General features: G+C 44.8%; 2 protein-coding genes and 1 pseudogene across 3 annotated transcripts; all 3 read right to left on the bottom strand.

Annotated features, from left to right (window-relative positions):
• Positions 1 to 57,294: 57,294 nt before the first annotated feature.
• On the bottom strand, positions 57,295 to 122,542 carry LOC103640081 (uncharacterized; annotated as a pseudogene).
• Positions 122,543 to 136,529: 13,987 nt separating this feature from the next.
• Positions 136,530 to 141,177, bottom strand: LOC100191515 (uncharacterized). Its single transcript, NM_001136947.1, has 8 exons — positions 141,016 to 141,177; positions 140,863 to 140,890; positions 140,663 to 140,777; positions 138,061 to 138,373; positions 137,897 to 137,957; positions 137,207 to 137,747; positions 137,079 to 137,130; positions 136,530 to 136,897 (listed from the first exon to the last, which is right to left on the bottom strand). The coding sequence occupies exons 4-7, from the start codon at positions 138,358 to 138,360 to the stop codon at positions 137,088 to 137,090; spliced, it is 945 nt and encodes a 314-aa protein (NP_001130419.1). The 5' UTR covers positions 138,361 to 138,373; positions 140,663 to 140,777; positions 140,863 to 140,890; positions 141,016 to 141,177; the 3' UTR covers positions 136,530 to 136,897; positions 137,079 to 137,087.
• Positions 138,350 to 141,185, bottom strand: LOC114574129 (uncharacterized). 2 transcript variants are annotated; one of them, NM_001369616.1, is made up of 6 exons: positions 141,016 to 141,185; positions 140,863 to 140,890; positions 140,663 to 140,777; positions 139,608 to 139,762; positions 139,274 to 139,339; positions 138,350 to 139,172 (listed from the first exon to the last, which is right to left on the bottom strand). In NM_001369616.1, exons 4-6 carry the CDS (start codon positions 139,758 to 139,760, stop codon positions 138,486 to 138,488), a joined length of 906 nt encoding a protein of 301 aa, NP_001356545.1. In that variant the 5' UTR covers positions 139,761 to 139,762; positions 140,663 to 140,777; positions 140,863 to 140,890; positions 141,016 to 141,185; the 3' UTR covers positions 138,350 to 138,485. The 2 variants fall into 2 exon arrangements, with proteins under 2 accessions (NP_001356545.1, NP_001356546.1); NM_001369617.1 differs by having other exon boundaries at positions 138,397 to 139,172; positions 139,274 to 139,762.
• Between the last annotated feature and the right edge of the window lie 2,994 nt (positions 141,186 to 144,179).

Below are 144,179 nucleotides of genomic sequence, written 5' to 3'. Positions count from 1 at the left end.
CCTGGGTGAAAAACCGTCGAACTTAATGTAATAGGCCGTCGAACTTAACATAAGAACGTGGGTTTACCCACGAACATAGCCGACGGCGATTTTTGGACGAACTTAAAGAAGTAAGTTCGACGGCCCCCACGTTCTTAAGGTTAAGAACGTGGGTACCGTCGAACTTAAGGTTAAGAACGTGGGTACCGTCGAACTTAAGGTTAAGAACGTGGGTTTTTAAGTTCGACGGTGGCCGTCGAATTTTTCCCCATAAGTTCGACGGCATCCACGTTCTTAACCTTAAGTTCGACGGGGCCACGTGGCCGTCGAACTTATGGGTCGTGCGTGGGTCGGCGAGGGCTGCCCATTAAGTTCGACGGTACCCACGTTCTTAACCTTAAGAACGTGGGTACCCACGTTTAACCCTTTTCCAGAAAAAAATAAAAAATACAGAAATGTAAAATTAGACACACATAATATCACATGCAACACAATATATCACATACAATACAGATTTTAAACACATTGATATATGTTCATATCACAAATTCACATAAGTCCAAATATATAAGTTCGCAAATTCACATAAGTCCAAATACATAAGTTCACAAATTCACACAGGTTCACATCCATAGTTCACAAGTTCAAACACACAAGTTCAAACATTAGCTCCATCGCTCTCGATCAGGACATCGGATTGTTGTTCGTAGCTCCACCACTAGAATTGAGACATCTGTCCGCAAAGTCAACGTGAGGGGGAGGAGTCACTTGATGAGAGCCGGAATCCTACAAAATAAATCAAAATTCTCATAAATACACAACTGGCATTAAATCACATGTACACAAAGATATAGGAAAGCATGATAAACACAAAATGTGGCTTCCATATTTGTGCATGAACATGAACATGAGAGTGAAAACAAACTTCATTTCAAGACGCAGCACCCAATCAACCACGTGGTAAATTATGCTTATATGCCAGACAATAGACAGCTATGCTACCTACAAAATATGAATATATATGCTGTGCTTTGAGAATACTTCAAGCATCAATCACGCTTTGGCAATACACTGCATAGTATGTACTTATGACAAAACAGTACTGTTCCAACACCCACCACCCACCTGAACGAATATAATCCAATCAGCTTCAGTAGCCCAAAACAAAAGGCTAACTAAAATAAATGCCAACTAAAACTAGATATCAGCACCCTACCTACCAACTGCACTAATTAATAAGGTCCCAAAAAAACAACACACACCCATAAGAGAGAATCTGGCACATGTATCAACTTCAGAGTGTTTGTTTAGCAACCACAAGCTGATTGAGCAGCTACCCACATCAGCACGGTTGGTTCTCATATATATGTAAAATGCAAGTCACTTTGGACATAGACACGTTTACAAAGTGGAACTTTTTGACAATAATATTCGTAGAAAGAGTAAATTTGAACTATCATGATGTGAAAGAGTAGAAAAAGTGAGCATTCTGAATATAACTGACATATATATGCACCAGCCTGAAAATATCTAATGATTTGAAGTACAGCATTAATCCCACAATAGCAGAAATACAAAACATATATGTGACGAATTGGTTTCGGAAAAGTTAGGGATGGGTATGAATTATTGAAATTTCAAGCAGCTAGTTGTTTTTTACATGTTTGTCAAAATCATAGGAGAATAAAAGGTCTGTGCTGATGACAGGAAGTGTTCTTAGGATAACCATGCTTAAAATTAATCTACAAGACATTGTAAAAAAATAACATATCAAATTCCAGGTACTCTGGACAAAAAACAGAACAAGCTGTGGTTTCGAGAACATAAACCATTTCACTGCTCTGCAGAAAGAATATGAGAATTAACAAAGGATCAAGTCTCCATGGTATAGATAACGATGCAAGAAAGAATTCTTTCTACAAGAATTAACATAGTTTCCAATTAAAATGTCAGCAATTAAAATAGTTTCCAATTAAAAATGTAAAAAACAGCTAGCTGCTTGAAATTTCAATAATTCATACCCATCCTTAACTTTTCCGAAACCAATTCGTCACATATATGTTTTGTACAGGGGCTAATAATTCACACTACTGTAGTGGGCTCAGCAGCTCAGGACAAGCAGGCTGTGAAGCGTGAGCGGGACAAGCCGGGGCGCTACACGCCACCGCAATCACTAGGCAACTAGTCAACAGATTGAAAGCACAACGACACAGAAATCACTAGGAACTGACTGATTATGGTAGCAGATGTGTTGTGTTATTAGTAAAAACTGTTGAGGAACTGACTGATTACCAACAGTAATCACTAGGAAAATGGTGCACTGTGGCCCCCCTCTGAAAGTGACTAAAGCTAGTCGATAAAACCAATCTAGACTTAGTTTATTTAGGAGGAAATCAACTAGCATTGAAATCAACTAGCATTAAATTCAGGAACGTACCGCTGGTGACGGAAGTGGTTGTGTTGGCCATGGGGGGCGTCCCCAAGGCCCCATTGGATGTGTAGGATATCCCCATGATGGTGGCGGCTAATATCCCATACCTGGTTGTGGAGGAGGAAGAATATGTCCTCTAGGAGGCATCGACCACTGAATGTCCATCTGTGGGTTTCCTTGTCCGGTCTCAGAACCCTATAACCAAATAAAACAATGCATGATTATAATTGTAAATTAAAGTAAATATACTACAAAACTATACCTGTGTTTCGTTGGTGTTTGGGGTCTGTCCAAATTGTGATGGACAGGTGAACTGGGGTCCCATTGGAGATCCCATCTGAGCACTATACATCTGCAAATAAAATAAGCTTATATTATTGTACTGTGTTACTATGTGCTAATCTTGATTCCATGAATCTGGTAGAATAAATGCATTCTCATTTTATTACTAATTATTGGTCTATGAGAAATGTGATGGTAATAGATCAACTTATTCTATTTCACAAACCAAATAAAAAGTGAGGAATTAAAAGATGATGATCTATCTTATTCCTCAAACAAAACACAAAACACGGAGCAAACACGCTATTAAAGAGCAGCCGCGCTTCAAGGAATTAAAACATGACGAACTACGACTGGAGGTTCTGACAGTAAACACGAGGAGCTCACAGTTAACATATCAGATAGAGGTAATGAAAAATGCAAAGGAACAGTGGGCATTGCAGAGCCATTGAATGACATTACTGAAATACCAGAACCACAGAAACACAACGGCTAAGCTATTGCCATATAGCAAGCCAACAAAGATGAAACCGTGTTTGAATGACCTTGACAGAAGAAGCCATTCCTTTGTTGATCAACCTAACTCCTGCACGATTGAATGGCTCGTATTTCTTAGTTTCCATTCAATGCGGCAACTCCCTTACTACTATATTGCCCCCCTATTCAGAAATGGTGATCCTGACTGCAACCTCTCCTTTTCATTATAAAAAAAATCAAAGATAAACCCTGGATCTGATCCTCCATCAAATCAGATCATACTATACAGGAGCATAATACTGACGCACTTCCCCTACCCAAAAATATGTAGCTGCTGCACTTGGAACCTGTCAGGGAGTTTGGTTGAGCAGATTGCTTGCAGATATTACAGGGGAGTAAAGCAGCAGCAGGAGCAGGAACTTGTGCAGCAGCAGTAAAGCAGCAGCAGGAGCAGGAGCATAATACAGGAGCAGGAGCAGTTGCACACACACACACACACACACAGAAAGTTAGGCCACGAGCAGGAGCATAATACAGGAGCAGGAGCAACTACTTGTTTTGCTGCATCTGCAAAAGCATAGCTGAGGGAGCAAGCTGACCAGATTTGCTGCATTAGAATTTTTCCGGTTACTACCCAGACCAGAGCTGAGCAGAGCTGAGGGAGCAAGCCCCTACTCTCAGCTGACTGCCCAGCAGGCTGCTGTGCACTGCAGTGGACTTCACCCCCTCTACTACAATTCCTAGCTCCTACTCTCGGCTGACTGCCCAGCAGGTTGCTGTGCACTGCAGGCCACTGTGGTGGTTCCCTGGAAGGAGGTCGCCATGGCCCTCTTCTTCTAGTCTTCTTCTTCACCCCCTCTACTACAATTCCTAGCTACAGAGGCGAGGCTGCTAGAGGTCTGCTCCAAACTCCCCAGCGGCCGGCCTTGAGTTGCTGCTGCTGATCGATGGATGGTTATATGGGAAGAAGGTGTGGTTGGTTGGTGATGGTGAATTTGTTGAGAATTTGTTGAGAGCAAGTTAGATAAAAAAATATGGGCAGATTCTGAGATTGGGCAGTTTCTGAGCGGATTACTAAAATTATTACCTGCATCAGCATTCCCTGCATCATCTGAACTTGTTGAGATAGTTGTTGAACTTGTTGTTGTTGCTGTCTTAGTTGCTCATCAAGCTCTGATTCCCTCGAAGTTGAAGTTCGAGATCTACTCCCCACCGAGGAAACAGACCGACGACCAAAGCTATCGCGACTCACAACCCCATCACCGATCCCCAACCTAGAAACATCACAAGTTATGAACCAATAGTTTTTATATATCACAACTTTGATCTTATCATACCTCCCATGTGGTAGCCCACCACCAGCAACATATGCTGCATTCAGATCGAAAGGTGCCTCCCTCCAATCTAGATCATCGTCTCCTGCTTTCCTCCTAACCTCCTCGGCATAACGAGTCTACAAAACAATTTATGTTAATTATAAATGAGTCACAAGTTAATTAAGAATAGATAGTTATTATTTACACCTACCAGCTTTTCTGTCGCGCTGTCATCACGTAAAACTTCAGGATGATCTGGATCTGGACCTCGGTGTCCCTCCATGTAAACGTCAATGAATCGGGGTTCAACACCATCACGAGCCTCCTGCAGTAAGAGACATAATAAAATATACATATTTGTCTGAGGGAAAAAGAATAAATGTTACTTAGCTCGTCATACCATTCGTTGTGATTTCCCAATAAATCCATCTGCTCCAAATCGATGGAGGCCCGGTTTGCTCTTCCGGTTCAAATGATTTCTATCTGAAATCACTTTGTACTCATCTGAGGCCCAGTACTCGCAGAGCTTGACCCAAGCTTCAGGATGAGCAGTGAGCCAGTCCACTTCACTTTGTTTGTACTCCTCAGCTGTCAAGTGGATTTCACATGCCTGCTTGTTGGTCATTCTTTGACCCTTCACTTTCTTCAAGTACACAGTAACAACTTTGACCCGTGCATCTGACATTGAACCATTTATAACTTTTCTAGCAGCATTGTGGAATACACGTTTTGCATGTTCTTCGTTCGCTGTTTCGTCCAATCTAAATTGTTCCTGCAAAATGAAGAAGCAATTAAATTCATTTATAGACGCCCACGGTAAGTAAATTTAAAATACATAATAAACTCACCCAAAATGATGACCACACTGCGTCTTGGTGAGTATGGTCGGGTCCATATGGTTTGAGTCCCCAGTGAGCCCAGTGATATGCCCCTGTCTCTACCCCGTTGAATTGTACCACCCCTGGATAGTGAAAACGAGCTATAGATCCCAGCACTGTGTTAACTGGTGTCCGGTGACCTTTGTCACTCCATGCCACCTCCACCCAGCTCCTCTCTCCTGCAGGGTTTATGACCCTACGTTGGTCCAAGGGTTGTGTCGGTGGAACTCTAAGGGACCGACGAAACCTAAAAAATTGTAAATTGTGCACTGGTAATAATATCAATCCAACAAAAAATAGAACTCATCGTCAAAATAAAATTACCTGAAGTTCGTTGCCTGTGTCATTGTAACAACCTCGTCATCGGCCTCTCCATCGGCCTCTCCATCGTAGTCCTCCCCATAGTCATCATCATCACGCATTGGTGAACCTTGGCGTGCCAGCTCGTCCTCCTGACTAGGTGCATTGTGGTCTGCCGCCTCGCGCGCTTGCTCAAATGCATTGTGGTCCTGCTCTAGCATAGGTCCACTTGAGCCTATCGCCTCACGCTCCGGCTCAAGTGCATTGTGGCATGCCACCTCGCGCTCTTGCCCAGGTGCACTATGGCCTGCCACCTCGCGCTCTTGCCCAGGTGCACTATGGCTTGCCACTTCGTGCCCCTGCTCCTCCATGCAACCAAGGAGCTGCTCTAGCCGTTGCCTTGACGTTGTAGAGCCCTACAAACATAATCAACAATGAGATATATCAAGTACTCAAAATTAAGGTGATAATACTATTACATACATAGAAGAAAAGAAAATAAAACAAATTAAATACCTGGAACAACATAGAGGATGTATCCCCACCACCTGAACCCCTAGTCGACCGTGACCTCGAGGAGTCACCACGATCTCCGCGCTTCTTCCCTTTGAGCTTGTCCATGACCGTGACCTCGAGGATGTATCCCTTTGAGTCACCAAGAATTTAATTATATATACTTTTAGTATTGAAATAGGAATGCATATACAAGAATTTAAATATATATGCTTTTCAAAAATCATCGGCATCAGAATCTGCTTCAGCAACGCGCTGCTCAATTATTTCAAGCCTTTGTTGTTTTTCAAGAATTCTCTGTGACCTACGAGTCCTTGCCCTAGAAGGACCTGGTTCTTCTGCCATCAAATCTATGGCGAGACTAGCTACTTCATTGAGCCCTAAATCCTCAGATATAGTAAATTCTCTATTTTCTGACTGATCGCCTTCTTCTTGATAAATATTAATAGAATCATCATCTTCGTTATTTGTGTTGTAATAATCATATCGTAACGGATGGACTTCAGGATTAATTTTGTATACAACCCAACAAGACTTCAAGTTTTCATGAGGATATGTTAGATAGTACACCTGTTGCGCTTGATGTGCAAGCACAACATTGCTATAATCGCTGCCTTTAAACCGTGATTCATGCTTTACCTCCACAATTCCAAATTCATCCTCTCGCGTTTGTTGAGGATCAAACCATTCACAATCAAATAACACAAACATGAACTCTTTGGTCCCACCAAGAGTGTACTCCGTTATGTCTTGAAGAACACCATAATAGTCATGAGTGCCTCCGTCTGCATTTGTGGCAGTTGCTACTACTCCACTGTTTGTCGTGGCTGCCTGCGGGCGGATTTTTTCTAATTTTGATGTTCGAAAACGGTATCCATTAATATCATAGCGGCTATATTTTCTTGCTTTCAACTGATCATGTGATATCTGTCGCAAATCATCCGAGACTAGAGAGTCCAGTTTCTTACACTACATAGAGCAGAAAAAAAGATATAGGTAAATAGCAAGTCATATGTGCAAACTAAGTACACAAAGGAAAATTATAAAGAGATAATTACATGCTCGTGGAACCATTCAACGAAACATGGACCTACATTCATCCCTTTCATACGTAGATTATCCAGTTCCTTTGGTGTAGGTTTGTGGCCAGCTAAATATATGGAATCAAACATTTCAAAGTATGGATCAAGTTCCTCCATGTTGGTGTACAAGTAGAGCATGGTGAAATTACGCTCTCTTATGTCAACATAATGTGCAGTAGAAGCCCCGACCCCTTTCCCCTTCCATAGAAAAACACTAAGGTCGGTCGAAGGACCTTCTTCTTCAGTATGATACCGTGTTGACTGAGCATTCACGTTGTTAGTGTGTGATAAATACTGACTTGAGAAGATTGTGATCTCTTTAGCTGCAAAGGCCTCTGCGATACACCCCTCAACCCTTGCTTTGTTCCGCACAGTAGCTCTAAGTTTTTTCAATTCTCTTTCTTGACTATACATCCATCGGAACTGCACTGGTCCTCCTACCAATGCTTCATAAGGTAAGTGCACTAGCAAATGTTGCATCACATTCATAAATCCAGGCGGAAATACTTTTTCCATCTTGCATACAAGCACCGCGATTTGTTTCTCAAATTGAATCATCAATTTCTTTGAGATATGCTTAGCACATATATGTCTATATATGTAACTAAGTTCATCAATCATCTTCCACAGAGGAGGCTTCAAATAGCCACGAAACATTACCGGCATAAGTCTTTCCATCAAAATATGGTAATCGTGAGCCTTCAAACCATTTAATTTATTAGTGTCGAGGTTAACAGTACGTTTTATGTTAGCTGCATAGCGGTCTGGAAACTTCAACATTTTCAACCATTGAAATACTTCTTTTCGCTCTTCCGGCTTTAGACAATATGGAGCTCGTGGTGTTCTCTCCTTTCCATTAGGATTTAATTTGACCTCAAGGCTAGGGCGATCGCAAAGATTAGCTAAATCTTTCCTGGCATTGATGTTGTCTTTTGTTTTACCCTTAATGTTTAGACACATGCTTATGATGCTTTCAGCAACATTGCGCTCTTGGTGCATCAAATCTATGTTGTGCGGTAAAATCAATACCTTCGCATACGGAAGTTCCCAGAGAAAAGAAATATGAGTCCAGTTGTGATCTTGACCATAGCCTTCAAACTCATGACCTTCTGTAGCCCTTTGAAGGGCACGATGTTGTATCAGGATATCTTCACCCATTAAACGTTTTGGTGGACCATCTTTAACTTTTATGCCTCTTCTAAATGACTTTGTATCATTTCGAAACGGGTGATTGGATGGAAGAAACCGTCGATGACAATCAAAGAATGAGACCTTTTTACCATGCTCCAATCGATATGCTTGTGTGTCCCCCATGCATATGGGACAACACAGTCGACCGTGGACACACCAGCCAGACCAAATACCATAAGCAGGCAAATCATGAATTGACCACAAATATACAACATGTAAGGTAAATTCACGTTTTAGATGACCATCATAAGCCTTTACAGGTGTTGCCCCTTTCAGGAATTGTAATTGTGCTAAGTGATATATGAATAAATTTGGAGAATCTCTCGCACATATTGTGTTTTGCCTCTTTATAAAGAGAATAAAGTGTGGTGTCATCTGCTATATGCAAACAATGTGATGCTCTATTCTAGTTGCCCTAAAGTCCCGCTCAAGTCTTTCTCTCAATTTGTGCTTCAAAGAAATACTGTTGGATCAGAAAGATGATTTGGATATCATGCTCCGAAATCTATAAAGTTCAAAAGATCTTTGCTAAGGATTATAACACTTGTACACTCTTGTAGTATGATGAAGCTAGGCGGAATCAGAAATCATCCTTAACTAATCTTATTTTGGAAATCAAAATGTTGTGTTAGCTCTTTATCTTAATGTCATGCAAGTCTCTTATGCAGCCTGCCTCACTAACTCTTTTACCCTCTGACTAGATGATGAACCCCAATGGAAATGAAGTAATGATGTCAACGACAATATTCCTACCTTAATAACTATGAACGAGAAAAATGACTCACAGACATATTTGATGAATGGAATGAAGAACAACAAAAGGAATATAAAAATGTTTGGATACATGATTAGTCCACCTCAACCACAAGCAAAAGCCACGAAACACATGGATACCCAAACAGAAGAATCAAGTCAGGCTCAGCTATATGAGATACAGACACCCAGCCAACCCTCACCCCCTGTTGGTCAAGCAAAGTTGACTCGCAAAGAACTCAAAGCAAGAGGTGCTTGCTACTACTACAAAAATGAAGGACACATTATTCGCGAATGCCCCAAGAAGCGTCTAGACCGACTAAAGAAGAAAGCTGTCAAGCATGACCTAAGCAATAATTCAGAAGACCAACCATTTTATAAGTACGATGATGAAGGTCGCTTGATTAATATACATTGCGGAGCAAAGAAGAAAGGAAGTTCCTTAATATTAGAAGAGTTCAATGTGAACTAAGAACCTACAAATAAGAAATAACCATGTATCTCCTTTGCTTTCGTGCTAGCCTTCCTTAATCTCGAGGACAAGATTCTTTTAAGGGGTAGGTTTGTAACACTATAAAAACCATGAAATAAAAATAATGCAGTTAGTTTATTAATGGTAATTATGGTAATGAATTTTCTTTTAAGTGTTTGATTTTTATTTGCATTTAGAATAATTTTTGTTTGCTCATATTTGATTTTTGGATGTTTACTAAAATTTCTTCCATATTGAAAATCCAATTAATTAATATAGAAATATTGGTCCAAAAATAAATATATTTAGGAAACCATGTATTTTGATATGGTTAATCATTTTGTATATAATTATTTGCAAAAATCTCACTTTTATTGTTTTATTGTGACACACGTTTTATTTAAACAGAATCTATTCTAAAATTATGTATTTTATTTATAAAATATTATTTTTGGATTTATTATAATTTTTAGAGTATATATATTGTTACCATAAAAAGAAATTCGAAAATTAAAAGAAAAAACCCTATAAACCATAGCGGCCGTTTTGGCCCATTAGGGCCCAACTAGGCAACCGGCCGCACGCCCCCTCCCCTCCTCTCACTGACAGTCGGGCCCCACCCATGGCTCCCTCCCTCCTCATCTTCTAGCCACCGCGGCTTAGTCGCTCCCGCACTGCGCGCCCCGGGCGCCGCGCCTGTGCACCGCCCGTGCCCGCGCTGACCCCGAGCCGTCCGTGCCCCCTGCCGTGTCCGTCCGACCGCGCCACACCGAAAACCGCTGCCCATTCTCCTCCCTCTGTTTCCCCTTCTTCCTCCCCATTATGAATCTCCATTGATGGCCATCAATGGCGTTTTGATGGCCGGCCGCCATTTCTCTCACCGACTCGCCCTCTCCTCTCCCCTCTCGCTCTATAAAAGCGCTGGGACTCCCTTCCTCTCTCCCTCCCCGAGCTTCCTCTCTCTCTCACGCGCTCCTCACTCCCTTGCCTGCCGCCGATCGCGTCGCCAGAGCTCCATCCGCGCTCACCGACGACCGCGACCGCGCAGCACCTCGGTCGCGCCCGTTCCCTGCCCGCCGAGACCGCCGTGCCCTCCACTGCTCGTCGACCTCCATTCCCGCGCATGAACAAAAGCTCCAAGGTAGAAGAAAGCGATTTTGCAGTTAGGTCCCTGTGTGTAAATAAACTTAATTTCGAGATTTTCAGTTTAGAGATTGTCGAAAAGAGATTTCGATGTATACGTGTAGCCAAAATCGAACCCCGCAACAATATTTCGATATGTGTATGATTTTATAATTTTAAAAATGAATATTGTCACTATTCACGACCTTGATGATTTTCATACTAGAATACGTTTACAAATTTATCTTCGCCTTAGTGTATGGAACGATAATTGTTAGTAGTATTTTAAGTGTAGACTTATTGACATGAAGAAATAGAAGAAATACTGGGCCACATATTCCCGGTCAGATGAAGATATTGATTTTACTATTCATGATAAATGTATTCATACGTATAGCACTTAATTACTTAGAATTAGTAAAATAATTATTTATGTCATAATAACCATGATCATGTTACTAAAGTCCAATTAGTAATTTACATTAATTCTTAAAATATTAATGTTAGGAGATTTATAAATAAACCATTTTTTACTATACATATAATTTCTATTTAGTAAAGAAAGGAGAAATCCGAAAGGATAGAATTTTACAATAATGTTAAAATAACTTAATTAGGCGCTCATACTTTCCTAATAAAGAAAATGATAGTTATGTTGATAAACATAGGTTTCTTACTAATGAATTAGATAATTTGTTTCTAGTTTAAAATGACCTTTTTAATAGTTATCATGTTTTTAATTTGACAATGTTCTTTATAGATGTTTAGGTATAGCTTTCTTAAATAAAAATTTAAAAGAAACTGTAGACCATATGTTTCCTAATAAAAATAAAAGATAAATATATGTCCAATTACATTTCCCATAAAATTTAACTTAACCTTATATTCAAGTTCTTATAAATGATGATATATTATGTCTCACAATGTTCAAAAGTAATATAGGCCTTTTTCTAATATGAACATTAAAATGGATTAATTAGTGTCATTGCTTTTATAAACTAAAATGATAGTTTATACATTTTTCCTTTCAAATGATTTAGGTCATATGTTCCTAAATTGAAACTAAATATAATCAATAGATTATTTATATTTTCTCATAATTTATTTATTAGACTTACATTTCAATTTGTCCATAACTAGTAATATAAGCGGGGTTAATCCGTTCATCACATTGAATCCATATTATTTATTATATCATTTAGTTGTTCCTAAAGGATAAAATAAAGAAATTAGTGTTCATGTTCTTTTTATAATTAAAATGTTAGTTTACATATTGTTTTGTATATAGCTTTCTTAATAAAGAATATAGACCATGTACCTTCTGATAAAAATAAAAGATAGTTATTTGTTCATTATCTTTTGCATGAAAATCCACTTAAGGGCCTATAACCTAGCTTTTCATAAAATAGGTGTTTAATAATGTCGGGGACCATAATTAGGGGTACCCTCAAGACTCCTAAATCTCAGCTGGTAACTGTTAGAAATATGCCCTAGAGATAATCATAGAGATGAGCATATTTCTTTGTATCCATGATATATATATTGCTTAATTGAATATCCATGGAAGGCACCTTGTATTGATTAGCAATTATGTGAATTGTTTGTGAGATTCTTTACTTATATGGTTATTCTAAATGATGTCCCTAGTCAGAGTCGATGACTAGCACATGTATTAGTTGATGACTACATTTCACAAGTCATGAACATGGAGATGTTAAATTAATAATGTGGGCGCATGTATGACATGAGGCTGGACCGACCCAACGTGAGATATTGTAATATAGTTCTCTTCTTGCAACATGAATACTGTATCCTTAGACCTGAGATTGTCACATGTTCTCAAGATGTGAATTGACTTACTTAGGGACTATCAAACGCTATCCCGTAACTGGGTAGTTATAAAGGTAGTTTTGGGTTTGTCAGGAAGCATGCTATGAGGCATGGTCAGTCAAGATGGAATTTGTCCCTCTTTTTGTGAGAGAGATATCTCTGGGCCCCTCGAGTGATTGGATCAAGAAATGCATGGCCGTGCTAGGGTTAAGAGTTAACCATTGAAAGGATTCCAATTCACAGTATCGAGAAAGAGAGGTCAGCTTAGAGCCAGACCAAATATCGTGAGACAAAGGGAACAACATGTACTTAATGTCGCAATGGTTCGTCTGATATGATCTTTACGTACACATAGGAGTTGACATGTCTTGCTAGAGGCCGCTGTCAATTATTGGGCCAAGTAAGAGTACTCGGGCTATGTCTATTTGTACGTGAACCTATAGGGTCACACACTTAAGGGGAAGGAAGCCTAATTCGGATTAGATCCGAAATTAGACTGGGCTTTAGGGTTAATGATGGGCCTCGGCGTCAGAAGCCCACCATAACGCCTATATAATGAGGGGCGGGGGCGCGGTTAAATGATAACCTAATTCGCCACCTGCGAACTAACAGCCGCCGCCCACCTCTCGCCCTCGCCAAGCCGCCGTCGCGAACCTAGCAGTTCGGTACGCGGCGCTTCCTCCCTGTACGTGTGGATACCTCGGAGGTGCTGCATCTGGAGCACTTGGACGAACCGTGCGAGGACGTGAAGGACGCCGGCGACTGCACGGCACTGCTCGATGCGTTCGTCTACATCGAGACGTCTTCCGCTGCTCTACGCGTCTAGTGGTAATTCCATGACCTATAACCGCAGTAGTTCTTGGTATTATGGGGATGAAAATTTTGTTTTGCGCTAGCGTAGCCTCCCCGTAATCCTACAGTGGTATCGGAGCCAGGTTCTGCGTAGTTTTAGGTCTGGATCTAGGTTCATGAGATGGATCTACTTGATGCACGTTTTGATTAGATCAATTGGTTATAAAGGGTTGAAGTCGATTACATCGGATATGACTGGAGAGATCAGTTCGTCCTTCTCTGTTATGTGCGCGACTTGCCCCTACCGGCTGGAATCACCATCGGGGCTAACTGCGTACACAACTAGCAGATTGATGTAACAGATCAACGTCATGAGTGTAATCTTCTTCGGGTCGAAAGTCTCGGATTTGGGTTGATTTGATCAACCGCATGAGATTTCCAGTGGAATTTCCATACATACGATGCATGGAATCCTGTTTTTGCCGTGGCTATCTGCTGTAGTGGCGAACGTATAGAAACGTGTTTGTCTAACCTGTTTTTGCAGGACATGTGATCGGTATGGCTATTATGTGTATGTGATGCATGTTAATAAATTATTCATGACCTGCGTGTCGTGACCAGGGCAATACGGCTGGAGCCACATGTATTGTCCAAATTTAATGTAATGACCTGCATGTCAACATGTGATGATCCAAAGCGTATATGTAATTTGTTTACCAGCATACGTTAGATAGGTCTTGAAGGACTCATCACCTGGAGGATGGCATACCTATATCATGGAGATGGAGATCATCGTGATGGACAGATTATTGGAGATGGGGATCACCATGTGACAGCAAGCCATACCGAATCACAACTGTTGTGTGAATGCCATTCTTATTGTTCTACTTGTTTATATTGCATATATGTCCTTGCGTGCGATGTTATAAGTAGGACGATCCCTCATAAATGTTTAAGCTTTAATGCCTCTCCAAACCTTGCACTATCATAAGTCTTGTACAATTGGTGGTGGGTCTATGAAATTAGGGTGCCACCAGTTTTCCTTGACTAGATAGGTTTGTATCGGATACGAACTGCAGAAAGGGTTGGTTAACTTAAACAAAGTCAGCTTAATGGTTAAGGACTTTGAGGCATAAGGTTGGGAGCCGAGACATAGAGATGTCACCCAACAACAGGAGTCATATATATGATATGATTAGCAAGGAGTTGCTTACCGATCTACCTTGTCTTCTAGCGGTGATGCTAAAGCTCACTAGTAGACTTGTTAGTTGTGGGTTCTGAATCACTAAGTATCAATCGAGGGATATTGATTTTAGTGGGAGTAGACTATTAAATGTTTAATATGATTTACTCTGTCATGGATATTTTTGTCTTAGTATTTTGCATTATTTTGTTGTAGATAAATGGCACCTAGCACACCAACATTTACTTTGCGATCAATTCTTGAAAAGGATAAGTTAAATGGAACAAACTATACGGATTGGATCCGTAACCTGAGAATTGTTCTCAGGGCTGAAAAAAAGGAAGACGTTCTAGACACCCCACTACCAGAGGATCCTGGTGAAAATGCAACTACTGCAGCTAAAACCGCTTACAAGAAAGCAATGGATGCTAATCTTGAAGTGAGTTGCCTAATGCTTGCTTGCATGGAGCCTGAGCTCCAGATGCAGTTTGAGACAAACCATGAGGTGTACGATATGATCGTGGCGCTCAAGGATATGTTCCAGACTCAGGCTAGGACTGAAAGGTTCAATGTGTCCAAAGCCTTTCTGGAATGCAAGCTAGCAGAAGGCGCAGCAGTTGGGCCACGCGTAATCAAAATGGTTGGTTACAGTCAGAGGTTGGAGAAGCTAGGCTTCCCAATAAGCCAAGAGTTGGCCACTGACTTCATTTTGGCATCTCTTCCGCCCAGCTATGGAAACTTCATCACGAACTACCATATGCATGGGGCGGAGAGGGGCCTCAATGAACTATGTGGCATGCTGAAAACAGCAGAGGGGGACATAAAGAAAAGCGCTGGCAGCAGCGGCCATGTGATGGCGGTCCAAAACAAACCCAACTTTAAGAAGAAGGGTAAATCTCAAAAGAAGAAGGGCAAGGCAAAGGATACAGTATCCAAGCCAAATCAAAAGCCCAAGGCTGGACCAGCTGCAGATGCAGAGTGCTTTTATTGCAAAGAACTTGGTCACTGGAAAAGGAATTGCAAGCAGTACTTGGCCTCTATTAAGGATCGCGGCGGTAAGGGTACAGCCGCAGCAGGTACACTTGCTATTCTCATTACAGAAATTTTTCTTGCTGATTCTTATATTAATTCTTGGGTATTTGATACCGGATCGGTTGCCCATATTTGCAATTCGATGCAGGGAATGATAAGAAGTAGAAGCGTGAAAAGAGGAGAAGTTGATTTCCGGGTAGGCAATAATGCAAGAGTTGCTGCGTTGACCGTCGGGACGATGCAACTCCACCTCCCATCAGGATTTATTTTGGAGTTAAATAATTGTTATCTAGTTCCTAGTATGAGTCGAAACATTATGTCTCCTTCATGTTTGATGAAGGATGGTTATTCATTTGCGAGTGAAAACAATGGTTGTGTGATCTCCAAGAATGGCATGTTTGTGGCTTTTGCATCCATTATGAATGGGTTATTCATTTTAAATCTTGATGATGCACCTATCTGTAATATTAGTGCTAAAAGGCCTCGGCCTAATGATTTAAGTCCTACCTACATGTGGCACTGTCGTTTGGGTCATATAAGTGAGAATCGCATGAAGAAGCTTCATTCTGATGGGCTTTTAACTTCGTTTGATTTTGAATCATACGAGACATGTGAAGCTTGCTTACTTGGTAAGATGACCAAGGCGCCCTTCACGGGTTTACCGGAGAGGACGTTAGATTTATTGGAACTCATACATACTGATGTGTGCGGACCAATGAGTACGACAGCTAGGGGAGGATTCCAATACTTCATAACCTTCACTGATGATTTTAGTAGATATGGGTATGTCTACTTAATGAAACACAAGTCTGAATCCTTAGAAAAGTTCAAAGAGTTTCAGAATGAAGTAGAAAATCAGCGTGGCAAGAAAATTAAAGCACTGCGATCAGATCGTGGTGGTGAATATTTGAGTCATGAGTTTAGCAATCATCTAAAGAGTTGTGGAATTGTTCCACAGCTTACGCCACCTGGAACGCCTCAGAGGAATGGCGTGTCTGAGCGACGTAATCGGACTTTATTGGATATGGTTCGATCAATGATGAGCCAGTCGGACCTACCTTTGTCGTTTTGGGGATACGCTCTAGAAACAGCAGCTTTCACACTAAATAGGGTACCGTCTAAGTCCGTAGTTAAGACACCATATGAGATGTGGACTGGGAAGACTCCCAGTTTGTCTTTTCTGAAGATTTGGGGTTGTGAGGTTTACGTCAAGCGACTACAGTCGGATAAACTCACTCCAAAATCGGACAAGTGCATGTTCGTGGGATATCCAAAGGAAACCTTGGGATATTACTTTTACCACCGGTCAGAGGGCAAAGTGTTTGTCGCCCGGAACGGTGTGTTCTTAGAGAAAGAGTTTCTCAAAAGAGAGAAAAGTAAACAAAAGGTGTATCTTGAAGAAGTTCAGGATGAGCCAGTGGGACAAGATTCAACAAGTGATGCTAATGTAGCAGAACAAGTTGAGACATCTATGGCAAGAGAAACACCACCACAACCACGAAGGTCAGCAAGGCTTCGCGAGGCACGAGGAGAAGTGCTATTGTTGGGCAATGGGGAAGTGTTGTTGTTAGACAACGACGAACCTGCAACATATTCAGAAGCGATGATGGACCCAGATTCCGAGAAATGGCATGTCGCCATGAGATCCGAGATAGATTCCATGGGAGAAAATCAAGTTTGGAACTTGGTTGACCCGCCTGATGGTGTTAGACCTATAGAATGCAAATGGATCTATAAGAAGAAGAAAGACATGGATGGAAATGTTCACATCTATAAGGCTCGACTTGTTGCAAAGGGTTTTCGACAAGTTCAAGGAGTTGACTATGACGAGACATTCTCGCCAGTAGCGATGCTTAAATCTATTCGGATCATTCTAGCTATTGCCGCATATTTCGATTATGAGATTTGGCAGATGGATGTCAAAATAGCTTTCCTTAATGGAAACCTAGATGAGGACGTGTATATGATACAGCCCGAGGGTTTTGTCGATCCGATCAATGCTGGAAAGATATGCAAACTTCAGAAATCCATTTATGGGTTGAAGCAAGCATCTCGGAGTTGGAACATTCGTTTTGATGAAGTGATCAAAGGGCTTGGTTTTCATCAGAATGAAGAAGAAGCTTGTGTTTACAAGAAGGAAAGTGGGAGCGCTGTTGTATTTCTGATCTTGTATGTGGATGACATATTATTGATTGGGAATGACATTCCTATGCTGGAGTCCGTCAAGGCTTCACTGAAAAAGAGTTTTTCTATGGACTTAGGGGAAGCAGCATATATTTTGGGCATAAGGATCTATAGAGATAGGTCGAAGAGGCTTATAGGATTAAGTCAAGATACGTACATTGACAAGGTTTTGAAACGGTTCAACATGGAACAGTCCAAGAAAGGTTTCATACCTATGTCACATGGTAAACACCTTAGCCAGATGCAATGTCCTACGACGGCTAATGAGCGAGAGCGCATGAGTAAGGTACCATACGCCTCAGCGATTGGATCAATCATGTATGCCATGATAAGTACACGCCCAGATGTTTCATACGCTATAAGTGCTACGAGTAGATACCAGGCTGATCCAGGTGAGGATCACTGGACAGCGGTAAAAGGCATTCTTAAGTACTTAAGAAGGACTAAAGATATGTTCCTGGTATATGGGGGTAAGGAGGAGCTCGTTGTAACTGGTTACACCGATGCTAGCTTCCAAACTGACCCAGACGAGTTAAAATCGCAATCAGGTTTTGTGTTCACAATAAATGGTGGTGCTGTTAGTTGGAAGAGTTCCAAACAGGAGACTGTGACTGATTCTACAACAGAAGCCGAGTACATTGCAGCTTCTGAATCTGCGAAGGAAGGTGTTTGGATAAGAAAGTTCCTTATCGAGCTTGGTGTGTTTCCTAATGCATCTAGCCCATTGAACCTCTACTGTGACAACAATGGGGCTATTGCGCAAGCTAAGGAGCCAAGGAACCACCAGAAAAACAAACACGTACTGCGGAAGTTTCACCTCATACGGGAATTCATTAGGCGGGGTGAGATAAAGATATGCAAAATACATACGGATTTGAATGTTGCTGATCCTTTGACAAAACCTCTTCCACAACCTAAGCATGAGGCACACGTGAGATCTATGGGTATTAGATATCTTCTAGATTAACTCTAGTGCAAGTGGGAGACTGTTAGAAATATGCCCTAGAGATAATCATAGAGATGAGCATATTTCTTTGTATCCATGATATATATATTGCTTAATTGAATATCCATGGAAGGCACCTTGTATTGATTAGCAATTATGTGAATTGTTTGTGAGATTCTTTACTTATATGGTTATTCTAAATGATGTCCCTAGTCAGAGTTGATGACTAGCACATGTATTAGTTGATGACTACATTTCACAAGTCATGAACATGGAGATGTTAAATTAATAATGTGGGCGCATGTATGACATGAGGCTGGACCGACCCAACGTGAGATATTGTAATATAGTTCTCTTCTTGCAACATGAATACTGTATCCTTAGACCTGAGATTGTCGCATGTTCTCAAGATGTGAATTGACTTACTTAGGGACTATCAAACGCTATCCCGTAACTGGGTAGTTATAAAGGTAGTTTTGGGTTTGTCAGGAAGCATGCTATGAGGCATGGTCAGTCAAGATGGAATTTGTCCCTCTCTTTGTGAGAGAGATATCTCTGGGCCCCTCGAGTGATTGGATCAAGAAATGCATGGCCGTGCTAGGGTTAAGAGTTAACCATTGAAAGGATTCCAATTCACAGTATCGAGAAAGAGAGGTCAGCTTAGAGCCAGACCAAATATCGTGAGACAAAGGGAACAGCATGTACTTAATGTCGCAATGGTTCGTCTGATATGATCTTTACGTACACATAGGAGTTGACATGTCTTGCTAGAGGCCGCTGTCAATTATTGGGCCAAGTAAGAGTACTCGGGCTATGTCTATTTGTACGTGAACCTATAGGGTCACACACTTAAGGGGAAGGAAGCCTAATTCGGATTAGATCCGAAATTAGACTGGGCTTTAGGGTTAATGATGGGCCTCGGCGTCAGAAGCCCACCATAACGCCTATATAATGAGGGGCGGGGGCGCGGTTAAATGATAACCTAATTCGCCACCTGCGAACTAACAGCCTCCGCCCACCTCTCGCCCTCGCCAAGCCGCCGTCGCGAACCTAGCAGTTCGGTACGCGGCGCTTCCTCCCTGTACGTGTGGATACCTCGGAGGTGCTGCATCTGGAGCACTTGGACGAACCGTGCGAGGACGTGAAGGACGCCTGCGACTGCACGGCACTGCTCGACGCGTTCGTCTACATCGAGACGTCTTCCGCTGCTCTGCGCGTCTAGTGGTAATTCCATGACCTATAACCGTAGTAGTTCTTGGTATTATGGGGATGAAAATTTTGTTTTGCGCTAGCGTAGCCTCCCCGTAATCCTACAGTAACCCCCATCAGCACAAAGCTGCAAAGGCCTGATGGGTGCGATTAAGTCAAGGATTGGTCCATTCGAGGGACGCGATCACGCCTCGCCCGAGCCCAGCCTCGGGCAAGGGCAGCCGACCCTGGAGGATTTACGTCTCGCCCGAGGACCCCCTCCAGCAACGGACACACCTTTGGCTCACCCGAGGCCCAGTCTTCACCAAGAAGCAACCTTGGCCAAGTCGCCACGCCAACCGACCAAATCGTAGGGGCATTTAATGCAAAGGTAGCCTGACACCTTTATCCTGACGCGCGCCCTCCAGTCGACAGAGCCGAAGTGACCGTAGTCACTTCGCCGCTCCACTGACCGGCCTGACAAGAGGACAGCGTCGCCTGCGCCGCTCTGACTGATGTGCCACTCGACTGAGTGAGGCTGACAGCAGCCAAGTCCGGCCTCAGGCGCCATAGGAAACTCCGCTCCGCCCGACCCCAGGGCTCGGACTCGGGCTCAGCCCCGGAAGACGACGAACTCCGCTCCGCCCGACCCCAGGGCTCGGACTCGGGCTCAGCCCCGGAAGACGACGAACTCCGCTCCGCCCGACCCCAGGGCTCGGACTTGGGCTAAGCCCCGGAAGACGACGAACTCTGCTCCGCCCGACCCAGGGCTCGGACTCGGGCTCAGCCCCGGAAGACGACGAACTCTGCATCGCCCGACCCCAAGGCTCGGACTCGAGCTCAGCCCCGGAAGACGACGAACTCCGCTTCGCCCGACCCTAGGGCTCGGACTCGGGCTCAGCCCCGGAAGACGACGAACTCCGCTTCGCCCGACCCCAGGGCTCGGACTCAGCCCTGGCCTCAGCCGACGGTCTCCGCCTCGCCCGACCCAGGGGCTCGGACTCGACCTCGGCCTTGGAAGACAGACTCGACCTCGACCTCGGAGGAGCCTCCACCTCGCCCAACCCAGGGCTCGGACCGACCACGTCACAGGAGGCGCCATCATTACCCTACCCCAAGCTGACTCAGGCTACGGGGAACAAGACCGGCGTCCCATCTGGCTCGCTCCGCTAAACAAGTAATGATGGCGCCCCGCACGCTCTATGACGACGGCGGCTCTCAGCCCCCTTACGGAAGCAAGAGGACGTCAGCAAGGACTCGACAGCCCCGACAGCTGTCCTTCCGCCAGGCTCCAGCGCTCCTCCGACGACCACGACACCACATGAACCGGGTGCCAAAACCTCTCCGGCTGCCACGATGGCATGTACTTAGGGCACTAGCTCTCCTCCGCTAGACACGTTAGCACACTGCTACACCCCCCATTGTACACCTGGATCCTTTCCTTACGCCTATAAAAGGAAGGTCCAGGGCCCTCTTACAGAGGGTTGGCCGCGCGGGGAAGGACGGGACAGGCGCTCGCGTGAGGCCGCTCGCTCCCTCCCGCGTGGACGCTTGTAACCCCCTACGGCAAGCGCACCCGACCTGGGCGCGGGACAAACACGAAGGCCACGGGTTTCACCTCTCACGCCTGTCTCCCTCAGGCGTCTTCCCCCCTTCGCGCTCCGTCTCGCGCCGACCCATCTGGGCTGGGGCACGCGGCGACAATTTACTCGTCGGTCCAGGGACCCCCCGGGTTCGAAACGCCGACAGTTGGCGCGCCAGGTAGGGGCCTGCTGCGTGTTGACGAACAGCTTCCCGTCAAGCTCCAGATGGGCAGTCTCCAGCAACCTTTCCAGCCCGGGACGGTGCTCCGTTTCGAGAGTCTTGAGTTCATGTCCCTCGACGGCAGCTACGACATGATACTCCTTCCCCCGCCGCGCGACAGCAACAATGGCGGCCGACAACCCGCCCGCCGGCGGCGGAATCGACGACATCTTCCCCACATGGTGGAAGAACAACATTCGAGCTCGCCCCGTCCCCTCCCCCGCCGATGGAGGAGGAGGCGGGGCAACCAAGGCCAAGCAGGAGGCGGCACCTCGTCGGCTGTCGAGCGAGTCGACGACACCGACGCCCCAACGGGGGGCACGTCGGGCATCGACCTCGCGTTTGAGACGAAGACGAGCGCCGTCTCCCCGCAACACGCCAACCCCAAGCAAACGGACGACGCCAGCATGCTCGCAAAGGACTTGCTGGGCGTCACCCTCGTACCTGAGACGACAGTGCAGTCTGCTCCAGATGTGACTTTGTCACCGCCCGTCGACCAAGAGGTACTGACCGATTCCCATCTCGTGCCTTTTGGATTCGGCCTCGACCCACCAAGCGACTTCGCATTGGTGGACGCTCTCATAGAGGCGGGTCCAAACCCTCTGGGGTATCGTATGCGGTCACCCTGGGACCGGCTGATGGCCGTCTCGACCTACGGGCCCTCAGGGTCCGAGGAAGATGACGAGCCTGACTTCTGTTGGGATTTCTCCGGACTTGGTAACCCAAGTGCCATGCCGGACTTTATGACCGCGTGCGACTACTGCCTTTCCGACTGTTCCGACGGTAGCCGCAGCCTCGGCGACGAGGACTGCGGCCCAAGTCGTGAATGTTTCCACGTCGATCTAGGGGGTCCCGACGAAGGCAACCATCTTGGTATGCTGGAGAACGGTGATCTCCCTAGGCCTGTGCCTCGCGTTGACATCCTTCGGGAGCTAACTGTGGTCCCCGTCCCGACAGGGGGTCATGACCCACAGCTCGAGCAAATCCGCGAGGTGCAGGCCAGGCTCGACGAGGGAGCAGGAACACTTGAGCCGTTCCGCCGGGACAATGGGCAGGAATGGGCGGGCCAACCTTTGGCCGGAGAAGTGCGTCATCTACCCCAGGGCTTCCAGCACCGCGTCGCCGACGATGTCAGGGTAAGGCCGCCACCGACTTCTAGTGGGGTCGGCCAGAACCTGGCTGCAGCGGCAATACTTCTCCGTGTGATGCCGGAGCCATCTACCACCGAGGGGCGGCGTATCCAGGGAGAGCTCAAGAATCTCCTGGAGGATGCCGCGGTCCGACGGGCCGAAAGCTCTGCCTCCCGAAGGCAGGGGTACCCCTCGGAACATCGCGCCGCGACTTCCCGATTCATGCGGGAAGCCTCGGTCCACACCGGGCGCACGCGCAACACAGCGCCTGCGGCCCCGGGTCGCCTCGGCAACGAACACCCTCACCGCAACCGTCGAACCCACCTCGACGAGAGGGTGCGCCAAGGCTACCACCCCAGACGTGGGGGACGCTATGACAGCGGGGAGGATCGGAGTCCCTCGCCCGAACCACCCGGTCCGCAGGCTTTCAGCCGCGCCATACGACGGGCACCGTTCCCGACCCGGTTCCGAACCCCGACTACTATCACAAAGTACTCGGGGGAGACGAGACCGGAACTGTGGCTCGCGGACTATCGGTTGGCCTGCCACCTGGGTGGAACGGACGATGACAACCTCATCATCCGCAACCTCCCCCTGTTCCTTTCTGATACCGCTCGGCCTGGCTGGAGCACCTGCCTCCGGGGCAGATCTCCAACTGGGACGACCTGGTCCAAGCCTTCGCCGGCAATTTCCAGGGCACATACGTGCGCCCTGGGAACTCCTAGGATCTCCGAAGCTGCCGCCAGCAGCCGGGAGAGTCTCTCCGAGACTACATCCGGCGATTCTCGAAGCAGCGCACCGAGCTGCCCAACATCACTGATTCGGATGTCATCGGCGCGTTCCTCGCCGGCACCACCTGCCGTGACCTGGTGAGCAAGCTGGGTCGTAAGACCCCCACCAGGGCGAGCGAGCTGATAGACATCGCCACCAAGTTCGCCTCTGGCTAGGAGGCGGTTGAGGCCATCTTCCGGAAGGATAAGCAGCCCCAGGGCCGCCCACCGGAAGATGTCCCCGAGGCGTCAACTCAGCGCTGTGCCAAGAAGAAAGGCAAGAAGAAGTCACAAGCGAAACACAACGCCTCCGACGCGGACCTTGTCGCTGCCGCCGAGTACAAGAACCCTCGGAAACCTTCCGGAGGTGCCAATCTCTTCGACAAGATGCTCAAGGAGCCGTGCCCCTATCATCAAGGGCCCGTCAAGCACACCCTTGAGGAGTGCGCCATGCTTTGGCGCCACTTTCACAGGGCCGGGCCACCCGCGGAGGGTGGCAGGGCTCGCGACGACGATAAGAAGGAGGATCGCAAGGCAGGAGAGTTCCCCAAGGTCCGCGACTGCTTCATGATCTACGTTGGGCAAGTGGTGAACGCCTCGGCTCGGCACCGCAAGCAAGAGCGTCGGGAGGTCTGCTCGGTAAAGGTGGCGGCGCCAGTCTACCTAGACTGGTCCGACAAGCCCATCACCTTCGACCGAGACGACCACCCCGACCGCGTGCCGAGCCCGGGAAAATACCCGCTCGTTGTCGACCCCGTCATCAGCGACGTCAGGCTCACCAAGGTCCTCATGGACGGAGGCAGCAGCCTCAACATCATCTACGCCGAGACCCTCAGGCTCCTGCGGATCGATCTGTCCTCGGTCCGGGCAGGCACTGCGCCTTTCCACGGGATCATCCCCGGGAAGCGCGTCCAGCTCCTCGGACGACTCGATCTACCCGTCTGCTTTGGGACACCCTCCAACTTCCGAAGGGAGGCCCTCACGTTCGAGGTGGTTGGGTTTCGAGGAACCTACCACGCAGTGCTGGGGAGGCCATGCTACGCCAAGTTCATGGCCGTCCCCAACTACACCTACCTCAAGCTCAAGATGCCGGGCCCCAACGGGGTCATCACCGTCGGCCCCACGTACCGACACGCATACGAATGCGACGTGGAGTGCGTGGAGTACGCTGAGGCCCTCGCCGAATCCGAGGCCCTCATCGCCGACCTGGAGAGCCTCTCTAAGGAGGCGCCAGACGTGAAGCGCCACGCCGGCAACTTCGAGCCAGCGGTGACGGTTAAATCCGTCTCTCTCGACCCCAGCAACGACGCCTCCAAGCAGATCCGGATCGGCTCTGAGCTCGACCCCAAATAGGAAGCAGTGCTCGTCGACTTCCTCCGCGCAAACGCCGACGTCTTCGCGTGGAGTCCCTCGGACATGCCCGGCATACCGAGGGATGTCGCAGAGCACTCGCTGGATATCCGAGCTGGAGCCCGACCCGTGAAGCAGCCTCTGCGCCGATTCGACGAAGAAAAGCGCAGAGCCATAGGCGAGGAGATCCACAAGCTAATGGCGGCAGGGTTCATCAAAGAGGTATTCCATCCCGAATGGCTTGCCAACCCTGTGCTTGTGAGAAAGAAAGGAGGGAAATGGCGGATGTGTAGAGACTACACTGGTCTAAACAAAGCATGTCCGAAGGTTCCCTACCCTCTGCCTCGCATCGATCAAATCGTGGATTCCACTGCTGGGTATGAAACCCTGTCTTTCCTCGATGCCTACTCAGGGTATCACCAAATCAGGATGAAAGAGTCCGACCAGCTCGCGACTTCTTTCATCACACCTTTCGGCATGTACTGCTATGTCACCATGTCGTTTGGTTTGAGGAATGCGGGTGCAACGTACCAATGGTGCATGAACCACGTGTTCAGCGAACACATTGGCCGAACGGTCGAGGCCTACGTCGATGACATCGTAGTCAAGACGAGGAAAGCCTCCGACCTCCTTTCCGACCATGGAGCGACATTCCGATGTCTCAAGGCGAAAGGCGTGAACCTCAATCCCGAGAAGTGTGTCTTCGGGGTCCCCCGAGGCATGCTCTTGGGGTTCATCGTCTCCGAGCGGGGCATCGAGGCCAACCCGGAGAAGATCGCGGCCATCACCAGCATGGGGCCCATCAAGGACTTGAAAGACGTACAGAGGGTCACGGGATGCCTTGCGGCTCTGAGCCATTTCATCTCGCGCCTCGGCGAAAGAGGCCTGCCTCTGTACCGCCTCTTAAGGAAGGCCGAGTGCTTCACTTGGACCCCTGAGGCCGAGGAAGCCCTCGGGAACCTGAAGGCGCTCCTCACGAACGCGCCCATCTTGGTGCCCCCCGCTGCCGGAGAAGCCCTCTTGATCTACATCGCCGTGACCACTCAGGTGGTTAGCGCCGCGATTGTGGTTGAGAGACGAGAAGAGGGGCATGCATTGCCCGTCCAGAGGCCAGTCTACTTCATCAGTGAGGTACTGTCCGAGACCAAGACCCGCTACCCACAAATTTAGAAGCTGTTGTACGCGGTGATCCTGACACGGCGGAAGTTGCGACACTACTTCGAATCTCATCCGGTAACTGTGGTGTCATCCTTCCCCCTAGGGGAGATCATCCAGTGTCGAGAGGCCTCGGGTAGAATTGCAAAGTGGGCGGTGGAAATAATGGGCGAGACGATCTCGTTCGCCCCTTGGAAGGCCATCAAGTCCCAGGTCTTGGCGGACTTTGTGGCTGAATGGGTCGACACCCAACTCCCAACAGCTCCGATCCAACCGGAACTCTGGACCATGTTTTTCGACGGGTCGCTGATGAAGACAGGAGCAGGCGCAGGCCTGCTCTTCATCTCGCCCCTCGGGAAGCACCTACGCTACATGCTACGCCTCCACTTCCCGGCGTCCAACAATGTGGCTGAGTACGAGGCTCTGGTCAACGGGTTGCGCATCACCATCGAGCTAGGGTCCGACGCCTCAACGCTCGCGGTGACTCGCAGCTCGTCATCGACCAAGTCATGAAGAACTCCCACTGCCGCGACCCGAAGGTGGAAGCCTACTGCGATGAGGTTCAGCGCCTGGAAGACAAGTTCTACGGGCTCGAGCTCAACCACATCGCCCAACGCTACAACGAGACTGCGAACGAGCTGGCTAAAATAGCCTCGGGGCGAACAACGGTTCCCCCGGACGTCTTCTCCCGAGAGCTGCATCAACCCTCCGTCAAGACCGACGACACGTCCGAGCCCGAGAAGGCCTCGACCCAGCCCGAGGCACCCTCGGCTCGGCCCGAGGCACCCTCGGCTCGGACCGAGATACCCTCGGCCCCCGAGGGTGAGGCACTGCGCATCGAGGAGGAGCGGAGCGGGGCCACGCCTAATCGAAACTAGCAGACCCCGTACCTGCAATATCTCCACCGAGAAGAGCTACCCCTCTACCGGGCCGAAGCTCGGCGGTTGGCGCGGCGCGCCAAGTCGTTCGTCTTGCTGGGAGACGGGAAGGAGCTCTACCACCGCAGCCCCTCAGGCATCCTCCAGCGATGCATTTCCATCGCCGAAGGCCAGGAGCTCTTACAAGAGATACACTCGGGGGCTTGCGGCCATCACGCAGCACCTCGAGCCATTGTTGGAATCGCCTTCCGACAAGGTTTCTACTGGCCGACGGCGGTGGCCGACGCCACAAGAGTTGTCCGCACCTGCGAAGGGTGTCAGTTCTATGCAAGGCAGACCCACCTGCCCGCTCAGGCTCTGCAGACCATACCCATCACCTGGCCGTTTGCTGTGTGGGGTCTGGACCTCGTCGGCCCCTTGCAGAAGGCACCCGGGGGCTACACGCACCTGCTGGTCGCCATCGACAAATTCTCCAAGTGGATCGAGGTCCGACCCCTAAACAGCATCAGGTCCGAACAGGCGGTGGCGTTCTTCACCAACATCATCCATCGCTTTGGGGTCCCAAACTCCATCATCACCGACAACGGCACCCAGTTCACCGGCAGAAAGTTCCTAGACTTCTGCGAGGATCACCATATCCGGGTGGACTGGGTCGCTGTGGCTCACGCCATGACAAATAGGCAAGTAGAGCGTGCCAACGACATGATTCTACAAGGACTCAAGCCTCGGATCTACAACGACCTCAACAAGTTCGGCAAGCGATGGATGAAGGAACTCCCCTCGGTGGTCTGGAGTCTGAGGACGACGTCGAGCCGAGCCACGGGCTTCACATCGTTCTTTCTAGTCTATGGGGCCGAGGCCATCTTGCCCACAGACTTAGAGTACGGTTCCCCGAGGACGAGGGCCTATGCCAACCAAAGCAATCGAGCTAATCGAGAAGACTCACTGGACCAGCTGGAAGAGGCTCGGGACATGGCCTTACTACACTCGGCGCGGTACCAGCAGTCCCTGCGACGCTACCACGCCCGAGGGGTTCGGTCCCGAGACCTCCAGGTGGGCGACCTGGTGCTTCGGCTGCGACAAGACGCCCGAGGGCGGCACAAGCTCACGCCTCCCTGGGAAGGACCGTTCGTCATCGCCAAAGTTCTGAAGCCCGGGACGTACAAGCTGGCCAACAGTCAAGGCGAGGTCTACAGCAATGCTTGGAACATCCGACAGGTACGTCGCTTCTACCCTTAAGATGCTTTCAAGTTGTTCATATACCTTGTTCACACGCAAAGTTTAGTCATCAAGAAAGGGTCAGCCTTGCCTCGGCAAAGCCCGACCCTCCCTCGGGGGCTAAAAGGGGGAACCCCCTCTGCGTCAAAATTTTCCTCGGAAAAAGATCTTTTCTGCCATAGTGTCTTTCGTGCTTTTCGACTACTTTGAAAGTGGATCCTGAAAACGACGGAGTACACGTAAGCAGCCAAGGCTGACCGAGTCGAGGGACTCCTACGCCACCGGGATACGGATACCTCACTCATCACCTTCTGCGATAAGTAACTCACCCTCAGATAAGTGATTCCGCGGACCGAACAAGTCTTCACGCTTGAAAACTCCTCTGCCGAAACGATTTTTCGGGCCTTCTCGACTACGTCGGTGACAGAACCCTATGGACGAGTAAGAGTGCACGTAAGCGGCAAGGCCGACCGAGCCGAGGGATTCCTATGCCTCCTGGATACGGATACCTCACTCATCACCTTCCGTGAAAAGTAACTCTCGCTCGAACAAACAATTCTGTTACCGACAAATAAGTCCAGATACTCGAAACAAGAGGAAAGGAAGCGCAGCTTTACAACACGACGACAGTATGTTTGGGCCTTGGCGGCCGCAGAAAACATACACACACTACAAGATAACCCGACCTGCAGGCTCGGACCTTGACAGTTGAAGGGAGCAGCAGCACCCTCGGCGTCAACCACACCTTCGGCGGGGTCTGACCTAGCCTCGGACGGCGACGCGGTCGGAGGATCTCCACTCCAAAGGACGACATCAGCACCACGCCCGGGCCATCGCTGCCAGGGTCTTCTCCAGGAATCCGGCTCGAGCAGACGGCTCGGGCCGGCCACCCCGAAGCCTCAGCCAGCTGTCCCCCGAGGGCATCAGCCCGGCCCGTGGCCTCAGCAACTCAACTCCGGCGTCGGTCCCGCCAGTGGACGACCCGGCCAGGCTCCGGCCGACCAAGTCTTCCTTTCGAGCCAACTCTGCCTCTGTTTGTTCTGACACCGCTACCTCCGGCTTCGGCTCATCGAAGAGCGGCCGAGGGTTCACTTAACTAAGCAAGAGAAGCCTCGGACAGCAAGGCCGACCGAGCCGAGGGACTCCTACGCCTCCAAGATACGGATACCTCACTCGTCAACTTTGCACGAGGCGACTCACGCTTAGTGAAGCGGTTCAGATAGCCGACAGGCGAGTCTTAGTGCTCGAAATGAGGAAAAAACACGGCTCCGTGCCGAAAATACATACATGTTCAGGCCCCGATAGCCACAATGAACAAGACACCGGCATTCAAGGTGCCATCACAAACGGAACTCTGGTTCTGTCCCCGCGGGTATGAACAACCTCCACACCAGGGAGCCTGCGGGGCGACAAGCTTCGGGCGACTCGCCAGCGACCTCTGCAGCAGCAGCTATGGTCCTAGGACGGACGTGGCCACCGGAAGGCTCTCGTTCGCGTCCCCGCTCAAGGGACGCGAACCAGACATCAAAGCCAAAGAGCCGGAGGCCGGTCCGTAGGCGGCGCTGACGGCCTCGACGGTGGGGAAGCTTCCCCCGGCTGCCACCACGTCAGCACCGACGGCGGCGTCTGCCTCTCCACCGACGCCGCACCAGCGAACGCGGGCCGCTCCAAAGCGCATCGGCAGGTCCTCGCTCCCGTCCTCGCCACGAAAGCGAGGAAGAGGACGGAATGTTGCATCCTAGCTGGGCAGCAACAGTTCGCCTTCCCCGGCATGGCTGGAGGACGCCTCCTCCGCAGAGCTGGAGGATGGTTCCCACCACAAGAAGCTGGAAGAGGAGGTGGCCAGCCGACCCGTGCGGGAGGTAGAGCCTCGGCTCGCCTCGCTCTCCGCCGCAGCAAGGATGATGAACTTCCTTGAAGCTGAGGGAGGGGCGGAGGCTGCAGCCCGGCTTGCTTCTCCCCATCCAGGGGCTGGTGGTCACCGTCTTGGGTGACCACCGGCGAGGGGATGCGGCCGAGCCGCGTGATGAAAATCCTTGAAGCCGAACGATGGCTGAAAGGTGCCAACTTCCGCGAAGTTGCGTTCCTCCAACGACAAGGCGGAAGGACTGCGGATGCTCCCCATCTGGGGGCTCGGAAGGTGGAAAGACACGATGCATAAGGGAGCGCGAAGACATGGTCACCTTTCAAGGGAGTCACCCTCCTTTTAAAGGCAACTCTCCCTACTTGCGTCCCCAGCCATCGCGGGCTGAGTCTTCTCCAACACGCTCCAAGGTCCTCCCCCTACGGCACGGGGGCTGGGTCCCACGCGTCATGCAAGCTGGCCCAGGGCAGAAGAAGCCAAACCGCCGCGCGCGGTGCATGCAACTGCCCAGCGGTTACAAGCATTCCTCCACTTTCGCCCAGACCAGCGAGTGAAAGGGCGGACAGCCATGCAGGCGGCATGCAACCGCGCTAAGTGGACGCGCCCCTCCGACTCCAACGCACCCCGCATGGAGGCCCAGGCCCACACGTCATGCAACCGGTGCGCCGGTTGCTACGTGCGAGCGACTGCACCGCCACTCGCGCCACTACCGCGCCTCCTCGACTGTGGAACCAGTACCGCGACTCGAGGCAACCCTGCGTATGACCCAACAGTGCCAGCCAGGCGCGATGGTCAATACGGCCAAAAATGGGCCGGCAGTAATGGCGGTGGCAGGCGGGCGGAAGCAGCGGTCTCGTCGTCAGCCAAGCTTACGTCCCATCCAGGGACAGCAAGGGAGCCCTCTCCCACGGCGTGAAGACGGCGCGCCCGTGTTCCGTTCCTCGAACGGCTCGCGCACGCGCAACGACGCCCCGTGAACCACTCGTCCCATCGCATTAACTCTACGGCCGGACAGGCGGCACCTTTGGAAGCAGAAGCGGGCGACGCTTCGCCTTCGCCATAAGGACCGCGTCAAAAAGGTGCACCACGTCATTCGATTTCGTATCCTTTTCCTCTTCCTCTTTCTCTCTCTTACAACAGGGACCGGGAAAGGGGATACCTCGAAAGGGATCCTTCTCCGCGAAGGAAACGGGCCCCGAGCCCCCCTACTGATCAGAGGTTCAAAGGCTGGCCCCTCGGAGGGGTTCAACAGCCGCCTCAGAGCGCTCGGGCTCCGCGCCCACTACTGGTCAGAGGTTCGAAGGCCGGCCCCTCGGAAGGGTTCACCGGCCGCCTCAGGCCACTCGGGCTCCGCGCCCACTACTGATCAGGGGTTCGTAGGCTGGCCCTCGAAGGGTTCACAGCCGCCTCAGACACAGAGCGAGGGATGACCCTGGGTACGTTCGATACTTAACCAAGGCTCGGGCTACGCTCCCGAGGTACCCTAGGACATTTCCGAGACCAGCGGGAACGATCTTGTAACGGAATCCCATCAGAGGGAGGCATCGAGCCCTCGGACCCCGTCAAAAGGGGACTGGGTCCGGCAGATCACCCGCAGGTACTTTTGGAGCGCGCCTTCGGGCCTCTAGCCGACCCCTGACAAATGGGGCACGGGCGTCCACTCGGATTACCCGTCAGCAGCTCACTAGAGACACCATGTTCGACGCCCTCCAAGGGCAACATGGCTCTTTTCCCCCCCTCCTCCTTGCGGAAAGGCGACGCAGGGGCGTATGTAAAAAAGTCGAGTCTGTCCTTGACCGTCCTCTCGCCCTGTGCGGAGGCTCGGGGGCGTATGTAAACAAGGAATTTCAATAAACACTTCATATGCAACAAGTTGTCATCAATCAAAGATCAAGAATTGACTAATCCAACCTAGCCAAACAAGAGTAACTTCAATAAATCAACTTAACGCTTGCTGATTTTGGACAGCAGTACAACAGTCAGTTGTTTTATTCATAACTCACACGATATTCATCTAAAAATAGTAAACTAAGACGTTTTAGAAAGCTTATGAATTTATCTATAACTTTTGTATTACCATCACAACAAGATTCGACATTTAGAAAGGTCAAACCGAACTAAACATAAATTTTGTCCAGATTTGGACAGAATTCGACTACTCACTTCAAAAATCCAGAACTGGGGTCTCAAACATTCAATTCAGGTGATCCTAGACTTTTCGAAAGCTAGTAGAATTTTCTACAATTAATTTATAAACATCTCAGGTTAATTCAATGAATATCAAAGTCAGTTAATACAAACAGACTTCTCTATCTAGATTTGGACAGATTCAGACTCTATAGTTCAAACAGCTGTAACTTGGTCTCTAGACCACCAAAAAGGGTGATCCAAAATTTGTTGGAAAACTTAAAAAAAGTACTACAACTATTCTATAATTACTAAAGGCTGATTCTCAGTTTAGCTTAGCCGAACAATCCAATTTTCGAAACCTGTACAGAATTTGAACAGATTCAGAAACTGGACTTGAAAAAATCATAACTCCTAAACTACTAGACCTATGATCATGAAATTTTAGCACAAGCAAGATAAAGAAGTTATCCACAACTTTTATATATAACACTTTCACAGAAAACATGGTTTACTTCACTAAACTATTTACATAACTACCAATAGATAGGCAGTCCCAATAGCAAGCACTAAATATGCTATGGGAAGGACAACAGAAAGGAATTTTAGAAAGAACAAGTTATCAAACAGCTAACGTATAATCTGTGTAGATAATGCAATATGAACGTAATATATTAGATGTTAAGATACTATTGTCACTCCCAATGCCTAGACCGCTATGTAAGGCGGACATCATCTATCATATCCACTAATAACTCGATGAGTAGTAGTAACAAATCATAGTACAATTACTAATCCGCCATAAATTCCACAAAAACAACGATGACTTAGGCTCCCGCTTTCTACCGAACATATTATTAAATTGATTAGAACCATAATACGTATGCTACAAACAAGCTGATGATTGTGACCAATGCATCCATACAAATAAACTATTTATCCGACTAACAAAAACAACGGATCGACTTACCATGACTAAACTCAAAGCGACGTCCACAACCACGGCGATGGTTTTAGGTTCGGTCCTTCTACCGAACACTTAATAATGTTCACATGGGTTTCGGTTCTTCACCATCAGAGCCCAGGGGTTTCTCTCCTCATATCTCGCACATAACCACATACATATACACACAATTCACATGTTTAGTCATTTTATCAAACACATGTAGCTGAAGCGTCCCGATCCTTTGGGACTCAAATGTGATACAATTACTAGTCCCAGGAGGCTAGTAACAACATTCCTTACTTCAAATAGTACAGAGTTCGAATCAAGGTTATTACAATACCGGGGTACAAGCTCGAGAGAGAGCCAGAATACAAAGCGCAGTAGAAGATACACTAGCCCAAGCCACAGGCAGAACTGGGTGCAGACACAACCCTCTCAATCAAGCATAGCAGAAAAGAAGTCTTCGGCTGCTGAAAAAAAACATAAATAAATCTGGGTGAATACACTAGGTATTCCGCAAGCCCATCCCGCTCCCGTAAAGAGAAAGGGACCTATATCATACATGCTTTATATGGTGGAGTTGAAGTCACTCTTCTTTTTCTCAGAGAAAGGCAGTACTTTTAGGGGTTTTCCCAAGGAAATAGAAACAACACAATACTCAACCACCACTGAGCTTCCCGTTCCCGTGGCATCGTTTTCTTTTCCAAGAACGCATTCACACACACACATTCCCTTCTTCCCGGAGGTTGTAAAACACACTAATTGTCATACCCTACCAGACTCGTCCATTCCAGTGGACACGGACTATTCAAATAGGTTTGAAATCTGCGCAGAGGGGTACACTTTACCCACTAGTTCGGTTTCTGCGATCTCACCGTCGTGAGACCCGAATGCCGGATCTCTTTCTTTCCTCGCACGTCCTAACCTTAACGGTTATACCGGAAGGAGTCAGGCCACCGCCATGTCCAAACCGGACAAAACATTCCCCCTCCTTATCCTCACGGTGCTCCCCAGCCTTCATAACCCTGGGGTTGGACCGTACGAGTTCAGATTGAGTGACTGCCCACACAGTCTCGAGTGGTTGTACTTATCATGAGTACAGGTAGTGAAGGATGACAAACCAGTCCTTATGTGAGGGGACAATCCTTCTGCTCACACCTAAACCAGCTGAGCCTTCACCTTAGGCCCTCCCCTAAACCAAGGAGTCCCTGATCATCCCACTCACAAGGTGATGAGGGTGAATACCCTTCATCGCACACTTTTTGAAAACCTTACTTAGTGAAACACACTGCCCTTTTTCCCATCCCACATTTTGTATCCAAAAGATGTTTGTAAGTGCAGGCTATCTCTCTGCTCACAATGCAAATATTCCATCTCGTAATCCCGACTTAGGTAGTGGTAGAAAGAATAGGTAAATTATGCATCAAGGGAAGGATGGACATGCCTTCGTCGAAGCTTTCCTGGCACAAAAGATTTATCTCTGGGAGGTCAGGCTCCTGCCCTTCTTCCGGGGCTACGGGTTCCGGATCGACGATCCCCGCTTCTTCTAGTAAAACACGCAATAAACAATACATCAAACAGTGGTTTAGTGAGTGGAGTGTGTCAAATTCCTAACATTATCATTTTATGTGACTTAGAAAGTGTTTGGATAATTTTTGGTACATAAAATATCAAGATATAAATAACTAAAGGGGAAAAGATGGAAAAGAAAAAGAAAAAAGATTTTCGGCTCTGGTGGGCCGAGGGGGCGAATTCCGGCCTAGCCGGGTGCAGGGGCGCGCGCGGGCGCGAGCGCGCCGGCCCAGCACGGCCCACGGGCGAGAAACGGCACGGGCGCGCGAGCAAACGGCGCGGGGTCACGGGGCCCACGCGCCAGGGAGAGCCGGAGGGGAGATGGCGTCAGTGGTCGATGGGGCAGGGGCGAACCGGCTGACCCACGGGGGAAAACCCGGCCAACGGCGGGTTCACGGTGATTCGCTACCAATGACCCGGTTCCTGGGCATCGGGCAGGTGCCCTAGCACGAGGAGGGGTTGGCGAGCTTAAGGGTGGGTCCAATTTTGCCAGAGGAGGCTGGGAGGGAGCTGATCATGGTGGGGTGGTAGAGCTCCGTGGCGGGAATCGTCGCCGGTGAGGCTTGGGTGGTGATCGGGGGCAGGGGAGCGGTGTTCCGAGCCTGCGGTGGTGTGGCGAAGCTGTTAAGCCTAGTGAATTTCTCGCTGAACAACCAGAGAGTGGGGAGGGAGGGAAGGAGAAGGGGTTTACCGGAGCGGAGGGAGGGGCGGCGGAGCTGGTGCGGTGGAGCTCGGGGAGGGAGAAGAAGAGTGGCCGAGGCCGGTGCGGGCCATGGAGGAGCTCGGGGCAGCCTTTTTATAGGTGCCCGAGGGGAGGGGAGCAGCGGTGTTAGGTGGACGCCGGTGAGGTGCACAGCGACGGAGTAATGGTGCACAACGGCGGCAACGGGACCTCATGGTGGGGCGGTGCCGTGCGAGGACACGACCACAGCGAGCCAGGACGAAGTGGTGTCAACTTCTCTGTGCAGCGAGTGTAGGTGGGGAGGGGAGAGGATGGTGGCATGCGGCGATTGCGCTGAAGCCGCACGTGGCGAGGACGATAGGGTGGCTGACTGGCGGGGCCGGCTTGTCAGCGATGCGCGGGCACGAGAGAGCGAAGGTGAGTGCGGCTAGTGGGTGGGGTAGGCTTGTCAGCGAGAGTGAGCGCGCACGCGGAGCGGGCTGGCGCGCGCGAGGGAGCAGGCCGGAGGTGGGCCGAGAGGGGGGGAAAGTCGCGAGCGCGGGAAGAGGGAGGTCGCGGGTATGGGCCGGGAATCGACCCAGCCAGGGGGAAGGTTTCTCTTTTTTATTTCTTATTTTCATTTCCTATTTCTATTTATTTTATCTCCTTTCTTCTTTAGCAATTAATTAACTAAATAATCTTAGGTGCTAAAAAAATATAATCTATGTGAGGTGCTTTTAATCAAACAAGGTGTATGCATATGATGAGAAGACCTATGGGGTGGAGTTTAGGGAGAGATAAATATGTGGGAATTAGGGTTCCAAACCTCAGGTTGAATTTTTGGGATGTTACAAACCTACCCCACTTAAAGGAATCTCGCCCTCGAGATTTAGACGGGGTTCGAGAAAAGGTAAGGGTATTCCCTCCTCAAAGAGTCCTTGCTTTCCCAGGTAGCTTCCTCTTCTCCTTCTCTGCTCCACTGAACTTTACAGAGTCTTACTTCTGAGTTGCGGGTCTTTCGGACTGCTGAGTCAAGAATCTTTATTGGCTTTTCCCGGTACTGGAGACCTTTTTGAATTTGGATTGTCTCTGCCTTGATGTGGCTCTCTGGTACTTGCAGGCACTTACAGAGCTGGGACACATGAAACACATTGTGGATATCTGACATGGATTCTGGTAATTCGAGGCGGTATGCTGCGGGTCCCACTCTGCCAATGATGGGATAGGGGCCGATGAATCGCGGTGCTAGCTTTCCTTTCATTTGGAACCTTTTGACACCACGCATCGGGGAGACCTTGAGGTATACGAAGTCTCCTTCCTCAAATCTGAGTTCTCTCCATCTGTTGTCTGCATAACTTTTCTGTCGACTCTGAGCTTCAAGTAATCTTTTGCGGATCAGGGCAACTTTCTCTTCGGCCTCTTTAATGAAGGCAGGTCCTTTCAGTGTCTTTTCCCCTACGTTAGACCACATTAGGGGGGGTCTGGCACTTTCGTCCGTACAACGCTTCGAACGGTGACATCTTGATACTGGCCTAATGGCTGTTGTTATATGAGAATTCGGCATACGGCAAACTGGACTCCCAGTTTCTGTCGAACGTCAACACACAGGCTCTTAATAGATCCTTTAGGACCTTGTTGACCATTTCCGTCTAACCATCTGACTGGGGGTGATAGGCGGTGCTGAAATCTAACTTGGTGCCTATAGCTTGCTGAAGGCTCTCCCAAAATTTTGAAGTAAACTGTGTCCCTCTGTCTGACACTATCTTCCGAGGGATACCATTGAGTCTAACTATTTCTTTAAGATATATCCGGGCAAGGGTGGCTCCTCCAAAGGTGGTTTTCACTGGGATGAAGTGGGCTACCTTGGTAAGACGGTCTATTATTACCCAGATAGAGTCATTCCCTTTTTGCGTCCGGGGTAGTCCGGTTACAAAATCCATGCCTATTTCCTCCCACTTCCATTCGGGCACTGGGAGGGGTTGCAATAGGCCTGCAGGTTTCTGGTGCTCGGCTTTTGTTCGTTGGCAAGTGTCACACCGGGCCACATACTATGCTATTTCTTTCTTCATCCCTCTCCACCAGTATCTGGTTTTGAGGTCTAGGTACATCTTGGTGGTTCCTGGGTGGATGGAGTAGGCTGAGTTGTGAGCTTCATTGAGCAGGACTTCTCGTGCCTCTCCTTTTGGCACACACACACGGTTCTTGAACCAAAGGACTCCTTGTTCATCTGTCCTGAGGTCCGGAAGTTGTTCTTTGCGAGCTTTTGCCATAAGTCTTGCTGTTTCCGTGTCCAGGCGTTGAGCTTTGCATATGAGGTCTTCTAACATTGGCTTGACTTCTAGGCTGCCGTTATTTCCTAGACATGCATTCAGCTGAGCTGATTCCTTCTTCAATATTCTAAAAAGTTGGTTCCCTTTATCCCGAAAGGTTTTCGGCTGAGGGCGTCTGCTACCACGTTGGCCTTTCCGGGGTGGTAATGGATCTCAAGGTCATATTCTTTTATCAGTTCTAGCCATCTTCTCTGATGGAGGTTGAGATCTGGCTGAGTGAAGATATATTTCAGACTCTTGTGATCGGTGAAGATGTGGCATTTGTTCCCAATTAGGTAGTGCCTCCATATTTTCAGGGCATGCACTATGGCTGCCAATTCCAAATCGTGGGTGGGATAATTCTGCTCATGCGGCTTGAGTAAGCGTGATGCATAAGCAATAACTTTCTCATTTAGCATCAGGACACACCCTAAGCCTTGCCTTGAAGCATCACAAAAGATGACAAAATCCTGGTGTATATCCGGTAGTGTTAAAACGGGCGCGGTCGTGAGCTTTTCCTTTATGATCTGGAAACTTTCCTCACACTTCGAGGTCCACACAAACTTATTGTCTTTCTTGAGGAGTTCGGTCATAGGTCTTGCTATGCTGGAGAATCCCTTGATAAAGCAGCGGTAATATCCTTCCATTCCCAGAAAGCTTCGAACTTCACTGACGTTGGATGGCTGCTTCCATTTTGATACTGCTTCTACCTTGGACGGGTCTACCTCTATTCCTTCTGCAGTCAAGATATGCCCAAGGAAGGCTATCTTTTCTAACCAGAATTCACATTTGCTGAGCTTAGCATAGAGTTGATGTGATCTGAGTCTTTCGAGGATGATCCGGAGGTGACACTCATGGTCTTTGCGATTCTTAGAGTAGATAAGGATGTCGTCGATGAAGACTACGACAAACTTATCCAGTTCTTCCATGAATACCTTATTCATGAGGTTCATGAAAAAGGCAGGTGCGTTCGTTAGTCTGAAAGGCATTACTGTGAACTCATATTGTCCATATCGGATGACGAATGCAGTCTTCTAAATATTTGCTTCCTTGATTCTTCGCTGGTGATATCCAGATCTTAGGTCTATCTTGGAGAAATATTTGGCTCCTTGTAGCTGGTCGAAGAGATCGTCGATCCGAGGGAGTGGATACTTGTTTTTGATTGTAACCTCATTCAAGGATCGGTAATCAATACACATCCTCATACTTCCATCCTTTTTGGTGACGAAAAGGATGGGTGCTCCCCAAGGAGATGAGCTGGGACGGATGTACCCTTTTTGTTGCAGCTCTGCAATCTAGAGTTTTAATTCTGCTAACTCTGTGGGAGCCATGCGGTATGGTCTCTTTGCAATGGGCGTAGTGCTAGGAATTAGATCTATGTAGAACTCCACTCCTCTTTTAGGCGGCATTCCTGGCAACTCTTCTAGGAATACATCCATGAATTCTTCTATTACGGATATACTTTCTGCTACTAGATTAAACATCATTGGATCGTTGGCGGGTGGTTGAGCCTGACAAGAAACTGATTTTCCTTGGCGGTCAGTGAGAAGAACGGTCCTGCTTGCGCAACTTATGATGCCCTTGTGCTTAGTTAGCCAATCCATTCCTAGGATCACATCAATCCCTTGGGATGGCAAGACGGTTAAGTCTGCCAAAAACACTACCCCACTTAAAATAATTCTGACTTGGGAGCATTTGAGCTGGCATAGATGGTCTAACCCTGGGGTTCGGGTGACCAATGGGATTTCTAGGTGCGTAGAGGGGATGCCATGCTTTTCCACAAAACTAGTGGCTACAAATGAATGGGATGCTCCTGAATCAAAAAGTACAGTAGCGGGAGTAAATTCGATAAGGAACTCACCGAGCACTACTCCCGGAGCTTGCTGAGCCTCCTGAGCATTGACGTGGTTAACTCGTGCTCTGCCCTGATACTGGGTCTTGCTCTGCTGACTGTTGGAGAAGAGTGCCTTGGAGGCAGGTGCCGAGGTATTCTTGGGGCCATTCACCGAGTTGGAGTAGGTAGGTCCTAGTGCTTTCAACTGGGGCAGTTATTCTTGAAGTGACTGGGGTCTCCGCAGTGCCAACATGCATTTGCTGGTGGTTGGTTGCTTGCGACCGAGGGGGCCTGAAAGGAGCTCTAACTCTACTGGTTGAAACATGACGGAGTGGGTCCAACTGGTCTATTGAAGCTTGGTCCCTTAGGTGGAAACCCGAAGGATCGAGCTCTCTGGTGCCGGTCTTGCTGCTGAGCTCGGAGAACTTGGAATTTCCTCTTGAGGTGACCTTTTTCTTCTTCCTTTGCCCTTTCCACTTGTATGGCTTTATTGGAGAGGTGCGAGAAGCTAAGGAAATCTTGGCTGGCAAGGATGGTCTTGAGTTCTGGTCTTAGTCCTTTCAGAAAACGAGCCATCCTTTTGGCTTCTGTGCTGACATCGTCAGGCGCATAGCGAGCCAATTCTGTGAATTTGTGAACGTACTCACTGACAGATCTTCCTCCTTGAGTTAGTTCCTGAAATTCATCTTCCTTGAGCTGAACGATCCCATGGGGTACATGGTGCTCACGGAAAGCAGTTTCAAATTCTGCCCAGGTAGCATCTCTGACGGTAGTGCTGAAGGTATCCCACCATGCTAGGGCCATCCCAGAAAGTTGATGAGCAGCCAATTGAACACGTTGATTTTCTGGGCACCCGATGGCTTCTAATTTCATTTTTATCGTGCGCAGCCAGTCGTTGGCATCGAGGGGATTGCTGGACCCAGCGAACGTGGGAGGCTTGAGCCTCAGAAAATCTCCCATCATGTCCTGTGGTCTTCCACCATTTGGGTGCTGATTCTCCAGACTTCTAGTGAGGACTTCAATGAGTCGGGTTTGATTGGCTATAACTTGGGCTAAATCTAATGGCAGCTCCGGAGGTGCGGGGAGGTGGGTCTCACTCCCTTCTCCGCCAGCTTCTCCTTCCGCTCATAGGGGAAACCCTGCTCCAATCCCGGAGGCGGTAGGCGTGGTTTTATCTGAAGCCATCTGCCAGGGGAAAAGAGTTACTACTATGCATATGCCCATTTTTTTCAACCAAGTTATTTTATTCATTACACAAGTTCATTACAGCATACAGTTACCACAAGTCGCATTACACGCGAGTGTTATCTAAGGTACTCCCGAACTCCTTTTCTAAAGTGTCCCCAAATTCCTTGAGGAGGTCATCAAGGCTAGTTAGGGACATAGCCTCGGTGTCAGACGAGTTTTCTATCCTGGTAGGAGGTAGGGCTAGAGGGGCTTCCTCCTTCTGCTCCGTCTGGCATCCTTGGTTTCTGGTCTTCTTTCGGATTTTCTTCGCGGGGGCGAGCTTCTTTAGCTTCTTGTCGTAATCCATCTTCAGGGTTCGGTAGGATTCACGAGTGTTGGTTTCCTCGCCTTCTGCTATTTCGAGACTCTCTTGGAGGGACGCCTTTTCCCTTTTAAGTTCCTTGACTTGTTGCTCCAGGCTTTCCACCCGGGAGTTTAGGTAAGTGCAGTGGGAGGAAAGGTCATCATATTGGTTATCGAGAGTATGGAGGTATCCGGCCATGTAGACGATGGTGGGGTTGTCCTCGGTAGGATCTCTTCCTGATAGAGCCTGAAGTCTTTTCCTCCAGGCAGGGGTATTTTTGTTGCTGGGTGGAAAGTAGTGAAGGGGGGTTTCAATGGCATTTCTACAGTAGTTCTGGCATAGCTGTCGGAGGGCTTTTCGGGCAACATTTTGGCAAGTGTCTGGGAAGCGGTGTCCGGTGAAAGTGACTTGGAAAGGAGGGTGGTTTGGGTAGCTTCGGCTTTCTCCCAGGTAGACTAACATAGAGCACTTCTCCATTCCATTCTCGAGATATTCCTTCCAGACATATTCTGGCTTCTTGCGGATCCCCATGCGAAGCGCACAACTTCGCAACAGATGTGGGAAACCTTCCACCTCTAAGCAGTAGTATGTCCTAATGACCAGAGAGTCTTCCATCTGGAATAGGAAAAGAGGGGTCTGTTAATATCAGGGAAAGGAGAGAAGATTTTTCTTGGGGTAAGAGGTATTTTCTTTTAAGGCAAACTTTTAAGGTCAGGACTGCGACCTACGGCCAGTCCTATGGCTCTGATACCACCTGAAGCGTCTCGATCCATTGGGACTCAAATGTGATACAATTACTAGTCCCAGGAGGCTAGTAACCACATTCCTTACTTCAAATAATACAGAGTTCGAATCAAGGTTATTAAAATACCGGGGTACAAGCTCGAGAGAGAGCCAGAATACAAAGCGCAGTAGAAGATACACTAGCCCAAGCCACAGGCAGAACTGGGTGCAGACACAGCCCTCTCAATCAAGCATAGCAGAAAAGAAGTCTTCGGCTGCTGAAAAAAACATAAATAAATCTGGGTGAATACACTAGGTATTCCGCAAGCCCATCCCGCTCCCGTAAAGAGAAAGGGACCTATATCATACATGCTTTATATGGTGGAGTTGAAGTCACTCTTCTTTTTCTTAGAGAAAGGCAGTACTTTTAGGGTTTTTCCCAAGGAAATAGAAACAACACAATACTCAACCACCACTGAGCTTCCCGCTCTCGTGGCATCGTTTTCTTTTCCAAGAACGCATTCACACACACATTCCCTTCTTCCCGGAGGTTGTAAAACACACTAATTGTCATACCCTACCAGACCCGTCCATTCCAGTGGACACAAACTATTCGAATAGGTTTGAACTCTGCGCAGAGGGATACACTTTACCCACTAGTCCGGTTTCTGTGATCTCACCATCGTGAGACCCGAATGCCGGGTCTCTTTCTTTCCTCGCACGTCCTAACCTTAACAGTTATACCGGAAGGAGTCAGGCCACCGCCATGTCCAAACCGGACAAAACATTCCCCCTCCTTATCCTCCCGGTGCTCCCCAGCCTTCATAACCCTGGGGTTGGACCGTATGAGTTCAGATTGAGTGACTGCCCACACAGTCTCGAGTGGTTGTACTTATCATGAGTACAGGTAGTGAAGGATGACAAACCGGTCCTTATGTGAGGGGACAATCCTTCTGCTCACACCTAAACCAGCTGAGCCTTCACCTTAGGCCCTCCCCTAAACCAGGGAGTCCCTGATCATCCCACTTACAAGGTGATGAGGGTGAATACCCTTCATCGCACACTTTTTGAAAACCTTACTTAGTGAAACACACTGCCCTTTTTCCCATCCCATATTTTGTATCCAAAAGATGTTTGTAAATGCGAGCTATCTCTCTGCTCATAATGCAAATATTCCATCTTGTAATCTCGGCTTAGGTAGTGGTAGAAAGAATAGGTAAATTATGCATCAAGGGAAGGATGGACTTGCCTTCGTCGAAGCTTTCCTAGCACAAGAGATTTATCTCCGAGAGGTTGGGCTCCTGCCCTTCTTCCGGGGCTACGGGTTCCGGATCGACGGTCCCCGCTTCTTCTAGTAAAACAGGCAATAAACAATACATCAAACAGTGGTTTACTGAGTGGAGTGTGTCAAATTCCTAACATTATCATTTTATGTGACTTAGAAAGTGTTTGGATAATTTTTGGTACATAAAATATCAAGATATAAATAACTAAAGGGGAAAAAGATGGAAAAGAAAAAGGAAAAGGATTTTCGGCTCTGGTGGGCCGGGGGGGGGGTGAATTCCGGCCCAGCCGGGTGCAGGGGCGCAAGCGGGCGCGAGCGCAAACGGCGTGGGTGCGCGAGGAAACGGCGCGGGGTCACGGGGCCCACGTGCCAGGGAGAGCGGGAGGGGAGACAGCGTCAGCGGCCGACGGCGCAGGGGCGAACCGGCCAACCCGCGGGGGAAAACCCGGCCACCGGCGGGTTCACGGCGATTCGCCGCCGATGACCTAGTTCCTGGGCATCGGGCAGGCGCCCTAGCACGAGGAGGGGCTGGCGAGCTTAAGGGTGGGTCCAATTTTGCCAGAGGAGGCTAGGAGGGAGCTGATCACGGTGGGGTGGCGGAGCTCCGTGGCTGGAATCTTTGTCGGTGAGGCTTGGGTGGTGAACGGGGGCTGGGGAGCGGTGTTCCGAGCCCGCGGTGGTGTGGGGAAGCTGTTGAGCCTAGTGAATTTCTCGCTGAACAACCAGAGAGTGGGGGGCGAAAAGGAGGAGGGGTTTACCGGAGCAGAGGGAGGGGCAGCGAAGCTGGTGCGGTGGACCTCGGGGAGGGAGTAGAAGAGTGGCCGAGGCCGGTGCGGGTCATGGAGGAGCTCGGGGCAGCCTTTTTATAGGCACTCGAGGGGAGGGGAGCAGCGGTGTTAGGTGGACGCCGGTGAGGTGCACAGCGACGGAGTAATGGTGCACAGCGGCGGCGACGGGACCTCACGGTGGGGCGGTGCCGTGCGAGGACGCGACCACAACGAGTGAGGACGAAGCGGTGTCAACTTCTCTGTGCTGCGAGTGCAGGCGGGGAGGGGGAGAGGACGGTGGCCGGCGGCGATCGCGCTGAAGCCGCGCGCGGCGAGGACGATAGGGTGGCTGACTGGCAGGGCCGGCTTGTCAGCGATGCGAGGGCGCGAGAGAGCGAAGGTGAGTGCGGCTGGAGGGTGGGGTCGGCTTGTCAGCGAGAGTGAGCGCGCACGCGAGGGAGCAGGCCGGAGGTGGGCCGAGAGGGTGGGAAAGTCGCGAGCGCGGGAAGAGGGAGGTCGCGGGTATGGGCCGGGAATCGGCCCAGCCAGGGGGGAAGGTTTCTCTTTTTTTATTTCTTATTTTCATTTCCTATTTCTATTTCTTTTATCTCCTTTCTTCTTTAGCAATTAATTAACTAAATAATCTTAGGTGCTAAAAAAATATAATCTATGTGAGGTGCTTTTAATCAAAAAAGGTGTATGCATATGATGAGAAGACCTATGGGGTGGAGTTTAGGGAGAGATAAATAGGGGGGGAATTAGGGTTCCAAACCTCAGGTTGAATTTTTGGGATGTTACAGTAGCGCAAAAACTGAAAGGGTTGCAGGTGCTCAATGAGGTCGATAACAAGGTCGGGGCTGTGCAGATCCGGGGCTGCTGTTGTTGGCGTCCATCCGAGGAAGAAACGGAGAGTAGGGAAGGGATGAGATCACCATGGGAGCAGCAGAGGTGGCCGACCACCAGCAGAGAGGGGGCTGGGTGAGCTGGGACTGGGCACGCGAGCATCTAGGAGGTGGGGAGGAAATGGGGAAAGGCTGGGCGAGATCCATGGCGGGCGAGAACGGTGGGAACGGCTGGTGCTCAGGCATGCGTGATCGTGTGGAGAGGAGCAGGGAGGGCGTCGTACAGGGGGCAGGGCGAGCTCACCATGGGACTGGAGCAGTGCCCTAGCTTCTAGCGTGGGGGTTGATGCCCAGGAGCCGAGATGGCTAGCTTCTGGCATGGGGGTTGATGCCCAGGAGTCGAGATGGAGAGGGCAGGGGGGTTTGGCGGCCATAGCTGGTGATAAGGATTTGACCACAAGGAGATAGGAACGGAGAAAGAAGAGGCTAGAAAGTGAGCAAGGGAAAAATGAAAGTTCCTTATTGTCATTTTCTAAACAAATACGTACAGGTAAACATAGTTTCAGGTTTTAGAGTTTAAAAGATGTAGAAACTGTTCGAACCAAGACAAGATCGATGACAGTCTTTGGACAGTGTTCGACTCGGTGAATATTCTCAATGTTCGATAACTACTACCCGTTATCTTTATTCGAAAATTTGGATCTGGGTGAGGAACACACAGACCAAACCAAACGATATCAGAGTCGATATATTAAGATTGTGCTTAATTTGATTAGACTCGAAACCCGATAATTTTATCCGTAGTCTGAACAAGGAAATAGATTAATTACGAATACTCAATATCGGCTCTAATTATCTCGATCCAATTTAATCTCGCTTCAACACTCTTGTCGCTAAGCTTCTAATAAATTTTGTTTGGGACGAAATTGGAAGACTGAACTAAGTTTCCAAATTCATATTTGAGCAATCGATGAATTTTAAATAATCACCAGACTCGCTAATTTTCGGAACAATTATGTTCAGAACATCACAAAATTTTTTAGAAAGAGTCCAAATAGATGAAAACAGATACGATAATGAAATCGTGATAGGTCAAGATGATTAGGACATAGACGCCAATATTCTCACCGATAATTCTTGCTTAAATCCATACTCTCTGTGTTTGATTTAATTGAAACTAGATAAATCTCATCTGCTAACAACCGAAATTCTTGATTATCGACCTTGCACATGATTTCTCTTGGACAACGAGTGGTAGCGATTGTTTTGCACCGAATATTTTAGTCGTCGAATTCTCATAAATTTATTTGGCGAACCTACAAGGCGAGTTAAGGTTCTATATTTGCCTTCGCTCAATCGATAAATCTTTAATAGGCACGAGAGTCGTTAATTCACAGAACAAATATGTTTCAATCTTCGTGAAATATTTAGAACATGCCGGATAGACAGAGATGAAGATCAAAATTATGATATGTGAGTATTAAAACATTGAGATTATTATTATTACTGATATCCCGTGCTTAAGTTCATAAGAAAAGTTTAGCAGGAGGCAAACACCAGGGGTGTTACAGCTTGACACCACCATTTTAGGATTAAGTGAAATTTCTGAGATCAAGAATATTGACCTCATTCCTCAACATGCAAAAGCGGGTTTTGTCTATAGGCTTTTTAAAAATATCTGCAAGTTGATCTTCTGTTCTCACTCCTTCTAGCACAATATCTCCTTTAGCAACATGATCTCTAAGGAAGTGATGACGGATGTCAATATGCTTGGTGCGAGAGTGTTGTACAGGATTATTAACAATTTTAACAGCACTCTCATTATAACACAACAAAGGTACTATTTCTAGAACTACACCATAGTCTAGAAGTGTTTGTTTCATATAAAGAATTTGTGTGCAACAAGCACCCACAACAATGTATTCCGCTTCAGCAGTTGATAAGGCAACACTATTTTGCTTTTTAGAAGTCCATGAAACTAGTGATCTCCCAAGAAAATGGCACCGCCCGGATGTACTTTTCCTATCAATTTTGCAACCGGCGTAACATGAATCGGAATAGCCAATTAATTCAAACGTAGCTCATTTGGGATACCAGATGCCAACACTTGAGGTGTGCTTAAGGTACCTATGAATTCTTTTAACAACACTAAGATAAGTTTTCTTTGGATTTGCTTGAAAGCGGACACACATATAAACACTAAACATGATATCAGGCCTAGATGCGGTAAGATACAATAAACTACCAATCATAGAATGGTAAAGAGTTTGATCAACCGGGTTACCTCCCTCATATAGGTTGAGATGTCTATTAGTAGGCATGGGTGTCTTAATTGGTTTGCACTTCTCCATTTTGGATCTTTTCAACAAGTCTTTGGTATACTTCTCTTGAGAGAAGAAGTTGCCTTCTTTCATTTGCTTGACTTGAAAGACGAGGAAGAAAGTGAGCTCACCAATCATTGACATCTCAAACTCTTTCCACATCAACTCACCAAATTCCTTGCAATGACAATAATTTGTCGAGCCAAAGATTATATCATCAACATAAACTTGACAAATGAAAATATCACTATTATGCTTCTTGGCGAATAAAGTGGTGTCGACGGTCCTGATCAAGAAGCCCTTCTCAATGAGGAAGTCATGAAGACGCTCATACCAAGCCTTGGAGCTTGCTTTAGACCATATAGCGACTTGGACAACCTGTAAGCATGATTAGGATATCTAGGGTCTTCAAACTCGGAGGGTTGCTCAACATATACAAGTTCATTTATGAATCCATTTAAAAATGCCCTTTTTACGTCCATTTGATATAATTTAATTTCATAGTTGGATCCATATGCAAGAAGGATACATATGGCTTCAAGTCGAGCAACAAGTGCAAAGGTCTCTCCAAAATCCAAGCCTTCAACTTGAGAGAACCCCTTTGCAACTAGCCTTGCCTTGTTCTGCACAATTAGCCCTTGATCATCTTGTTTGTTCCGAAACACCCACTTTGTTCCAATGATTCTTGCATCTTGTTGAGGCTTCTCAAGGGTCCAAACTTGATTCTGGCTGAAGTTGTTGAATTCTACAAGCATGGCATTCACCCAGTCTGTATCCTATAGCACCTCATCTATACAAGTAGGCTCACCACAAGAAACAACGGAGTGATGTTCAATAAATGAAGCATATTTTTGTGAACGAGTAATAACCCCTTTTGAAGGATTCCCAATGATGAGATCTTGTGGATGTGATTGTAGTAGTGATGAATTCTTGTCAACCACTTGGGAAGAAGATCTTGGAGCATCAACATCTTTGGCTTATACCATCGCTTGTTCATGAGAGACAAATGAATTTTTATTTGCATGCCTCCCATCTTTTTCATCATCTTGGGGTACATTTGATGAAGAAGGCCTATTGATATCTTGCACCTCATCTTCATCTTCTTTTGGTTTGATAGCTCCAATTGGCTTATTCTTCATAGCTTCCGTGAGTGGTTCATCACCTACATCATCAAGATTTTCAAGTACTCCTTGGGAGCCATTAGTGTCACAACCCAACCAAGTTATCGGGCCCACGTACACCAATCCTTGTCCTCAAGGCCTTCGATGGATATGTAAGTAAATCAGATAACTTACTCAGGGTGCCGAGTTTCGATGAACTCGTTCATTCCCAAGGACCATTCATCATAGTTGTAATTATTACAATAATCCCACAAGAACATAAACTTTAAATATAGGAGTTGAGCGGAAGACTTTACAATAATATAATATACAAACCAAGTAATAGGTATTATTATTATATGCCTAAGGTAGAGTCAAGTGCTAACTTATTACATCAACCGGGAAGAAACCATCTTCCCGCAGTACACACATAATGAACATAAACAAAAGTAGAAGCCTCCAGTGTGAGTTTTAGCAAAACTCAAAAGTGTTAATAGTCTCCCCTGCAGCAACAATGGAAATAAAACCCTGAGTACGCAATTACTCAGCGAGACTTACCCGACTAAAGAAAAGACTCTGAAGGGTATGCTGGTTTATTGGGAATCAAGGTAAAGCTCATCAAGTTTCAATGACTCATTTTTGTAGAAAAGCTTACTAGTAGTGGATCCTTATGCCAAACTTTTACTTCACAAGTTAATTACTTTTCCTGAATCTAGATTTGCCTAATCTAGAGCATTCAGTTGTCCTACACTAGCTTCATTTTAGCAGCTTTAGTTTCACTTGTTATCTACGATGCAGGGCAGTGATCCAGTCTTCATATCCGAGAAGTAACGGCGTTCCAAATCGATTAATACTCAGCTGAGGATCTCCAACCACACGACATATGTAGCACTTAACCCTTGCATATGTCAACTCGCCACCGAATTTCTCAAGACCAGAACAGGTCCCCGCCATCCGAGAGCTCAATACCCCACCATCCAGCCTGTTGCCAGGTGGATACATGATACTCTCGCCATCTCTCCACTCCCATTGCGGGTCAGCCTTTTTGGTATTGGTCCAGCCGAGGCTAAGCTTACCCATGGCAAGGCATGTAGCCAGTTAAAAGGTCCTAGATCAGCAAGCCTACTTTCGTTGTGGTCCTTAATTGACACAAACGGGCGACCTTTCCTGCTCAACGTCTGGTCTCACATTAAATTATTTCTGAAAACTTAGTACCTGTTAGAGGTACCCTACTGAAATGATGACGTCATCAAGGCCTTTGATACCTTCATCACTCTAGTCTCTTTTCTTTGTAAAACATGATTCATACATCAAAACATTTTGTTCCTTGTCTATAAGCATACTTAGAATCTCTAGCTTTTCAAATTAGGTATCAAGGACAATAATCAATAATTCAAGGAAGTTATGCAGCAAAGGTTTAGTCATTCAACTCCTACTACCTAATGCAGCATATAAGTGATAAAAGTTTAAAAACAACAAGGAGGTGGCAAATGCACTGGGGCTTGCCTTGATGAGGAGGAGAGTGAGGTTCTTCTACTAAAATATTGCAGTTGGCAGTAAATCCTATTGGAGCACCTTCTGGAGGACCTTCAGCAATAACCTCAGTTGGAGAAGTTTCAGATGGAGGAACAGGCTCCCCTTCCACTTCCACTTCAAATTCTTCTTCTAGGTGCTCTACAAGTCAATTCAAAGTATATGAATGCTCATGTAATGAGATGCTATGCAAACTCTCATTTATAGAGAGGTGGAAAACTTACATATTCATAACTAAGGACATGACCATTATATTTATGTTTATGGGTAGTATAGTTTTTATCTAAAGGGCTCATATTACACTTACTTTAAAAGACCAGAGGACTATCCATGTTCTAGTTGGCCAATTTGCTATCTAACACTAGGTAGGATTTAAGTTTGATCTAACCTTAAACCAAATACTAAAGTTTAGGGTTTTAATTACTTATACTTAGCTATGTTTTAGTCCTTTGGGTAAATCAACTCCAAATAGGTTCAAATTTTAACCAGAAGCTATTCTAAGGGTATATAATGTTGCCACAAATTCTTGTGATTTTTGGACCTAGGGTTTTATTTCTAAAATTCTAAAAGGCTTGGTTTGAGCATCTTAAAGGGCTAAATAATTCTAGGCTTGGGATAAAATCTTGAAACCATTTTTATTAATTACTCTGTGTTTTTAGGAGTCTAGCAAAATTAGTCTCATGGTTTTATGAATTTTCTACTATTTTCTATAAATTGCTGAAGCTGACAGTAAAAATAAAAAGAAAACGATGAATAGGGTTGGGCCGATTCTGGGCCGAGTCAGCCCACGATAGGGAAAACGCACGCGCGCCCATGCCTGCGTTGCAGATTTTCACGAGGTTCCCTAGGTGTTCAAATAATCAGTAAAGAACCCTAGATACTATTCACTTGTCTCACTGACAGTTGCACATAGGCCCTTGGCTTCCGCTCTATTCACAAACTCCGGTCCACGGTTGCATCCCGACGAGCGTCGGCCATCCGCCGCATAGACCCATTGACAGCGACCCTCTCCGATGAAACCGAGCCTACAAATATGACTCCCGAGACTTATTTCCTATTTACCCTAAGTTAATTGACCTTAAATCATCTAGGGCTTCACTGGCCATGTTAACGGCGGATCAATGAGCTCTGGTGAGGCGTACCGGGGTTTTGAGCGCGGTAGGGTTCAATTCAAGGTTACTACGAGTATCAGTAATGCATCAGACAGACGATGCTCACCTAGGTTTGTCCGGAGGAGCTATGGGTTGGTCGAACGACACGACAGTGTTCCAGTTAACCCTATGCAGTAGAGTTCAAGTGAAAAAGCGCATGAGCTTCACCATGATCTATAGACTGTGAAACATGAGTTAAACATCTACGACTGACCTGAGGAAAAGCTGGCCATGCGGTTGCACTGCTCGACGGCGCTGGTGACCACCAATGGGGAAAAACTAGTGTTCCTTGGCTATCGATGATGGAACGGTGGAAACAAATGGTGTCTTGGGTGCATAACGGAGAGGTTGGAATGAGCGCAGGCTCAATTTAAAGGAAGTCACCTCGACGGTGGGCAATTTGGTCACTGATTCACAGCGGCGGCGATAACCCGAGAAGCTCCACGTTAGCCGCAACGGTGTCCATAGGCCGGTAATGTGGTGGATTTACCGCGAACCATTTACGACGGTTCAATACACAAGGCCCCAACCAGCTATGTGGACAGCCTGAGCGTTTGGTGGCTTGCTACAACGGTGGCGGATGATTCACGGTGAGGACATGTGGTGTCCGTGGCTAGAGTGGTAATTCGAGCATCGAATCCGAGCCAGAGATCTTTTTACCATGCATCGATCCACGTCTCGACGGCACCAATTGTGGCGCGAGCTCGAATCATGGTGGTGGGACGTCGGCGGCGAGCACACGTCACTTAGGATCTTCTTCAATGTACAGTACCATGGCGGTGTCCATTCCGCGCCTGACAGAGCAATTTGAGGATCATTTCTCTTTGATTTTCGTTTAACATCCTATCACGCCGACTATAGCAAAGTTGTTGTCCATCATATCAACTTTAACTTTGTTATAGAGTTCTTGTTCATACCTCCACTCGATCAAGCACAAATCAGCTCTCAAATCAATCTAATACCACTGCTAGTCTAATCTTCAGTCCAAACCCTGACTGACAGCCCAACTTCCAGGCTACTTTACTTCAATTTCTGTACAGCTCTAGGGCTTAATCACTTAATCAAATTTAAACTACTTCAATAGCTCTACAAATTTTTTGTAATGACCCATGACAAAATCTCTATAGATCAAAAGGTACAGAGGTCTAAAGCTAGCACCAAATTACTGTTTTTCAGAGTTAACCACTTGGGTGCCCTTGGGACCCTTTTGCAATTTACTCCAATTTCTTCCATAGCACATGGAAATCTCTAAATATAAAAGTTGCCTAGTTTTTGTTACTCTACCACTTTGATATATGCACTTTGGTCCAAAAGCGCATAGAAATTTGATTTACCTCATAAAGCACTTTAGTTAGGGTTTCTAGGGTTCATATTAGGGTTGTAGTGTTCTAGGGTTTACGTGCCACTCCAACACTCCAAGTTTAGTCTCTTTTGAACATTTCCACTAATCTTTGAGTTCGTACTCAAAATGCTATCTTACACACCCACATAATTCTAGTCCTTGGGTAAGCACCCTACCCTAGGGTTGAGAATCAATTCAAAACATCACATCACAACTTGTTTTGAAATTTTTACCTAGTGGATGCACTCTAAGTGTATCATACATAATGAAATGCTAGTGAAAATGATGTCATGCCAAAGTTTCAGTTTTAGTAACACCAGGGGTGTTACATCCTTTCCCCCTAAAAATAAATCTCGTCCCGAGATTAAAGCTCGTGGCTAAGTAATGGAAAAGTAAACGTGTCACAATCTCATTTTATTATTTTTGTTACAAGGCAGGGGTGTGGGGCCCCGGGTTGTTTGCTTTAGAGATAGATCACAACAAACTTAAAATTTACAGGAGTCTAGGAACTTAGGAAACTGACTATTTAGAAACTCTTTGGATTCCCACGTAGCTTCGTCTTCAGAATGCTTATTCCATTGCACTTTGTAGAATTTGATTGTTTTTTCTGCGGGTAACCCTTTCTTGTTGATCTACAATCTTAACAGGATGCTCAGAATAAGTCAAATCTGGTTCCAAAGTAACATCTGAAGCTTCTACCACTTTGTCAGGTACTTGAAGGCATTTCTTTAGTTGGGATACGTGGAATACATCATGTATGGCCAAAAGATGTTAGGGCAGTTTCACCTTGTAAGCCACGGATCCACACTGAGATAGAATTTCAAAAGGACTAACATATCTTGGTGCCAGCTTTCCCTTAATGCCAAAACGAGTTACTCCTTTTATAGGTGAAACTTTTAGATACACAAAATCGCCAACTTGGAAATACAAAGGTCGTCTTCTCTTTCTGCATAACGCTGGTGACGATGTTGTGCAATCTTCAAATGGTGTTGAATAAGTTTCACCTTCTCTTCTGCCTCCTTTACTAGATCTGGTCCATAGAAAAACCGTTCACCGGGCCCAGACCAGTTTAGTGGAGTTCTGCACCGCTGACCATAGAGAGCCTCAAAAGGTGCCATCTGAATACTTTCTTGGTAACTATTGTTGTAAGAAAATTCATCTAATGGCAAGCACTCATCCCATTTTTCCGATAAGGCTAATACGCATGCTCGCAACATATCCTCCAAAATTTGATTCACCCTTTTAGTTTGTCCACTGGTTTGGGGATGATAGGCTGAACTATGAATTAATTTTGTACCAAGGGACTTATGCAATCCTTCCTAGAATTTGGCCACAAACTGAGGACCACGATCTGAGATGATCATCCTTGGCACACCATGCAAGCTCAGAATGCATGCAATGTACAATTTGGCGTAGGAAACCATTGGATCTCTAGTCTTTACTGGCAGAAAATGTGCAACCTTGGTAAAATGGTCCACAATCACCCAAATATAATCATAACCCTTGACTGTTTTGGGTAATCCTACAATAAAATCCATACTGATATTCTCCCATTTCCCTTCCAAAATAGGCAACGGTTGCAATGGTCCAGCAGACTTTAGATGTACAGCCTTAACGCGTTGGCAAACATCACATCTAGCAACATAACGAGCAATTTCTATTTTCATCTTAATCCACTAGAATCACGATTTCAAGTCCTCATACATCTTGTTGCTTCCAGGATGAATGGAATACCGGGATGTATGAGATTCATCGAGTATCTGTTGCCTCAATGTCAGAACCTTTGGGACTACTAACCGATTCTTAAACCAAAGAATACCTTTGTTATCAAGGTGGAAACACGTAGTAGGATCCATTGCCATACGCCCCTTGATATGAGTTATTCCGGCATCTGTTCTCTGAGCTTCCATAATTTCGTTAATTAGAGTTGATTCCAATTGTAGATTGGCTAATAGTGAGGCTTGAAACATACTCAAATTTAACCGTTCCAATTCTTGACAGATTGTGGTTTCGAACAAACCAGCCGCCAGATAACACAAATGTTCCTTGCGACTGAGCGCATCCGCGACCACATTTGCCTTTCTCGGATGATAATGTACTTCTAGATCATAATACTTAATTAGTTCAAGCCACCTTCGTTGTCTCATGTTTGATTCAGCTTGAGTGAAGATGTACTTGAGACTTTTGTGATCTGTATAAATATGGCAAGTATTGCCCAAAAGATAATGATGCCAGATCTTCAAAGCATGAACCACTGCGGCTAGTTCTAGATCATGAGTAGGATAGTGTTCTTCATGTCTCTTCAACTACCATGAAGCATAGGCTATTACACGGCCTTCTTGCATTAATACACATCCAATCCCCGTACCTGAAGAATCACAATAAACATCGAAGGACTTCTCAATGTCAGGTTGGGCTAGCACCGGTGCAGTAGTTAGCAATTTCTTTAGCTTTTGAAAAGCTTCATTACATTCTAGCGTCCAATTAAACTTCACATTGTTCTTCAATAGTTCGGTAATAGGCTTGGAGATTTTTGAAAAATCAGGAATGAACCTACGATAATATCCAGCCATACCAAGAAAACTTCGAACAAGATGAACCATGGTAGGCAGTTTCCATTCTAAAATATCCTTCACTTCACCAGGATCCACGGCTACCCCTTCAGCTGACAATATATGACCAAGAAATGGAACATGATCTAACCAAAATTGACACTTGCTAAATTTAGCATATAACTTGTGTTCTTGAAGTCGAGATAGCACAATCCGAAGATGCATAGCAAGTTCTTCCTTTCTCTTAGAATAAATCAGGATGTCATCAATAAAAACCACCACGAACTTATCCAGTTCGGGCATAAACACCGAGTTCATCAAATAGGTGAAGTGGGCAGGAACATTTGTAAGCCCGAATGACATAACCAAATACTCATACAACCCATATCTTGTCGTGAAGGCCGTCTTAGGAATATCCTCCGGCCGAACCCGAATTTGATGATAAGCCGAACGAAGATCAATCTTTGAAAATACCTTCGCCCCAACAAGCTGGTCAAATAACAAATCTATTCGCGTCAGCGGATACTTGTTCTTGATAGTTACTTCATTTAAGGGTTATAGTCGACACACATTCTTAAGGTTTGATCCTTCTTTTTCACAAAAATTGCACGGCGGCCCCATGGTGAGGAACTGGGTCGAATAAAACCCTATTCTACCAAATCTTGCAATTGAGTCTTTAATTCTGCTAGTTCATTTGGGGGCATTATGTATGATCTCCGAGAAACAGGAGTTGTGCCAGGCTTAAGTTCAATAGAGAATTCCACATCATGCTCTGGTGGCAAACCTGGCAACTCTTTTGGAAACATATCCGGAAATTCTCGCACCACCGAGATATTGACTAACTCTTCGACTACCACACTATAAGCCTTTTCCGGAATTTTCTCTAGAGAAGACAATTTGATCTTCAACTGACTTTCTCCTAACACTGTATTTATCTGAATAGTCCGTTTTCTCGTGTCAATAATGGCTTCATGTTGAGCTAGCCAATTCATACCTAGGATCACGTCTATGTCTTGGCCCTTCAGTACTATCATATTGGTGGGGTAGATATGCCCACCAATTCTGCTAGCACATGAAATGCTACTTCCTTTGTGCCTAACTTTCCCCCCAGGAGATTTTACAATAACTCCCATATTGGTTTCTTGAATTGGAACATCATGATTCACAACAAAAGTTCTACTAATGAATGTATGAGATGCACAAGTATCAAAAAGTACTTTGGCAGGATGATGGGCAACAAGGAACGTACCCATAAGCACAATATTTCCTTCTGGAGTCACATCCACTTGTGTATAGAACACTCGCCCGGATTTCCTATTGTCCTTCCCTTTTGCACTGTTGCCAGAAGTATTCTTGTTCTGATTTTAAGAACTGTTTTCTGTGGGTCTCTGGAAATTGGAATTATTCTGGCGAGGATAGGGACAATCTTTAATGAAATGTCCCGCCTTTCCATAGTTGTAACAAGGATATTTAGTGCCAGCGGGAGCAGGCAAGTGGGGAACTTGGAGAAGCTAGTTTGGCCAGTTGGTGGGATGGATATAAGTGGGATTCTTGAATGGATAGGTAGTTGAACGATAAGGAACATTCACTGAACTAGAAGTCCTGATTACCACCTTCTGGCGCTTCGCTGTTGACTAATAAAACCCTGGCCTAGAACCTTTCCATGCCTGCTTCACATTTTGATGTACTCGTGCCTTTTCTTCCACAGCTATGGCCACACTTATTGCCCGATTGAAGGTAAGATCATAGCAAGTGGCCATCTTCTTTTTGCAATTTTGAGTTGAGGCCTCTCATAAAGCAATCTCTTTTCTTGATATCCGTGTTCACATGCTCAATAGCATACTGAGAAAGATGATTAAATTTCCCAATATACTGCATCACAGTATCTGTCCCTTGCCTAAGTCTCAAAAACTCCTCCAGCTTCATTTGCAAAACCCCATCAGGAACATGATGAGCACGAAAAGCTTCTTTAAATTCAGCCCAAGTAACCTGGTGATCTAGAAGTTGTATGGAAACAAAATTGGACCGCCAAGTACTAGCAGCTTCGCGAAGTTGTTGTGCAGCAAATAGAGACTTTTGTACCTCAGTGCACTGAATGAGGCCAAACTTCTGCTCAATCACCTGCAGCCACTCAATTGCGTCAAGAGTCTCTTCTCCTTTAGCAAACACTTGCGGCCGAGTCTCCATAAATTCGATATATGTTGCATTCCTTTGCTAATTCTGGGGGAATACGAGGCCCACCCTGATCGTTTTGATGGTGACCAATCTCATGCAAAACCCTAGCATTATCAGTAGTTTCATTTACTAGGGAAGCAATGGCATCTTCTAGTGTAGGTGGAACTGGTGGTGGTGGAGGGTTGATATCAGCTTCTGCACCACCACGCGATGTGCCAGCCCCATCCGACCCACAAGTATGCATAGGCATCTAGAGTAAAACAAACTCATGAATAAACATCCATAACCATGAAATATATTACATAAAATAGGTACATGGAGTTTTATTCATTACAATACCAAAATTGACATAGTTTATTATCATATGTCTACACTAGAGGTCACGACACCATACACATGTCACACTAACCCTCTGTATCACTAGCTATCTCAGAAGCATCACTACCCCATGGAGACTCACCACCTGGTACATACATAGGAGCGACTCCATCCTCTAAGTCTGCGTCAGGCTCACCACCATCAGCTAGCACCACACCACCTTCTGCTTCTGCGGCTCCTAGTGCATCATTGGGGTGCAACTGATAGTAAAGTTGGTGGACTTCTTCATGCAGCTCATTAGAGTAATCCTCCAGATCATTATAGGCTAGAACCAGATCCTGAAAACAGCCCCTCAAGTGGTCCTCACGGGCAAAAGCTACCTCCTGAGACCGCATGGTTGCCGCCAGGCATTCCTTCTGCTCCGCCAATTCCTTCTGAAGTTGCTTCTTTTCTGCCAGTAGCTAAAGAATATGGGCGGCGTTAAGACACCGCTCATTGAACGACTCATCTAGACTCTGCTACAGCTACTCCACCTGCGTCGGAGGTGTGTGATTGCTACTGCCTGCCTCCACTGCACATGAAGCCATCTGATGCTTGGGCACACCTCATGGTTCACATGCATGCGGGTTGTCTGCTTAGGAGGAGCCATTCTGAATTTTTAAGGAATAAAATGAAAGAAAAGATCAGATGATTAATAGAATTAATAAGAATAATTTTTAATCCCACATGTAATCTAGTAACCATTTAGCTATAGGGGGAATCTTATATCAAAAGAGTGAATGTTATGATGCATGCTTCGTTTCCTATTCGCCTCTCAACTACTACCAATATATTTGGCTATCACGCTTTATGACGGTGGCAATCCTACTCACTCCGTATTAACTAGTCGTAATCTTCTAATGTTTTGTGAGCATACCTACAGAAAATTCTATTCCAGCCTAAGTTGTGGGTTAGTGGTTAGTATCTCAAGCTAAGCCACCTACTAGTCCTTAAATTACTATAGTACTAACTGCACTTTTACTACCAGGCATGTAATCCTAGTTTAGATTTTTTTTCCAAAAAATTTCATTTGAACTCAATTTCATTTAAAGCCATGTTCTCATGACTATTCTATTATTTGCAAAAATGTGTGAATGGCTCCGATACCAGCTGTCTGTTGGTCACTTGTTCTCAAATGCTATGAGTTAAGAACAAGGCAACACAAATGTTAATGGTTAAAGACCTTCGTCCTTTGAAGCATTATTTCCCTTAGGTATAATGATCTTCAGATGAAGATCATGAAGGACATACCTTCATCATTTCAATATACAAAAATATAGACAGCGATGTATGAAACATAAAAAGACCATGAATAATTATATGAAATCATTAAATCATTTATATTGACATTATATAATCATGAGCAAACATTAATGCTATTAAATTACATTCGTACCTTCAGCTTGACAGAAGGTAAAAATCTGAGAGTGACTTGCAAGCGATTATAAGTCAGCGTGCACAGTACGATGTTACTGTTCATCTATTTATAGGCACAGGACGCAGCCTAGGTAAAATTACATTTATGTCCCTGACATTTTCTATTAGTCAAAAGGTAATCTGTCAAGGACTGAGCAGTCTTTTCCTTTTAAGTCAGATTCATCCTTCATCATCATCCTTGTGCTAAGCCGAAGCTTCTCCAGCCACAACTTCGGTGTTGGTCTGTCCTTCTTCCCAATCACGCTTTTTCATACCTTGCACGCCTTCGTCTCAAACCCGAAGCTTCCTGTGATAGTATACTATTCTGGAAAACATGTTAGTCGTGTTTTTGTGGACCTTCGGAAGATGAAGGCCCCTAACAGTAGCCCCTCGCAGTATTAATTTGTTGTTTAACAAATTCAGACTTCGACATGAATGAAGGCCTTTAGCCGAAGGTCCGAAAAACACCTTCCCTTCGCTAGAATAGCGAAAGTCAATGACAAATGGGGACCGCCAAGTTGCAATGCACTAGGCATATAAATAGAAGCCCACAGCGGCATCATCTGTTGCGCCATTTCAATTGCTTGTGATGTTTTCTCAAATTTTAATTTTCTTGGTGTCAGCTCTCGCTTGATTTTGCGAGCTTCGTGATATACACAAGTTCTTATTGAATGTCTAAAGAGAAGAACATGTCTGAGGAGAAGGTTGTGGACCCTGCTCTTGCTGGGTTTTACGAAGCTATGGAAAAAACAAATACAGAGAAGATTACAAACAAAATAATGGTTGATTTGTCTGAAGATTCTGACGATAGTGATGACTATGATGTAGAAAGTGAAGACGAAGATGCAGAAAATCGGCCATGGCGACCAAGCCACACCATCTTCGGAAAATCATCCATTAAGCAGAGTCAAATTGGCGCTATGAAAGGGAAATATTTCTGAGATATTTCAATTGTGAGAGCTAGAGGAGATAGTGCTGCACTTGCTCCCGAAGAGAATGAGGTGGTTGTTTACAAGAGTTTTATGAAGGCTGGGCTTCGGTTTCCAGTGAGAAAATTTCTGGTTGAGGTGCTGAAGACCTTTGAGATTTTCCTACATCAAATTACTTCTAAAGCCATTATTAGGATGGAGGTTTTTATTTGGGCCGTGAGAAGCCAAGGGATGGAACCAAGCACAAAATGCTTCTGCAATATGCACGAGCTGCTGTACGAGACGAAGGCTACTGGCAAGGAGCAATATCACAACAATTTTGGTTGTTACGGCTTCGTGCCCCGCGCCGATGTAAGTTATCCGATCCCAACATTTTGAAAAAGGTGGCCCAGGGCCTGGATGGAAGAATGGTTCTATGTTGAGAATAATTTAACTAAGAGGGAAGATATAAGAGGAATTATTCAACGTCCCATCTGGTCTCACTTTGGCATCAGGAGGCCAACCACCGCTCTTGGGAATGATATAGAGGCATGCCAGAGAAGCTTCAACACTGTGTGCACTTTTATTGGCACAAGAGACCTGGTTCAAGAACACAACGCCTACAGGGTATGGCCGCTCGTGAATGAGTGGGAGATGCCGAAGGAAGCTGCTGCCGGGTCTAGTCAGGGTGGCCTAGTCTATCTAAAGTATACCTTCAGATATAGAGGCGAGTTTGATGAGCCAAATGATGAATGGTTGAGCAGTATTGAGGCAACTAGCGATGAATTGCTTGGGGCTTACACTATAGCCGAAGATGATGCTTTGACCTCAGCCTTCGGAGGTCGAGGCAAGAAAAGGCTGAACAGAGTTTTCGACGTGATTGGTTTCATATACCCTAATTATTGCTATCCCTCGCGAAATCGGGGAAAGAAGAGGAAAACCGTTGCTTCGGCCGAAGGGCAAAAAGATCAAGGTCTTGATGCACCGGTCGAGATACATTGAGACGACCACATTGCCGAAGCTGGGTGAAGGGACATCTTCCATTGCCGAAGCAGAACAACCTGCTCCTGCCATTCCTAGGGAAGACCCATCTGAATTGCCAAAGGTTCCTGCAATCGGGCTAGCCAAAACGTTGAAACTTGGTGTCGGGGCCAAAGATGAAGCGGCCAAAGAGCCAAAGCTAAGGGAAAAGGTAGAGCTGCCAAAAATCTTGAGCCCCCCAATGGAGTCAGGATTGCCAAAGATAACAAGAGCTCCTGCAATAACTCCCAAGAGGAGGAGAATGGCTAGCGTGCTAGACGCTGTCATGTTGACAACAAGGGCATTAACTCCTGCCCCTCCAAAGAAAATTGCCAATGCTGCTATAAGTCGCGCTGAAACCGAAGCTGGGCCCTCAGTGCCTGCTGAGGCGGAGCCTGCCACAACTGAGGATAGGGCTGAGCAATAATCTCCAGATGTTGGCATGGCTATGGAGAAGGATGTGGCCGAAAAAGCTAAATCTCCTGCTCCCGAAGCACCGTCCGAAGATCTTGACTTTGTTATTCGACATGCTTCGGGAAAAATACTATCTGAAGAAGAAATTGCAGAAGCCAAACACTATGCTTGGGAACTGAAATACCCGAAAGGGGCCTTAGTGTTCAATGACACTAACAAAGATGATTTCCTATACTGTCTCCTGGGCAATAAAGAAATATCCGTCTGCCGGAAGATGGCCAAAAATATGGGATTTCCGAAGCTTGAAGCTGGCCTCTCCGCCATGTCAAAAGATGACCTTGCAGACAACCTTGCATACAACAGTTTGAAGGTACGAAAGTGATGCACTTAAAAATAGATTATCTTTTCTTGTATACTCGTGTTGATTCTATCTTTTTGTAGGGCTTAATTCTTAGCAACATTTTGAGGGCGCAAAAGAATGTTGAAGATGAAAGCTGCGTGATAGCCCTCAGCAACCTTCGGTCTAGCTGAGGAATGAAGCCATGTAAAAGATAAAATCCTGCTTTCATTGGTGGCTAAAGTGAAAAAAGACGAAGCAAAATTTAACACTCAATCCGAAGCTTATAAAGCCGAAACTGAAGACATTCGGAAAAAACTTGTCGAAGCTAATGAAAATTTTGCACTCGCAAAAGCTAGTCAAGAAATAAGTGAATGGTCCAACACTAGGCTGGAGAAAAATGTTGAGGAGCTTCGCGAATCCAAGGAAAGGTGCTTCGAGAAATCCTTGGATTGCGTAAGAAAATTGAAAAACAGCCTTGCCAGAGTAGGTGCTTATTCTTCCAAAGAGAATTTTATTCGAGGTGACCCCGAGGGTGTTATTGATTGGATAAGCGGGGAAGCCGAAGCTTTTGAAGAGATCCTGAGTGATCGCGGGGATATCTGTGCTTTCACTGCCGCTCGAGGTATTGCGGCAATTCTGGAGAAGGCTGGTTGCGACCACGAGAAAGTTGTGACCCAAACTTAAGCCGCCTTCTCCACTGACGGCACGAGAGACCCTTCGGCCGAAGCTACTTTTGTGGGTGGAAAGTTTTACTCCGATGTTTGGGTGAACGATGGCCGAGAAATGGCCAACAAAATCATAAAGAAAAATGAAAAAGAAACCCATGATGCCCGAGAAGAAGCTAGGCGAGCCAAAGAAGCTGCTGAGTGCGCAAGGCGTATAGGTATTGTTTTTGAATTTTAGCTTCGGCGTTTATTTTCTGGCTTCGAACTAATAGTTTGCCTATTACAGCTGAACTGTCACCGCTGCCCGAGCCATACAACACCCCTGTCTGATCCAGTCAAGAAAGAAGCAATGGATATAAATATATAATGAGTGTTGCTAACTCCATCGTCGACGAAGTCGTCGACAGGCTGCTGAACGAAGCCGACGAGAAAATACTTAAGGAAGATTAGACTTTTATTCTAATGATACTATGTAACATTTGGTGTATGGAACAATTAATCAGACATGTAAATTATTGTAATATATTTCTTTACGATGCATGAAATTTACGCACATACCGTTTTTGAGCCTTCGGCGAAAAAGCACCTTCCCTTCTTTTCATGCTTCGTAAAGAAAGAAGCCCCTTTTTATGTCGAATCTGTTGTGATGAAATTGTGTTTTACGAAGGTTTGCTTCATGCCTCAACACATTTTCATTTAACAAAGTATTGTCGAAGATCTGCTTCGTATCTAATCTTTTTGTCGTTGATGAGATATGATGTATGATGTAATGTTATGCGGAATGAAGCGATGATATGATGCAATATGATGGTGATGCCGAACACACACACACACGCCCACACTGGAACACACAAGACTCTGCATCCTCTTAGGGACGTCTTTGGAGTCTTTAAGCTCTGCATCCCCTTAGGAACGACTTTGGAGCTTCTTCACCTTATATTTCGGCGGTATTTAAGCTCTGCATCCCCTTAGGAACGACTTTGGAGCTTCTTCACCTTCTATTTCGGTGGTATTTTGGCTCTGCATTCCCTTAGGAACGACTTTTGAGCTTCGGAACTTACTATGCGCTCCCTGAGGAACGACTTTTGTAGCTTCGAAACTTACTCTACGCTCCCTTAGGAACGACTTTTTGTAGCTTTGGAAGTCTGTTAGGAAGAAGCATTTTACTTAATGATACGGGCATAGTTATTACATGAGACCAAAATTAAGTCCTTCGTGACTTGTTTTTCACACAAGAAAAATAAGATGACAGAAAAGAAAAAGATACATCAGGGGTAGGATATTCTTTTAGTAGATATGCTTAGATTTAGGCACAATGTTGTTGACTGTGCGAGCTTCGGACTCCTCCCGAAAATCATGCTGCTGTTGTGCGTGTTGGTGCCCTTCTAGCTGCTGGCTTCGGGTCTGAGTAGGTGGTAATGGTGGTGATAATGGGAGCTGGGCCCAGGAAGCTTAAGAGTGACTTGCCGAAGCGACAGAAGCCACAGGTTATTGATTACCTATGTATTATGGTACATAGGGAGAGTAGCATGAAGCAGTATGTAGGACCTGCTTTGGCTGATTCTGTCGCGCCTTAGCTTCGACAATCTCCTTTTGCTTCTGAATTGTGACTTGGCATGTTCTTGTGGTGTGGCCCTTGTCTTGACCACAGAATAAGCAATATACCTTCTGGACTGATCCCCGTATCTTCCTCCGAAGCCCCTGTCACCTTTGCCCCTTGGGACTGGTGGCCTGAAAGAGCTTTGTTGTTGCCCTGAAGATTGGGAGCTATGTTGTGGCCTGAGGCTGACTTCCTCTGTCATCACTTAGGTTGGAATTATGGATCGATCTGACGTGCCTGGGGTGGATTTTTCCTCCGAGGCCCCTGGTCATCTCAGAAAACATGTATGCTTCTTCCCTTCTCTGGCGGAAATCATTATCAGCCCGGATGTATTCATCCATCTTCTGAAGAAGCTTCTCCAGGGTTTGCGGGGTTTCCTAGAAAAATATTGAGTTGTAGGTCCTGGCCGAAGCCCTTTGATCATGGCCTCAATGACAATTTCATTGGGCACTATAGGCGCTTGTGCTCTTAGACACAGGAACCTTCGGACATACGCCTGAAGGTCCTCCTCGTGGTCTAGCGTGCACTAGAACAAAGCCTAAGCAGTGACTGGCTTTGTCTGAAAACCTTGGAAGCTGGTGATTAGCATATCCTTAAGCTTCTTCCATGATGTGATTGTTCCTGACCGGAGAGAAGAGTACCAAGTTTGTGCAACACTTTTGACTGCCATGACGAAGGATTTCGCCATGACTGCAGTGTTGCCCCCATATGAAGATATGGTTGCCTCGTAGCTCATTAGGAACTGCTTCGGGTCTGAGTGCCCATCATACATAGGAAGCTAGGGTGGCTTGTATGACGAGGGCCATGGGGTAACCTACAATTCTGCTATTAGAGGAGAAGCATCATCAAAGCAAAATTTCCATGATGGAAATCATCATACCATTCATCATCGTTGTACGAATTGTCTTGACGAAGCTCTCTGTGTTGACGCCTTCGGTCTTGGTCATCTTGGGTGAGATGACGCATTTCCTCAGCAGCCACATCAATCTTCCTCTGAAGACCGACAAGACGAAGCATCTTTTCTTTCTTCTTCTAGACCTGTTGATGAATGGCTTCAAGGTCCCTGATTTCTTGGTCCAACTCCTCCTCCTGAGGTGTTGAACTAGTAGCCTTCCTTTTCTGGCACTTGGCTTCGCGTAACGTATCTTGATTAACGTCCAGTGGCTACAATGCAGCCCCTGGCCCTGATAACTTCTTCGGTGGCATGACGAAGGTCAGAGCTTGCCGAAGGTGGTCAAGTGAGTTCACCGGAGGTGGGCGCCAATGTTGGTCACTTGTTCTCAAATTCTATGAGTTAAGAACAAGGCAACACGAATGTTAATGGTTAAAGACCTTCGTCCTTCGAAGCATTATTTCCCTTAGGGTATAATGATTTTCATACGAAGGTCATGAAGGACATACCTTCATCATTTCAATATACAAAAATATAGACAGGGACATATGAAACATAAAAAGACCATGAATAATTATAAGTAATCATTAAATCATTCATATTGACATTATATAATCATGAGCAAACATTAATGATATTAAGTTACATTCGTACCTTTGCCTCGACAGAAGGTAAAAATCCAAGAGTGACGTGCAAGCGATTACAAGTCAGCGTGAACAGTACGGTGTTATTGTTCATCTATTTATAGGCATAGGACACAGCCTGGGTAAAATTACATTTATGTCCCTGACATTTTCTATTAGTCAAAAGGTAATCTGTCGAGGACTGAGCAGTCTTTTCCTTTTAAGTCGGTTTCGTCCTTCATCATCATCCTTGTGCTGAGCCGAAGCTTCTCCAGCAACCGCTTTGGAGTTGGTCTATCCTTCTTCCCAATCACGCTTTTTCATACCTTGCACGCCTTTGTCTCAAACCCGAAGCTTCCTGTGATAGTATACTATTCTGGAAAACATGTTAGTCGTGTTTTTGAGGACTTTCGAAAGATGAAGGCTCCCAACACTGTCACAACCCAACCAAGTTATCGGGCCCACTTACACCAATCCTTTCCCTCAAGGCCTTGGATGGATATGTAAGTGAATCAGATAACTTACTTGGGGTGCCGAGTTTCGATGAACTCGTTCATTCCCAAGGATCATTCACCATAGTTGCAAGTATTACAATAATCCCACAAGAACATAAACTTTAAATACGGGAGTTGAGCGGAAGACTTCACAATAAGATAATATACATCAACAAATTTTTAAAGTATACAAACCAAGTAATAGGTATTATTATTACATGCCTGAGGTAGAGTCAAGTGCTAACTTATTACATCAACCGGGAAGAAACCATATTCCCGCAGTACAAACATAATGAACATAAACAAAAGTAGAAGCCTACAGTGTGAGTTTTAGCAAAACTCAAAAGTGTTAATAGTCTCCCATGCAGCAACAATGGGAATAAAACCTTGAGTACGCAATTACTCAGCGAGACTTACCCGACTAAAGAAAAGACTCTCAAGGGTATGCTGGTTTATTGGGAATCAAGGTAAAGCTCATCAAGTTTCAAAGACTCATTTTTGCAAAAAAAGCTTACTAGTAGTGGATCCTTGTGCCAAACTTTTACTCACAAGTTAATTAATTTTCCTGAATCTAGCTTTGCCTAATCTAGAGCATTCACTTGTCCTACACTAGCTTCATTTTAGCAGTTTTGGTTTCACTTGTTTTCTATGATGCAGGGCAGTGATCCAGTCTTCATATTCGAGAAGTAATGGCAATCCAAATCGATTAATACTCAGCTGAGGATCTCCAACCACACGACATATGTAGCACTTAACCCTTGCATACGTAACCTCGCCACCGGGTTTCTCAAGACTAGAACGGGTCCCCGCAAACCGAGAGCTCAGTACCCCACCATCCAGCCTCTTGCAGGTGGATACACAATACTCTCACCATCTCTCCACTCCCATTGCGGGCCAGCCTTTCTAGTATTGGTCCCGCCAAGGCTAAGCTTACCCATGACGAGGCATGTGGCCAGTTAAAAGGTCCTAGATCAGCAAGCCTACTTTCGTTGCTGTCCTTAATTGACTTTCGTTGCAAATGCACCGGGGCTTGCCTTGATGAGGAGGAGAGTCAGGTTCTTCTACTAAAATATTGTAGTTGGCAGCAAATCCTATTGGAGCACCTTCTGGAGGACCTTTAGCGATAACCTCAGCTGGAGAAGTTTCAGATGGAGGAACAGGCTCCCCTTCCACTTCCACTTCAAATTCTTCTTCTAGGTGCTCTACAAGTCAATTCAAAGTATATGAATGCTCATGTAATGAGATGCTATGCAAACTCTCATTTAGAGAGAGTTGGAAAACTTACATATTCATAACTAAGGACAAGACCATTATATTTATGTTTCTGGATAATATAGTTTTTGTCTAAAGGGATCATATTACACTTACTTTAAAAGACCAGAGGACTATCCATGTTCTAGTTGGCCAATTTGCTATCTAACACTAGGTAGGATTTAAGTTTGATCTAATCTTAAACCAAATACTAAAGTTTAGGGTTTTAATTACTTATACTTAGCTAGGTTTTAGTCCTTTGGGCAAATCAACACCAATCAGGTTCAAATTTTAACCAGAAGCTATTCTAAGGGTATATAATCTTGGCACAAATTCTTATGATTTTTGGACCTAGGGTTTTATTTCTAAAATTCTAAAAGGCTTGGTTTGAGCATCTTAAAGGGCTAAATAATTCCAGGATCGGGATAAAATCTTGAAACCATTTTTATTAATTACTCTGTGTTTTTAGGAGTCTAGCAAAATTAGTCCCATGATTTTATGAATTTTCTACTAATTTCTATAAATTGCTGAAGCTGACAGTAAAAAGAAAAAGAAAACGATGAATAGGGTTGGGCCGATTCTGGCCTGAGTCAGTCCACGATAGGGAAAACGCACGCGCGCCTGTGCCTGCGTTGCAGATTTTCACGAGGGTCCCTAGGTGTTCGAATAATCAGTAAAGAACCCTAGATACTCTTTACGTGTCTCACTGACAGTTGCACATAGGCCCTCGGCTTCAGTTCTATTCACAAACTCCGATCCACGGTTGCATCCTGACGAGCGCCGGCCATCCGCCACTTAGACCCGTCGATGGTGACTCTCTACGATGAAACCGATCCTACAAATATGACTCCCGAGACTTATTTCCTATTTCCCCTAAGTTAATCGACCTTAAATCATCTAGAGCTTCACTGGCCATGTTAACGGTGGATCATTGAGCTCCGGTGAGGCGTACTGTTTCGAGCGTGGTAGGGTTCAATTCAAGGTTACTACGAGTATCAGTAATGCATCAGACATACGATGCTCACCTAGGTTTGTCTAGAGGAGCTACGAGTTGGTCGGTCGACGTGGACAGTACCTTCGACGACATTCACCGAACGACACAACAGTGTTCCAGTTAACCCTATGCAGTAGAGTTCTAGCGGGCAAGCGCATGACCTTCACCATGATCTATAGACTGCGAAACATGAGATAAACAACTACGACTGACCTTAGGAAAAGCTGGCCACACGGTTGCACTGCTCGACGGCGCTGGTGACTACCGATGTGGAAAAACCGGTGTTCCTTGGCTATCGATGATGGAACAACGGAAATGAATGGTGGCTTGCGTGCATAACAGAGAGGTGGGACTGAGCGCAGGCTCAATTTAAAGGAAGTCACCCTGATGGTGGGCAATTTGGTCGCTGACTCACGGCGGCGGCGACAACCCGAGAAGCTCCAAGTTAGCCGCAACGGTGTCCACAGGCCGGTAACGTGGTAGATTTACCGTGAACGAATTACGGTGTTTCAATACACGAGTCCCCAACCAGCTGCATGGACGGCCGGAGCATCCGGTGGCTTGCTACGGCGGCAGGCGGATGATTCACGGTGAGGACACGTGGTGTCTGTGGCTAGAGTGGTAATCCGAGCATCGAATCCGAGCCAGAGATGTTTTTACCACACATCGATCCACGTCTCGGCAGCACCAATTGTGGCGCGAGCTCGAATCACGGTGGTGGGACGTTAGCGGCGAGCACACGGCACTTAGGATCTTCTTCAGTGTACTGTACCATGGCGGTGTCCATTCCGCGCTTGATAGAGCAATTTTAGGATCATTTCTCTTTGATTTTCATTTAACAACCTATCAAGTCGACTATAGCAAAGTTGTTGTCCATCATATCAACTTTAACTTTGTTATAGAGTTCTTGTTCATACCTCCACTCGATCAAGCACAAATCAGCTCTCAAATCAATCTAATGCCACTGTCCGTCTAATCTTCAGTCCAAACCCCGACTGACAGCCCAACTTCCAGGCTATTTTACTTCAATTTCTGTACAGCTCTAGGGCTTAATCACTTAATCAAATTTAAACTACTTCAACAGCTCTACAAATTTGTTGTAATGACCCATAACAAAATCTCCATAAATCAAAAGGTACAGAGGTCTAAAGTTAGCACCAAATTACTATTTTCCAGAGTTAACCACTTGGGTGCCCTTGGGACCCTTTTGCAATTTACTCCAATTTCTTCCATAGCACATGGAAATCTCTAAATACAAAAGTTACCTAGTTTTTGTTACTCTACCACTTTGATATATGCACTTTGGTCCAAAAGTGCATATAAATTTGATTTACCTCATAAAGCACTTTAGTTAGGGTTTATAGGGTTCATATTAGGGTTGTAGTGTTCTAGGGTTTATGTGCCACTCCAACACTCCAAGTTTAGTCTCTTTTGAACATTTCCACTAATCTTTGAGTTTGTATTCAAAATGCTATCTTACACACCCACATAATTCTAGTCCTTGTGTAAGCACCCTACCTTAGGGTTGAGAATCAATTCATAACATCACATCACAACTTGTTTTGAAATTTTTACCTAGTGGATGCACTCTAAGTGTATCATACATAATAAAATGCTGGTTCAAATGATGTCATGCCAAAGTTTTAGTTTTGGTAACACCAGGGGTGTTACAATTAGTCTCATCAAATTTCACATCATATATTTCTTCCACCATGCTAGTGGCATGTTTGAATACTCGATATGCTTTTGATTTTGATGAATAACCAAGTAAGAAACCAATGTCACAACGTCTTTGAAACTTCCCTAGGTGATGGCATTTCTTATATATGTAGCATTTGCATCCAAACAACAGGAAGAAGGAGACATCTGGCTTTTTCCCATTTAGCAGTTCATAGGGAAACATCTGTCTTCTCAAGTAACCGGTGAGGAAACAATCTGTTTGATGCATAGCATGCAGTGTTGACAGCCTCGACCCAAAACCTCTCTGGTGTGTTATACTCATCAATCATTGTTCTTGTAAGAGTGATCGAGGTTCTATTTATTCATTCTACAACTCCATTTTGTTGACGTGTATATGTTGCAGACACTTCATGCTTGATCCCAATTTCATCACAATATTCTTGAATATTGATGTTGTCAAATTCTTTCCATTATCACTTCTGATTTTCTTGATTTTGCAGTCAAATTCATTTGGATCTTTCTTGGAAAACTTCTTGAAAATTGATGCAACCTCAGACTTGTCATGAAGAAATAACACCCAATTGTATCTTGAAAAATCATCAACAATAACCAGACAATAGAGGTGGCCACCAGCACTAGCATAAGTTGTTGGTCCAAATAAGTCCATGTGAAGTAGATCTAGTGGCCTTGATGTTGACAAAAAAGCTTTTGTAGGGTGAGTGTTAGCAACTTGCTTTCTAGCTTGACATGCACTACATAGCTTGTCCTTTTCAAATACAACATCCTTGAACCCTCTAACAATGACTTTCTTTAAAATCTTCTTGAGTGTACTCATTCCATCATGTGCAAGCCTTCTATGGCAAAGCCATCCAAGAGACACTTTGGTAAAGAGCCAAGTCCTTTGGTTAGCATCTTCAAAAGAGAAATCCCCTAAATATAGGTTGCTATATCTAAATCCTTTGAATATCACTGACTCATCATCCATTTTAGATACAACAACCTCTCACGGAGTGAATAAACATTGAAGGCCAAGATCACATAGTTGACTGACTGATAGCAAGTTGAAACTCAATGGTGCAACCAAAAGAACATTTGAAATTGAAAGATCATTCGAAATTACCACCTTGCCAAGCTCTTGAACTTTTCCTTTTGAATTATCCCCAAATGTGATTTTATCTTGTTCATCAACATCTTCATCTAATGAGGTGAACATCCATGGGTTGCCAATCATATGTTGAGTGCATCCACTGTCAATTACCCAATGGCTCCCACCGGTCTTGTAGTTCACCTACATGCACAAATAAATCAAGCTTCAATCTTGGGGACCCTATCTTGCATAGGGTCTGTAACTTTCTCAATCAAGGACTTTTCTACCCAAGTTTGTCTAGGTCTACTCTTGCTTGGTGGACCTAAGAATGTTACTTTGACCTTCCCATTTGTAACTTTTCTAAGCACATAGTGGTGTGGCTTGAGTGCTTTGGCAAGGGAGTTGGTGGTGTGGCTTTGTAATTATGAGCAAAATGTCCTCCTTTTCCACACTCATAGCACTTGATGGGCTTAGGATTTTGCTTGGCCTTGTTTTGATTTGTTGCTTTCTTTTGCATAAATGAATTGCATCCAATACCACCCTTGTTTTTTTCATGACTCTGTTCATGAGGAGCTCATTTTGCAGATATTGACCTTTGTTAAACTTTTGCACACTAGTGGCAAGATGTTATTTCTCAAGCTTGAGTTTCTTGATTTCTTCTCTAAGCCTTTCATTGTCCAGTGCCAACTCATTATTAAAATTATTGCTTTCTATGACAATTTTTTCTTTGGTGGTTGGATCAGTCAAGTAGTTCTTTAATTTCTGGTTCTCTAGTGTCATGACTTCAAGTTTTTCAACCGAATCATCATGAAGACTAGATTGATCAATATTGCTCAAATCATCACATGAGGTTTCTACATCAAGCTTAACAATAGGGTTAATAGCCTCATGTGTATCACAAGATAAAAGCTCATTTGCAACAAGAAGATTATCATGATCAATTTTATTTTTTGTGTAATCTTCTTTTATCTTGACAAGCCTATCTTTTAGCTCCGTATTTGCTTCACTTAATTTTCACATTTTTCTTTAGCATCTTTAAGGGAGGTCTTGAGCTCATTTCTAGTGGATGACATAGTTTTGTTTTCTTCCTTCATTGCTCCACTAGATTTAACAATTATGTCATACTTAGCATTTAATAATTCATTTTCATCTTTTAGCTTATCACATATCTTTAGACTTTCTAATGATTTGAGTGTATTCTTTAAGCAAGTCTGCTAACTCATCATAAGTAGGAGAAGCATATTCATCATCACTATCACTATCACAATCTTCAACATTGACATTTTCATTTTGTACCTTCCATTCACCTTTAGCCATGAGGCATAGGTGTGTAGTGGATGAAGGTGATGATGGTAGTGAATAGAAATCCTCGGTGATGGCGACGACCTTTTTATCATCTTCTTCACTTGAAGAAGAGCCGCTTGAGAATTCAATGTCGGTGAGCTACTCACCAACAATATATGCATTACCATTCTTCTTTTTGTGAAACTTCTTGTGCTTGCCTTCTTTCTTATTGAAGAACTTCTTTTCTTTCTTATTATCATCACTTTCATCATCTTTCTTGCCCTTGAATTTGTTTTGCTTGGGCTTGTTGCATTATGAGCAAGATGGCCAAGTTCTCCACAATTGTAGCAATTCATCTCGAAGATGGGCTTTCTCTTGCTAGAGAAAAACTTCTTATTCCTTGAATCAAATTTTATGCCTTCTCGATTGAGTTTCTTCAACATCTTTGTTGTCTTTCTAACCATCAAGGCAATATTTGTAACAAGGTCATCATCACTTGAGGACTCTTCTTCAACTTGGATTTTGGTCTTGCCTTTCTTTTCATGACTAGCTTTGAGAGCCAAGTCTTTCTTCTTGGAGAAATATCCATCTTTGTCATTGATGTGCATATACATTTTATGAGCATTGATCTTTCCCAATATTTGAGTTGGTGTAGTGGTGGAAAGATCCATTTGGTTGAGCACAATGAAAATGTGGCAATACTTCTCAATTGGCAAGACACTAAGAATTTTCCTAACAACATCCAGTTGAGAGATTTGAGTGAGTCCCAAGCCATTCACTTCCTCTGCAAGAATATTAAGTCATGAGTACATATCATTTGCATTTTCATTAGCAAGCATTTCAAAAGAATTTAACTTTCTCATAGCAATATGATATCTCTCCTCATGATCACTTTTAGTTCCTTCATGTAGAGCACAAATGTTCAACCATAAATCATGAGCATTTTTATGATTTCTAACTCTATTGAACACATCCTTGCAAAGACCCATAAAAAGAGTGTTTTTGGCCTTTGTGTTCCATTTCTCATAATTGCTCTCATCACCCAAAAGGTTAGTGACATCTCTAAGTTGGGGGAACCCTTGGGTGGTGGCTTTGTAGACTCCAAAGTCTATAGCCTCTAGATAAGCTTCCATATGAATTTTCTAATAAGGAAAATTGTCACCATCAAAAATGGGAGGAGGTCCATCCCGCCGGACATCAATACTCTAGCGGTTAAGCTAAACTAGGAGCAACAACCCTCTGATACCAATTGAAAGGGTCACGATGCCCAAGAGGGGGTGAATTGGGCATTTCTAAAATTCTAACAAAAGGTTAAACCCTAAGCATGAGCCCAACTTCACCCAAACTACTATCAACGAGTAAAAACTACAAAATAGAGAATGACCCTAAGTCATTATTGCAAGTACTAACTAAGAAAATACACAAAAGTAAAATGCTCAAAGTAAATGTGGAAAGTAAAGTAGTGACAAGAAGACTCCTCCAATTTTTCCCGAGGTATCAAAGAGTTGGCACTCTCCCCTAGTCCTTGTTGGAGCACCCGCGCAAGGGTATCACTCCCCCTTGCTCCTTGTAAGAGCCAAGTGCTCACTATGAGATGATCCTTTGCCTCTCTGGCGTAGTGGATCCCTCACGACCGAGTACAATCTTTGAGTTGGGTCACCAATAAATCCTCCGGGGTGACCACCGAACTCCAATTGCCACCAAGCCGTCTAGGTGATGCCGATCACCAAGAGTAACAGGCCATATACTTTCACTTGATCAAGAGAAGCCTAATGCATGTGGTGTGTGCTCTAGGTGGCTCTCATGCACACTAATGAGGTCCTAACATGGGATTATGATTTTGCTAATCACCTCATTATGCTTTGTGGACTTGCAATGCTCTAGCAATGAATACAAGTGTGTTGGGGGTAGCAAGACACTTGTTATGGCTGGTGGAGGGGGTATAAATACCCTCACCAATCAAAACTAGTTGTTACTGTAGGCTGCTGCGCATGGGCGCATCGGACAGCCCGGTGCGCCAACTGTGCGCTTCCAACGACTAGTTCTAACAACTAGATGTTGCTCTGACGTCGCACCGGACAGTGAACAGTGATTATCCGATGTGCACCGGACAGTTCAATGCCTGGATAAAATTCATGCCAGCAAACAACGCGCTCTCGGGTTTCTTTAGGTGGTAGAGGCTGCTCTCGGACGCTCTCGGGCCCGCTGCCAGGGGGAGCACCGGACAGTCCGGTGCACACCAGACAGTCCGGTGCCCCTAGGTTAGCAACCCCAAGTTCTTTTCTTAGGTTTTTCTAAACCGTTTTCGATTCTAACTTGTGAGTTATAGAGTGACACCTAGCACTAGTTGTGAGTGTGAACATGCACCGACACTAGACTAGTTTTCTTTTGGTCAAACTACTCATCCACAACCCCTCTTTATAGTATGGCTAAAACCAAAATAGAAGTACTAATTCTATACTAAGTGTCCTCAACTCCTTCGATATTTAGGATATGTAGTCCTCCATCTTTTGATTCGCATTTTTCAGCCTGTCGCTTCAAGTTCTCATCTGAGGGATTGTTTTCACCGTTGTAGCGCAACTCCCTGCAATGTGACCTAACTTACCATTTTCAAAACACACGTTATTCACATGTAATCTTACGTTTTCATTAATCACTAAAACCAACCAGGGGCCTAGATGCTTTCGCCCATCATGATGCTGATGGGAACCAACAAACATATGGACCTTGACACGGGAGGTAAGTCCATAGATCAAAAGGTATACTGGTCTATGATAGGTTCCTTGTTTTATCTTTGTGCAAGTAGACCAGACATTATGCTTTCAGTACGTATGTGTGCCAGATTTCAATCCGACCCTAAGGAATGTCACCTTGTGGGCGTGAAGACAATTCTTTGATATTTAGTTCATACGCCTCACCTCGGGCTCTAGTATCCTAAGGGGTCTACCTTTGACTTGATTGGATACTTAGACTCTAACTATGCTGGATGCTAGGTTGATAGGAAGAGCACCTCAGGGACTTCTCAGTTTCTGGGAAGGTCCCTAGTGTTTTGGAGCTCTAAAATTCTGTTGCCCTATCCACCCTTGACGCAGAGTATGTCGCCACAGTCTAGTGTTGCGTGAAACTACTTTGGATGAGGCAAACCCTCCATGACTTTGGCACAATATGGTCAAAGTCCCACTCCTATATGATAATGAGAGTGCAATCCGCATGGCAGATAATCCTGTTGAACACAGCCATACTAAGCACATAGACATCTAGCATCACTTTTTGAGAGACCACCGGTAAAGGAAAGATATCGATATTTGCCATGTTAGTACTGATCACCAGCTAGTCGATATCATCACCAAGCCTTTAGATGAAATAAGGTTTTGTGAGTTGCGTAGTGAGCTTAATGTCTTAGATTCGTGGAACTTGGATTGATCTATAGTATACATCCTTTATGTACCTTTGATCATGTCAATTATGTCTATAATTCGCTTTGTTGCTTATTTTGGTGCTCAAGTTGTAGAATGTCATCCCTAGACCTCACAAGTCCTTGTCAATTGATGCATATGTTTAGGGGGAGGATACACTACAACTTGACCCTTTGAAACTAATGTGTTTGCTTGAGTGATTCAAATGTATACTCAAAGTTGGATTGCAACGAAAATGGTGGATTTGGACAAAGGAAAAGGCTTCCACTGCATAACATTATCAATGTACTTTGTTCCAAATTCCTTTGGTTTTCATTGCCTTATGCTCTTCATTTGCTATTTCTGGTGAGGCGATGAGGTTAGGCCACTAGTTTCTCCCATTTGGTGCTTAATGCCAAAGGGGTGGGGGGGAAATTAAGGCCAAAGCAACTGAATCAACCACCACTTGTGAATTTCAAAAAGATTTGTGTTTTGAACTTGTCTTTTTGATCAAAACCCTCTTGATAGCAAAGAGGAGCCCTATGATTGCAAAACTATTCTCTTATGGGGGAGAAATCTTTATTATGGGGAACGGGGGGTTTGGTATTTGATCAAAACTAGTCTTGAAAAATGGTTTGATTTGCAAAATTAAAGTGTTATGACTTAGAAGTTAGAAAAAATGAATTTGTTTTGCGAAAACAAACCTAGTGGTGGCAAAATGATCCAAATATGCCAAGTCCTATGAATCTTCAATTTGTTATTAGTTTGAGTTCAATTTGCAAAAGTCGGCTCATACTTGGTTAAGTTAGTGATTTTGAATTGCTTTTGGTGTGTCGGTATAAATCACCAAAAAGGGGGAGATAGAAAGGGAATGTGCCCTTGGCCATTTCTAGTTATTTTGGTGATTAAATGCTCAACACACCACTTTGTACGAACACTCTTGATATGAGCATGAGCACAAGCGTAGACAAAGCAAATTGAAGTTATCAAGTCCAAAAGACCACAACACATGGACCCAAAATATGTAACTTTGTGGAAAATGGTATAAGTGTGAGGTTTGCACTTTTAAATATGTTGCATAGATCCTTTACAATGTTTCTAGTACTTGTGTTTGAGCTCTAACACATTTTGTAGAGAAAATCACTTTATGGGCTTGAGTTTGCTCATACTGCAAATCCTATTGGTGGACAACGTGATCAACGTCGGCCACGTCAGCTCGCCAATGGTTGGAAGGGGTCACCAGACAGTCCAGAGTGCCACCGGACAGTCTGGTGCCCACCCAAACAGGATGGCGACCAATCAATCGACCATGTAATTGTTGTAGACCAGAGTGTCCGGTGTGCACTAGATTGTCCAAGACAGAAGGAAATCAAGAGTTTCCAAACGGATGAGGAATGACTCTTTGGCCCCTTGGGAAGGGCGGCCAGATCCATCCATAGAATTTGAACTACACATCTATGATTTTATATTCCTCATCGCATCATTCAAAGTTTCAAACGAAGGATGACTAGATCCATCCATAAGGGTTTGTCGAATCGTGTGCTCAGTTTTGTATGTGCTGATGTTTTTTATTCTTTTGCCTCCACGCTTGTTTCCTCTCTTCTCCTTTGAATTTTGAAAGAATCCTTGATTTCTTGAGTTGTAGATTGTTTTGGGCTTTAAATAGGGGTAAAGATCATTCTCTAGATCACTACATACACCCAGTTTCTGGTCGTGACTGAGTTGATCTTGTTTTGAGTTTGTTTGAGAAAAACCCCTACAAAACCCAACTCTTCTCGGTGTTGGGCACCCAAAATGACCGGCGGACGGTCCGGCCCCCGAGGCTGGACGGTCCGTGATCCGGACGGTCCACACTGGTGTAACACCCCTGGTGTTACTGTAACTAAAACTTGAGCATGGCATCATAAGCATTGGCATTGCATATGTTTGACACACCTAGAGTGCATTCACTAGACAAAAATTTCAAACAAGTTGTATTGTTTTAGTGTTTTGCAAATAGAACCCTTGTTAGGGAACTTAACCCTAAATAGGGATTAAAGGGGTAAGACCTAACCCAAATTGAGAAAACCTAAAAGCTTTAGGGAAATAATTATAAAATGTCCCCAAAAATAAAGTTAAATCACATTTATACCCCTGGGATGCCAGAAACCCTAATTGGAACCCTGGAAAACCCTAAAACTAAACCCTAGGGACCTATGTGCAAAATTAGTCCACTTTTGGACTAAAGTGCAAAAACTATCAAAGTAAGGTATCTTAAGTCATTTGGTTCACAAATGTGTGGACTTGTAAGCCAAATACTGGATTTTGGACTTAATTGCAAAATGGACCTCATTTGAGTTCTATTCTAAGTCTGAAATTCAGTGTTGAGGGCTCAACTTTGGAGCCCTGTAACTTTCAAAGTATTGGGAGTTTGCCCTAGGTCACCACATCAAAATTTTAGACCAAACTAAGGAGAACAACTTTGCTTAAGAGTGTGAGCATAGTTGTTGAGAAAATATTGGAGATAATCATGCTCAAAATCAGGCTGTCAGGCTGCTTAAGATCTGAAATTGGATTACCAGTGGGTTTGAGTCAACTTTGGAACTCTGTAGATTGAGAGATTTAAAGAATTTGCTCTGGGTCATTATAACAAAGTTATAGAGCTATTATAGAGGAACAGCTTTGATGCAGATGTTAAGTCGTGGTACCATATAAAAGTTGGAGTTATTTTGATCTGAAGATGGTCTATCACACAAGCTTTTTACTGAATCTGGCGCACTGTTCACCGTCTTCAGAAATGTCACGCCGTGGATAAGGGCCAGGCCTCGCCGGTGATAAGGATGCCACCGCGGCTCGGGATAGGTCGTCGGCGGCCACGGTAAAAGACTTTTTGCGACGTGGCGTTAAAGCGGGGAGGTGGCAAGCCCCAGTTAATCGGCGGCCACCGTGGTTCTGCCGTGGCTAGCTCATCGTGTGTTCCTTGCTCATCGGTTGGTCGGATAACCTCGCCGCCGTCGAGCCGTCGTCGTTGCGCGCCACGTGCTTAAGTGCTAGCCCTTATCGTGGTGACTCACTGCCACGGTGAAAGCCACTTATTCCACGCACAGAGCTCATCTCTCCTCCGGCCGCCAGCACTGCTCGGCCGAATTCGTCACTGCCGCTCGCTACGTCTATAAATTGACCCCGCCGCGAGCTCCGTAAGGTAGTTAAGCATCCAGCCACCAAGAATTAGCCTCGATCGTTCACCTGGGTGTGCGAATTTTGAACTTCCCCAAATCCGCGCAAGAACATCGTAGGAAAGACCTCGCCGCGGCCAGCTCAACTCAGGTCAGTCCAAGTCGCTCTGTTGCTTGTTCTAGCGTCCCTAGGCCCTCCTAAAGCTCTTAGACCCGCCCAATTGAACTAGACCGCCAACCATCACCGAGAACGCTTATGGTCATCCGCCTCACCCGCGGTCACCATGGTCAGGGCGTCTCTGTGTGTTGTTCCTGAAATTAACCTAGGGGAAACGTTCTCTAGGTCCTAAATCTGGTTTAAGCTGAAGCTGGGCGCCGGTCTTGGAGCTATTTGGCCAGTGCGCGAGCTCGCCGGAGCTCTGTGCAGCGCCGTTCGTCGTCAGTGGTTTATCTGGTGAAGAAACAGAAGTTGGGGGACCCCTGTGTAAAATGTCAGCGACTGTTTAAATAGTGTTTGGGACTTGGTTCGGGATACTCAAAACCGCGGGGGGTCTGCGTGCAAAGTCTGCAGGCGCGCGGGCGCGGGCGCGCGTTTCCTGTGCGGCTGGGCCGTATGGACTGCTTTTGGCCCAGAACTATTCACTGGTTTTTCCTTTTCTTTTTATTCCAGACCCGAAACAATTATAGAAAATGGTAGAAAAATCCTAAAATTGTGAAACCAATTTTCCTAGACTTATTATTTTCCCTAGAATTTAATAAAAATAGTTTCATGATTTTTAGTTTAAACAGGAAATTTTAAGGCATTTAAAATAGCTTAAAGAAATAGTTCTGAAATTTTAGAGAATTAATAGTAATGCCAAAAATGTTCAAATTTTTTATATGAACTCCCCATATTATTTTGAAGCCTTGGGTAGAGTATGAATTGATTTGAACCCTGTTTGATCACTAAACCCTAAAACCCCCACCCCTGCCCTTTGAACTCCTTTACTGACTCCGGAAACCCTAAGTTCTCAGAGTTCCGTGAAAGAAAGTTGTATTCAAGACCTAGATAATAAATCTTTATTATCTTTGCACTCTCATGAGGATTACATGGCATTCATTCTTATATGTATATATATGGTTATGTTAGAACGCGAAGAAGAAGTGGAAGTCACTGAAGAAAAGACACCACCACCCTCGGATTCTTAGGCAGGAAACTGCTTCTACTTTGATATTTGTGGATCCGAGCCAGACTCACCTACGAACGAAGGCAAGCCCCAGTACATTTGCCACCTCCTTGTGTTTTAAAAACCATTTTCACTTGCTTGATGCATTAGGTGATAGGAGTTGATTGCTAAAACAATTCCTGCATTACCTTCCTTGAATTTGAGTACCTTCCTTGATCACCTGTTTTACAAAAGATTTTTGATGCTTAGCATTGCTTTAGAAAAACAAAATGTTTTGTTTTTACAAAAATTGATGTGGCAAAAGTGGGTGGGATGTTTTCGAAAATAAAAACTTGATGGTGAATCCATCACGACCGTGATGGATTCAACATCGGAAAAGATGTACCTCTGCCAGGTACCAAGTTTTTGGGTTGAAATGATTAAGCTAAGACCGAGCGGGTGACTTGCACGAGAAGAGAGTCTCGGTGTAGTGTCTCCGTCTGAGTCGATTAAGGACCGTCTCGATGTAGGCCTGCTGACCGAGGACCCTTTAACTGGTCACATGCCTCGTCATGGGTAAGCTTTGCCTCGGGTGGACTAAGGCCAGAATAAGATAACACGAAATGGGCGTGGAGCGGTGGCGAGAGTAGCGTGTACCCTCCGTGGCAAGAGGCTGGACGGTGGTGTATCTGTGCTCTCGGTTTGCGTGAACCTGATCTAGTCTTAAGAAACTCGGTGGCGGGTTGACATATGCAAGGGTTAAGTGCTACATATGTCGTGTGATCGGAGATCCTCAGCTGAGTATAATCGATTCGGATCGCTGTACCTCCGCGGTTATGGAGACTTGGCCACTGACTTACACGTAGCATTCCACTAAAGATGATGGGTTTTTGTTAAGAAATTGGCTAGTGCAGGACCAGTGATTGAACTAGGGTAGAAAGAACTCTAGTTGCAGGTAATTGTACTTAACTTGACAAATAAAATTGGATTTTTAAGGATCCACTTTAGTAAGCATTTCTGCAAAACAGAGTCTTTGATTATTAAAAGCCTTACCTTGACTCCCTTAAGCCAGCATACCCTTGAGAGTCTTTTCCTTAGTCAGGTAAGACTTGCTGAGTAATTCCATACTCAGGGTTTATCCCTTCGTTGTTTTTAGGTGAGGAAGTAGCAGATTTATGTTGCTTCTGTACCAAGGTGGTTCCTAAGGAGGAGAAACAATACTGAAGTGCGGGAGGACTTGGTCCTCCATATAGAACTTTTGTTTAAAACTATTGGGAGGAGTTTTTACCTCCCTTGGTATGTGTAATAATACTACTCAGCACTCGTTTTATATTTCTGGTCTGTAATAAACAACTTGAGCTTACTTTTTAATAAATGTAAGTTTATGTAATCGCTTCCGCATTTCTTTATCTCCGATGTTCTGTAATGTCTGCAAGACGGGTGAAATGTTCCTGGAGAGGTAAGAAAGCAGATACCGAACTTGTCAAGTAATTCAGGGGCACCTACAGGGTTGTCTGAGGTCCGTTGGACAAGGACAACTGTAGGTGGGCCTAATTACTTGGGAGGTTCCGTCACAGCTGGTATCGGAGCGTAGCCCTTCTTTGCAGATATTATGAGGCATCTTCAAAAGGATTTTCAAAAAGTCTTACCTAAAAACTCTTTTCTCTTCTTACCTAAGTATTCTGAAGAGTTTATCCTAAAGACCAGATAGGAAGAGTGCAATGTATAGAAGGTTGAATCAACTAAGGTTGATTCTGTACTTACACATGCATCATGCTAAGAATTATACTAATAAAATTTTCCCCCTTAGAAAGATGCCGCCATGCACAAGGAAAACGGCGTGCAAGTCAACTGGCCCAATCGGTGTGCCCCGACATCAACTGGCCCCTCGACATGAGGACAGTAGCAACGGGAGTAATGATCCAATAGGGGATCTTGAAGCATGAGTAAATCAACTTCAAGCGGAAGTGCAACACAGGACCAACATATGGGTTGCGGATGGAGATAGAATAAATGAATTAAGAAGGGACATCCGCCACCTGCGGGATCAGCTTGCTGATCGGGACTTAGCACTCGACTGGGCAGTACAGTCCCGTTTGCTGGCTTGTGCTAAGGAAGCAAGGGCTCAAGCCCGAATCAAGGAACTTAGCTCAGCTGTCGACGACCTGCAGGTCTATTGCAATACTTTACATGAGGAAGTCCATGTACTGTATTCGCAATTACACCCTAGTGCACCTGCGCACCCTGTTGAGGCGGAAGCCGGACCCTCCCATGTTGCGGGACACGCGCTTGGTGGTGAGTTAGACCTTTTTGAGCCCCCTCCTTCCATGAGGCTGGTCGACGTATGGTCTCCCACACCCGATGACGAGGCCGCTAAAAGCAACGGGAAGCAGGACTAGTGGTAGAAGTAGAAGTAGTGTAGTGTATTGTAGGTTGTACTAGTGTATAATAGGTAGTGCTATTGTATACTAGGTAAGGTATACTGTTGTAAGAGTCTTGAGTCTGTAACATTACTTTTGGTAATGTAAAATGGATGGCTTTTTCTTTGGCATATCATATTGCTTTCAAATGTTGTTGCCACAGATGCCTTCCAAGACTCGAGCTCAGGACGGAGCTGGTACCTCCCGGGGGAGGGAAGCTACACCCAATCCACCTCCTGTTCCTCCCACACTGGCTGAGGCGATTGCCGCCTTAGTGAACACAACTGCTGACAATACCCGCTTTCTGAGAGAAATGGCGGGCCAACAGTTCCAGCAGCCTGGTGGGCGGGGCTATCAACAGGGCCCCCGCGAAACTTCTTATCTGGACTTTTCGGAGACACGTCCGCCCTTGTTTGTTAAAGCTGAAGATCCGTTGGAAGCCGATGAATGGCTTCGAGTGATTGAACAAAAATTCGGACTGCTGCGCTGTTCAGAAATTCAGAAGCCTTTATTCGCAGCCCAGCAACTGCGCGGACCTGCCAGCACTTGGTGGGGTAATTTTGTGGTCGTTCAGTCGGCCAATCATCAAATAACCTGGGAAGAATTCAAAGTGGCCTTCCGCGAGCATTATATACCCGAAGGTGTCCTGCATATGAAGCAAGAAGAGTTCATGAAGCTAAAACAAGGAGGAGATACTGTCAATCAGTATCTCAACAAGTTTAATCACCTGTCACAATACGCAATCGATCAGGTGAACACTGATTTAAAGAAGAAGAATTGCTTTATGAGGGGTCTGAATGATCAATTGCAGAGAAAAATGGCCACCTGCATAGATCTCACGTATGGAAAGGCTGTCAGCACAACCCTATCTGTTGAAGCAAAATATGCAGGTTCCGGAAAGAACAAGGGATTTGGTGGTGAGAAGTCTAATCAGGGCCAGGCAAAAAGGCAACGGTTTGTGATCCGGCCTTCTAGCCAAAATCGCTCTTTTTCTTGTCCACCCTCATTCCCTTTCAAGCAGCCAATCATTATTCGTCCCAATAATGCCCTCACTGCCCCAAGTCAGCCGGGTGCCCCAGGCACTCGATTCCCTGCTTTGCCCAGCTCTTCAACCGGATGTTTCAACTGTGGCAAGTCTGGGCATGTCATCAAAGATTGCCCCTATCCCAAGCAAAATCAGGCAAATAATCAGCATGGATCGGGGAATTCATCTCAAAGCAAGGGAAATGTTAAGGGCAAAAATTTCAAGAAGACGGGACGCGTATACTATACACAAGTGGCCACTACACCGGACGGAGAGCCAGTAATGATGGGTATGTTCCTCGTGGCCAATCATCCTGCAGTCATTCTTTTTGATTCTGGTGCTTCGCATACGTTTATTAGCAAGAAATTTGTGGAACAATATCACATTGCATGCCATGAATCAAAAGAGGGATTTAAAATACACTCACCTGGGGGACAAATCTTTACTAGAGAAGTGGCCTATCAAGTGCCCGTATCATTGGCCGGACGGGACTTTCCTACCAATATGATCGTCCTGAAAGGCCAAGACATAGATGTTTTTTTGGGTATGAATTGGTTTGCCAAGCATAAAGCAACACTCAATACTGATCAAAGAACCATCAGGTTGAGTCATAATCAAGAAGAAACTATTTTGCCCATCCCTATTCCAAACAAAATTACTGGCAGAGTTTACAAAGTCATGGTACCGGAAATCAAGGATATCCCGGTAGTATGCGAGTTCCCTGATGTCTTTCCCGAGGATTTGCTGGGATTGCCACCTGAGCAGGAGGTAGAGTTTGTAATTGAGTTAAAGCCCGGTACGGCTCCCATTTCTCGAAGATCGTACCGAATGCCTCCTAATGAGTTGGCAGAATTGAAGATTCAATTACAAGATCTCCTGGAGAAAGGATTTATCCGGCCAAGCTCATCGCCATGGGGTTGTCCAGCCATATTCGTCAAAAAGATGGATCAAACCTTACGAATGTGTGTGGATTATCGACCCTTGAATGAGGTCACCATCAAAAACAAGTACCCTCTTCCAAGGATTGACATTCTATTTGATCAACTGACTGGAGCAAGGGTATTTTCAAAGATTGATCTCCGATCGGGCTATCACCAGATCCGTATTCGGCCCGAAGATATACCAAAGACCGCCTTCACTACGCGGTATGGGTTGTTTGAATATCTGGTAATGTCTTTCGGGTTAACAAATGCTCCGGCCCACTTCACATATTTGATGAACTCGATATTCATGCCCGAGCTAGACAAGTGTGTGGTGGTCTTCATTGATGACATTTTGATATATTCCAAGAATGAAGAGGAGCACGCCCAACATTTACGGATCGTGTTAACGAGCATGAGGGAACATCGGTTGTATGCCAAGTTCAGCAAATGCGCGTTTTGGCTGGAGGAAATTCAATTTCTGGGACATGTTCTATCTGCCAGAGGGATTGCGGTAGACCCCAGCAAAGTCAAGGACATTTTGGAGTGGAAACCCCCGACCACTGTTCATCAGGTCCGAAGTTTCCTTGGACTGGCTGGATATTACCGCAGATTTATACCAGACTTTTCTAAGCTTGTGAATCCAATCACTAGTTTATTGAAGAATGATGTTAAATTCAATTGGTCTTCAAAGTGTAATGAAGCTTTTGAACAATTGAAGACATTATTAACCACTGCTCCGGTATTGGCTCAACCGGACATCACCAAGCCTTTTGATGTATATTGTGATGCATCAGGCAGTGGACTCGGCTGTGTGCTAATGCAAGAAGGCCGAGTAATTGCATATGCTTCAAGGCAGTTGTGCCTTCATGAGGAGCATTACCCAACTCATGATCTGGAGCTAGCTGCTGTGGTTCATGCCCTAAAAATTTGGCGTCACTATCTGCTGGGAAATGTCTGTCATATCTATACAGATCATAAAAGCTTGAAGTACATCTTCACCCAGTCAGAATTGAATATGAAACAGAGGCGATGGCTTGAGCTTATTAAGGACTATGAACTGGAAATTCATTATCACCCAGGCAAAGCCAATGTTGTGGCAGATGCACTAAGCCGTAAGGTTTCCTGTCATTGTCTTACGATGAAGACCTCTGACAACACTTTATGTCAAGAGATGGAGAAGCTAAACCTGGGAATGGTCCAACAAGGAACTTTGAATCAGCTAAAGCTTGAGTCAGTTCTCTTGCAAAAGATAATTGATGCCCAAAAGGATAATGAGGGCATGAAACACATTCGTGAGAAGTTAAGGGCTGGAAAAGCCAAATGTTTCAAAGAAGATGATCAAGGCATTATATGGTTTAATAACCGCATAGTGGTGCCAAAGAATGAAGAGATCCGCCAGCAAATTCTTGATGAAGCACATCTTAGCCGCTACTTTATTCATCCCGGAAGCACTAAGATGTACCAAGACTTGAAGCAACATTACTGGTGGACAAAGATGAAGATCGAAATTGCACGCTATGTGGCGAGATGTGACACCTGCAGACGTGTCAAGGCCATACATTTGAAAGTTGCCGGTCCATTACAGTCATTACCAATACCGACATGGAAATGGGAAGACATAAGTATGGACTTCATTGTGGGATTGCCCAGGACCGCAAAAGGGTATGACTCTATCTGGGTGATTATTGATCGACTTACAAAGATTGCCCACTTCTTGCCTGTTAGGACAAAGTATATAGTGGCCACCCATGCAGCATTATACATTGCCCGTATTCTCAGTTTGCATGGTATTCCGAAGACTATAGTGTCGGATCGTGGACCTCAGTTCGTATCCAAATTCTGGGAAGAACTTCATAAATCCCTGGGTACTAAATTGCTCCACAGTTCGGCCTATCACCCTCAAACAAGTGGACAGACTGAGAGGGTTAATCAAATACTCAAAGATATGCTGCGGGCATGTGTTCTAGACTTCTCACAAAAATGGGATGAATGTTTGCCCTTAGCGGAGTTTTCATATAATAATAGCTATCAAGAAAGCATCAAGATGGCACCCTTTGAAGCTTTGTATGGACGACGATGTCGTACTCCGCTAAATTGGTCTGAATCAGGTGAAAGGTACTTCTTCAGGCCTGACCTGGTAAAAGACACTGAAGACAAAGTTCAGAAAATAATACATAATATGAAGAAAGCCCAAACTCGTCAAAAGAGTTATGCAGACCGACGATGACAACCCTTATGCTTTCTCGTCGGAGATTATGTCTACTTGAAAGTTTCACCAATGAAGGGGGTATAGCGTTTCGGGGTTAAAGGGAAGCTTGCACCCAGGTACATTGGTCCATTCCCGGTACTTGAGCAATGTGGACCAGTGGCGTATCGACTTCAGCTCCCTGAAGCATTGTCTGTTGTACATAATGTGTTCCATGTGTCACAATTGAAGAAGTGTCTTCGGGTTCCCAATCGAACCGTTGAAGTAACAGATGTTGTCCTAGAACCAGATTTAACATACTCGGAACATCCTATTCGAGTTCTGGATCAAAAGGACAGGGTTACCCGGAGAAAAACTCTCAAGTTCTATAAGATACAGTGGAACCAACATTCTGAAGAAGAGGCTACATGGGAAACTCAAGACTTTTTAGATAAGAATTTCCCAGGCTTTTTAGCCTCATGTAATTTGTAAAGTATATTTAGTGTTGTAATAAAGGAGTAATTCCCAAACCACCCTTGCCTTGTACCAGAAATAAGGAAATAAAAGTATGCCGTGTTTCCTTTTCCATTACTTACCCTAGGACTTTTAATCTCGGGACGAGATTCTTTTATGGGGGGAAGGATGTAACACCCCTGGTGTTACTGTAACTAAAACTTGAGCATGGCATCATAAGCATTGGCATTGCATATGTTTGACACACCTAGAGTGCATTCACTAGGCAAAAATTTCAAACAAGTTGTATTGTTTTAGTGTTTTGCAAATAGAACCCTTGTTAGGGAACTTAACCCTAAAAAGGGATTAAAGGGGTAAGACCTAACCCAAATTGAGAAAACCTAAAAGCTTTAGGGAAATAATTATAAAATGTCCCCAAAAATAAAGTTAAATCACATTTATACCCCTGGGATGCCAGAAACCCTAATTGGAACCTGGAAAACCCTAAAACTAAACCCTAGGGACCTATGTGCAAAATTAGTCCACTTTTGGACTAAAGTGCAAAAACTATCAAAGTAAGGTATCTTAAGTCATTTGGTTCACAAATGTGTGGACTTGTAAGCCAAATACTGGATTTTGGACTTAATTGCAAAATGGACCTCATTTGAGTTCTATTCTAAGTCTGAAATTCAGTGTTGAGGGCTCAACTTTGGAGCCCTATAACTTTCAAAGTATTAGGAGTTTGCCCTAGGTCACCACATCAAAATTTTAGACCAAACTACGGAGAACAACTTTGCTGAAGAGTGTGAGCATAGTTGTTGAGAAAATATTGGAGATAATCATGCTCAAAATCAGGCTGTCAGGCTGCTTAAGATCTAAAATTGGATTACCAGTGGGTTTGAGTCAACTTTGGAACTCTGTAGATTGAGAGATTTAAAGAATTTGCTCTGGGTCATTATAACAAAGTTATAGAGCTATTATAGAGGAACAGCTTTGCTGCAGATGTTAAGTCGTGGTACCATATAAAAGTTGGAGTTATTTTGATCTGAAGATGGTCTGTCAGACAAGCTTTTTACTGAATCTGGCGCACTGTTCACCGTCTTCAGAAATGTCGCGCCGTGGATAAGGGCCAGGCCTCGCCGGCGATAAGGATGCCACCGCGGCTCGGGATAGGTCGTCGGCGGCCACGGTAAAAGACTTTTTGCGACGTGGCGTTAAAGCGGGGAGGTGGCAAGCCCCAGTTAATCGGCGGCCACCGGGGTTCTGCCGTGGCTAGCTCATCGTGCGTTCCTTGCTCATCGGTCGATCGGATAACCTTGCCGCCGTCGAGCTGTCGTCGTTGCGCGCCACGTGCTTAAGCGCTAGCCCTTATCGTGGTGACTCACTAGGTGCATGTCTGGTGATCACCGGAGTAACTACCACGGTGAAAGCCACTTATTCCACGCACAGAGCTCATCTCTCCTCCGGCCGCCAGCACTGCTCGGCCGAATTCGTCACCGCCGCTCGCTACGTCTATAAATTGACCCTGCCGCGAGCTCCGTAAGGTAGTTAAGCGTCCAGCCACCAAGAATTAGCCTCAATCGTTCACCTGGGTGTGCGAATTTTGAACTTCCCCAAATCCGCGCAAGAACACTGTAGGAAAGACCTCGCCGTGGCCAGCTCAACTCAGGTCAGTCCAAGTCCCTCTGTTGCTTGTTCTAGCGTCCCTAGGCCCTCCTAAAGCTCTTAGACCCGCCTAATTGAACTAGACCGCCAACCATCGCCGAGAACGCTTATGGTCATCCGCCTCACCCGCGGTCACCATGGTCAGGGCGTCTCTGTGTGTTGTTCCTGAAATTAACCTAGGGGAAACGTTCTCTAGGTCCTGAATCTGGTTTAAGCCGAAGCTGGGCGCCGGTCTTGGAGCTATTTGGCCAGTGCGCGAGCTCGCCGGAGCTCTGCGCAGCGTCGTTCGTCGTCAGGGGTTTATCTGGTGAAGAAACAGAAGTTGGGGGACCCCTGTGTAAAATGTCAGCGACTGTTTAAATAGTGTTTGGGACTTGGTTCGGGATACTCAAAACCACGGGGGTCTCCGTGCAAAGTCTGCAGGCGCGCGGGCGCGGGCATGCGTTTCCTGTGCGGCTGGGCCTTATGGGCTGCTTTTGGCCCAGAACTATTCACTGGTTTTTCCTTTTCTTTTTATTCCAGACCCGAAACAATTATAGAAAATGGTAGAAAAATCCTAAAATTGTGAAACCAATTTTCCTAGACTTATTATTTTCCCTAGAATTTAATAAAAATAGTTTCATGATTTTTAGTTTAAACAGGGAATTTTAAGGCATTTAAAATAGCTTAAAGAAATAGTTCTGAAATTTTAGAGAATTAATAGTAATGCCAAAAATGTTCAAAATTTTTATATGAACTCCCCATATTATTTAGAAGCCTTGGGTAGAGTATGAAATGATTTGAACCATGTTTGATCACTAAACCCAAAACCCCCACCCCTGCCCTTTGAACTCCTTTACTAACTCCGGAAACCCTAAGTTCTCGGAGTTCCGTGAAGGAAAGTTGTATTCAAGACCTAGATAATAAACCTTTCTTATCTTTGCACTCTCATGAGCATTACATGGCATTCATTCTTATATGTATATATATGGTTATGTTAGAACGCGAAGAAGAAGTGGAAGTCACTGAAGAAAAGACACCACCACCCTCGGATTCTCAGGCAGGAAACTCCTTCTACTTTGATATTTGTGGATCCGAGCCAGACTCACCTACGAACGAAGGCAAGCCCTGGTGCATTTGCCACCTCCTTGTGTTTTAAAAACCTTTTTCACTTGCTTGATGCATTAGGTGATAGGAGTTGATTGCTAAAACAATTCCTGCATTACCTTCCTTGAATTTGAGTACCTTCCTTGATCACCTGTTTTACAAAAGATTTTTGATGCTTAGCATTGCTTTAGAAAAACAAAATGTTTTGTTTTTACAAAAATTGATGTGGCAAAAGTGGGTGGGATGTTTTCGAAAATAAAAACTTGATGGTGAATCCATCACGGCCGTGATGGATTCAACATCAGAAAAGATGTACCTCTGCCAGGTACCAAGTTTTTGGGTTGAAATGATTAAGCTGAGACCGGGCGGGTGACTTGCACGAGAAGAGAGTCTCGGTGTAGTGTCTCCGTCTGAGTCGATTAAGGACCGTCTCGATGTAGGCCTACTGACCGAGGACCCTTTAACTGGTCACATGCCTCGTAATGGGTAAGCTTTGCCTTGGGTGGACTAAGGCCAGAATAAGATAACACGAAATGGGCATGGAGCGGTGGCGAGAGTAGCGTGTACCCTCCGTGGCAAGAGGCTGAACGGTGGTGTATCTGTGCTCTCGGTTTGCGTGAACCTGATCTGGTCTTAAGAAACTCAGTGGCAGGTTGACATATGCAAGGGTTAAGTGCTACGGAGATCCTCAGCTGAGTATAATCGATTTGGATCGCCGTACCTCCGCGGTTATGGAGACTTGGCCACTGACTTACACGTAGCATTCCACTAAAGATGATGGGTTTTTGTTAAGAAATTGGCTAGTGCAGGACCAGTGATTGAACTAGGGTAGAAAGAACTCTAGTTGCAGGTAATTGTACTTAACTTGACAAATAAAATTGGATTTTTAATTATCCACTTTAGTAAGCATTTCTGCAAAACAGAGTCTTTGATTATTGAAAAGCCTTACCTTGACTCCCTTAAGCCAGCATACCCTTGAGAGTCTTTTCCTTAGTCGGGTAAGACTTGCTGAGTAATTCCATTCTCAGGGTTTATCCCTTCGTTGTTTTTAGGTGAGGAAGTAGCAGATTTCTGTTGCTTCTGTACCAAGGTGGTTCCTAAGGAGGAGAAACAAGACTGAAGTGCGGGAGGACTTGGTCCTCCATATAGAACTTTTGTTTAAAACTATTGGGAGGAGTTTTTACCTCCCTTGGTATGTGTAATAATACTACTCAGCACTCGTTTTATATTTCTGGTCTGTAATAAACAACTTGAGCTTACTTTTTAATAAATGTAAGTTTATGTAATCGCTTCCGCATTTCTTTATCTCCGATGTTCTGTAATGTCTGCAAGATGGGTGAAACGTTCCTGGAGAGGTAAGAAAGTAGATACCGAACTTGTCAAGTAATTCAGGGGCACCTACAGGGTTGTCTGAGGTCCGTTGGACAAGGACAACTGTAGGTGGGCCTAATTACTTGGGAGGTTCCGTCACAACTGGTGGCGCGGACGGTCTGCGCGTGCGCAGAACTAGTTAGGGTTCCGCGTTTCTTGCGGGTTTTGTTAGCTAAATTCACAGAATTAACTTGGTAGAACGTTTGTAATAGGTCTAGAGCTCCCCCCTCTATATAAATGAGGGCTACGGCCGATTTTTACATGATCAATCGAACCTACAATCAAGGTGGACAGGAACAACAAGGTCGTTCGGCAACGGGCGACAGATCTAGCTTCGCTCCGACCTACCACGACTACCCCCGAGGTGAGCGCCACAAATGAGCTCCAATCTCTTAAATATTATATAGATGAGCAACGAGACCAAATGCAAAATATCATAGGGGGTATGCAAAAAGATTATAGGAGGCTAGTACTTGTGTTTGATAAATCTATCGTTGCAAATTTTCCTTCGGACGAGGTTGAATTGGGGGAAAACATGTCTAATTCATAGGCTATAGGTTGTCACAACCAGTCACAACCCCTTTATGGGATGCCGATAGACACATACCCTAAGCAACCACAACCTTTTACGCACATCGGCAATAAACTAGCCGATATGCAAATGTCCGGACCGTCCGCACATGAGCGCGGACCGTCTGGACCAGCAACGGCCGGTCCCATTTTTAATGAGTTACCCAGATATGCGTTCGAGCCGCCACTTGCTACACAAGCCCTAAATTACCCAGTCAGACCGACCGCATACAGCGCGGACGGTCTATATAGGATCACGGACGGTCCGGCCATATGGCTGGACAGTCCGCGCACGTAGTCGGACGGTCCGCGTATCCGACCGGACGGTCCGGCACAGGGTTGTTTGAGGAGTATTGTTACCTGAATCCTCGCCCGTCCCAGCAACACTTCCCATCATACTATACAATGCACCAACCCATTAATACAGAATCCCAAGCCCATGGGGGCGAGTACTTTCCGGCTTTGCCTAGAAGGCCGGAAAGGAATGGTCAGTCCTATGAACCATATAGGGCAAATAGTAATGCACCACAGAACCCAAACCATTGGGGGGGAAGACAACAAACTAATGTCCAAACAACCTCACCTATGATAGGACAAAGAGCTGGTGGTGTCCCACCTGCTGCTATTGATATAGTATGGGAAGAAATAGCCGAGGCGTTCCGATATAAGCTCGGATTAAGCATGGTCCCTGGGGGATAGTAATATCGAAGACCTTACAACAGCCGATTTGACCACCACAGGGAACCAGGATACCCAAATTCGCAAAATTTTTGGGTGACCAAGGCAAGAACACACACAAACACAAAGGCCAGTTTTTAGCGCAATTAGAAGAATTGGCCGACATAGAGGTGTTCCGTGTGCGTTTATTTTCATTATCATGAACCGCATTCGCATGGTATGCCACATTACCTCCTAATTCTATTTTGTCATGGGGGGATTTAGAACAAAAATTCCTGATCACTTCTTTTTCAGTAACTATGAGTTAGATTTGGTAGACCTAGTGGCCCTACTACAAGGAAAAGACGAATCGATTAATGAGTTCATCCGGAGGTTCCGGGATACAAGAAACCGATGCTTTCAAATTCATTTGGCAGAAAAATAGCTAGCGGGATCAGCCTTTAATGGATTGCAATATAATTTAAAAGAAAGATTAGAAGGCATCCGGTTTTTCACGCTAGCACAATTACATAAGAGAGCTTTGGCTTGTGAAAGCCGAAGCAAAGAAACTGCTAAAACGATTCGTCACAACGTCCATGTAGTAGAGTGTGACCAGAGTAGTTCGGACAACGAATCAAAAGAAGTATACACGACTGAAATGGTTTGGCCAAAGCAGGCCAAATCTTCGGCTTGTTCCTCCTTACAACTGGTTCAAAAGAAATGGCAAGAGGAGGTTAAATTTACATTTAATGTTGGTAAGTGTGACAAAATATTTGAGAAATTACTCAAAAATGGCAACATTAAAATAAATCATAATGTTCCATCCGCCGACGAACTAAAACGTCGTGCATACTGCAAGTGGCACAACTCGTTTTCTCATGCCACTAATGATTGTAATGTATTTCGACGACAAATCCTATCAATGAACCTCCCAAAGTATTAGGCCCACCTACAGATGTCCTTGTCCTAAGTACCTCAAACAGTCACGAAGGTGTGCATAAGTTCGGTTATATGTATCTCCATCATATCGCCCAAGAGCGCTTAACCCATCACGCAGACATTACACATCATCGGAGTAGAGAGTAAGCAGAAAAGATTACAATAACATAATTTACATTCATATGAAAATATAGAAAGAGTAGTTATTACATATTCGGGTACTTGAGTGCGTAACTTATTATTACATCACTGGGAGGCAAAACACCCTCCCACATAAGTTTTAGTGTTCATCCTCCTGCTTGGGAACCACCTTGGAACAGAAACAGTAGAACTTAGTCGTTTCATCACCTACAACAACATGGGTTCGAAAACCCTGAGAACGGAGTGTACTTTTGCAAGTCTTACCCGTCAAAGGAAAAGACTCTCAAGGATATTCTGGCCTTTTGGAATCAAGGTAAAGCTTAACAAGATTCAAAGACTCCTTTTGCAGAAAAGCTTACTATGAGTGGATCCTTAAAATCCATTTTTATTATCAGGTTAAGTAGTTACCTGCATCTAGATTTCTTTCTATTCTAGATCAAGCACTTGGCCTATACTAGCCGTATTCATGTCCGAGAAGTAACGGCGATCTGAATCAATTAATACCCAGCTGAGGATCTCCAGCCACATGACATATGTAGCACTTAACCCTTGCATATGTCAACACACCACCGAGTTTCTCAAGACCAAAATGGGTTCACGCCAACCGAGAGCACATATACTCCACCGTCCAGCCTCTTGCCATGGAGCGTACACGCTACTCTCGCCATCTCTCCACTCCCATTGCGTGGTGGCCTTTCTGGTATTGGTCCGACCGAGGCAAAGCTTACCCATGACGAGGCATGTGGCTTGTTAGAAGTTCCTTGATCATCAAGCCTACATCGAGTCAGTCTCGTCTTTATCGTTTACTTAGACGGAGACACTACACCGAGACTTCCTTCTCGTGCAAGTCACCCGCTCGGTCTCGTCTTTATCGTTTACAACCCAAAGTTTGGTACCTGGCAGAGGTACTCTTTTCATATGTTGAACCCATCATGGCCATGACAGATTCACCATCATAAGTCTTTTCCTTGTAAAAATCCCCATCCAGTGTGAAGCATCATCACCTTTTATTTTTAAACAAATTTTTTTCCTAATGCAAGGCTCAGCATCAGAAAACTTGTTTGAATAAATCAGGTAACAAGGAGTAGTAATCAGTTTTCCAAGGAAGGGAATGCATCAATGGTTTAGCACACAACTCCTATCACCTAATGCATCATATAAGGTGGTAATGATTTTAAAACAAGGAAAGGGATAATGCACCGAGGCTTGCCTTGCGTTACAGGAGGTTTAGGGTCCACTCTGCAGATGTCAAAGTAAATGTTGTTCTCCACTGGAGGATTTTTAGCCTAGGAGACAACCTCTTCTTCTACCACGGTTTCTTCCTCGTGTTCTATACATGACAATACATGTACTTGAATGCTTATGTGATGTCATGAATATGCAGTTACACAATAGAAACATACTAAGTTGTATCTTGAATACAACTTTCCTTCATGGTACAAACTAATCCCTAGGTTTTCCTAATTTGGCATTCTATTAGTATTAAATAACTTAACTCTAGGAGGCTAGTTATTGGGTTTTTGACCAAACAGTGTCCAAATCATTTCAAACTTCACCCAAGGTCTTCAATCATCATACTAAGCCTACCCAAAAAGTTTCAAAACTTTTGGAGTTACTAAATTATTACTAAAATTCTAAAAGGCTTTGTTTGAGCATCTTTAAATGCTATATAATTCCAGGTTTGGGATAAAAATCTTGGAACTATTTTTATTAAATACTATGTGATTTTAGGAATCATGCAAAACTTATCTCATGATTTTATCAATTTTCTACCATTTTCTACATATTTCCCAAGCTAACAACAAAAAGAAAAAGGAGAAATAATGAAGAGTGTCGGGCCAAATATGGCCCAATTCAGCCCGCGAATAGGAGAACACACCCACGTCCGCGCTTGCACTGGCGGATTTGCGTCGGGGTCCCTAGTATTTCAAACATTCCGTAAAGATCCCCTAAGTACTATTCATGTGTCTCTCTAACCATTGCACTTTAGCCCCTCTATTTATGTTTCTTCACGACACAGGTCCCCGACCGTGTACATGTCGAACACCTGGCTGCAATCGTGTATACCTGCCGACGGCGACCCGTCTCGGTGGCGTCGAGCGTACAGGCCCCCTCACTGATGCTATCCGAACACATCTCAACGCTTAGTTTGACCAGTCCGCCACTAAACATATCCGCCCGCAACAATAGCGGAGGAGGATCGCCGGCGTGCACAATCTGGGTTATACAAGCTGGTAGCATTCAATCCAATGACTCGGAAATAATCAGTGACCTACTAGGGCTATGGTGCTTGCGCTAATTTGGACAGAGACAACCAGGAACCACCGGTCGACATGAACCATGTCCACGGCGGCGTTCCCGGGCAGCGACATGACGTTCCCAAGGCTATGGCGTGGTAGCATTTAATTGGTCGAGACCAGGAGTTTCACTAGCACCAAAGGATGTAGAAACATGGATTAGAGAGACGTGGACGGACCTGAGAACGGCTGGCCACGGCGGGGTGTCTCTCAACGGCGACGGTGACCAGTTTTAGGAAAAACCTGGTGAACTTGCGCTCTGGTGGACGAGAAGGGTTGGCTGAGGGTGGAATGGGTTTGTAACAGAGAGGCGGAGTGAGGGAAAGACTCAATTTATAGACAGCGACCACGAGTACAACGAATTTGGACGATGCTGAGCTCGCGGTGGTGGAAGGATGAATCAATGGAGTTCGTCTACCGTGGCGCTCAGTAGAGTAAGGACGCTGGGTGGTAAATGGACTGTCCATTGTGACCTATTGCGACGTGTTAACGCCCCCAAGCACGTGGCATCCTTGCAGCGAGCGGCGGATGCCAACGATGTCATTCTGGCCGGTCGTGAAGCAAGTGAGTACGGTGGCCAACTCACAATCTCATCCGCGGTCACGATATTTTTACTTGCCCGGTAATATCCACGTTGAGCCGTGCATGAATCTTCACGGGAAGCTTGAATCACCGTGCCTGATCACTGGCGGTGAGGTGCACTGCACCTAGGATCTTCTTCAGTTCACTGTACCATGCAAAGTCCATTCAGTGCGCTTGACAGAGCAAGTTGAGAAGCTTTGTTCTCCGATTTTCATGTGACAAACTGCTAATCCAACTGCATCAAAGTTGTTAGCCAATATACCAGCTTCAAACTTTTTATAGGGTTCTTGATCGAATACTCACTGGATCATGTGAAATTCGACCTCAAAGTTCATCAGAGTTTACTAACAGGCGAGTATCAGTGCTCAACCCGACTGACAATCCAACTTCAGGTCCATTTTGCTCCAATTTTTATACAGTTCTAGAGCTTAATCCTTTAATCAAACTTGGACTACTATAGTAGCTCTACAAATTTATTGTACTGACCCATGGCAATATCTTCACAGAACAAGAGATATTAGGGCTTGAACTCGGCCAGTTAACACTGTTTTCAGAGTTAGTCATATGGGTGCCTTTGGGACCTTTTTGCAATTTACTCCAATTTGTTTCACAAAACATGGAAATCTCCAAATGTAAAAGTTGCTTAATTTTTGTTACTCTACCACTTTGATATATGCACTTTGGTCCAAAAGTGCATAGAAATTAGAGTCACCTTGTAGAGCACTTATTAGGGTTTCTAGGGTCTCTATTAGGGTTTTAAGTGCTCTAGAGTTTTAGTGGCACTCAAACTTTATAAGTTTAGTCTCTCTTGAACATCTCCACTAACCTTTGAGATCATACTTAAATTATCATCTCACACACCCACATGCTTCTAATGCTTGGGTAAGTACCCTATCCTAGGGTTAAAGATAATGTCAAGTCATCACATCACAAGCTTGTTTTGAACTTTTTACCTAGTGGATGCACTCTAGGTGTAACATACATAATGAAATGCTAATGCATATGATGTCATGCCATAGTTTTAGTTCTTGTAACACCAGAGGTGTTACATCCTCCCCCCCATAAAAGAATCTCGTCTCGAGATTTAAGGCTCTAGGGTAAGTAATGGAAAAGGAAATGCGTCACAACTTTATTTCCTAATTTCTCTTACTGAGCAGGGGGTGGGTGTGGGGGTTTGTTCTAACTTTACAACAACGCACCTATACTTCAAAGATTAAAGGAAGTTAAGAATTTTGGAAAATGTTTTTCTAAGAAAGCTTCAGATTCCCATGTAGCTTCTTCTTCGGTGTGTTGGTCTACTACACTATGTAAAACTTGAGAGTTCTTCTTCGAGTAATTCGGTCTTTCTAATCTAAAACTCAAATGGGATGTTCCGAGTAGGTTAAGTCCAATTCCAAATTAACATCAGCCACATCCATAGTTTGATCAGGAATCCGAAGACACTTCTTTAATTGAGATACATGGAACACATTATGCACAATAGATAGTGATTCTGGCAACCGAAGTCTGTACGCAACTTGCCCACATCGCTCAAGAATAGGGAACGTGCCAATGTATCGGGGTGCCAACTTTCCTTTAACCCCGAATCGACTAACACCCTTCATTGGTGATACTATTAAGCACCAACTTGAAAAACCAATGGTCGACGACGTTTATCTGCATAATTTTTCTGCCGATCTTGAGCTTCTCTCAAGTTATGCCTTATGTGTTGGACTTTTTCTTCTGTTTCTTTAACCAAATCAGACCTCAAAAACCACTGTTCTCCTGGTTCTAACCAATTTAAGGGTGTTCTGCATCACCGTCCGTATAGAGCTTCAAACGGTGCCATTTTAATACTCTCTTGGTAACTGTTATTATAAGAAAATTCTGCCAGCGGCAGAGAATCATCCCATTTTTTGTGGGAACTCCAAGACACGGGCTCATAGCATATCTTCCAATATTTGATTTACCCTTTCGGTTTGTCCGCTTGTTTGTGGATGATAGGCCAAACTGTGGAGCAATTTAGTGCCTAAAGATTTGTGCAGCTCTTCCCAAAACTTGGATACAAATTGCGGTCCTCGGTCCGACACTATCGTGTTTGGAAATCCATGCAAACTGAGAATACGAGCGATATAAAGTTATGCATATGTAACCACTGAATATTTCACCTTAACGGGGAGAAAATGAGCAGTTTTTGTAAGCCAGTCCACTATGACCCAAATAGAGTCATATCCTTTTGATGTCTTGGGTAATCCCACAACAAAATCCATACTGATGTCTTCCCATTTCCAGGTTGGGATCGACAATGATTGTAAAGGTCCATCAATTTTCATATGCACTGCCTTAACTCGTCTACAAGTGTCATATTTTGCCACATAGCGAGCGATTTCAATCTTCATCTTAGTCCACCAATAATGTTGTTTCAAATCTTGGTACATCTTAGTACTTCCAAGGTGAATTGAATACTGACTAAGATGACCTTCATCCAAGATTTTTTGATGGACTTCAGCATCCTTAGGCACCACTATGCGGTCTTTAAACCATATCACTCCTTGATCATCTTTCCTAAAACAATTAGCTTTGCCAGCCTCCATTTTCTCATGAATATATTTCATACCCTTATCGATCCTTTGAGCATCAATAATCCTTTGTAGAATAAATGACTCAAGCTTCAAATGTGTTAAGGTTCCTTGTTGTACTATCCCTAGATTTAATCTTTCCATTTCCTGACATAAAGTGGTGTCAGGTGATCTCATTGTGAGACAATGACAAGAGGCTTTACGACTTAAAGCATCCGCCACCACATTAGCCTTTCCTGGGTGATAATGAATCTCTAGGTCATAATCCTTGATCAGCTCGAGCCACCTTCTCTGTCTCATGTTTCGCTCCGACTGGGTGAAAATATACTTTAAACTCTTGTGATCCGTATATATATGACATAAATTCCCCAGTAGATAGTGACGCCAAATTTTAAGGGCATGTACTACTGCAGCCAGTTCCAAATCATGTGTTGGGTAATGTTTCTCATGCCGGCGCAACTGCCTTAAAGCATACGCTATTACTCGTCCCTCTTGCATTAGAACACACCCAAGCCCAATGCTGGATGCGTCACAATAAACATCAAATGGCTTCTCAATATCCGATTGAGCCAAAACCGGTGCAGTGGTCAGCAATACTTTCAATTGTTCAAAAGCCTCGTTGCACTTAAGAGACCAGTCAGACTTAACATTATTTTTCAGCAACTCTGTAATAGGTTTAACGATCTTAGAGAAATCCGGGATAAACCTGCGGTAATAACCAGCCAATCCAAGGAAACTTCTAACTTGATGCACTGAAGTAGGAGATTTCCATTCTAGAATATCCTTGACCTTGTTGGGATCAACCGCAATCCATTTGGCAGATAAAACATGCCCTAGAAATTGGATTTCCTCCAACCAGAACGTGCACTTGCTGAATTTGGCATAAAGTTGATGTTCTCTCAAGCGTGTTAACACAATCCGCAAATGTTTTGCATGCTCCTCCTCATTCTTGGAATATATCAAAATTTCATCAATAAATACCACCACAAACTTGTCTAATTCGGACTTGAATACCGAATTTATTAAGTATGTGAAGTGGGCTGGAGCATTTATCAATCCAAAAGACATAACCAAATATTCAAATAACCCATACCGAGTGGTGAAAGCGGTCTTGGGTATATCCTCGGGTCGAATTCTGATCTGATGATAACCCAGTCTAAGATCAGTTTTAGAAAATACCCGGGCTCCAGTGAGTTGATCAAATAAAAGATCGATCCGAGGAAGAGGATAGTTGTTTTTAATAGTCACTTCAATAAGGGGTTTGTAGTCCACACACATTCGAAGAGTTTGATCCTTCTTTTTGACTAGGGTTGGGCATTCGGTCTATTAGGGTAATTTGGTTCGGTCTATTCGGGTTTGTGAAATTTTGGGTTCTAAAAAATGAGAACCAAAATTTTCAAAAATATTTTAGTAACCGAACCCGAATAGACTCACAATTTCGGTTCGGTCTATTCGGTCCACCGAATAGACCCAAATTGTAGAGAGACTAGTATATTTTGTTAAAATATATACAATGAATAATTAATTGAAAGTACTATTACTACAACAAGTGACTATAAAAATTAGCGTACAAAGATATATATACTATCGTTAAGATGATATCATTATTTCTAGCTAATAAGTTCATAAATCATATAATAATACCATCACATATTAAGAGCTTTTTTATATTTTGGGTTATTAGGTCTATTCGGGTTTTAAAGGTTAGGAACCGAACCCGAACCCCTACCACTAAATATAGCATATATAGGAACCGAACCCGAACCCGAAAACCCGAATAGACCGACAATTCGGTCTATTCGGGTTCGGTTCGGGTTCGGGTTTGGTTTTCAGTTTTAAAATGCCCACCCCTATTTTTGACAAAGATTGTTAGACATCCCTATGGCGATGAACTTGGTCTAAAAAATCCTTTCTCCAATAAGTCTTGTAATTGCGTCTTGAGTTCCGCCAGCTCGTTGGGTGGCATACAGTACGATCTTCTAGAGATAGGAGCCGTATCGGGCTTCAATTCAATCACAAACTCCACATCCCTTTCCAGAGGTAACCTGGGCAAATCTTCAGGGAATACATCCGGGAACTCACACACAACCAGAATGTCTTGTATTTCTTGCACCACGGCTTCAAAAACCTGTCCAAATACTTTAACTGGGACAGATACAGGGATGGACAACATGACTTTTTCTTGTCCATGACTTAGCTGAATAGTCCTTTGATTCGCATTAATGATAGCCTTATTCTAGTCTAACCAATTCATGCCTAAAATCACATCCAGATCTTGTCCCTTTATAACTATCATGTTGGTAGGGAACTCATGTCCAGCCAATCTTACGGGTACGTGGAAGACTACTTCCTTAGTAAAGATTTGATCCCCCGAGGATTGAATAACAAAGTCCTCCTTTGATTCAATACTATGTATGCAATGCTTCTCAACAAAAGTCTTTCTCATAAAAGTATGTGATGCACCAAAATCAAAAAGGATGACAGCGGGATGGTTGGCAACGAAAAACGTACCCATCATCACCGGTTCTCCTTCCGGGGTGGTCGCCACTTGTGTGTAGTAGACTCGCCCAGTTTTACTTGTATTTTTGCCCGCTGAAGTGTTGGCCACATTTCCCTTGCCTTGAAACGTGTTCCCAGAGGTCTGTTGAGAATTTGATTTATTCTGCTTTGGATAGGGACAGTCCTTCATGGAGTGCCTAGACTTCCCACAATTAAAGAAGCCATTAGAGGAAATGGGTAGGGTGGGGAAACAAGCACCAGGGGCACTCGGCTGATTGTTCTGAGCGGGGGCAGCAGTGGTGCGGATAAAAACTGGTTGCTTGAAAGGATATGCGAGTGGACGAGGAGAAGAGCGATTTGGGTTGAAAGGACGAATCACCAACCTCGACCGCTTTTCGGACCCTTGAGATGATCCTTCACCCCATACCTCTTGGTTTTTCCCTATCCCAAATTCTTGGCTTCCTCCAAAAGCACTGTGCTCACGTCCCTGCTATAAGTGAGGTCCAGGCTTGTGGCCATCTTTCGCTGGAGTCGATCATTTAGACCTCTCATGAAGCAATTCTTCTTCTTCAGATTTGTGTCCACTTGGTCTATAGCATACTGGGAGAGATGATTGAACTTGGCGAGATATTGCATCACCGAGTATCCTCCTTGCTTTAAATGTATAAACTTTTCTAGTTTCATCTATAAAACCCCTTTTAGAATATAGTGTTCCCTGAACACCTACTTGAATTTTGCCCACGTGACAAGATGTCCTGCAGGCTGAACAGCTACAAAATTTTCCCACCAGGTGATGGTAGGGCCTCTCAATTGTTGGGTAGCGAACATGGGCTTTTGGGTCTCGGTACACCGAATCAATCCAAATTTTTGCTCCATGACCCAAATCCATTCAACCGCTTCCAAAGGTTCTTCTGCTTTAACAAAAAGTAGTGGACGAGTTTCAGAATACTCCAAGTATGTGGTGTCTCGGGGGCCTTGGGGTTGACCTCTTCCTCCCCGCTGATGAAACTGATTCCCAGCCATTTCACGCAGGAAATGGGTGTCATCAGCAGTGGCATTAACTAAGGCAGCGATAGCCTCAGCCCACGTGGGAGGTATAGGCGGCGGGTTCGGAGTTTTCTCCCCACCGTGGGATGTTCCCGCCTCGTCTTGAGCATGAGTTCTTGATGTCATCTGAGGAAGAAAAACATACTTGATTATTACATGCCACAAGTACACCACCTTTATTACATTATGCCATACTGGTACTAATTATACATACTCACTGGTATAACTCAACTTTCCTTATTTAATTTACATAAGGATACCACCTACTACTATACTACTCAAGTTATCTTCATCCTTGGCTGCTCCCGCTCCACTGCTAGCTTCGGGAGAACGTTCATCTACGAGGTTCATGGAAGGAGGGGCTCCAAAGAGATCCAACTCCCCATAAGGTCCTCCACCAGCTGCTCCAGATGTTCCGGCTCCCATTGCTGCAACCTCCGGTGGCACGTTCGGGTGCAACTGGTTGTATAGCACGAGCACTTCCTCATGCAGAGTCTTATTGTATGCTTGCAGATTCTCCAGGGCTACGTTTAGCTCCAGCACCCGAGCTCGGGCATTTGCCTCGCAATCCCAGGCTATAGAGCGCGAATTTATGGCCCAAACTATAGCCCTATCACGTTCCACGATCTCCCGCTGCAAGCGATCAACCTCCGTCGACAGCTCAACAATACGGCAGCTATCTCGCGCACGCTCCCTGTTTCATGGCGTAGTTCTGACGCGAGTTGTTCAACTCTGACATCCAAATCCCCTATGGGATCATTACTTCCGCTACTGCTCCCCTCATGGCGAGGAGCCAACTGGTGCCAGGGCACGCCTCGAGGTTCGGTTGCCTTCCGTTGGGTAGTCTTGGTACGTGCCATACCTCCATAAGAGGGAAAGATTTATTTAGTATAGTTTAAACATGATGCATGCATGACCTATGATTATGGAATCAACTTTTCTTTGATCCCCTACCTCCTACGTAAACTATTATTTGGCACTCTATTACCCGACTTCGAAAGATAAGTTACTACAAGAAAGGATCAAGGTAAGAATGAAAGAAGATTCTAAGATAAGTATTTTTAAAATCTTTTGAAGTACTAAGTAATGTCCGAAGAGACGGGCTTCGCTCCGATACTAGCTATCACAGAATCTCCCAAGGTATTAAGCCCACCTACAGATGTCCTTGTCCTAAGGACCTCAGACAGTCACGAAGGTGTGCATAATGACTCGGCAAGTTCGGTTATCTGTATCTCCATCATATCGCCCAAGAGCGCTTAACCCATCACGCAGACATTACACATCATCGGAGTAGAGAGTAAGAGGAAAAGATTATAATAACATAATTTACATTCATAAGAAAATATAGAAAGAGTAGTTATTACATATTCGGGTACTTGAGTGTGTAACTTATTATTACATCACCGGGAGGCAAAACACCCTCCCAAATAAGTTTTAGTGTTCATCCCCCTGCTTGGGAACCACCTTGGAACAGAAACAGCAGAACTCAGTCGTTTCATCACCTACAACAACATGGGTTTCAAAACCCTGAGTACGGAGTGTACTTTCGCAAGTCTTACCTATCAAAGGAAAAGACTCTCAAGGATATGCTGGCCTTTGGGAATCAAGGTAAGGCTTAACAAGATTCAAAGACTCCTTTTGCAGAAAAGCTTACTATGATTGGATCCTTAAAGATCCATTTAATTATCAGGTTAAGTAGTTACCTGCATTAGATTTCTTTCTATTCTAGATCAAGCACTTGGCCTATACTAGTCGTCTTTTATCATCCCTTCAGTTCACTTGATTGCTACGTGTAGGGCAGTGGCCAAGTCTTCATGTCTGAGAAGCAACAACGTTCTGAATCAATTAATACATAACTGGGGATCTCCAACCACATGACAAATGTAGCACTTAACCCTTGCATATGTCAACTCGCCACCAGGTTTCTCAAGACTAGAATGGGTTCACGCCAACCGAGAGCACAGATACTCCACCGTCCTGCCTGTTGCCACGGAGGGTACACGCTACTCTCGCCATCTCTCCACTCCCATTGTGTGGTGACCTTTCTGGTATTGGTCCGATCGAGGGAAAGCTTACCCATGACGAGGCATGTGGCCAGTTAAAAGGTCCTCGATCATCAAGCCTACATCGGCTCGGTCCTTAAGCGACTCATATGAAGACACTACACCGAGACTTCCTTCTCGTGCAAGTCACCCGCCTGGTCTGATCTTTATCATTTACAACCCAAAGTTTGGTACTTGGCAGAGGTACTCTTTTAAGATGTTGAACCCATCATGGCCATGACAGATTCACCATCATAAGTTTTTTCCTTGTAAAAATCCCCATCCAATGTGAATCATCACCTTTTGTTTTTAAACAAAACATTTTGTTTCCTAAAGCAAGGCTAAGCATCAGAAAACATGTTTGAATAAATTAGGTAACAAGGAGTAGTAATCAGTTTTCCAAGGAAGGGAATGCATCAATGGTTTAGCACACAACTCATATCACCTAATGCATCATATAAGGTGATAAAGATTATAAAACAACAAGGAAAGGATTAATGCACTGGGGCTTGCCTTGCGTTGCAGGAGGTTCAGAGTCCACTCCACAGATGTCAAAGTAAAAGTTGTTCTCCGCTGGAGGATTTTTAGCCTGGGAGACAACCTCTTCTTCAACCATGGTTTCTTCCTCATGTTCTATTACATGACAATACATGTACATGAATGCTTATGCGATGTCATGAATATGCAGTTACACAGTAGAAACATACTAAGTTGTATCTTGAATACAACTTTCCTTCATGGTACAAACTAATCACTAGGTTTTCCTAATTTGGTATTCTATTAGTATTAAATAACTTAACTCTAGGAGGCTAGTTATTGGATTTTTGACCAAACAGTGTCCAAATCATTTCAATCTTCACCCACGGTCTTCAATCATCATACTAAGCCTACCCAAAAAGTTTAAATTTTTTTGGAGTTACTAAATTATTTCTAAAATTCTAAAAGGCTTGGTTTGAGCATCTTTAAATGTTATATAATTCCAGGTTTGGGATAATCTTGAAACTATTTTTATTAAATACTATGTGATTTTAGGAATCTAGAAAAATTGGTCTCATGATTTTATCAGTTTTCTACCATATTCTACATATTTCCCAAGCTGACAGCAAAAAGAAAAAGGAGAAATAATGAATAGTGTCGGGCCAAATCTGGCCCAAGTTAGCCGCGAACAGAAGAACACACCCGCGTCCGCGCTCACGCTGGCGGATTTGCGCCGGGGTCCCTAGTATTTCAAACATTCCGTAAAGAGCCCCTAAGTAGTATTCATGTGTCTCTCTGACCATTGCACTTTAGCCCCTCTATTTTTGTTTCTTCACGACGCAGGTCCCCGACCGTGTACATGTCGAACATCTGGCCGGAATCGTGTATACCTACCGACGGTGACCTGTCCCGGTGGCGTCGAGCGTATGGGCCCCCTCACCAATGCTATCTGAACACATCTCAATGCTTAGTTTGACCAGTCCGCCACTAAAACATATTCGCCCACAACAACAGCGAAGGAGGATCGCCGGCGTGCGCAATCTAGGTTGTACAAGCTGGTAGCGTTCAATCCAACAACTCAGAAAGAATCAGTGACCTACTAGGGCTACAGTGCTTGTGCCAATTTGGACAGAGACAACCATGAATGGCCAGTCGACATGAACCATGTCCATGGAGGCGTTCTCGGGCGACGACACGGCGTTCCCAAGGCTATGCCGCGATAGCATTTAATTGGCCGAGACTGGGAGTTTCACTAGCACCAGAGGATGTAGAAACATGGATTACAGAGACATGGACGAACCTAAGAACGGCTGGCCACAGCGGGGTGTCTCTCGACGGCGACAGTGACCAGTTTTGGGAAAAACCCGGTGAACTTTTTTGGGAAAAACACGGTGAACTTGTGCTCTGGTGGATGAGAAGGGCTAGCTGAGGGTGGAATGGGTTTGTAACAGAGAGGCGAAGTGAGGGAAACACTCAATTTATATAGAGCGACCACGAGTACAACGAATTTGGATGATGATGAGTTCGCGGTGGTGGAAGGATGAGTCACCAGAGTTCTTATACCGTGGCACTCAGTAGAGTAAGGACGTTGGGCGATAAATGGACTGTCCACTACGACCTATTGCGACGTGGTAATGCCCCCAAGCACGTGGCATCCTCGCGGCGAGTGGCGGACGCCGACGATGTCATTCCGGCCGGTCGTGAAGCAAGTGGGTTGGGTGGCTAGCTCACAATCTCATCTGCGGTCACGATATTTTCACTTGCCCAATAATATATGTGTCAAGCCATGCATGAATCTTCACGACAAGCTCGAATCACCATGCCCGATCACCGGCGGTGAGGTGCACTGCACCTAGGATCTTCTTCAGTTCACTGTACCATGCAAAGTCCATTCAGTGTGCCTGAGAGACCAAGTTGAGAAGTTTTGTTCTCTGATTTTCATGTGACAAACTGCTAATCCGACTACATCAAAGTTGTTGCCCAATCAACCAGCTTCAACTTTGTTATAGGGTTCTTGATCGAATACTCACTGGATAATGCAAAATTCGACCCCAAAGTTCATCAGAGTTCACTGACAGTCGAGTATCAGTGCTCGACTCGACTGATAGTCCAACTTCAGGTCCATTTTGCTCCAATTTCTATACAGTTCTAGAGCTCAATCCTTTAATCAAACTTGAACTACTATAGTAGCTCTACAAATTTGTTGTAGTGACCCATGGAAAAATATCCATAGATCAGGAGGTATTAGGGCTTGAACTTGGTGAGTTAACACTGTTTTCAGAGTTAGCCATATGGGTGCCTTTGGGACCTTTTTTCAATTTACTCCAATTTGTTCCACAAAACTTAGAAATCTCCAAATGTAAAAGTTGATTAATTTTTGTTACTCTACCACTTTTATGTATGCACTTTGGTCCAAAAGTGCATAGAAATTAGAGTCACCTCATAGAGCACTCGTTAGGTTTCTAGGGTCTCTATTTGGGTTTTAAGTGCTCTAGGGCTTTAGTGGCACTCAAACTTTATAAGTTTAGTCTCTCTTGAACATCTCCACTAACCTTTGAGATCACTTAAATTATTATCTCACACACCCACATGCTTCTAATGCTTGGGTAAGTACCCTATCCTAGGGTTAAAGATCAAGTCAAGTCATCACATCACAAGCTTGTTTTGAACTTTTTACCTAGTGGACACACTCTAGGTGTAACATATATAATGAAATGATAATGCATATGATGTCATGCCAAAGTTTTAGTTCTTGTAACACTAGAGGTGTTACAAATCCAATTGACCATTACCGAGGGACGATTAAAATTTTAGGAAATACAGGTGGATACGGAGCCCTTCCCAATGAATGTGATCAACTTTGAGGGCAAAAAGGTCCTAATTTGGCCCGACATGGCCGATAAGGGCAAAGACAAGGAAGTAATCATCGGCGATGCGCGAAAGGCCGATGACAATAATAAAATCTCTTACAGGAAAGTGGTGGCGGAAAAGACTCTTGATGGAGGGGAGACTTTGAAAGTTACCATCACCACCTTCAACGCTGGGGGACAGGCGCAAGCAAGGAACCAGGCACGTGCACCTATTTTGCGCATCACGGACGGTCCGACGCATAGACGAGAACGATCTGGGACACCGCCGAATAGTCTAGACCATTCCAGTGGACGGTCGCAACGCCTAGGAACAACGACGACCTCGTACCTTCAAACCACGACGGCTAGAAATAGGTATGTGGAAATCTAACACGGTAAAGGAATCTGGCCGACTGGTCAGGTCCGGCCCGACATTTGACCAAATATTGTCTAAATATGGACAAAAGAAGGCCGGCCCAAGTGACCAGCTAGCAAAGCGACCTCGCTCACCCACTCAAGAGCGACACTAGGTAAGACCGATTGGACCACCTCACCAATCGGAAAGAATGAAAAGTCATAATGTCCAGTTACGACCCAACATACCTGCATGGACACCTCCACCCCCATATCCACCAGTGTTATATCAATTTACATACATGCCACCTCCATATGTCCCAAATCAAATGTTGGACATGCCACCATACCCATTTGGGATGCCCCAGTACCCCGATTGGGGGGCACCCCAAGCATTTGTATTCAACAGGGTGGCACCTCCAGTACAAGACCGATTGATCACCACTCAACCCAGTCATCAAGCACAGGCCCAGCGAGATTGTCGGACCACTTGGCCGCAAAGGCCGACAATCCGGCAGGGGGGCATATAGCTACAACCTCCAACAGGACGAGAAAAGGAGACGTCATCAAAATAGGAACAACAGATGTCATCGTACAAGAAAATAACGAAGGGCCGATGATTTTTGGTGAATCGGCCAACACAAGCAAAAAGAAAATACAGTCGATCCAAAATACTACATGCCCCGATGGTGCCCATCGGGATTGACACGATCGCAAAAGCGAAAATTACAACGCCTAAGAGCGAAGGAGAACCGGGAAAAGGAGGCGGAAAAGATATTCAATGACACACGTCCACATTACCCGCCACCTCAAAAGATATGGAGACCAAAGGCCGTTGAGGAAAAGCAAACGGACACAAAAACGTAAAAATAAAACAACAATTGTGCAGCTCTCTGTAGGTATGGTGGACAGTCCGGCTATAAAGGCCGGACCGTCTGCACAGGGCGCGGACCGTCTGACCCCTGAGTCCGGACCGTCCGCACTACACCAGGACACCTCCAACGACGTACCGACACCCATGGAGGAAGATGAACTACTGGGAGAAGACCTTGTCGACTATGAAGCTTCTCTAGAGCACCTAGGTATGGACATAAATGTTATTACATTCTCCGCCGATTGTACTTTTATCGGTGACGATGAACCTGTCATTGCTCAGTTCGACTTTGGTCCTAAAGAGGTCGCCTTCACTAAACCAAAGGAATCTGTAAATCATTTAAAGCCGCTCTTCGTGCACGGTCACAATGATGGGATACCGATTTCTAAAATGTTGGTAGACGGGGGGCGTAAATTTAATGCCTTATTCATTGTACAGAAAATTAGGTAAGAAGGACGACGAACTTGTCAAGACCAACATGATCATCAGCGACGTTGGAACTGATAGTTCGATCAAAGCCAGGAGAGTCACGTCCGTTGAGTTAACCATCAGGACTAAGACCCTTGTTGTTGTATTCTTTGTTGCTAATGTAGAAGGAAATTTCAGCCTAATCTTAGGCAGAGATTGGATTCATGCTAATCAATGTGTACCTTCTATGTTACATCAAATGTTACTAAAATGGGTAGGCGACGATGTAGAACAAGTACATGCTGATGCATCGGCCAGTATTGCAATGGCCGATGCCCCTATACTTTGGACCTATGAGACTGCTACGTGTCTCACAGGAGTAGATTTTTCTAATTATCAATTCATAAGTATAGATAAAAAGGGTTTCATTCTTGTAATGCTAGAGCCGATAGAGAATCGACAAATCCTAAATAAAGTTTAAATGATGATTACACACATGGTGAACATGTCCCTAGTCGCGGATGGTCCGACCTCTGAGACCGAACGGTCCGGTCTGTTGCAGAACAGTTCGGCTTTTAAGACCAAGCGACCACCATAGCATAAAACCAGTGTCACGAACGGTCTGGCTCTCGAGACCGGACGGTCCACCATCACACAGAGATCATCTAATTCCTCCGTCGGAGACATAATAGAGGAATTCAGAGATCTCGACAAATTAGGACAGGGGTTTACATCGACTGATCCTTTGGAGGAGATCAATATAGGAGATGGTAAAACTCTAAGGCCGACTTTTGTGAACAAGACCCTGGAGACCGATCCTAGAGATGAAATGATCGGTCTATTGAAAGAATATTTTGATTGCTTTGCTTGGAATTACATTGAGATGCCAGGGTTAAGCCGAGAGATAGTACAACATTGGTTGCCTATTAAGTCCGGCTTCAGACCTTTCAAGCAGAAAGCCAGAATATTTCGTCTAGACCTACTCCCACGAATAAAGGACAAGATTCACCCGCTGCTAGAAGCTAATTTTATTAGACCTTGCAGATACGCAGAGTGGGTCTCCAATATTGTGCCGGTGGAGAAGAAAGAATCAGGTAAGCTCAGATTATGCATTGATTTTCACAATTTGAATAGAGCAACTCCTAAAGATGAATATCCCATGCCCATAGCCGATACGTTGATCAATAATGCGTCAGGAAATAGAATTATTAACTTTCTTGATAGAAATACCAAATATTAATAGATTTTCATGGCCGAAGAAGATGCGTCTAAAACAACCTTTATATGTCCAGGCTTCATTGGTTTATTTGAGTGGGTTGTCATGACATTTGGTCAGAAAAATGCTGGTGCTACTTATCAGAGGGACATGAATTTGATCTTTCACGAGCTGTTCGGAAACATTGTGGAAGTCTACATTGATGATATCATAGTCAACTCGGCTGAGTTTATTTCTCATATAACTAATTTGCGCAAGGCCTTTGATAAAATGTGTCAATATGGTCTGGAAATGAACCCACGTAAATGTGCTTTTAGAGTGTCAGTTGGTAAGTTCTTAGGATTCATCATTCATGAACATGGTATAGATATAGACCCTGACCGAATTAAATCTATTCGGAATGTGGAACCTCCAACCTATAAGCTTGAAGTGCAAAAGTTCCTCGGCAAGGTAAATTATTTACGAAGGTTTATTTCTAACCTAGTTGGGAAGATTGATGCCTTCACTCCTATCATTCGGCTTAAAAATGACACCGAATTCACCTGGGGGCAGAACAACACGAAGCGTTTGATCTCATTATAAAGTATTTATCTTCGTCTCATGTGTTAAAAGTGCCACATGTAATAGTACCGTTCAGATTATACATTGCAGCTGAAGATAAAGTTATTGGAGCTATTCTGATGCAAGAGACCGAAGGAAAGGAGCATGTGGTAACCTACCTAAGTCGGAGGCTGGTGGATGCTGAAATGAGGTACACTTTCATCGAGAAGTTATGCTTATGCCTGTTTATGCATGCACCAAGTGTAGATGTTATTTGCTATCTAGTCATTACACCGTTTCTGGTCAAACCAATGTGATCAAATACATGTTGCAAAACCAGATTATGAGTGGTAGAATTGGTAAATGGGCTTATGCACTTATAGAATATGATTTGGCCTATGAACCATTGAAATCTATAAAAGGCCAGGTCATAGCGGATTTTATTGTAGAACATCGGATTGAGGATACTTATAAGATAGATATGTCATACCTCATTGTTACTCCCTGGACCCTATACTTTGATGGATCGGTTTGTAATGGAGGACTAGGGATTGGCATCGTGCTTGTTTCACCAAGTAACGCCTACTTTGACTTCGCTAGCCGATTAGAAACTTATTGCACTAACAATCAAGCCAAATATGAGGCCCTTTTGTTCGGCTTGGAGCTTTTAAGTTGTATGGGAGTAAAACATGTGAAGGCATTTGGTGATTCTCGGCTGGTTGTCCAATGGGTATTGGAAGAGTATCAATGTTTTAATGGTATTCTAAATAGTTACATTGAAAAAATGTTGGGCATAATTCATTCTTTTGACAAATTCAGCATTCGGCACATCTCTAGGGTTGAGAATCACAAAACTAACGATTTGGCACAAGATGCATCAGGTTATCGGATAAAGCGAGGGAAATTTCACAACACCGAAAATCTGATAACCAGTGCAGGGTGAATTCCCCAGGTCGTAGACCGCCCGGGTGAGGGCTTCGGACCGTCCGAGGTTGCCACGGAAGTCCTCCTAGTAAAATCGGCTGATAACACAGCCGATAAAACAAATTGGAGAACACCCATAGTTGATTACCTACGAAATCCCAATGTGAGGACGGATAGGAACGTTCGGCGTACGGCTTTCAAGTATGTTTTAAAGAGTGATGAACTCTATCGCCGAGCGGTCGATGACATCCTGCTTAAGTGCTTAGGACCAAGTGATGCTATATTAGCCATGGCCGAAGTATATGAAGGAATTTGCGGTACCCATCAATCGGCTCCGAAGATGAAGTGGTTATTGCGAAGATTTGGCTTCTATTGGCCTAACATGATAGCTGATTGTTTCAAATACTATAAGGGATGCCAAGTATATCAAAAAATCGGTGACTTACAGTTGGTGCCCGCAGTCGAATTACATCCTATTATTAAGCCTTGGCCATTCAGAGGATGGGGGTTGGATTTTATAGGAGAAATTCATCCTTCATCGTCAAAAGGGCATCGGTTCATGTTAGTTGCCACTAACTAGTTTACCAAATGGACTGAAATTGTTGCTCTGAAGAACATGACACACAGGGAGGTAATTGAGTTCATAACTGAGCATATCATTCATAGATTCGGCATTCCTCAGACTTTGACTACAGACCAGGGGGCTTCTTTTATGTCTAAAGAGGTATGTGAATTTACTGAATTATATAGGATTAAATTGCTCAATTCATCTCCATATTATGCTCAGGCCAATGGATAGGTCGATTCCAGTAATAGAACATTGATTAGCCTGATAAAAAAGAAGATACCTGATAATCCTAAGTGGTGGCATAAGATTTTGTCCGAAGCTTTGTGGGCTCATAGAATATCTAAACACCGTGCTACTAAAATATCTCCTTTTGAGCTTGTCTATGGGCAGGAAGCAGTGTTGCCTGTGGAAATAAGTTTAAATGTTGTCAGGTTCACCAAGCAAAATAATCTAACTGTCGGTGATTATTATAATTCAATGACGGACAATATCGATGAAGTGACCGACAAGAGAATGACATCCTTAGGAGAAATAGAAAAGGATAAGATCATGGTCGCTAAAGCTTACAACATGAAGGTCAAGGCTAAATCGTTCCAAGTAGGGGATCAAGTGTGGAAGACCGTCTTGCCTCTAAGGAGCAAAGACCATAAGTTTGGAAAGTGGTCGCTAAGCTGGGAAGGTCCTTACAAGGTAACACAGGACATGTCTGGTAACACATACTTATTGTAAACATTACAAGGCAAAGATTTTCCCAAGGCGTTGAACAGGCGTTTCCTCAAACAGTACCATCCTAGTATGTGGCAAGATGATTAAGAAAACCGATGTGATTACATCGAGTTAGTTGCTTTTGTTTTGCTCATGTCACACCCGGCTTTAAAGAACAAAGCCCGGTGCATCTCATACATGCGCCAAGAAGACAACATATATAATAACAGAGTGTATAGAGATAAATGTCACAATAACATCAGAGTATTTATTACATAGCGGAAGTCTTATTACAAAATAAAAGATAAATATAAAACGAACTAAGGATCATCCATGGCGCTAGTCAACTGGTAGACGATGACCTAGACCTCTCATGAACACAGCGCAACATCCACCATGTGCCATCCAGTGGTACCTGTTCTTGACCTGTGGGGGGTGTGAGATAGCAAGGGTGAGCCCACACATGTTCATCGCTCAACAAGTTGTGGGGAATATTGTGACATGAACTCGCCAAAGGTGGGAGCTCATGAAGTGTAAGGCTTACCAAAGAGAATGGTTAAAGCTGAGCATTGCTTTTAAAGTTGGTCAAAATTTTATTAGCATTTACTAAGTGTAAGTAAATACCAAACCATAATAAATAATAATAGAACAAAATTCATAATAATCCCATGCAAATGCAAATGACAAATTGAATTTAAGTTCCATAATTTAATCATCAGAGAGTCCTGAGCTGCTCATGACCGCGAGCACGACTAGTATACCAGTTTTACACTGTGCAGAGGTTGTACCCTGTACCTACAAGTCGTGTATCCCATGTATCCAGGGTTAGCTAAACCCTTAGACACTACCGAGGTGAATGGCTAGGGATCCACTACGAGGCCTTTACAAAGTTCCACTAGCTTCCGAAAACCCGCTACAGTTATGGGGAGAGCACTTGCAAGAATCCCCCGTCCGACCGCCTTCGCAGCAAAATCAACCCGAGAACCACCTTGCATGCAATCCCCTACTACCCTTGCCCCTTTCGGGTAAGGTAGTCTTCCACTAGCTTTCCTAGTTAGTTGGCCAAGGGCGTCCCATTAAACCCTTGTGGTGGCACGTGTTTCTCAAGTTAAGCTCCATGTTCCAATTAACATTTAATGATCTTGACATGAACATAAATAGAATAACACAATAACTGGAACATGGATATAATAAAATATTATCCCAAAACCATGTAAAGCAATAGCAAAACTATCCAAGTGATTGAGGGATAACAAGGTAAAATGGAATAATAATCTTGGGTGACCTATTGGGTCCCATCAAAATTAAACCTATGCATGGTAGATGATTATAAAGAACATTATTGGGTAACAAAAGTGGTCAAGGGCACAACTTGCCTTCAATGAGCTCCTGCTCATCTACTTCTATCTGCTGGGCACCAGGATCCTCAACGACTTGCTCATCTACTCGCATCAACACAATACATACATAGTATAGCAAAAATTGACATCACACCAAACATGTAAACAATATACATAATAATAATCTACAAATTAAAATAAAATCCTAGGAATAGGAATCATTAATTTTGGAGTTATAGATTTTGAGATATGGATTTTCAAAGGTTTTATGTGCTTGAAATATGATTAATTGAGAGATTAATTTTATTATTGTTTTCATGTAAAACAGAGGCAATAGGTGATAAACAACATTATTACAAAATTATAGAAATTGGAACGGACTCATTTGGATTTAATATGAATTTTCTATGGATTAAACAAGTTCTAGGATTATTTTTACACATAAAAATCTCTTTTCTAAATTATTTTATAAGTTTTCTCACTGTCTGGACTAGGCCTCGATTCCTGATTAGCACAGGGGTCAATCAATAAAAACTCCTTAGAATCAGTCATCTACCAGGATGGACCACAGGTTGAATCCCTATAAACAGAAGGGTTCTTTAAGAAATGTACACACCGAAGGGGTATGGTTGTATCTGGATCGTTGGATCAAAATCCAATGGCGCGGATTAGATCACTCTTCACCTGAACTGGTACTAGATCGCAGCCGATGGATCCCAAACCAGCGGCCAGGATTTTAAACGGGCGCAGTCGATCGGATCCGTCCGATCAACATCTAAGGACTCCAGTTCGTTCAATCGGAAGCGGTACGCTGTACCTAATCTGAAACGTCCGGGAGCGATCGGATGGTGCCACCGTCATCTTCCCCACGGCGCCAACATCGGTCCGCGGCGGCGCCCGAGGCGGTGCACGCCGGCGAGCAATGTGCCCCAGGCCTCCTAGCACTAAGCGTCAATCCAAACAGCGCTACACATTGCGTAGTGGAAGGCGAACAACACGAACGGTGCCTTACCCACGATGCGCTTGAAGATGTAGCCGACCACGACATGGGCACCCGCCGCCCCACTAGCAAGGAATTGCCCACCGACCACCGCCGCAAATAATCGATTGACCACCGGAGCACGACCCACGAGGTAGCACATAGAACTCTGGCCTGAATCACCATCGGCGTCGGTGGTGATTTGAAGATGCGATGGCCCGGTCGATTCCGATGCTCGGCGAAGCACACAGACCCACCCGATTCAGTCAAGGAGGCACACAGACCCATGATTTGGTGACGGCTTGAGCGGGGGAACGGTGACGGAGTAGCGCAGGGACGAGGAAGAAGTCCGCTGAGTTAGTTCATCGGCGAAATTTGCGCGCGCAAGGGAACAGCGACAGTCACACCCGGCGGCGCTTCACCTAGTGTTGAGCTCGACGCCCAGGGTTGGAGACGAGGAAGGACGGTGGCCGAGTTTATATGCGGGTGCCAAGGACCCCACGATGCGCAATTGGAGGAACGGCCTGCGCGAAGAACGTGAGGTTGTTCATGTCGCGCCGATTTCGCGGGGAAGAAGACCAGTCTCTGAGAGGGGCCCATAGGCAGTGGCAGTATTTGAAGCGCGGGCCCATGCGGAGTGACTCAGGTGGCGGAAGGAGTCCGGCGGCTAGGGTTTGGCTGTGGAAAACGCGCGCGGGGGTGATTGGACTAACAGGCGTGGGCAGGTGAAGAAGATGGACCTGAGCAGTGGGTCCCGCCTGGAAGTAGCGGTGCGCGCGGTTGAGGAAGTGGGCTGCGCGGGTGAAGGGGCTGATGGGCCGAAATGGGAGGTAACTAGCCCAACGTGATGTTTTCTTTTCTTTTCTTATTTCTTTTTCTCTCCTTTAATTTACAAATTGGGGTTAAATCTCCAAATTTTGGATTTTGATACATTCCTTTTTACACTGTTTTTTTATATTGTCACAAAATGCACACAAAATAAAATACCAGCATGATGCATAATTTGTTTGAGTGCCTTTTATTACTTATTCATTTGTATAAGTGAGGTGTCCACATGAAATGACAAGTAGAGATAACACACATACATATATACATGAATTTCATTTCTCCTTTTAGATTTTTCTTACAAAGTAGGTATTACAAATCCTACCCCCTTAACAAGAATCTCGTCCTCGAGATTTAGGAAGAACGAGGGAAAAGATGGGAAAATCTATGCGAAGCTCTTTTTCTCTTTCCCAAGTAGCTTCATCTTCTCCGTGGTGACTCCATTGCACTTTGCACATCTTTATCACCTTATTCTTGTAACTCGAGTCAAAGTGTCAATAATCTTAATAGGGTACTCCGTGTAAATCAAACCATCCTGAACACTGAGCTCTTCCATTGGTAACTGTTCCTCAGGAACACGGAGACACTTCTTAAGTTGAGACACATGGAATACATTATGCACATCAGATAGATTATCAGGTAGCTCGAGTTGATAGGCCATCTCTCCAAATTGCCTAAAAACTCAGAATGGTCCAATATAGCGAGGGGACAATTTTCCCTTGACTTTGAATCTCCTCATTCCACGAAGTGGTGACATCTTGAGGTACACATGATCACCTTCCTCAAACTCCAGTGGTCTTCTTCTATTATCAGCGTAGCTCTTTTGCCTGGTCTGAGCTACCTTCAAATTCTCTCGAATTATACGGACTTGTTATTCTGCCTCTTGAATAAGTTCAGGTCCAAAGAACTGTCTTCCTCTAGTCTGGTCCAAAATAGGGGAGTCTTGCATTTCCTGCCTTATAGAGTCTCGAACGGTGACATCTTCAGACTGGCCTGATAACTATTATTATATGAGAACTCAGCATAAGGTAGACTCTTGTCCCAACTACTACCATGTTGAAGGGCACAAGCTCTCAACATGTCCTCCAATACTCGATTAGTCCTTTTTAGTCTGTCCATCAGTCTGAGGATGGTAGGCCAAACTAAAATTCAACTTCGCATCCATATTCTCATGAAGACTTTTCCAAAATCTGGGGGTAAACTGTGATCCTCTATCCGAAACGATCTTCTTTGATACTCCATGTAAAGACATAATCCGAGCCATATATAACTCTACCAATTGAGATCCCTTATAAGTAGTCTTGACCGGAATGAAATGAGCCACTTTGGTCAGTCTATCCACAACAACCCATATAGAATCCTATCCTTTCGAGGTGCGAGGCAATCCAGTAATGAAGTCCATACCAATCTCTTTCACTCCCACTCGGGTATCTTTAGTGGGTGTAATAGTCCAGCTAGTCTTTGGTGTTCGGCCTTAACTCTTTGACACACATCGCACATGGCCACATGTGCAACCACATCTCTCTTCAGTCCATACCACCAGTACTTCTACTTCAAATCCTGATACATCTTGGTACTACCAGGATGAATAGAATAATCTGAGTCATGGGCTTCCTTTAGTATAGTCTCTCGAAGGTTATCCATCTCAGGAACACATATCCTGTCCTTGAACCATATGGTGCCTTGCTCATCTTCCGTGAATTCTGGACCTCGACCTTCAGTAATCAGATCCTTAATCTCTTATATTTTAGCATCACCAATTTGTCCTTTGCGGATTTCTTGCTCCAAAATAGGTTCCACATCAATAGTAACTCCTTCAGTGTGAGCAACTATCCCCAGGTTAAGTCTCCTGAAATCCTCAACAATCTCATCAGGTAGCTGGGCAACAACAGCCAAATGAACATGCTCCTTACGACTCAAGGCATCTGCAACCAAATTTGCCTTGCCCGGGTGATAGTGAATCTCCAAATCATAATCCTTAATAAGCTCCAACCAACAGCGTTGCCTAAGATTGAGATCCTTCTGAGTGAATATATACTTCAAACTCTTATGATCCGTGTACACTTGACACTTGGTTCCCATAATATAATGTCTCCAAATATTAAGCACATGCACAACAGCTGCCAGTTCTAAGTCATGAGTGGGGTAGTTCAACTCTTGTTTCCGCAACTGACGAGATGCGTAGGCAATCACATGTCCTTCTTGCATGAGCACACATCCCAAGCCTTGGCCACATGCATCACAATAAATATCAAATCCCTTCTGTAGATCTGGCATAAACAACACTGGTGGTGACATCAACCTCTTCTTTAATTGATCAAAGCTACCTTGGCACTTCTTGTCCCACTTAAACTCTCTTCCTTTCTCCAGAAGCGAGGTCATGGGCTTAGCAATCTTAGAAAATCCTTCAATAAATCTCCGATAATATCCTGCAAGCCCTAAGAAACTCTGAACCTCCGTAACTGTAGTGGGTACGCTCCACTCCATTATCTCCTTGACTTTAGCAGGATCCACTGATATCCCTCCATTAGAAATGATATGTCCAAGAAATGGCACCTCATCAATCCAAAACTCGCACTTGCTAAACTTGGTGTAGAGTTGATTATCTCATAGTTTCTATAGCACCAATCTCAGATGTTACTCATGATCACTATCACTCTTGGAATAGATAAGAATATCATCGATGAATACTACGACGAATCTGTCCAAATACTCCATAAACACCTTATTCATCAAATTTATAAAATAAGCTGGTGCATTAGTTAGTCCAAATGACATAACAGTGAACTCATATAAACCATATCGGGTCAAGAAATTTGTCTTGGGAATATCCAATGGCCTAATCTTCATTTGATGGTAACCCGATCGGAGATCAATCCTCGAGAATACCCTTGCACCTCTCATCCGATTAAATAAATCCTCAATGCGGGGCAACGAATACTTGTTCTTCATGATAACATCATTAATGGACCTATAATCCACACACATCCGTTGTGATCTTTCCTTCTTTTGTACAAACAGAACTGTTGCTCCCCAAGGTGAATAACTCGGTCAAATGTACCCAGCCTCTTGCAACTCTGTCAACTGCTTCTTGAGTTCTTTTAACTCTTATACAGACATCTTGTATGGCCGTTTGGAAGTAAGAGTAGTCCCAGGTAAGAGATCTATGACAAACTCAACTTCCCTATCTAGTGGCATCCCTGGTAACTCCTCTAGAAAGACATCCGGAAAATCCTTAACCACACGGATGTTGTCGCCAACAAACTTCCCATCTACTAAGAATGCCGCTAGTCTTGTGGCGGTAGTTACTACAATTCCAACTTCAAATCTTTCTCCTTTGGAACTGGTGAGTTCGATGGTTCCTTTAGCACAGTGTATAAACTACCTTTGCCTTCCTTAATCATGACATACCAAGGATCACGTCTATATTGCTCTCTTCTAACACTATAGGGGTAGCCCATCTGGGTTAGAAACACAGGGTAAGAAAGGAAGAATTAAAGACAAGGCGAGTATTTACGAGGAATGTTACTGCGGGGGATTTATTAACTAAGTAGATTAGTGTGTCACCTACTAAAGCTAATTCATTACCTTATGGTGGTACATGCTAAGATGCCCGTCTATACTATTTCAATCAATCAAAGAAGCAAATCAGGCATTGATCATCAGAATAATCAACCAACATTTTTAAATTGAGAAAATATTTTTAATTTTGTCTTAGGTTCCCTATCTTTTAAAAATGTCATAAATGTAGGATTTCAAGGTGTGAAATCCATCTTGTCTTAGAGTAGAAAAGATAATAATGATCAGAGTAGAACAGTAGAAGGTGAGACAGGATCAAGATAAGGTAAGTATGGAATGAATCAAAGTAAGGTAAGTAGTGAAGGGTTTTGTCCATTTCTGTCTAGGTTTCGTCCTACAGTCAACATTTCCTCTGATACCACTTTTGTCACACCCGGCTTTAAAGAACAAAGCCCGGTGCATCTCATACATGCGCCAAGAAGACAACATATATAATAACAGAGTGTATAGAGATAAATGTCACAATAACATCAGAGTATTTATTACATAGCGGAAGTCTTATTACAAAATAAAATATAAATATAAAACGAACTAAGGATCATCCTTGGCGCTAGTCAACTGTTAGACGACGACCTAGACCTCTCACGAACACAGCGCAACATCCACCATGCGCCATCCAGTGGTACCTGTTCTTGACCTGTGGGGGTGTGAGACAGCAAGGGTGAGCTCACACATGTTCATCGCTCAACAAGTTGTGGGGAATAATGTGACATGAACTCGCCAAGGGTGGGAGCTCATGAAGTGTAAGGCTTACCAAAGAGAATGGTTAAAGCTGAGCATTGCTTTTAAAGTTGGTCAAAATTTTATTAGCATTTACTAAGTGTAAGTAAATACCAAACCATAATAAATAATAATAGAACAAAATTAATAATAATCCCATGCAAATGCAAATGACAAATTGAATTTAAGTTCCATAATTTAATCATCAGAGAGTCCTGAGCTGCTCATGACCGCGAGCACGGCTAGTATACCAGTTTTACACTCTGCAGAGGTTGTACCCTGTACCCACAAGTCGTGTATCCCATGTCGCCAGGGTTAGCTAGACCCTTAGACACTACCGAGGTGAATGGCTAGGGATCCACTACGAGGCCTTTACAAAGTTCCACTAGCTTCCAAAAACCCGGTACAGTTTATGGGGAGAGCACTTGCAAGAATCCCCCGTCCGACCGCCTTCGCAGCAAAATCAACCCGAGAACCTCCTTGCATGCAATCCCCTACTGCCCTTGCCCCTTTCGGGTAAGGTAGTCTTCTACTAGCTTTCCTAGTTAGTTGGCCAAGGGCGTCCCATTAAACCCTTGTGGTGGCACGTGTTTCTCAAGTTAAGCTCCATGTTCCAATTAATATTTAATGATCTTGACATGAACATAAATAGAATAACACAATAACTGGAACATGGATATAATAAAATATTATCCCAAAACCATGTAAAGCAATAGCAAAACTACCCAAGTGATTCAGGGATAACAAGGTAAAATGGAATATCAATCTAGGGTGACCTATTGGGTCCCATCAAAATTAAACCTATGCATGGTAGATGATTATAAAGAACACTAGGTGTGTGCCCATGCGTTGCAACGGGAACATATAATACCATCGATAACTTATGTACGTTGGGCATGAGCATCGACACATATCTGACCGGATCTTCTTTTTACTTGGGGATCTGGAGAAAAGCATGCTCGGAAGCCAGACATGTTAAGACCTGATCATGTGCTGCCCTTGTGTCTCTGATCATCATTAGCACATTGTTCGACGCTTGTATGAGTCTTGTTAATTTGCATGCATCGTGTATAGTCTCTCACCATCAATTCACTATGGTATACAGAATCCGTGTGACAGACATTATCAAATTCACATAAATTATTTTAAAGAGTCAATATAGAGTTTTATATGATAGAGAAATACATGTGGATTAAAAAATGCTAAACAAAAGATCTAAAATATAACAGTTCGAACAAGTTGCATAAGATGTACAATTTTTTCAACTGCTTCTGCATTTGGAAGTCCACCTTTCTATGTTATCTTTGCTATTTCTGACATAATAGAATCCAAATAGTATTGAACACTAAGAAAATACAAAATGAGATGGAGTTGGGTTGACTGAAAAACATATGTATGTAGCATTTGGAATAAAAAAAATACACATCAAACTGCTTGCTGCTTGCCTACTTGCTGGACCCAAATTTCCGTTAAAATCCCAGTGGCGCGTTTGCAGGGACGCCGCCTTCGGCTGCCGGCGTGGCGCGGATCTCCTCAGACATTGTTTCCCGTATGCATCCCTGACTAGCTTGGTCACGCTGTCTAGGAACTCGATAAGCACTGGGTCTTGCATCGGTGAGGACTACAAGCAGCAAACCCGCTCAATGTCAATCTCCTTCATGCTCCCAGCGTGCGGTCCATCCGACCACTGCATCGCGAAACGGCACGTGCACCGCTCCATGCCATCGGCGATCTAGTGAGCCGCTGTAAACACCTGCATCAGCGTGTCCAACTCTCACGGTCTCAAATCTCAAATGCCAAACAAGAAATAAAACAACCGGTGTTGTCATTTGCATCTACATATTATGTGCAATGATGAAATGGGAAGGAACACACCGAATCGACGACGACGATGTAGAACTTGAGGTTAACGTCGTCGAGCGAACAAGAGACGCAGAGCCATGCGCCGGCATGGAGATCGCGACACTAGGTGTCTTCCAAGGGTGTGGACGGCACACAGAACCTGGCACGGAGCTTGGCTACGTCCCACGCGGAGGAAGCGGCGAGCGCGGCGGGGTCATACCACTCATCCTGCTACTCGAGGAACGTTGTAGTGGGATTCCGCGGGGTAGTCATTAACCAGGTGAATATAAGTTTTGGCCAGTTACCGGTGATGGTAGCATTCGACCTCTAGTAGCAGGGTCCAGCAGTGTCATAAGATCAACCATGTCTTCTATATTCAGCTTTATACCAGTCTCTTCTTCCACCTGCCATCAATTAAGGATCACCGCCACAAGAATGTATACAGTTATCAGTGGCGGACCCAGGAAAAAAAGTTAGTTGGGGCGAGATTTGGCTGCAACTCAAAAACAAATGCGCAGAAAAGAACTCATACATATTGCAACCACACAAGCAAACAATAGTATTAAAGTGGGCACATCTAATTTTAAGAATGAATATTGTTCTTGTACCAAACATTCAAAATACACCAAAAGAAAATTGTCGAGCTGACTATCCTGCATTAGTACACAAATTTCGGTGCATGATGTATTCAGAAGCCAAGATACTAACCTCACGGACTGCGGTGCCAACAAAATCACCTTTTTCATCATCTAGCATCCCAGCAGGGAGCTCCAACAGGAATTTTCCAATAGGAACTCTAACCTACAGTTTTAATAGCAGCCAATAGGTGAATTTGTTTACTGAATATCAATTCATGTGCTCTCAATCATGGTACACTATACCTGTTTGGTAAGCACATCATATGTTTCTCCATTCGACTCCAAAAGAATCAACACAGCAACCGCGGGCCCTCTTGCAAAGACAATTCCTGGAAACTAAATATACTGTCAAAAGATGATATGAACTAAACATTGTCTTGTTGGTGCTATACACCTTACAAACACCAATTTAAAGTCAAGGAATTCATCGGTAGATGTAAAAAAGGTATATCACAAAGATTTTAAAGGTCAATGGAAACAATACTTCATACTATCATGGCACGTGTAACATTCCGTCCCAAAAAGCAACGTCATCACAAACTACCAAACACTCGATGCATATGTGGCCATGTGGGGTTCTGCTCCTCCTCTACATATGAAACGCCAAACGCATAGCTAGTGTGGTGTAGCACAGGCGGCGGCACAGCAGCAGCGGTCCAGTACCGCTCCCGCAAGCCCGGTCGTGAACCACCGAGCATACCACCCACTGTTGCCTACCGCGCGCTGGAGTGGTGAGTGACAGAGCCCACTTCGATGTGGATGCAGGCACATGTTTCTTCTTACACAGGCTTATACCTCCATCCTTTACCTCAAAAAGTTTGATAATTTCCAAATTATATTAATAGAAAAAACAAACAAGTTTCGAGAGTAAATTGGGGTCTGGAGGGGCAAGGTGGTGCACTTGTGGAGAAATAGGTGGAATTGTGGACCATGGATTTGTCTGTTGCTCCGTAAACCACAGTCTGATTCAAGCACTTGAGCAGCTTTTGAAGAGAAAGGATAGGTAAAATACAGTTATTCCTATATACGCCAGATACCTTGGATTCAAGTGAGGCCTAGTTTCTGTATCATTTTTGTCATTTTATCTACTTGTTGACTGTTGGTATGGCATCCCATTTTTGGCTCACAACACCCTTCTTATTCGTGTGAGGAAGGGTTCCATGCCTGTGTCTATCTTATCCAAATTCTCTATTTTGAACACTGAAGCACTTTGTGCTTTCATACTGAAAACGTCTTCTATTGCCTTGTGAGACTTGTCCATCATTTCCTTCAAACGTTCTTCAGAGGTATGATAATTATGACATAAAGAAGCAATAAGATCCACACCTTTCTCAGTTTGTTTGACTGAATTCAAGCAAACAAACAAAAAACATAAACTATGGGCCATTTGCTAAATGAATAAATTAAAAAATGGATTCAGAAGGAAGAATTACTTAAGTGAGAAGAGCCTTCAATCGTCAAGGTCCTAAATTTAGCTGGCACGTGAACCAATAGTATGGCCTGCATTTCAGTAAGCGGTTTCATGATCAATTAAAAACACAAGTAGCAGCTCACAGCACTAAAGCAGCCAAAGTCCAAAAATCCATAATGAAACAAAGGAAAGAGGAAATAAGCAAACTGACCAATACAACAACTAATCCATGGATGCAGGACACCAGGTCCTTGAACAATTCTGGTGATCTCGAACGAAGCGTTAAGAAGAGATGCCACCTAAAAAGCATTTCTAAATGGCATATTAAAGTAATGCAAAACTGAAAGATCGGGAGGCATCGATCTAGTTAGTCTACTGCCTTGTAGGCATCTACCATAAAAATACTGCGAATCAGTCTTATTTATGATTCGAAAAAAGATTCATGAAAGCTAGAATTTTCTTTCACGCAAATGCGTAGGTAAAAGCATCACTGGCCAATCAACTATGAAATAAATGTGCAAAAAAGTGAAACAAGAAAACTTACAATTATCAATGTATATCAAGTTGCCCAGTATATAAGGTATTAATTGGTCCAGATAGCTCATTGAAACTCAGATCGCTGGATTATTTTACGGTAAAAATAAGTTTGTCTCAACACTATCTTTACATATAAGGGACATTTAGGATTTAGCAAACCTTAGAAGTCATTGTCTAACTTACAACACTGTAAGCGCCTGCATAAGGCCAGTCATAGATAGAATTGGGAAGATAACTTTTTTCCTTTGCAATGACCTGGTACGGAGAGTTTACGTATTTTCGGACGCCCATTCTTTTTGTCCTTTTGTGTGGTTTGACAACAAATAAGATAAAGAAAATATCATCAAATGGAATTTGAAAAAGGCATAAAAGGGATCTTGACAAACATGATAGTGGTTGCAAAAATGCACCTGATAAGACCCATACCTTTAGCAACCCTATGGTGCCAAAATATTCAGCCAGCGTAGTTTCATCAGTTCTAGGAGGTAGGTTGCACACATAAATTGAACCATTTGGGAGGAATCTTGTCATATATCCAGCCTTCTGTAGCGAACCACCATTATCATTACTATATAATTTATTTTCTATGGAATAATATGAAGAACCGATTGTGCATAAAACCAAGCTTGTCCTATCATTCGAGGAACAAAATACACTTGTGTACCCAGTTGATGCTATAACAAAGCCAATGAGAATGGCAATCACAACATAACTATTAGCGAGAGTGCATTCATAAATGTAGAAAAAATTGAAGAGTTTTACCTTGAACCAGAAGGCAAATTCAAGACGTCTCATGTGTTCAGTCCTAAATGGTTTATCAGTTGGTTGACTGCAACACAAATATTTAGTACGTGAGAAATTTAACTTGTACCACAAAAATAATTCACTGTCAGTTGTAGTGATGCTCAGCTATACAAAACCAACCCGATAATCTTTTCTTTATTGCCTAAATTTGAGTTGATTTTAAAACCTTAGCAATTCCATGTGTGGTAGTGGAATCAGCTAACAACAAACGACTACCACGCCAATGTTTAAGTGTGGTACACAGATCATCTCTAAACTGAAAGCAAAGACTACTAAGACCAAAACCTCGCCACAAACTTTAGGAGCAAACAACGCTCTGTTGGCTTCAATCCTTTGATGACCTGTCGAATGAGTTCAGACATGAAAGCCATATATAAGCAATAATTTATTTTCTGTTGGTAAATAAAAACAGTTATTCCACAAAAATGGGCTGAAATACCAGCACATCATACAGACCAACCATGTAGCACCGCCTCGAGGAGGCGATTGGTGAGGTTTTTATTACCAGTACAATTCGCAAAGCTCCAAGACCGACATCCTAGATTTTTTTTGGTTTCGACCAATAATTTTGCATTATAAATCAAGCGAGACAATGTGAATCAATGAAGCTACAATGTATATATGCTTGTATCTGTTAAAACGAAATTGAGACCATATCAAGTACTGCATACATTGCCCTCAGGAGCTGATTTAAAAGATATAGGTTCCTACATTTCACCCACACTAACTTATATTTAAAAGATGGGTTCTGTTGTTTGCTTCAGCAGGCGACATCACTAAAGTCCATTTGCTCTGGTTGGCATATGCTTATACTACTACATTAAAAAATGAATTCCCAATCTGGTTGGCATATTATATAATGTATTTATCGTTTCATACCAGATTGGGATCATCGATGCTAGAAGAGCCCAAGGTCGTGGCATTACTTTAATTTGCATTACCCTTGAACCAAGGAGTATTAGTAGATGATTCAGGCTCCCACTCAGTAATTAAACCTGAGAACAGTTCATTATATGCTTTGCGGTAGAACCTGGCGTTTCATGAGAACGTTGGTAAGAGTTATCATACCATGTGGAATTATGAACCAATAGACAAACTAAACTGTTACGAATTATACATGAGAGCACCTAGAGGGGGGTGAATAGGTGATCCTGTAAAACTTTAAACTTAAGCCACAAAAAACTTGGTTAGGCGTTAGCACAATAATCGCCAAGTGGCTAAAAAGGAGTCTCAACAAAACACAATAACCACAAAGATATCAATCACAGAGATGGCACAGTGGTTATCCCGTGGTTCGGCCAAGACCAACGCTTGCCTACTCCACGTTGTGGCGTCCCAACGGATGAGGGTTGCAATCAACCCCTCTCAAGCGGTCCAAAGACCCACTTAAATACCACGGTGTTTTGCTTTGCTTTTCTTAATCCCGTTCGCGAGGAATCTCCACAACTTGGAGTCTCTCGCCCTTACAAAGATGTTCACAAAGAAGCACGGAGTAAGGGAGGGATTAGCAACTCACACAAGACACAAGGATCACAGCAAATACGCACACACACAAGACCCCGACTTAAGCTCAAAAGACTAGCACACTAGAACGGAGCTCAAATCACTAGAATGTTGAACAAGTGCGCAAGAATGGAGTGTGAGTGATCAAGAATGCTCAAAGGATGCTTGGTTTCCTCCTCCATGCGCCTAGGGGTCCTTTTTATAGCCCCAAGGCAGCTAGGAGCCGTTGAGAGCAATCTGGGAAGGCAATTCTTGCCTTCAGTCGCCTGGCGCACCGGACAGTCTCGTGCACCACCGGACACTGTCCGGTGCGGATTTCCTTCCTTATTTGGCGAGGCCGACCGTTGGCAGCCTTAGAGCCGTTGGCGCACCGGACACTGTCCGGTGCACACCGGACAGTCCGGTGCCCCCTCCCGACCGTTGGCTCGGCCACGTGTCTCGCGCGGATCGCGCGGCCGACCGTTGGCCCGGCCGACCGTTGGCTCACCGGACAGTCCGGTGCTCACCGGAAAGTCCGGTGAATTATAGCCGTACGCCGTTAATTTCTTCCCGAGAGCAGCAAGTTCGCCTGAGCCAGTCTGGCGCACCGGACACTGTCCGGTACACCACCGGACAGTCCGGTGCACCTAGACAGAACTGGCTTTGGCTGAACAAGGCCATCTCTTCTCCAATTCGATTTCTCCTGTTTCTAGCACTTAGACACAATACATTAGTCTCTAAAACAATGTACTAAGTCTGAGAAACATACCTTTTGACTTGATTTTCACTTTGTCCACCACTTTGCATAGATCAACACTTTGGCACTTGTGTTGGACACTAAATCACCAAAATACTTAGAAATGGCCCAAGGGCACATTTCCCTTTCAATCTCCCCCTTTTTGGTGATTTATGCCAACACAAAATAAAGCAAGTAGAACAAGTGCAAAATCACTTCAAATAAGAACTCAAAATTGTTTTGATTCAAATTTGACATATATGGATCATTCTTTGCCACCACTTGGTTTGTTTTTGCAAATCAAACTCAATTTCCTATCTCTAAGTCAAACACACATGTTGAAACATAAAGAGAGATATTTCACGAGAAATTGATCAAGGATTCAAAACCCCCCCTTTTTCCCATAATTAAGCCTTCTCCCCACAAGAGACCAACTTTTGACAATAAGAGGCAAACAAGAGTATTTTGACAAACAAAAACTCTAACTCTACTATCTTCAAAATTCACAAGTGGTAGCTGATCCATTTATTGCTTTGGCCTTATTTTCTCCCCCTTTGGCATCAAGCACCAAAACGGGATCAATTTTGGCCCTTTAACCTCATTGCCTCACCAAAATCTTCAACTAAGAGTAAATAGGCAATAAGAGTATAGAGATGAACTTGGAATAAGTTACTCTTTCATCGGAGTGCAGTGGAAGTCTTGCATGGTCCAAGTCCACTGTTTCCCTTTCAATTCACCTTTGATACTCAATCAAGCAAACTCAAGCACATGGTTAGTCCCAAAGAGTCAAGTTGTAACACATCTCCCCCTAAATAAGTGCATCACTTGCAAAGGACTTGTGAGGTCCGGGGAGTGTTTGTACAACTTGAGCACAACAAAATGCATTAAGGAACATGATCAAAGGCATAAACACATGTATGCTATAAATCAATCCAAGTTCCGCGAATCTAAGACATTTAGCTCATTACGCAACTTGCAAAAGGTCTGCTCATCTAATGGCTTGGTAAAGATATCGACTAGCTGGTTCTCGGAGCTAACATGAAACACTTTGATATCTCCCTTTTGCTGGTGGTCTCTCAAAAAGTGATGTCGGATGTCTATGTGCTTTGTGCGGCTGTGTTCAACAGGATTATCCGCCATGCGAATAGCACTCTCATTATCACATAGGAGTGGGACTTTGCTCAGATTGTAGCCAAAGTCCCGGAGGGTTTGCCTCATCCAAAGTAGTTGCGCGCAACACTGTCCTGCGGCAACGTACTCGGCCTCAGCGGTGGATAGGGCAACAGAAGTTTGTTTCTTAGAACTCCATGACACCAGGGACCTTCCTAAGAATTGGCACGTCCCTGATGTACTCTTCCTATCGACCTTACATCCAGCATAGTCGGAGTCTGAATATCCAATCAAGTCAAAGGTAGACCCCTTTGGATACCAGATCCCGAAACAAGGCGTAGCGACTAAATATCTAAGAATTCGCTTCACAGCCACTAAGTGACACTCCTTAGGATCGGATTGAAATCTAGCACACATGCATACGCTAAGCATAATATCCGGTCTACTAGCACATAAATAAAGTAAAGACCCTATCATAGACCGGTATGCTTTTTGATCAAGGGACTTACCTCCTTTGTTGAGGTCGGTGTGTCCGTCGATTCCCATCGGAGTCTTTGCGGGCTTGGCGTCCTTCATCCCAAATCGCTTGATCAAGTCTTGCGTGTACTTGGTTTGAGAGATGAAGGTTCCATCCTTGAGTTGCCTTACTTGGAACCCAAGGAAGTAGCTTAACTTGCCCATCATCGACATCTCGAATTTCTGAGTCATCACCTTGCTAAACTCTTCACAAGACTTTTGGTTAGTAGAACCAAATATTATGTCATCGACATAAATTTGGCACACAAAAAGATCACCATCACAAGTCTTAGTAAAAAGAGTTGGATCAGCTTTCCCAACCTTGAAAGCATTAGCAATTAAAAAGTCTCTGAGGCATTCATACCATGCTCTTGGGGCTTGCTTAAGTCCATAGAGCGCCTTAGAGAGCTTACACACGTGGTCGGGGTACCGTTCATCCTCGAAGCCAGGGGGTTGCTCCACGTACACCTCCTCCTTGATTGGCCCGTTGAGGAAAGCGCTCTTCACATCCATTTGGAACAACCTGAAGGAATGGTGAGCGGCATATGCTAGCAAAATACGAATTGACTCTAGCCTAGCCACAGGAGCAAAAGTCTCCTCAAAGTCCAAACCTGTGACTTGGGCATAACCTTTTGCCACAAGTCGAGCCTTGTTCCTTGTCACCACCCCGTGCTCGTCTTGTTTGTTGCGGAACACCCACTTGGTTCCCACAACATTTTGCTTAGGACGAGGCACCAGTGTCCAAACTTCATTCCTCTTGAAGTTGTTGAGCTCCTCTTGCATGGCCAACACCCAGTCCAGATCTAGCAAGGCCTCCTCTACCCTGAAAGGCTCAATAGAAGAGACAAAGGAGTAATGCTCACAAAAATTAACTAATCGAGACCGAGTAGTTACTCCCTTGCTAATGTCACCCAAAATCTGGTCGACGGGATGATCCCTTTGAATCATTGCTCGAACTTGGGTTGGAGGTGTCGGTTGCGCTTCTTCCTCCATTACATGATCATCTTGTGCTCCCCCTTGATCACACGCCTCCTGTTCATCATCTTGAGTTGGGGGTTGCACCATTGTTGAGGAAGAAGGTTGATCTTGCTCATCTTGTTCCTGTGGCCGCACATCTCCAATCGCCATGGTGCGTATTGCGGTTGTTGGAACTTCTTCTTCATCTACATCATCAAAATCAACAACTTGCTCTCTTGGAGAGCCATTAGTCTCATCAAATACAACGTCGCTAGAGACTTCAACCAAACCCGATGATTTGTTGAAGACTCTATACACCTTTGTATTTGAGTCATAACCTAACAGAAACTCTTCTACGGCTTTGGGAGCAAATTTGGAATTCCTACCCTTCTTCACTAGAATGTAGCATTTACTCCCAAAAACTCGAAAATACGAAACATTGGGTTTGTTACCGGTTAGTAGCTCATACGACGTCTTCTTGAGGAGGCGATGAAGGTAGACCCTGTTGATGGCGTGGCAAGCCGTGTTCACGGCTTCCGACCAAAAGCGCTCGGGGGTCTTGAACTCTCCAAGCATCGTCCTCGCCATGTCTATAAGCGTCCTGTTCTTCCTCTCTACCACACCATTTTGCTGTGGTGTGTAGGGAGCGGAGAACTCGTGCTTGATCCCTTCCTCCTCAAGGTACTCCTCCACTTGAAGGTTCTTGAATTCGGACCCATTGTCGCTCCTTATCTTCTTTACCTTGAGCTCAAACTCGTTTTGAGCTCTCCTTAGGAAGCGCTTGAGGGTCCCTTGGGTATCAGACTTATCCTACAAAAAGAACACCCAAGTGAAGCGGGAAAAGTCATCAACAAAAACTAAACCATACTTACTTCCTCCTATGCTTAGATAGGCGACGGGTCCGAAGAGGTCCATATGAAGCAGCTCCAGGGGTCTTGATGTGGTCATCACATTCTTGATGTGATGCGCTCCTCCCACTTGTTTACCTGCTTGACAAGCTGCACAAGGTCTATCTTTTTCGAAGGTGACATTAGTTAAACCTATCACGTGTTCTCCCTTTAGAAGCTTGTGAAGGTTCTTCATCCCCACATGTGCTAAGCGGCGATGCCACAGCTAGCCCATGCTAGTCTTAGCAATTAAGCATGCATCTAGACCGGCCTCTTCTTTTGCAAAATCAACCAAATAAAGTTTGTTGTCTAATACACCCTTAAAAGCTAGTGAACCATCACACCTTCTAAAGACAGACACATCTACATTTGTGAATAGACAATTATATCCCATATTGCATAATTGACTCACAGATAACAAATTATATCCAAGCGACTCAACTAAAAACACATTAGAAATAGAGTGCTCGGATGAAATAGCAATTTTACCTAACCCTTTTACCTTGCCTTGGTTCCCATCACCGAATATTATTGAATCTTGGGAATCCTTGTTCTTGACGTAGGAAGAGAACATCCTCTTTTCCCCCGTCATGTGGTTTGTGCATCCGCTGTCGATAATCCAGCTTGTACCCCCGGATGCATAAACCTGCAAGGCAAATTTAGGCTTGGGTCTTAGGTACCCAACTCTTGTTGGGTCCTACAAGGTTAGTCACAATTTTCTTAGGGACCCAAATGCAAGTTTTATCACCCTTACATCTTGCCCCTAACTTCCTAGCAATCACCTTCTTATCCTTTCTATAAATAGCAAATGAAGCATTGCAAGCATGATATATTGTAGAAGGTTCATTAACTTTCCTAGGAACATCAACAACATTTCTCCTATGCATATTATGAACAACATTTCTCCTAGCAACATTTCTATCATGCATAACATGGGAACTAGAAGCAGTCATAGCATGAAAGTCAAAAGCGTCATAACTTCTAAAGGCATTCTTAGAATGTCTCCTACCATGATACATGAAAGCATGATTCTTTTGCACACTACTAGCCATAGGGGCCTTCCCTTTCTCCTTGGCGGAGATGGGAGCCTTATGGCTTGTTAAGTTCTTGGCTTATCTCTTGAAGCCAAGACCATCCTTAATTGAGGGGTGTCTACCAATCTTGTAGGCATCCCTTGCAAATTTTAGCTTGTCAAATTCACTCTTGCTAGTCTTAAGTTGGGCATTAAGACTAGCCACTTTGTCATTTAATTTAGAAATGCAAACTAGGTGTTCACTACAAGCATCAATGTCAAAATCTTTACACCTAGTGCAAATCATAACATGTTCTACACACGAGTTAGATTTACTTGCTACTTCTAGTTTATCATTTAAATCATTGTTAATTCTCTTTAAGCTAGAGATAGAGTCATGACAGGTAGACAATTCACTAGAAAGCATTTCATTTCTTTTAACTTCTAAAGCAAGTGAATTTTGTGTACTAACAAATTTATCATGCTCTTCATATAAAAGGTCTTCTTGTTTCTCTAAGAGTCTATCCTTTTCATTCAAGGCATCAATCAATTCATTGATCTTATCTATTTTAGTTCTATCCAATCCCTTGAACAAACTAGAGTAATCTGTTTCTTCATCACTAGACTCATCATCACTAGAAGAATCATAAGTAGTACTGTCTCGAGTACATACCTTCTTCTCCCTTGCCATGAGGCATGTGTGACGCTCGTTGGGGAAGAGAGATGACTTGTTGAAGGCGGTGGCGGTGAGTCCTTCATTTTCGGAGTCGGATGACGAACAATCCGAGTCCCACTCCTTGCCAAGGTGTGCCTCGCCCTTAGCCTTCTTGTATGCCTTCTTTTTCTCCCTCTTGCTCCCTTGTTCCTGGTCACTTTCATTATCGGGACAGCTAGCAATAAAATGACCAATCTTACCACATTTGAAGCATGAGCGCTTCCCCTTTGTTTTGGTCTTGCTTGGCTGTCCCTTGCGACCCTTTAGCGTCGTCTTGAAGCGTTTGATGATGAGGGCCATCTCTTCATCATTTAGCCCAGCCGCCTCAACTTGCGCCACCTTGCTAGGTAGCGCCTCCTTGCTCCTCGTTGCCTTGAGAGCAATGGGTTGAGGCTCATGGATTGGACCGTTCAACGTGTCGTCCACGTACCTCGCCTCCTTGATCATCATTCGCCCGCTTACGAATTTTCCAAGGACTTCTTCGGGCGACATCTTGGTGTACCTAGGATTTTCACGAATATTGTTCACCAAATGTGGATCAAGTACAGTAAAGGACCTTAGCATTAGGCGGACGACGTCGTGGTCCGTCCATCGCGTGCTTCCGTAGCTCCTTATTTTGTTGATAAGGGTCTTGAGCCGGTTGTATGTTTGGGTTGGCTCCTCGCCCCTTATCATCGCGAATCTTCCAAGCTCGCCCTCCACCAACTCCATTTTGGTGAGTAAGGTGACGTCGTTCCCCTCATGTGAGATCCTGAGGGTGTCCCAGATCTGCTTGGCATTGTCCAAGCCGCTCACCTTATGATACTCGTCCCTGCACAAAGAGGCTAACAACACAGTAGTGGCTTGTGCATTTCTATGAATCTGCTCATTGATAAACATAGGACTATCCGAGCTATCAAATTTCATTCCACTTTCCACAATCTCCCATATGCTCGGATGGAGAGAGAATAGGTGACTACGCATTTTGTGGCTCCAAAATCCGTAGTCCTCTCCATCAAAGTGAGGGGGTTTGCCAAGTGGAATGGAGAGCAAATGAGCATTTGTACTTTGCGGAATACGAGAGTAGTCAAAAGAAAAGTTCGAATTAACCGGTTTCCTTCTCTCGTAGTCGTTGTCGTCGTTGTCCTTTTGGGAAGAAGTGGACTCATCGCTGTCGTCGTAGTAGACGATCTCCTTGATGCGTCTTGTCTTCTTCCCATCTTTGCGTCTGTGGCCTGAGCCCGAGTCGGTAGGCTTGTCATCCTTCGGCTCGTTGACGAAGGACTCCTTCTCCTTGTCGTTGATCACGATTCCCTTCCCCTTAGGATCCATCTCTTCGGGCGATTAGTCCCTTTGTGAAGAGAACGGCTCTGATGCCAATTGAGAGCACCTAAGGGGGGTGAATAGGTGATCCTGTAAAACTTTAAACTTAAGCCACAAAAAACTTGGTTAGGCGTTAGCACAATAATCACCAAGTGGCTAAAAAGGAGTCTCAACAAAACACAATAACCACAAAGATATCAATCACAGAGATGGCACAGTGGTTATCCCATGGTTCGGCCAAGACCAACGCTTGCCTACTCCACGTTGTGGCGTCCCAACGGACGAAGGTTGCAATCAACCCCTCTCAAGCGGTCCAAAGACCCACTTGAATACCACGGTGTTTTGCTTTGCTTTTCTTAATCCCGTTCGCGAGGAATCTCCACAACTTGGAGTCTCTCGCCCTTACAAAGATGTTCACAAAGAAGCACGGAGTAAGGGAGGGATTAGCAACTCACACAAGACACAAGGATCACAGCAAATATGCACACACACAAGACCCCGACTTAAGCTCAAAAGACTAACACACTAGAACGGAGCTCAAATCACTAGAATGTTGAACAAGTGCGCAAGAATGGAGTGTGAGTGATCAAGAATGCTCAAAGGATGCTTGGTTTCCTCCTCCATGCGCCTAGGGGTCCCTTTTATAGCCCCAAGGCAGCTAGGAGCCGTTGAGAGCAATCTGGGAAGGCAATTCTTGCCTTCAGTCGCCTGGCGCACCGGATAGTCTCGTGCACCACCGGACACTGTCCGGTGCGGATTCCCTTCCTTATTTGGCGAAGCCGACCATGGCAGCCTTGGAGCCGTTGGCGCACCGGACACTGTCCGGTGCACACCGGACAGTCCGGTGCCCCCTCCCGACCGTTGGCTCGGCCACGTGTCTCGCGCGGATCGCGCGGCCGACCGTTGGCTCACCGGACAGTCCGGTGCTCACCGGACAGTCCGGTGAATTATAGTCGTACGCCGTTAATTTCTTCCCGAGAGCAGCAAGTTCGCCTGAGCCAGTCTGGCGCACCGGACACTGTCTGGTGCACCTAGACAGAACTGGCTTTGGCTGAACAAGGCCATCTCTTCTCCAATTCGATTTCTCCTGTTTCCAGCACTTAGACACAATACATTAGTCTCTAAAACAATGTACTAAGTCTGAGAAACATACCTTTTGACTTGATTTTCACTTTGTCCACCACTTTGCATAGATCAACATATAAAATCGATTTTCACTAGCGGTCGACGTAATAAAACCGTCAGTGCAAATCGTTTCCAGAAAACATAAAACAGATTTTAAAAATAGTAAAAAAATTTATTTGTATTAGGACCACCCCACCCGCCTCCGTCGAAGTCGCGGCATTTTTCGCGTGCTACGCGGTTGTGAGGAATCGAACCGTAGACCTCACCCTCGCGCGTACCCTCCACTACCACTCCGTCTATGACATGACTTGTGTCTAGTTTGTAGTTGTTTTCTCCACATATTACAACCATTTGAGTGTAAATTGCTTATTTGAGACCCTAAACGAATTCAAATAAAAAAGTTGTCAACTACAAAGATAAATAACTTTTGAAGTTCTACAACTTTTATTTTGACACTTTTTTCATCCGAGGTAGTTTGCAAAATTTGAATTTTAAATTTGCCATACTTAGATTCAATTTTTGAGAACCGAAATGAGTTCAAATAAAAAAGTTGTCAACTACAAAGTTTCATAACTTTTAGAGATCTACAACTTTTATTTTAGTGGTTTTATCATACGAGGTCGTTTGAAAAACTCGAAAAATTAAGGATAAAAATGATTTCTAGTGGCGGTTCCTTAAGAAAACCGCCACTAGAAATCGTATTTCTACTGGCGGTTCCTTAAGAAAACCGCCACTACAAATCATGGATTTCTACTGGCGGTTTTCTTAAGGAACCGCCACTAGAAATACGATTTCTAGTGGCGGTTTTCTTAAGGAACCGCCAGTAGAAATAGCACAGTCGGTGGATAACCGGATCCGTCTGTAAAAATATATGGGTGCCGCAGGCTTTGAGCCTTTTTGTACTAGTGATCCAGTTTAGTACAAAACTAAATACATACACGAACTCATACCGGTGACATTTTTCCGTATGACATTCAGTTTGGGGCAGATTGCATACACGAACACATATAAGAACAGTCACCATGCATACACGGCATACAAGAATGCATACATAAGCAACCAGGTTATAAACAAGAATGCATACAGAATGCATACAAGAACAGTCATCACCATGGTTTTAAACCAACAATAGAAGCATATCTCAAAGTTCAGCTGCCATTCAGTTTAGTGCAACTGCCATACAAGAATTAATTTAAACTAGCAATACAAGAACTATACTGAACCATACAGGGCATCATTTCTCATAAGGTAAATGGTTCTCAGTGATCTGCTTGTCCAGGAAATTACTGGGAAAATCATTCCACCAACAGATTAGTGCAACTGCCATTCAATTTTCCATAGGTTAGAGCTGAAACTGAACTACAATCACCATTCACCATAACAGAACTGCAGTTGTCTGAAAAAAGATAACATGCAACTAAGATTAGTACAAGGGAACAAATAACAACTATAGTATCTAGAATATCTCAAAGTGTAGTAGCTTAAATGATCTCAGCAGAAAAATATAGCCACTGCCAACTAGCTCTAGGTGAGAAGATTGTAATTTAAAGTAAAATTTAAAATAAAAAAGAACATACCAAATTTGCTCATATCATTTGTTCAGGCCATGCATCACTACCACGAAGCAACCTACATTTATAAAAATGATATTATATGCTTGTAGTCTACAATATTGCATGCTTAGTAGATTCAAGTTATGGCATACCTAATTTTGCGCTTGAGCCAAATTTCTCTAACATCATGCTCTGTTGTTGTTAAGAAAATTTCTCGGTTTGTCACAGATACGAAAAGCTCCAAAGCATATGATTTGTCTACTGCTGTTAATCCATCCATTCCTTTCAATTCAGCCTGACACTTGCTAATAGAAAATTGATCCTCTTGCCTCTTATGTTCTTTAAGAGTTTCAAGTGTTTCTGTATTTTGGATCTTTTTAAACTCCACATAACTTTCAAGAGCTAATCCAACATGGCTTTGCTTACGCTTTCTCCCACTGCCACCTTCTCTCTGGCTTGATTCTTGATTAGATGGGACAAATTGAGCTTCAGTGGGTTCATTAGTATTGACTCGGACAGATTGAGCATCACAAGATAGATTGAACACACTTGTGGTTTCTTGTCCATCCAAATCAAGTGAATTAGTACTCAAAGGACTGAGACTTTGTCCAGACACACTCCTGGATGGAGCTGAAGGTGGAGGAAGATCAACAGCGGTTGATGTGAAATTCAACTCTCCGGTAGCCACACTACCTATACAAAATTAAATGTAGCAGAAGTATACAAAATTAAATGTAGCAGAAGTATACTCTATTGTGAGAACCACTACTCAAGAAATTAAATGCAACATTAATTATTAGTAACAAAAGAGAACATATTATTAGAAGTATACACACACGCACCTTCATATAGCCCTTCTAAACTGTAAAAAAGAGGGAATGGCCTATTGCGAAACTTTGATACCTTTGGGTGAGCCAATTAAATGCAACATGAAATATATTATTAGTAGCAAAAGCGAACATATTGAATGCACAAAGATAGAATTATACAAAGAAAGTTTGCTTACGCGAATCAGCCTTGGCCAAACTTCTGGTTCAGCTAGTACCATGCATAGGGTGTCATTCCAACCAACCCCGCTTTCTTTTCTTGAATCCCTTATTGCCTTGTAGTATCCTTTAAGCTCTCTCTCCTTCTCTTGCAGTTGTTGTTTAGAGAAATGAGCTAGAGGGAACTTTTCATTGAACTTGGTAGTGATACTATTCCATCCATCACGATTCCAACCATTTTGACCTTTGAATTTTGGATTATCTTTGTGATCATGCATCACATCGACTAAGCCTTTCTCGTACACATTGTTCCAAATCATCCTTTATTCAAAACTGAAATTGTGGAAATAATAGTACATAACTAAGCAACTTTATTCATAACTAGCTACATGACAAACTACAAACCATAAAGACTTCATAAGTAATAATAGTAGGCATCACACATCTATATATTGTAGGAAGCCCACATCTGAAGAGCGATCTGATCTCTTAGAGCGCTTCCATCACTTGATTCTGTGTCATTGAGATAGTTGGTATCTCCCTCTGGAACATCAACATATTGACTTGGAGAGATGTAATTTGGTTGGTTGTCAAGCCATCTTTCGTCTCCATTTTGCCCTCTAATTATGTTGTGAAATGCAACAGTTGCAGCTGTGATCTTGATTTGGTTCTCTATGGGATGAAATGTGCCTACTTTTAGAATCGGGAACCTTTTCTTTAGAACACCGATGGCCCTCTCTATATGGTTACGGAGAATTGCATGGCGGTGGTTGAACAACTCTCTGTAGTTCGCATAACCACTTTGTGATGAACGACGCCTCCTAAACTCGTTGAGATGGTATCGAACCCCTCTATACGGTGCAATGAAGGATGACGTATTTGCATAACCACCATCTACTAGATAAAACTTTCCTTCTGGCACACTAAATCCTTTGCTAATAGCAGATCGAGGCACCCCTGCATCTGAGGCTGACCCCTCCCATCCACATGAAACAAATGTGAAATTGAGGTCGAAGTCCCAGGCTACCATAACATTGTGTGAAAGAGTTCCTTTCCTGTTTCTATATGGAGGGGCCCTATGTTCTGCTATGGTGATGGGTATATGTGTACCGTCGATTGCACCAATGCAGTTCTGCAAGGAAGAGAATAAGGAAAGATATTGAGGCCATGTGGCAAACTGACAATGAAAGGGAAACACTTAAGCAAATTGTGTGTTTGGAATTGATAGCTCACCTGAAAAAATGGCATGAACCTAGAATCTGTTGCGATTTTTGTATGAGTGTGGACAGAGCTAGGAAGCTTCACAAAACACTGAGTTAGTGTGGGAACAAGATCAAATACTTCAGATATTTTTCTATGGATAGTCTCTCCACTATGTTGAAAAGCCTTCTGCAGCATTTGGTTACTAGCATTGTGGGAGATCATGTACATGAACATCCCAAGTTGCTTGTGTGTCTCGCAGTAAATTGTCTCTTCTAAGAAAATTTGATATGGTTTTGAATATTGTTGGCTCCATTCTAAACTCGGATTTGCACCAACTCTCATGTCCTTTAAGAATTTCTCTAACCTTTTTAGCGCCAGTGAGTGAGGAGGTGTGGATGGGCTCTTTCTCTTCTGAGAGGTATGGAATTATAGCAGGGAGAATAACAAAGAACAACTCATCATCGTCTTCTTCCTCATCTAACAAAAATTGTCTAACTTGCTTCTCCCAAGAACCCATATCTAGAGAAGTGGAGATAGCTCTTATAAGGATCTTAATCATGCAAAACATGGAGATAATGCAAAACATGGAATTTCTGCAGTTTGTAATACTACCAACGATTGTTATTTTCCCTACAAGGCACACAATTCGGCCTTGCCCTACCTGTACCCATAACCAATTTAATTAGCTACCACTCGACCTAAACTATGAAAACAAGGACAACAAAGCAAGGACGTGACTAAGGCTTCGGCATGATACTTCCACCTAAACTATGAAAAAGAAGAAATTGTTGCTCATGGGTCATGGGTTAAAGGACAGTGTTGGCTTGCAGTCCCAGGAACGGTGTCAGCCATCAAAGAGATGTTCATGAAGACAACCAGCCACCAGCATATGCTCAACTACCACTTGCTTCACTTCACCTCCATGTTTTCACGTTGGCCAATACTAAGGTTGAGCATCTGTCACACATGGTATAAAAAAACCTACGGAAACTACAGTAGTTGTAGTTCAGTGATGGTAGAAAATGTCCAGACGGGCACCGACAGGCCCATATGCCTTCCTCCAAATCCAATACGGCCATGTCAATAGGAAAGTAATAAGGAACTCGAATTGTTGTTTCTATTTTATGCCAATGCGTTCGTCTTTATTCTACTACCCAGGACTCATCACTCACCGGCAACATTCTGACCAATAGATGAACTGGCATTGATTGATGCTAGCGATCAGTTGTGAAACTAATCTACACACCTCCCCAATCTTCTTTTTTTTGACGTAATGACCTCCCTAATCTAGATATTACGAGCTGTAAATTTCGGTGCTATTATTGAAAAAAGGACAATGCAGTGGTGGGATACTTCCTGTTCGGGTTGGCGGAGGACACAAAGGAGCAGGTCCAGATCTGAAGGTAGGTAGGTACTAACCTCACCGGAGCTTGATCTTCTTCTTGTGGGTGACAATGGCGGGAGGCTTCCTGTTCGGGTCGGCGGTCTGCGTGGCCTTGGCGTCATCCGGCACGAAGAGCACGGCGTCGATGCCCTGCACGGAGATCCTGTCGTCGGTGTAGATGTCCGGGTCCAAGAGGTAACGGATCTTGTGCGGCAGAAACCAGAATCAAACGTACCTAGTGCGGCAAGCGCAGGGTGTCGTAGCTGGATCAGAGAGGCAAACCAGAATCAAACGAAGATGCAGGTCGGCAGAAACCAATTAATGAAATTTTGCTAACCCCCGCGACCCCGGCTTAACCCCTGCACCCCTGGCTCAGAAACACGCGTACCTGGCTGCAGTAGAGTTCTACTGCTGCAAGAGCTGGAGTGGCGTTGGAGTTGTTCGGTGGAGCGGCGGAGGCGCTCGTGGCGTTGGAGTGGTGTTGGAGGCGCTCAGGGCGTTGGAGCGTTGGAGCGGCGGAGGCGCTCGTGGCGCATAGCAAAGACGAGACGAGGCGGCGGAGAATCGCCTGGCCTCCTAAGGCCAGGGTTGTTTCCGACAGGAAAATGGGACGAATCTCTGCACGAGATTGGGCTGCCAAATGACACACATGAATAATCCGAGGACAATCTTCTGGTGGGCTTTCTCCCAGGAGAAAAGGCCAGGAAACCGGCTGGATTTTTTGCTGCCAAACTAGTCCTTAAGGAAAATTACTTTATTTTCTCTTGGAAAAATATAAATCCAATATAAAAAATGAAGTTTCCAAACTAGTCTTTGCATGTTTTTTACATAGAAGGCAAGTAGAAACATCGGTGTACCAACATATTCTTTACATGCTAATTTTGATTTTGGTAGCCATACATTCTTATAAAAAAATGTTACACATAAATATATTACGTAGGGAAGCATCTTATCATGTTCATGTATGTGTGGAGCACCAAAATAGGCAGGGGAATGGTCCGTGCGCGCACAGAGCCAATTAGTGTTCCGAGTTTCTTGCTACGTTTGTTAGCTAAAACCGTGGGATTACCTGGGAGAACGACTTATAGCAGATCCAGACCTCCCCTTTATATAGATGAAGGGCTACGACCGATTGAACCCCCACAATCGATCAAGTCAAATCTATTTATCAGTTTATCATTTCGTTTTTCCAATTCCTAGGAGTAGGAGTAATTTAGCCTTAGGATTAGATCTGGTTTAGTCTTCCACAACAATCTCTACTCGACTCTACGCCGATTAGACGAGCATCGGGCGGCCTGTCGACCTGGAGCAACCCCTTGGAACTCTCCCCCTCGATGGGAACTCTCACAGGGCGAGTTCTAGGGTTCTTCGCGAAGAAGAAGACCCTCTGAGCTATCGCAGACCGTTCGGCCTCAAGCGCGGACCATCCGGAAGTGTGCAGAGGAGGAGCCGCTCCTGCACCAAGTCGCAGATCGTCCGCTCCTCCACAGAGAGCCCCGCTAGGCGGCCCGTTCCCGTGTTTGGCACCCGGATCAGTGCCAACACACTTTTTGGCGACTCCGCTGGGGACAAGGGTGTCTAGATCTACTAAAAATCGGCCCACAGATGGTCGGTTCCAAGGATCACACCAAGGTCTCCATCACCAACATCATCAAGCTGGCCATGGAGGCACTCCCCGCTGATGACCAAAGACCCTTTGAGGACCTCGTGAAGCGCGATGAGAAGGAGGTGAAGCGGCAATGGAACGAACAACGCGACAAGGAGGAGGCGAAACTGCTACATAAACTCACCGAACACCGCAAAGAGGCGGCAGAAAAGTACTTGTCACACTTCACGTTGGATCACCACCAGATGATCATCCATCTAGGGGAGATAGTTATGGAATCTCTCCTACCTCCGCTTCAGGATCCTGTTGTAAGTGCTCTAGATCTATCTCTTACGACTTTCATGGATCAACGAGGAGATCAATTAAAGGAATATGTAGATGAATCTATTAAAATGCATATACGTTCATATGAGAAATCAACTGCTCCTAGTTTTCCTTCGCATGAGTCTAATACAGAGCCACCCACACCAAGCACATCGGCAACAAATGGGTCACCCTTGGTCCAGCCATCATATGGTATGCCGATGCACTCGTTCATGTCACCATCACAGCCATCGCCACTAGACACGCGGTAGGTTCTGGACGCAGCCGGACCGTCCGACATATTTTGCTGGACCGTCCGACCCGACACAGGTCCACACATAGATCGCTCAGGTCGCACCATGCATGGCCAGATCATCTAGGTACAACCCTAGAAAATTCGGTCCTATCGCGTACCGTCCGGTACATTACACCAGACCGTCCAGATATGTCGCAGATCGATCGGTACCTTATGGCAGACCGCCTGAATACGTCACGGACCGTCCGTTACCTTATAACGAACCGTTCGGATATGTCGCAGACCGTCCGGATATGGCATGAACCGGCTGGCGTATTACGCCGGACCGTTCGACTCTACATGAGTACACGTGTAGACCACCCAAGTCGCGCCATATATGACCGAACCATTCGGGTATAGCCCTAGACCATTCAGCGCGATCGCGGACCGTCCAGCCCTTTACGACGGATGGTCTAGGTACGAGACTACCTGGGCAGCACCATATACGGCTAGACAGTCCGGATATACCTTTGGCCCGACCGTGGACCGTCCTGCCCCTTACACCAGACCGTTCGGGTATGTGTATGCAGAATTGAGAGCTGCACAATACACACAGTCCCCAAACTCATCGCAGCAACATTATGGTGCCCCACCAGTAGCACATTATAACCATGCCATACCACCTCATGGACACATGGTTGAATATTGTTCGACCACTAGAGAGTCTGAGAGGTATAGGACAGGAGTTGGTCACATTAATAGGACACCTAACACACACCTCAGACGTCCCTGGGAGGAAAGCCGACAGAGTGATGTCAGGCAACCTGAGATTTCCACCCACAAACTTAATGGATGGTCGCTCGATGGCGGAGAGGATCAGAGACGAGGTAGCCGGGATGTTCAAGGACAAACTCGGTGTTAGTGTGTCAAGTACAGGGCAATTGTATCAGAAGCCTTATACCCACCAATTTGACATCGTGCCATATCCACAGGGGACTAGGATACCAGACTTCTCTAGATTTTCCGATGAAGGTGGGAAAAGCACGCATGAACATATAAGCCAATTCATAGCACACTTGGGAGAATTGGCTAATCGGGAAGCCTACTGTGTTCGTTTATTCTCGTTGTCCCTTGTTGATACCGCATTCGCGTGGTACACAGCTCTGCCACCTAACTCTATTAACTCTTGGGAAGAATTAGAGCGAAAATTTCATGAACACTTCTTCTCAGGAGAACATGAGTTAGAATTAGCTGATTTAGCTTCAATACAATAGGGGCCTGAAGAATCGGTTAATGACTATATCCAGAGGTTCCGGGACACTAGAAACCGATGCTTTCAGATCCATATCGCGGAAAAACAACTAACAGAGCTGGCCTTCAATGGGTTGTGACCTTACTTAAAAGAGAA

This window comes from Zea mays, chromosome 9 (genome assembly GCF_902167145.1).
Source record: "Zea mays cultivar B73 chromosome 9, Zm-B73-REFERENCE-NAM-5.0, whole genome shotgun sequence".
Lineage (NCBI taxonomy): Eukaryota > Viridiplantae > Streptophyta > Magnoliopsida > Poales > Poaceae > Zea > Zea mays.
Note: the sequence above shows the minus strand (reverse complement) of the source record. Positions and strands in the feature narration are given on the sequence as shown.

Coding starts and splice junctions, on each gene's coding strand:
- LOC100191515 (NM_001136947.1), bottom strand. CDS start 138,360: ATGATTTGGAACAATGTGTACGAGAAAGGCTTAGTCGATGTGATGCAT. Junction 137,748..137,896: donor TTTAGAAGGGCTATATGAAG/GTGCGTGTGTGT, acceptor AATTTTGTATAG/GTAGTGTGGCTACCGGAGAG. Junction 137,131..137,206: donor TGGCTCAAGCGCAAAATTAG/GTATGCCATAAC, acceptor TTATAAATGTAG/GTTGCTTCGTGGTAGTGATG.
- LOC114574129 (NM_001369617.1), bottom strand. CDS start 139,585: ATGAGAGTTGGTGCAAATCCGAGTTTAGAATGGAGCCAACAATATTCA. Junction 139,173..139,273: donor GGTTCATGCCATTTTTTCAG/GTGAGCTATCAA, acceptor TCTTCCTTGCAG/AACTGCATTGGTGCAATCGA.